The sequence below is a fragment of the Chenopodium album genome, chromosome 12, assembly GCF_948465745.1.
Source record: "Chenopodium album chromosome 12, dcCheAlbu1.1, whole genome shotgun sequence".
In the NCBI taxonomy this organism is placed as follows: Eukaryota; Viridiplantae; Streptophyta; class Magnoliopsida; order Caryophyllales; family Amaranthaceae; genus Chenopodium; species Chenopodium album.
In genome coordinates this window covers 6,094,217-6,238,395 of record NC_137845.1, presented here as the reverse complement: position 1 = coordinate 6,238,395, position 144,179 = coordinate 6,094,217, and the positions used below count along the sequence as shown (strand labels likewise).

The 144,179-nt window shown below is 34.8% G+C and overlaps 11 protein-coding genes, 1 long non-coding RNA gene and 2 pseudogenes across 18 annotated transcripts; 5 read left to right on the top strand and 9 right to left on the bottom strand.

Annotated features, from left to right (window-relative positions):
• Window positions 1–607: 607 nt before the first annotated feature.
• LOC145571792 (exocyst complex component EXO70A1-like) lies at window positions 608–3,179 on the top strand. Its single transcript, XM_081630829.1, has one exon. It carries the CDS (start codon window positions 810–812, stop codon window positions 2,814–2,816), a length of 2,007 nt encoding a protein of 668 aa, XP_081486955.1. The 5' UTR covers window positions 608–809; the 3' UTR covers window positions 2,817–3,179.
• Window positions 3,180–7,550: 4,371 nt separating this feature from the next.
• Window positions 7,551–12,740, bottom strand: LOC145571791 (uncharacterized). 2 transcript variants are annotated; one of them, XM_081630827.1, is made up of 5 exons: window positions 12,325–12,695; window positions 10,442–11,357; window positions 9,260–9,355; window positions 9,002–9,138; window positions 7,551–8,113 (listed from the first exon to the last, which is right to left on the bottom strand). In XM_081630827.1, exons 1-5 carry the CDS (start codon window positions 12,519–12,521, stop codon window positions 7,954–7,956), a joined length of 1,506 nt encoding a protein of 501 aa, XP_081486953.1. In that variant the 5' UTR covers window positions 12,522–12,695; the 3' UTR covers window positions 7,551–7,953. The 2 variants fall into 2 exon arrangements, with proteins under 2 accessions (XP_081486953.1, XP_081486954.1); XM_081630828.1 differs by lacking the exons at window positions 7,551–8,113; window positions 9,002–9,138; window positions 9,260–9,355 and adding an exon at window positions 9,393–10,067 and having other exon boundaries at window positions 12,325–12,740.
• A 1,114-nt stretch (window positions 12,741–13,854) lies between these two features.
• On the bottom strand, window positions 13,855–17,025 carry LOC145571790 (sm-like protein LSM1B). Its single transcript, XM_081630826.1, has 5 exons — window positions 16,811–17,025; window positions 15,252–15,320; window positions 15,045–15,160; window positions 14,893–14,955; window positions 13,855–14,181 (listed from the first exon to the last, which is right to left on the bottom strand). Exons 1-5 carry the CDS (start codon window positions 16,869–16,871, stop codon window positions 14,104–14,106), a joined length of 387 nt encoding a protein of 128 aa, XP_081486952.1. The 5' UTR covers window positions 16,872–17,025; the 3' UTR covers window positions 13,855–14,103.
• Window positions 17,026–18,035: 1,010 nt separating this feature from the next.
• Window positions 18,036–22,360, bottom strand: LOC145571789 (protein DEEPER ROOTING 1-like). 2 transcript variants are annotated; one of them, XM_081630825.1, is made up of 6 exons: window positions 22,115–22,360; window positions 21,937–22,009; window positions 19,111–19,661; window positions 18,830–19,004; window positions 18,665–18,720; window positions 18,036–18,532 (listed from the first exon to the last, which is right to left on the bottom strand). In XM_081630825.1, exons 1-5 carry the CDS (start codon window positions 22,118–22,120, stop codon window positions 18,701–18,703), a joined length of 825 nt encoding a protein of 274 aa, XP_081486951.1. In that variant the 5' UTR covers window positions 22,121–22,360; the 3' UTR covers window positions 18,036–18,532; window positions 18,665–18,700. The 2 variants fall into 2 exon arrangements, with proteins under 2 accessions (XP_081486951.1, XP_081486950.1); XM_081630824.1 differs by lacking the exon at window positions 18,036–18,532 and having other exon boundaries at window positions 18,699–19,004.
• A 6,741-nt stretch (window positions 22,361–29,101) lies between these two features.
• Window positions 29,102–39,271, bottom strand: LOC145571788 (putative nucleoside diphosphate kinase 5). Of its 2 annotated transcripts, XM_081630823.1 has the most exons (6): window positions 39,157–39,271; window positions 37,069–37,293; window positions 35,844–35,951; window positions 35,556–35,650; window positions 34,421–34,454; window positions 29,102–29,606 (listed from the first exon to the last, which is right to left on the bottom strand). In XM_081630823.1, the coding sequence occupies exons 1-5, from the start codon at window positions 39,219–39,221 to the stop codon at window positions 34,423–34,425; spliced, it is 525 nt and encodes a 174-aa protein (XP_081486949.1). In that variant the 5' UTR covers window positions 39,222–39,271; the 3' UTR covers window positions 29,102–29,606; window positions 34,421–34,422. The 2 variants fall into 2 exon arrangements, with proteins under 2 accessions (XP_081486949.1, XP_081486948.1); XM_081630822.1 differs by lacking the exon at window positions 29,102–29,606 and having other exon boundaries at window positions 34,129–34,454.
• Window positions 39,272–40,548: 1,277 nt separating this feature from the next.
• On the bottom strand, window positions 40,549–53,529 carry LOC145571787 (uncharacterized). 3 transcript variants are annotated; one of them, XM_081630819.1, is made up of 13 exons: window positions 53,071–53,529; window positions 47,899–48,051; window positions 47,043–47,252; window positions 46,759–46,848; window positions 46,493–46,609; window positions 46,037–46,306; window positions 45,326–45,485; window positions 45,100–45,177; window positions 44,093–44,193; window positions 43,418–43,588; window positions 41,833–41,907; window positions 41,604–41,711; window positions 40,549–41,179 (listed from the first exon to the last, which is right to left on the bottom strand). In XM_081630819.1, the coding sequence occupies exons 1-13, from the start codon at window positions 53,467–53,469 to the stop codon at window positions 40,841–40,843; spliced, it is 2,271 nt and encodes a 756-aa protein (XP_081486945.1). In that variant the 5' UTR covers window positions 53,470–53,529; the 3' UTR covers window positions 40,549–40,840. The 3 variants fall into 3 exon arrangements, with proteins under 3 accessions (XP_081486945.1, XP_081486947.1, XP_081486946.1); XM_081630821.1 differs by lacking the exon at window positions 53,071–53,529 and adding an exon at window positions 48,174–48,554 and having other exon boundaries at window positions 40,551–41,179; window positions 47,899–48,038; XM_081630820.1 differs by lacking the exon at window positions 53,071–53,529 and adding an exon at window positions 48,483–48,550 and having other exon boundaries at window positions 40,551–41,179.
• An 8,842-nt stretch (window positions 53,530–62,371) lies between these two features.
• On the top strand, window positions 62,372–63,191 carry LOC145570733 (zinc finger BED domain-containing protein RICESLEEPER 2-like). The gene is made up of 2 exons (XM_081629882.1): window positions 62,372–63,041; window positions 63,145–63,191. Exons 1-2 carry the CDS (start codon window positions 62,372–62,374, stop codon window positions 63,189–63,191), a joined length of 717 nt encoding a protein of 238 aa, XP_081486008.1.
• A 3,975-nt stretch (window positions 63,192–67,166) lies between these two features.
• Window positions 67,167–70,063, top strand: LOC145570157 (uncharacterized). Its single transcript, XR_014096397.1, has 2 exons — window positions 67,167–67,376; window positions 69,616–70,063. It is a non-coding gene; the product is annotated as an uncharacterized LOC145570157 (long non-coding RNA).
• Window positions 70,064–70,912: 849 nt separating this feature from the next.
• Window positions 70,913–78,972, top strand: LOC145571786 (uncharacterized). Its single transcript, XM_081630818.1, has 8 exons — window positions 70,913–70,979; window positions 71,357–71,673; window positions 74,142–74,339; window positions 75,426–75,698; window positions 76,390–76,492; window positions 76,629–76,747; window positions 76,892–77,050; window positions 77,648–78,972. The coding sequence occupies exons 1-8, from the start codon at window positions 70,973–70,975 to the stop codon at window positions 78,455–78,457; spliced, it is 1,986 nt and encodes a 661-aa protein (XP_081486944.1). The 5' UTR covers window positions 70,913–70,972; the 3' UTR covers window positions 78,458–78,972.
• An 11,381-nt stretch (window positions 78,973–90,353) lies between these two features.
• Window positions 90,354–92,144, bottom strand: LOC145570731 (uncharacterized). The gene has a single exon (XM_081629881.1). It carries the CDS (start codon window positions 92,142–92,144, stop codon window positions 90,354–90,356), a length of 1,791 nt encoding a protein of 596 aa, XP_081486007.1.
• An 857-nt stretch (window positions 92,145–93,001) lies between these two features.
• On the bottom strand, window positions 93,002–93,739 carry LOC145570730 (uncharacterized). The gene has a single exon (XM_081629880.1). It carries the CDS (start codon window positions 93,737–93,739, stop codon window positions 93,002–93,004), a length of 738 nt encoding a protein of 245 aa, XP_081486006.1.
• Window positions 93,740–111,570: 17,831 nt separating this feature from the next.
• Window positions 111,571–114,836, top strand: LOC145571785 (uncharacterized; annotated as a pseudogene). Its single transcript, XR_014096625.1, has 4 exons — window positions 111,571–112,189; window positions 112,797–113,474; window positions 113,551–113,726; window positions 114,145–114,836. The product of XR_014096625.1 is annotated as an uncharacterized LOC145571785 (transcript).
• A 19,336-nt stretch (window positions 114,837–134,172) lies between these two features.
• LOC145570156 (subtilisin-like protease SBT1.4) lies at window positions 134,173–137,770 on the bottom strand. Its single transcript, XM_081629169.1, has 3 exons — window positions 137,168–137,770; window positions 135,985–136,580; window positions 134,173–135,530 (listed from the first exon to the last, which is right to left on the bottom strand). The coding sequence occupies exons 1-3, from the start codon at window positions 137,728–137,730 to the stop codon at window positions 134,356–134,358; spliced, it is 2,334 nt and encodes a 777-aa protein (XP_081485295.1). The 5' UTR covers window positions 137,731–137,770; the 3' UTR covers window positions 134,173–134,355.
• Window positions 137,771–139,202: 1,432 nt separating this feature from the next.
• LOC145571784 (subtilisin-like protease SBT1.4) overlaps window positions 139,203–144,179 on the bottom strand; it is a 10,826-nt pseudogene continuing 5,849 nt past the window's right edge.

Here is a 144,179-nt window from a genome sequence, read left to right as displayed (position 1 = left end):
GGATGTATTGTTCAATATACATAGTTATTATTATTGCTTTAAGTAGTCTATATAACGGTTTTAAAAAAAATATATAACTTGCACACGAGCTTAAAACTTCATTAATTTAATATAGTAAATATAATTTTTGTCAATTTAACAATAGCACTTGTTTCTGGGTATTTTAAACTTGATCCTTGGAGGCAGATCTCCAATAAAGTGGAGATTCGTTATTTTACAAGTTTCTAAGCTGTATGAGTATTGCATTTTGAATCAATCTTCCAAGGGAATCCATACCCCTTTCATGTATTTCATAAATCCCCAATACAACACTGATTTAGAAAGAATCAAACATGAACTTTTTTTCCAAAAAAAAAAAAAAAAAAAAAAAAAACTAGAGTTTAGACTTTAGAGTAATACAATTATGGTAGTGCAATAGAAACCATGCAACACAAAAATAATTACTCTACCACCCAATTAGAAATTTGGGCCGCCAACTTCGCCAGAATATCCTCTCACTAAATTTAATTATGACAACATTCACCATTTTTTTATTTGTCAAACTTTTTCTTTTTGTTTCTTTTTATTTTTAAACCTTCTAAAATAATTTCATTTCTAAACCCTCAAATTTTACAACTTGAGACAAAAAACCAACATATCACCACCATTACACTGTCACCCTTCTCATTCATTTTCTCTCTCCTCCCCTCCCTACTAAAAACCTTCGTTCTTCTTCTCCTCTTTCTCACTCCAAAATTTCCAGAAATCAAACTCAAATTCAAATTTCTTCTTCAATCAATCTTTGATTTGAAGAATTTGAAGCTTTGTTAATGGAGTCTCCGCTACGAAGCGAAGCTGAAGATGGCGGCTCCGGCGAAGAGAAGGTGGTTGAGACGGCGGAGAAGATCATTCTCCGATGGGATTCCACTGTTTCCGAAGAAGCACGTGATAAGATGATTTTCTCCGGCGACCGCCATGAAGTTGACCGTTACCTCCGTGCTGTTGATGAGATCCAACGATCACTTCATTCACTCGCAATTTCATCTCCGTCCTCCACCGTGGGCGCCGGCGACCGGAATCCGAACACTATGCAAATCGCCATGGCTAGGTTAGAGGACGAGTTTCGGAACATCTTGCTTTCGCATTCATCTGCTGTTGATTCTGATTCTTTGTTAGTCGATACGCCTCGCTCTCACTCTCAGTCCTCCTCCCGTGACCACTTCGACAGCTTCTCCACCGCCGCTGCTGCCGAGGTCGAGGAGGAGGAAGTGGATAAGGAGGTGGAGAGAGAGATTTTGAGGTTCGACAGTGGTCACGGAGGCGGCAGCAGCGGCGGTGGAGAAAGAGGAGGCGGCTCCACTTCCTCCTCCTCCTCGAGAAGAAGCATGAGATCGACGACTAGTATCCGAGAGGTTGATCTAATACCTTCGGATGCGATCGCCGATCTCCGGAGTATTGCGGAGCGAATGATCGCCGCCGGATACCTCCGTGAGTGTATCCAAGTGTATGGTAGTGTAAGAAAGTCTAGCGTCGATGCGAGCTTCCGAAGCCTCGGAATCGAGAAGCTTAGCATCGGAGATATCCAGCGCTTAGAGTGGGATGCTCTTGAGAACAAGATCCGGCGTTGGATTAAAGCTGCAAAAGTTTGTATTCGAACTCTGTTTGCTTCTGAGAAGAGGTTGAGTGAGCAGATCTTTGAGAGTTTGAATTCTTCAACCGTTACTGCTCCATGTTCTTCACCAGCTTCTTCGTCTTCGTATTCCGAAGCTTGTTTTCTGGAAACAGTGAAAGGTCCTGCAATGCAGTTGTTCAATTTTGCTGAGGCAATCAGTATAAGTCGGCGATCGCCGGAGAAATTGTTCAAGATACTTGATTTGCATGATGCATTGGCGGAGCTGCTGCCGGATATTGATGTTGTGTTCGAGTCGAAGACGGCGGAGTCAATTAGGGTTCAGGCGGCTGAGATATTGTCGAGGTTGGCGGAGGCGGCGAGGGGGATATTGTCGGAGTTTGAGAATGCCGTGCTTCGGGAACCTTCTAGGGTTCCGGTACCTGGTGGGACAATTCATCCATTGACTAGGTATGTGATGAATTACATTAGTTTGATATCTGATTATAAGCAGACTTTAATTGAATTGATTGTGTCAAGACCTTCTTCGAGTGTGTCACGGTATCCCGGGGAGTTATCTGTGCCTGAATTCGATTTTTCGGAGTTGGAGGAAGAGAGAACTCCTTTAGCTTTGCATTTGATATGGATAATTGTTATATTGGAATTTAATTTAGAAGGGAAATCACAACATTATAGAGATACATCCTTGGCTCATTTGTTTATGATGAATAATGTTCATTATATTGTGCAAAAGATTAAAGGGTCACCCGAATTGAGGGCGTTGATTGGGGATGAATACTTGAAAAGGTTAACTGGTAAATTTAGGCTTGCAGCTACTAGTTATCAAAGGGCTACTTGGGTGAAAGTGTTGCATTGTTTGAGAGATGAGGGTTTACATGTAAGTGGGAGCTTCTCTTCTGGGGTGTCCAAGAGTGTGTTGAGAGAGCGGTTTAAGTCATTTAATGCGATATTTGATGAGGTTCATCGGACACAAGCCACATGGTTAGTGCCCGACACACAGCTTCGAGAGGAGCTTAGGATATCGATAGCAGAGAAGTTGCTCCCTGCTTATCGGTCCTTCCTTGGTCGGTTTAGGAGCCACATTGAGAGTGGCAGGCATCCAGAGCAGTACATCAAGTTCTCATGGGAAGACTTAGATTCAGCTGTATTGGATTTGTTCGAGGGTAACCCAGTTACACAACATTTAAGAAAAAGGTCACAGGGATAATGATTGTTCAACTATGACTCTAGAAGACTAGGAATTCATTCTTTAAATTTTTTGAAGAAGCCTTTGGGTGATGGCGTTCTGTTTGATCCAGTGCGATTCCTGTAGAATATTTTTTCCTTGAAGCAGCACGTGTTAATTAATCAAGAATCGTAATGAAGCAAGTGGGTAAAGATCGAAGAATTTGCCCTCCAGGATCGCCAGAGTCTGAATGCTTCTGTCCTGTAAGCATTTATGTTGTTTGTATCACCACAACCTAGATTTTTGGTTCATTTTTGTTCATATGAAAACTGTTCAACGTGTGTTTTTGTTTTCAAATATCTATAAGCAATATTCTTTTATACGTGTCCTTCTGTTCTTTTTAAATGAGTTTATATGTTATCCCTTTACATAAATTGGAAAATATTGCTAACTTTCAGTGCTTTCAGTGAGTATCACTATAATCTTAGGTCGATTGTAATCATTCATAAAACTGTGGAGTTTTTCCTTTTCTTGTTTATGTGTGGTTATGATCTAGAAGATTTGATAGCATAACTTTAAATTGCATACATAAGGGGACCATCAAATGAGACCCAGCAGGAAGTTGCTTTGATTTAGATGTATTTGAATCATATTTTCCTCTGCCTAGTGTTTAAAGAGCATCACTATGATTTGTTGTGGTTAGGAAGCATTCACAAGTTTTTTGGATCTTTCATTCTTCATTTTTTTGTTAGCCTGTGAGATTTGATAGCTTAACTTGAAATTGTATGCGTAACGGGACCATCTCTAGAAATTCTGAGGGAGTTTCCGTGAAATGGATGTCCTTGCATAGTTGCATATCATCTGAACTGTATTTTAATTTATTGCCTTTAGGGTTTAGAGTTCTATAGGTTTCAATATCCTATGCTTCACTAGTGGTTGATGTGCCTCTCTCAAGAGTCAAGACAAAATGTAATGAAGTAGAATAACATGAGTGCATTGAAAACCAATGCTCTCCGTCCCTAAATTACTGGCCACATTTCTTTTTTCTTCCAACCCCATATAATGATGCTACTTTTTAGGTCTGTAACCTAATCTCGAACTTATCCATACGACCATACATGGACTACTCTCTCTCTCTCTGACAGCCACATAGGGTAGTGATGTCGATGAGATTTTATCCTAGGTCTTGGATACCAACCCTCAAGACTTTGACTAACTAAATGTTAGCAGCCTTGGCACCTACGTGATACCTTTCAGTCTTTCACTATGAATTCCAAATACGAAGTATATGACTGCATTGTTAAGATTGTGGACAGAGGTTGTATTACCTTTGACTTCTTTTGTTTTCCTTATATACTACCACAGTTGCCGACTTGCCGCTGTTACTGTGTTTGGATAAACATTAACTTTTTGCCGGTGGTGTGCTGATTGCTGAATCCGGAAAAAGGGGTTTTATCCATTTGTCTGATTGGTGTTTTTTATCCTTTCAGAAGACTTGACTTAGTTGGATTTTCTTCTTTAAAATCTTGTTCAAGTCTCAATAATTGAATAATAAACATGCTTATGAGTTATGGCAGGGCCAGGGGGGTATAGGTGCTATAAACATCTTTTCGTAAAGTCTTGGAAATGGAACTGAAGATAGGGCTACCGTGATATTGTATCTTTTTGAATTGTCTTCGACTGAAATCTGAAGATAAAGCTACCTGTGATATGGTTTTTTGAGTTTGCTTTCATTTTAACTTCTTTATGGTTTAGTCTACTGAATAGTGTATACTCACGAGATTAGGGGAATACTTTGGTCGTTTTTTAATCTGTTATTGGTCTGCTTCCATTCTATCTTGCTTATTCTTGCGGATATGTATTTTCGTATTTCTATCGATGAAAAAAAACTTGATCCGGACGGTACTGTTAAAAATTGCCAGACAATATGTTGAACTGTTCATATTATGAGGCGTTTTATTGGATATTTTTCAATATGACTTCTTTCATTCTTATGATTGGTGATTTACTGATTTGATATATGGTTGCATTATTGTTTGGTTCCCTTGTTTTCTTTAACATAATTTTTTGGTTAGTGGTCTCTTCTGCATCACTTTCATTACTGGAGTACATGATTGCTTTGGCTGCCACCTTCCCATAATTATATTCAGGTTAGGCTTTGTCTTAAAAACAATTTGAATGTAGTTTAAGATATTGAACCATTATTATATTATTAGAGAAATATAAGGATTATGATGGAAGAATAGTTGATGATGGAGACTGTAGGAGAATATCTAGGATCCTTATCACTTGTTAACCCAGCCAAGGCAGTATTCAGCCAAAGACAGATGTCGAGGAGCTATGTCATCGGTGAAAAACACCGAGCTTTTTATCTTTGCATTGTTTTCCTCGATCTCGGGGCATCCCAAAATAGTATTCCATACTTTTCAGTTGCATAGTTATCAGTTATTCCATTCAGACAGTAGGTGTTATAGTGTGGCACTACTGTCTGAGATATGTACTGATAATATTGGGGCTATTTGGTCTTTTTGCCTGAATGAAAATAGACATTTGTTGAAATTGGACAAGAGAAATTTGTCATGTGGGTGGGGTCAGCAACTTGATATGTATGAATGATTGAATGAAGTTCATGGTTTTCAAGTCCAACTAATCTTTCATACTCCTATCTTTTTCAATTTTCGTACCCAACTGATGTTTCATATCAACTTTCTTTATTTTTTTATTTTTTTCCTTTGAGGAAAATGTTTCATATCAACTTCATGATATTTATATCCCTCTTTTATCATCATCAAATTGATTGGAATTTCAGAAACTTTTATACAGAGTACCCTTGATTACATTATTATTGATTATACATAGGAGTTTTTTTTTTTAAAATTTAAAAAAGAATTTGTATTTAAGCAGCATGATTTTTGTTGAATTACTGTATTATTATATTTACCCGTTTTCTAAAAAAACAAATAAGGAAGAAGGAAAAAAAAAACAAAAAAAAACATACTTGTTCGGTTATCTGGGTGCAAACTGAGAGATTGCCACATGACAATGGATTATTCTGGAATCATTAGAAGTTGGATAATATCCAACGAATGTGTCAATTTCAGATTATATAATTCTATTTTAATTTGAGCAAAACTGGGAAAGATATGCAAGAAGCATTAGAGATTTATGTCACTTTAACTACCTGTATTCGTGTTGCTTAATGGCTTATGCAACATAAGTCAGCACTCAGGAGCCTTACATCACTCAATAACAGAACCAAAACAATTGCAAAGAATATGCTTAGAATTTTCCTTTATGCTTTACCAACTACAATCGGTAGTATGGATTGGAGTCTAGTATGTTATATACACTTGAGTGTAGAATTGTAGCCATTTACATTCATTTTACCATTACGATATGGATGTCACTTCATAGCTATTTTGGTTAAAGTCTTGAGGAATGATAGGTATTCATAGAAATATGAGATTGAATCCAATACACCGATACGGCCTACCTCATTTTGCCTTTTGTAGTAGTTTATTTATTTATATTTTTTTTTACAAAAATAAATAAATTATAATGGGGTTGGACATAACCATAAATAATAAATATTACTTCTTACAAAATCATACCTAGAACTCTAGAAGGTAGGATGAAATTCATGAAAATGGTGGTGGTGAAAGGATGAGACACACATCTAATTAACATAAAGTTGTTTGAAATGCATTTTATATAATCTTTCAAATCGAGTCCAATTTACATCATTACTTATTATCTAAAATAAAATAAATATATGTAAAACGTCTCATATTAAAATTTAATATTTTATTCATTTGTGCAATACTTTGCTTGTGTAAGCATAGCTCAAGTATTCAACACTAATATAAGTTTGTCCTCTTTAATTATATTATTGCCTAATCTGTGGTTAGAGTCTTAATCCAAATCATTAGGAAGAAATTAAAAAATTAAGCCAGCTAATTAGGCTGACATTATCACTGACGTGGAGCAACCTTTACCTATGGTCCTATACCAGAGAGATCCAGCTCTGTCTATGTACATGATATCTTTATTTTTTAATAAAATTATTAATAAAGTTTTTTTTTTTTTTTTTTTTGAAGGATTAATAAAGTTCTTTTGTTACATAATATAATTATTATTTTTAGCCGTAAAAAGGTCAAAAGTGGGACATGAAGATTGCTTATCTTATTTTGGATACCGTCCAAACGGCCAAAATGGGATTACATGTGAGCTCCACGTCAGATGCCTCTTGGATTATTAATTAGTAATTGACATAATCGATTGGCTTATTATTAATCTAATTAAGCATTTAATTTGATGCTTTACAGGATAATTAATATCTGATGATCTTGCTAACTGTTCAGTGGGAAGAAAATAGCGTGAACTAAGGAAAAAATAACAAAAAGAACGAGTAAATATTAAGAAACTGTATAATAATAATCTGATATTCTGAAAGGGATATTTAATCTCAATTTTATGTGATTTGTTGTCTTGTTGAAGATCTCAATAATCAAGTAGTTCTCCAAATTAAATGATCAGTTTAGAAATTACTAGAAAGTTTATATACAATTTCTGTCATGGCTAAGGTTAAGAATTATCATGGCATTTCACATACTAGTATTTAAATTCATACTTTGTATGTGAAATGTTTGTAGGTCTGAAGGCTAATGTTAAGAACTACTATGGCATTTTTCGGTTTTTTTTGTCATTGCAGCACATCATCTAGTTCGAGCTAGAACTAAAACGATATAAATTCAGTCATATTATTTGAGATTCATATATTAATCAATAGTTTACCGGCAATTTTAGCATTAACCTCACAAAGTACAGACAGGTATGAACAAATGAAACATAATCAGGTAAAAGTTATTTTGATGAAGATGGAAGGAAAGACATGAATGGTCACAAAATTTATATGCATCAAAAAGAACAAATCACTATAACTATAACTAGTAAGTACAGACTAAAGAAATGCTAGGTTGATCCTTAATGAATTTCAGTAAAACTAACAACTACTATAATAATAGAATAACCCAACATGAGGCTGCTTTGCTTGCTCCCATGCTCCTCTGCAGCTTCGCTCGTGTAAATAATTTCTTTTGAGGGGCAGGATTTGGTATCTTCAAATAGCAAGATGCGGAAACTGAATTTTTGTAGCGAAAATTTTATGTGAGTACACAAATCAGGCAGTCTTCTCTTCTTCTGAGTCGTCGTTAGACAGCTTATTGCTGTCTTGCAAAGGATGGGGGTCGGTTCGCATATCACTTGAAGGGATTGGGGCTGGCTTAATGAGGGTCAGAGTGTCATCTTTATCAAAATCTTCATCTCCTGAATAAGCATACCTGTGGAAGAAAAAACTATTCTATGAGTCCTACTTAGGAGCATAGTCTTAATGAAGAGACCCACAAATAAGCAAAGATCAGAGGATGAACACAGTTGTTTACACAAGAGAAACGCACAACCACCACAGCTAGTTGCTAACAAGAATAAAAAGGCTGTACAGAACATAATATCAAAAATGGAAGCAAGCTACTTCATCATGTTCTCTACGAGATGAGTAGAGCCCATGCTGTCCTAATTGATGATGGTCCAAAAGTATCTCTAATTTTTTTTGACACACAAAAGTATCTCATTAAACAAGCTAATTGATGATGGTTTTTTCGCATGTTTTACAGGCAGGAAGTACTGTAGCCCAATTAATGTGGCAAGGTGGGGTAAACCCGATAGTACAGACCTTTTTCTTCTGGTGGCAAGGTATTATTGCTTTAGCGGAGATTAATTTGCAATAATAAATTTCCAAGAATGATCTTTCCCTTAAAAAAAAAAAAAAAGAAAAAGAAAAAAAAGGGAGATAATAAACTAAGTAATTGAATGCTTTAACAGAATTTTAACAATTTCCTTCAAGGCCTTGCCACACAGATCAAGAGATATATTATACGAAGTAAAAGATAACCTTCCATAATTTGCTGTCTTGTCTCATTGTGAATTTACCCCCAACCTAGACAATTTTCACATTCATGAAGAAATCACACCACTATAAATTAGGCACACAGCCAATCAAAAAGCCTCAAATGGTATAAGACTCCAAGTAGTATTCAGATTTCAATTGTGGGGCATCAAAAGTTCCAGAAATTAATTAACATGCTTCAACATCAAAGGGTGGTAAGTGAAGTCATGAAGAAATTACAGAGCTAGATGAAAATGAAATGAAATGACAATCAGGTTTTTACCTTGTTGAGTTTTGGGAAGGCGCCCAGAGGATGCAGATCACAGTTAGTACAGAGAAGGAAAGAACCTGCCAGAATGCTGTAATAATCCATGCATTCTGCCAATGCTCATTGTGTGTATCATTTGCCTTAAAATATAACTGCATACAAGAATAAGGGATTGTAAAGGAACAATTAAATACAATGGAAGAAAATTAATGAGAAATGGGCATAATAATCATATCCAATGTAGCATATATAAAAGTAACAATAGCTCTATACCTCATAGCATATCAAACCAACTGACAAAATAACAGCTACTACCAAAGCATTAGTGAACTTCCGATAGATATCCAATTTAGCCATCATCCGACGAGCCTGAATGAAACAGCAAAATATTAGCTATCATCCGGAGTATCAACCATAAACGATTGCCGGGAAAACAAGTTCAAGCCCAGAATTATAAAAAAAAACTTCATATGGTTTAATCAGGGTCACAGTCTATATTCATCAAGTCATCATTTGGCTATGCAATCTCTCCTAAGCAAGAAGAAAAAAATGGCTCAAGATATTTTGATTTTACATTGAGCAGTGCTCTAAATTGGTTTGTGTTAAAATGTCATCATAAAAGTAGATCTGATACCAATCACCTCAAAGAAGTGTTCACCATTGGCAGCTCTTGTTGGGCTCCTTAGAATAAAGCAGGAGCAACAAAGCACAAGATAGATTAGTGGGTTTGTTCAATGTTAGTCTGTTTCTCTGTCTGATCTCAGAGCCTTATGAAAAATGGATGAATATTTCACAATGCACACCCTGCATTTCAACCCATCTGATCTCACCCGCAAAATCCATGCTATCAGCACTGAAACACCCACAGAAAGGAGAAAGTGCCCAAGTTGAATGTGATATATCAGAGGAAGATGGAGACTGGCCTACGTTTCTTTACCTAGAATCTTCCGTTTAGAAAGTTCCTACTAATTGAGGAAGCAGATTCAGGGGAAGCACTTCTTTTGAACACAGTATGCTGAATCATGAATAAATAGGTTTGTGATCTGTGAAACTTGATGACATTGGGATTCTGCACTTGCAACTTCCACATTTTTATAATGGTATAAGAATCATAAACAAAAATCAAGATCTTAGTGTTACTAGCAACTAACTCATGCATCTACTATGCTTCAAGTATAACCAATGTTTTATACAAAAATAAAGGTGTGAAATATATTTTGTGTAGATCAGACAAAGGGATAAAATGGTAATTATTGTCCTTAGAGAGTTGAAATATCATATTAGGTCAAAAGGGCGTGGTTATTTTCAGAGTACTCATGTCCAAGACACTGCATTACTCAATCTGGAAAAATGCAGGCAATATGCCATTTATGTCTTGATCTTGAACAACCATGCCTAGATCATTTTACTCAATTGAGTCGACAAAACAAAGAGCATATTATAAGGAGCAAGTACCTGAAGCTTATTCAAAGTAGCAGATAGGGAGTTGAATATCCACAAAATGAAGAAAGCATCCAACAAAGCTACTGGCAAAACCAAAAACAGTCTAGCTTTTCCTGAAAGATCGCTGATGGCACCAACATTTTCCACCAATTCCAGGACCTCAGATGCAAGAAAGAAAGTTGCTCCAAGCATAGTAACTTTGGATGAGATACCACCAAGAGTAGGTCTAACAACTCCATAGCCCATCGAAACCATCAGGATGAGTAATCGTGAAACGGTACGCTTGACTGTGCCGAAGGTAACAGCCCACACAGTCATCCCAACAGGCCTTATTCCACTTTTGTTGAATTCAGCATAGTCATAGTACCAGAAGGCCATCTCAAACATGCCCAATGTTATGACTAATGTTATACAATTCTGTAAGGGAATAATTTCTTTCCAAGATCTTGCATATTGACTGAACCAAAAGATCCCAAGAATTACAAATGCAAGAGACATATACCCATAGAATTTCATGAGTGGAGCCATTCGACCTGGTAGATAACCACTAGGGTTTTTCCAAATTGTTTTCCCCTCTATAACCGCATCCTGAAGTCTCGGATCACAATGGATAAAATATAAGTTGTACATCCCAGTTTTAGTAACCTGAATTGATCTAGATGTGAATGTTGCTTCAAGTTCATCAACCTCAAATGAGACACCAGAAACTTGTGGCCAGCCAGGATTTTTTGTGGATTGCCGATGAATTAGATCTCCCTGTTTACAAACACCAAGTTTTGCAAGGTCCTGGGTGCAGCAAACAGCTCTCTGGCCTCCGTATGCAGAACCACCAATTGTTTCTCTGTCTTCCACCTCAAAAAGTATGGCATGGACCCTTGAGCTAAAATTAGATGATGATTTGGGCCTTTGAAGTGTAATCTTCTCAAATCTGGATCCAGAAACCACAAACAAAAAGTGAATATCTATCAACCTTTAAGAAAGCAACTAATGGCCAACACATAAAACTCTAAAACTTAGCCGTCTTCATTCAAACAAAGATACAATTGATACAATAACATGTAACAAAACAGGGATATATCATGAACTGACACTGGTTATCATTGAACTAACTGTTCATCCAAGATATTGAAGCATTCAAATTCTAAAAAATGCATATACTACTGTTTCCTTGTAATCAATTAATTGAGTCCAAGTCATGAAAAGTAACCAATTACTTCATTTCATCCTAAGAAGAGCATAACACAAGCTATGATACCTTTTGGTGGTTGGATCTAATTTATACATGATCGTAATTCCTACAAAAGCAGTGAGCTTATTTCTAGTTCACCCACAAGATTACCAATAAATCAATACACTACATAAGCCTTCCCATACATTGCTTACTGCAGGCCTCACTCCTCAGTATACCAAACCGACAACTCGATTATTTCAACCTTTCGTCTATCTCAGGGTTATTATTAGTCAAATTTCACCACCGAGGAATCATAACCTGCATAAATTTAACTAATCTCCTCCAATTCCGCTTCCTCAAAAACGGTGGATACTAGTAATTCCACCAATCACAAACTTTTCTCCCAAAAGCTCTTCATATACAGCATAAGTTACCAATTAAAGTAAACGAGCTTCAAATTTCAGCAATTCCGAAACCTAGTTTGCAGATTTATAATTTAAACTAGCACATTTCCAGCAATTCCGAAACCTAGTTTGCAGATTTAGAATTCAAACTAGCAAATATCATACAATCAGATCCCAAACTTTTCACACAAGCAATACAGCATCAAATTGAGAAAAAAATAACAACTTAAACCGACAAATTCCACAAAATCAGCAGCTAAATTAAACATAAATCACTAAAAAAAATCGAAGAAGACGTAGAAATGAAACGAATTACTCACCGAATAAAGGAATCACCAGGATATCTACTGGAAGGAGCGTAGATTCCTTCACTTCCGCCATAAACAATGAATGAGTTACCTTTGGAAACGAATTTCTGAGTTCTGTATTCGTGCACCGACGCTTCAATGTCGGCAAGAAAGCATAAGATGAGCAAAATCGCCATTGATGAAGCTGCGAAGAACTTCATCGTCTCCATTGTTGAGGAGAGGAGAGAGAAAATGGAGAAGAAGATAGTAGAAGATGGTTTGGATCTACTGGAGAAGAAAAATGGAGGACAGTACACTAGAGCAGTAGTAGTGAGACTGGTGTTACTCAGATTTTTAATTAATGGATTAATTAATTAGTTAATTTATGTTGATGTGAAATTATATAAAAAAGGAAAATAAATAATTTCTGGTTTTAAGGAAGAAAATAAAGGACGGAGTAATAATTGAGGACAATGAAGAATCCAGAAGTTAGGGTACTAAATAACTAAACACCATGTAATTATATAGTAGGAGGATCGGACACTAGAGATATGAACTAGTTAAGCTAAATCATATTGTAGTTGTTTACGTTGAACAAGCTTGAGCTTTTTAATAGAATTCGATAATTTGTTCAAACTTGATCTATTAAGTAAGTTATAATTTTTGTGATCGTCTCATGAATGACTTGTTTATAACTATTCCTTGTTTATAATCAAATTTTATGTTTTGTAGTACAACATAAATATCAAATCATTTTTATGTACGCATATTAAGAATTGTTACATACATTCAGGTGTGCCTAGAATTAAGTGCATTTAAAGATATCAAATGAATAAACACTTCTCTTGAATGAACCTTTTCTTGTACGCATTTAGGTATACAATGTAGGGATTTAAAGAAAGAGTTTCAAATCTCCATACTACAAAAAATAAATCACACAAGTTAGTTACGTAGTTTATTTTATTTTAGCCCAATTCAAGTTATTAACCAAAAGTGTTGGGTAAAGTTCTAACCTATACCCAGTTATTTACCTACCAATAACATGAAAATAAAGACGGTCGTTGGCTAATCTTGGGATCGAAGATCACAATTAACAATGATTAATGATACAAATCTAGTTTGACTTATCAATTTCAGTGATGAAAATGAAGCCAAGAGGAAAGTCAAATATGTGAAAGGGTAAATTTGCACTAATTCATTCGTATTATCCTCGTACTGTCGGTGCTGTCAGATCCTTCAAACATATTGGACCTGGATCAACCACTTGATGGGCTTTATAATTTGTATGATCTTGTTAGCCCAGGCCCAAGTCCACACTTAATTAGACAATTGCCTCTAAAATAAAATTAAAATGACTTAAATTTTCGTTTTCTGCTGCTCATCAAATATTCAAATGGCTGAACCTACTAGTACTGATATCTGTAAAAGCTTATTCTTCGCAAGTCGGATCGATTCAACATTGTATGAAGTAGTAGATGAGACCCTACTCCAGTATAATAAAAGGTTAAACAAAGGTTCAGGCACTCATTTGTGCTCATTAAATCGAAGAAATGAACCAACAGGGAAATAAAACAGGAGTTTAAACACTACCAGGATGTAATTTAGGACCATATAAAGCAGCCATCAACTAATAATTGTTAATTCTACACAATCTTGTACAGATTAGCATCTAAGCAACAATGCTTGCTAATACTGTGGCACATCATCCATTGCAAAATCTTGGTCTTTTGAATATTCAGACCGACTAGCAGATGATGTGGCATGGTGTTGACAAGGATCAACAACTCTCTGAACACCAACAATACACACGTTTCAGTCCATATCGAGAAACTCCATCCTCTTTCTTATTAGGCCTTTAAGATCAGAGGCATCCCTCTCTGCCTTTTGTGCCTGCAAATGAAAAAGTCGAACACAGATCTATTAATACGATCTCCACAAGAACAAAAAAAAAAGGTTTACTCAATTAAGGGAAAGTGTAAAACAGCTGGTGCCATTGCATGAGTAGAAATAGAATTACCACTCAAAATCTCAAATATGCACATATTATGGCATGAAGACAAAGTGAGCATTTTCGAATTTTTTTAGCAGAAACTTCACAAGTCTACTTAATCAAAATTATCTAATGAAACAGCATATACCTAAGAATTATATTGTATGGACAGTAAGCATATTCTTCTGCAAAAATGTATTCATTGTTCTTGGACATAAAGTTGCTCCCAAGCTAGTATTAGTTCTATCATTGTTTCAATACAGAATTAAATTTCGCGGCCTATGGAAAAGTTGCTGGCTCATAAAAAATCCAATGCACCAAAGCTACTACGTTATAGTTCAGGAAGTTGGAAAATAAGGATTAAAAAAAGGAAAATGAAGGGGAAAGCAGGATTGATTATTCAGTAACTTCAGGAGACACTAATAGTCTGAAAGATGATTAAAAAGATATGCAGATACAGATGCAGTTCAAGTATAAAAAAAACACCACGCTGCAAAAGTGCACAGCATGGACTGGCAGTACTGTGTTTGCTAAAAAATGCTTGATATATGCACAAAACAAGCGATTTTAGTGAAAGAACAAGCAGTAAGCATTTCCTCATAAGCACCCACCTTTCTGATCTCAGCAACTGATACACGTGACATATGAGGGGGGAGATCCTCTTTTTCTGCATCCTACAAATTCATTGTTGATATTATATCAAGGAAATCAGGCACAATATGGACATAAGAGAAGGCATAAGAACGACCATTGTACAACATACCAGCTCACCAATCAAGACCACATTCTCCCCACGGATTACATATAAACCTAATGGGATGTCGCAATAAAGGTCACCAACAATGACTCTTTCACATGCGCCTTCAAGAACAGCATTTGCTGCGATCAAGTCATAACAATGTACTCAGCTAGATATCAGGGAATGAGACTGAACTTATCAATATTATACAAAACAAGGCCAGAAAGGTACCAAATTGATCAAATGAACAAAGTGTCCCTAAGAGTTTTCTTCCATCTCGTAGTAAAACAAGAATCTTTCCTGTATGACATGAAGAAAGTACATTTTACTACAAAAACAACTATAATTAAGGAGGTCTACAACCCATACAGGTTGATAGTAAGAAGGCAACTAGCAACATGTATTATATGTACATATTCCACTGAAATGATATTTTTTTGTATACATAAAGGTTACTCTTGAAAAATGACCAACATGATATAGCAGCATCAAAATGATACATGAAGTCTCTAGGCCAAAATCTCTTTAGCACATACATTTTGTATGATAGGATACCATATGATAGCCTTTTAGTAAAGAGCAGTACAATAACACAGCCACCACCACATAGGGATACAACCATCTAGGTCCCATCCCTCTCTCACCTAGTGCATGAAAAGAAAACGGATATGTACAACAGAAGGATTGAGCAAACTTGGCTTGTTTAGACACTGAACAATCTCATATGATGCACCTTCCAAGACATGGCTTGTAGCTTCTGGGAAAGACTCCGGTTTTAGAACTGAAATACTTTGAAGGAAAAGAGAAGATAACCCATAAAGGGAGAAAAAAGGCTTTGGTTCTCCAAATGTCCAACAATTACCAAAAAAATATCAAAACAGAAGACCCATGTACTTCTGCAACTAAACACTCACACATTCATAAATGAACAAACTTCCATGAATTGGAACAGCATGAAAATCAGATCTCCTTGGCAAGTCAACTCTCACTTAAACCTTCATCATTGATTTGAATTCAACCAAATCCTAACATAAATTTGCATTCCCTACTAAATAGCATTAAATTCATCAGGCAAGGAAAATAAATCAAGTGAAAACCCTAGCTATCTTGACAAGGTCAATCAATGCAAGTCTTGAATCAAAGGTCCAAATATGACCAAATCCTCAGCAACTGAGACTCAGGGATGAATTAAAGAGTTCCATCAGCTTTACAATCCACGACCACGGGTCATGGGCAACATGTGGAAAACAAATGGTCAAAGAATGAAATACAATTCCTTTGGCAACTCTATTGATCATTTGATTGTAATATTGAGTCATAAACCATATTGTCCCCCATTCAAAATTTTCACTTCCACCTTCACTCTATCTAATATCCCATCAAACCAACTCAAGAATCATATACCTAAAAATCAAATTCCAACCTCAAAAAATCAGAATACACCAAGAAGCTATATCTAGGGGACATACATTAAAAAAGCACATAAAAATAATTGATGCCCAATAATTCAACTCAAATCAAGCATAATCAACCCCACATCAAATAATTAAAATAAAAAAGAAATAGTATATGCCCAATAATTCAACTCAAACTAAACATCCAATTATCAACAAACAAACAAGAGTACAAACCCAGAATCCCAATGTAACAGAAAGTAAAGTAAAGGGATTTAAAGTGAAACATACATGAATTAGAAAACAAAAAGATTAAAAATTTGGACAGAAATACAAATAAAATGAGATCTTTTGCAACAGAAGATTAAACGATGAGGAGAGAGAAAGAAAACAAACTGTCGAGATAGCTGGCGAGAGAAGTAGAAAGATACAGATCTTCAGGACCGGCCCACGACATTTGAATCTTGAATTAGTTTGAACCCAGAAATCAAATTCAACCCAGAAATTCAATTTTCTTCCTTTGAAGACAATACAATTAGAACTGGCAGCTCAAAGATTTCTTCTTTTTCTACACTCCTCTTTTTTTTTTTTTTTTTTTTTTAGGGAAGGAGGAGTGGTGGTTGAGGGTTTGGGTAAATTTATTCAAAGGTTGTAAAATAATTGAACCATAGCGAACCTTATGTCATTTTTATTTTTTAAACAAAAAAGAAGTAAAAAACATTAATTTAAGTAGCAACTCTAATTTAATTGATTGTATAAAAAAAAATAAAAAAAATAAAAAACTCTTATATAATTTAAGATATATATAAAAAAAAAGTTTTGACTTTTTGAAACTGTGAAACCTCTCTTAAGCATTGATAAATATAATTATATAATATTAAGCATATTTTAGAGTTTTCAAAGTATTTTCGAATTCATTACTAAAATTATGTTAAAGGGTGTATCAATTTATATGAATTTGACTTATTTGAAGTTGATTTGATGCAAAGTATGAAAATATCAAACTTATTGCAATATAAAACTGAGCTTATTAGAATTATTTAAAATAAGTCTAAATTTCTGTAAATTAATTTTCTTTTTGTGGAAAGTGTTATACACTTAGGCATGTTCTATTCAGCTTAATTTCTGTCAAGTTCCTAATTTTTCTTCTCTCATAAACAATTTATTTCAGTTCACCCCCAATCAGTTCAGTTATTTTCAATAAATCAGAACAGACCCTTAGAACGTACATTCGCCAATCCTCAAACAACACACACCATTTGAGTGTTTTATACATGTACTTTGAGCTAGAACATGTATTAAGTGAACTATTAAGTACTTGATTATTGACATTGCTTTCTCATGTCTGCATGACATGCCATTAATATTAAAAAAAAAAAAAACATAAACATAAGTGGCAATTACCTTGACTACGACAAATGACCATGTTATTTCTATTCGAGTGATATTTAGCTTTTTATTTTGTTGATTGCATAATTTAATCAGCAAAGAAATTTTACCTTGTCCACAAACATATAATTGTTAAAAATAACACATTCGGAATGATCAATAGTAAAATTTACCACAACTAAAAATGGCATTTCAACCTCTCTCCTTATTGGCTACATATATGCATACAGTAACTGTATCTAACATGCTAAAATAAGCAATGTTAAATGTAACTCCACATGACAAAAAAGAAAATAACTGCCTTACAGAACTATTAAACTACTTCATCTATTCTTAATTAGTATGAATCATACATTGTTTTATGTGTCAAACTCTCGTCCTATGCAAATTTTAACAAGCAGAATAACACAAAAAAGAAGAGGAAAAGAGGCTTCCATTTCAAAAATGGAAGAAGAATATCAAAGGGAAAGAAAAAAGGGGAGGAAAAAATTTTAAGTGTCTGGCTTCGACAGCTTAAAATACAGAATGTTACATAACATGAGTTGATCTGAACATCAACAGATACAACCATGAAAAAAAGGGGCAAGTTTTCCCGTTTCACAAAAGATATCAGGATTCTTTGAAGCGCCAACGATTTCTTCTGTTATTTCCTCCATCAGTTTTATGAACTCATTCCTCTGACAAATCCAAGTTATTGAACAAGAAGACGATGCATACATATACTTAAATCTGCCAAGAAATATAGAGCAGTAAGTTAGATAAAGCAGTAAGTTAGATAAACCAGTTGAAGCAATAATTCAAGGAAATTCTTATTAATTTAAACCTTTTCTGTTAGGATGAACATGTAACAGGTTTTCATACCTTGGTATAATATATCTGTATAGGGGTGATAAAATATCAAATCTCTAGAACAATATCTGCAGCAAGCAAGAACTTTAAATGATCAGTGGCATGCTCATAAGATACTAGTGAGCTTAACATAGAAATTATTTTCATAACTGAGCATAACGGTGCAAATAAACTCACAATCTGAATCTGTCTTGTCCCATTTACATCCCTCGCTTGGCCTTGGTTTGTCAACTTCCTCTTCGTTAATTTTCTTTTCTGTAGTATTGTGTTTATCTTCAATATATCTCTTCATCGATGATGTCCGAGAAGCATTTTTAGGGTACATCTTCTTATGAATAATGGTTCGCAGTAGCTGGTGCATAGGCAAATAAAAAAGCATAAGCCTATCACTACACACAGAAATCCAGTAGAAGATATCAAGGATTTACTAAAATTTTTAGAACTGATAAACAATGTACCTTCTCCATTCTGGTCTCTTGTAGAGTGTCCCTCAAACTAGGAGCTGGCGAGAACCCATTTGCACAAACGAACATCTTCTTAAGAAGAAAAGAAATAGATTTCTTCCCAATCGCATTCTGAGTCTTCTCTGCCCGGACCTCTTTGCATTTACCAATTATTACACTAATTGTGCGTTCAATATCATCTTCCTTGTAATCAGGATCAGTGCAAACAGCATTTGAAATCCTCCTGCTGACCTCCAAACTTGAAGGGCAGTTAAGGAATCTGTCCAGAGGAAGATCAGAGCTTTCCTCTTGTTTAGCTGATTTTCGTTTTAAGAGCTTTGTCAATTCCTTTTGCAATTGACCAAACTCTTCTGGAGAAAATTCTGACAAGTCCGGGGATGGAGCAGAGGTGGGATTCTGTTCTAGTTCTTGATCATGGGTGGCAGTCTGAATCTCAGAACTAGTGGCTTCTTCTTTGAGATCCTTGATACCAAATGTCCCAATTGTTAGCAGTCCATGAGGCCAGTCATTGAACTCTTCTCTCTGGGAAGATTGTTTTGGAAGATCTGTCAAATTGACAAGAGGAATTAGGATCCAGTTAACATTAGAGTATTAGACAGTGAGAAACTTAGAAAATGCAGCAAATTTTTAAGATTATGGGCAACATAAAAATCCATTAAGTTTATTAATATAAAGCTAGCCCCGGATTCATAGGTCCTAGCAAACCTAGTTTTGAAGGAGCTGCATACAAAATTCTATTTCTCTATCGGAGAAATAAGTTTCATGGCTAAAATACCTACACCAGACTCATAATTTTAAGTGTTAATCAATTTATGAATTTTTAGACAGGCATTGGAGATAGCATAGAAATTTCCGTGCGAGGTCATGGTTTTGCTATGGTCATAATATCCTTGAATTTAAGAATCTGTGTTATCCCTGAAATCCAGAAAAGAAATTGGTCAAGACATAGCCAATGAATTTTCTTGACAACACTTGAAGAATAACAAACTGTTGTCTAAAATTAGCTAGGGGTTTGCTTCTCTTGAACTCTATGAAAAGCACTTGAACAAAAAGTCTCACATTTGACCTCAGTAGTACAGACATACGAGTTCCATAAAGTGAAATTCATCATTTGCCCATTGTAGCTTTCTTACAACAAAAAAATATTGTTTGTGGCTAACAGTCCTAGGTAGTAAACACGCGAACCTAAACTGGTTTCATCTTAGAAAAAGGTAATAATGAGGCAAAATGCCAATGAGGCATAAGCAATTGTGTAGAATCTAGATGTAGGATCTTAACACCCAACTCATTAGCTTAGCTAGTAGTAGGCTAGACAATTATTCGTACTTGTGGTCCTAATGGGTTGATTTCCCCAGGAAATTGCTATTGTACCTTGCACCATCTAAACAATGTTTAGTACCAGAAAAATCTAAGCATAAAATACACATTTCCAGATAACCATGTAGGGTGAAGCTCCCTACACAACCAACCAAGTCTTCCACCTTGTCTGTAACCAGAAGAAGAAAGATACCAGTTTTCTAGTCAGGGAATTGCCTAGAAACTGAGTAAGGACATATCCACTCATCACTATGCTTGGCAATTCTACGACTAAGTTAGACAATCTACGTTGGTCATTCTACAAAAAATATATACGTAGCACACAACTCAAGTGACTTAAATAAAATAATCAAGTACTTCCCTAAAAATGCAAAACCTTTTTTTTTCATAAAAAATATTGATAAGCCTCTAAAGTCAAAACTCCATACTTCTAGTACCGGCATAATTTATAATATCAGTATTATCTGAGTCGTTAAAGATATGGAAGGGTTAGAACGGTGATTAAAAAAAAGCTAATTAAAAATCCCAGGCCCAAACTACCTTAAAATTTTTGGTTGTGCTTCTAGCTAGACATGTGGTTATGGGATAGTATGGGATGAAGCTTAAAGAGAAGATTATCCTAAATTTGAATTTAAAGCTGTTGAAAAAAAAACATTCCTCAGCATCCACCAATTAACTATTGATCTGTCACCAATATAGGGATAAAAGAGTTGGAAGCCTTCAAGAAAGCCTTAGAAGCACGGATCTGAATAGCTAACCCGCTGAAACATCTTTTGTAATTCAAGACGTATTTCTTATTGCTTAAGCATAATTAGGAAGTATGATAGAGAAAAACAACCGAGGATACCAAGGATATCAGAAAAGAGATACTACTCAAAAAATCAAAATATAGCAAGCATAGCATCAGGAAACATGTAAGGAGACGCATACATCTGTAGCAGTATGTATTCTTGCTTATAGACCTCGAAGAACCATACATGTAAGGCAATGCAAAGCGGATATAAATTAGGTAGAAATAAAGATTACATCTGGCCTCAAAAAAAAATAAAAAATAAAGACCACATCTATGCATGTGCATGCCAAATGGTTTTCAGCTCTTTTAACTTTCCTTTATTCCCTTTTTTCTTTTCTAGTGTTTTGACAAATTATAGAGATCGGAACTCCTTATACTATACTACAAGCCTACATGGTTGAAGTCAAGCCTCTCCTTTACATAAATATTACACAAAAAAATGGTATCCCCATACATTGACCTTAGAAGGGCACGCAACGTAAATCTCCAAAACGTAATAATATATGAAGAGCTAACGAGGATCTGAATTCTACGGAGTAAGAAGGAAGAAAGTTATAACCATGAAATCCTTTCTCTATAAACATGAACACATTTCTCATGCAGGTTGCATGAAATATGTGATTTGTGCAAGTATATATTGGTGGAGGTAATGTAGTTGTACCACCAAAAAGTCGTTTGTAAAGAAAGATAACAAGAAAAAAGAAGCTTACTACTTGGTGGGACTGTATTCGGGGTTTGGTTCCCTGGTCTTCCATTAAGCTTGTTCTGCATCCAGTTGAAGAACTGCAATATTCACAAACCAGATAGTCTTTGGTTAGCAAACAATGATATAACTACAATGAAAAAGTTTACTAAAGCTACATCATGCACATATATCTCTCTCCTCACCTTCATTGTCACCAAAGTATTTATTCTCTAGAATAAGAACTTTGTAAGAATGTCGACTTGGGGAGATAGAAAAACCTTCGTAGAGTGAGTTGTTTTTAATAAGCCAATAAGCTTTGAGCAGTAACAAGACAATGCAAATGAGCAATTATAAGGTCAGTGCTACAGCTTAGGAGCTCTCTATTGGTGCAAGTTCCTAAACAGAGGGCCTCTTTTTCTCAATTAGCTTTTCCTAACAAACGTTCTCTCTCTTCCTCCCCTTTTCACATGGATCTCAACCTTTTCTACTATGTTCTCTTAACCTTGTTTTCAGCTATTATACTCCCATACCTCTCCAACTAGCAAGGATATCTATGCTAAGAAACATTCTCTTATAATATTGTTTAATAGTAAAGGGTAATATTTTAATATTGATCTGTGTGAGTGTGAGGATTTGTCGCAGGCATGCTTCCCTAGCAATTCTTACTAAGCCTTCGTGTCTAAACATTGGTCCTTAGATCACTATAATAACCTATCCCCAAAAAACCTTGCTTTCAGCAAAAATGTACAAGCGCAATCCCCACAAGATTTACCATTTAAAGGTAGAAATCATGCATGACATCAGTAATGAAGCTTATTAACAGGGGTGAATTCTCAGTCGGTATATGGAATTTTGATTCAGTACTTGATTCGAGGACTGCAAAAACTGCAAGATTATACAACTAATACTGCTATAATTATCTTCCACATTGAAAAATATAATGACCAAAAAGATATAATGACCAAGTATATTTCAAGGAAGCCTTGTTTACTGCAAGTCTGCAAAGCTTTTAGCACTAACAAATAACAATGTTCCTCTTGTCTCATAGGATCGATCAAACTATCATGCAACTATGCAAGATATTTTTCACATAAATGAAAAATGCATACAAGTCCAATCTCTAAGTAATGGAAACCGGCATAAACAATGTGAGATCATTGCCAAAAGTTCAAAATGTGAATATCCTGGAATGTGATACATAACTAAAAACTAGTCAATTAATAAAAATATACTGAAACGAGACTATGAAATTATTTGCCAAAAGTTCACAATGCCAAATATCCTATATAAAACAAAGTACATAACTAAAAACTAGCCAATCAACAAAACATTAGTCTCGATTATAAAATGGCCACCAGTGAATGCATGCTAGAAAGAATAACAATATATCAAATTCTACATTTCCGAATGACTTTCCTTTTTTAGATATATTGTTATTTTTTCTTTCCACTTGTATTTTCCCTAAAAAAAATCACCATGTGACTCCAATAGCCTCGTCGTTGACCCTTTTTCCTTGGTATTGCGTAGAAAAAATCGTACAAAATATTTAAATAAAGGGGGAGTATTTAACTAAGAATTGAATAATAGACATTATTCATATGGTGGAGACTTTAAGATTCAACAGTGAAGGATAATTATGATACTCTAGTTCTAATTAGCTAGATACAAGATACTTTAGACTTTAAACACAATTCATGTCCAAAGCCCTAGTCAACAGTAACTTCCTACACTTCTAGCAATGACTCATTTTCTAGCTCAATAATATGAGGCTACCCCATCTCTCCTGTCTTCTCTTGTAATTTCTTTTGCCTTATCATCACCCCAAATCTAAGGGCCAACCTTGCTAAAACACATGCAATTCCTAACCCTTCTTTAAACTTCGTAAACAAGAAGGAAAAAAACACACACACAAATTCCTACAATAATATGATCCAAGTTAATGACTGCATCATAATAAAGTTTATTTATACAATCACATGTAAACAGAACAAAAAAGACTGCATATTTGCCAAATAAGCATGGAATTAGTATATAAGAAGATTTGTTACAAAAAGACAATAGAAAAAAGGACAAAGTCAGTAGGTCACATATAAAATTATAGACCGTAATTGCTGAATATGGCAGTTCACTAGCCATTGTTTGACCAATATAATTGATTGATTAATTATAAATATTTAATAACCACAAGCCACATGGATATGTAATCAAATAAATAGGATAGAACATTTTGCCGTCGAGAGGGTGACCATTGCACCTGATCTTCCAATGCCTTACCAGTTAGTAGTTTCCATAATATCCCAAGTTCCAACAAAATAATGCCAATGAATGCTAGAATATATTCGGGACTTTTTGATTCATGCAATCACTCAGTTTATATATTTAAAATATTATTTTCAGATAATTCACTTGGTTTCAGCAAGTCTTAAAAAATGTCATGAAGGATTACACATAAGATAATGTAGCTACAAACTCAAAATACGATTCTATTTTTTTTTTTTTCTTTTTAATTTTATTGAAAATTACGTAACATTGAAAGAATGGCTCACAATATTAATACAAATGGCTGACTAGATTACTTCATTCCATAGTTCATTAGTTATAGCATGCAAACTGAAGCACCCACTTATAAGCCAAACAGAATCACTTCTATTTCCACATAATCAGATGGAAAAACTCATAGAGAGAAATTGATCAATCAAACATAATTGGGGGAAGATCAAGGGATGAAGAAATGGAGATATTGGTAAAATAATTCTTGACAAAATGGAGAAACTCTTGCATATTTTAGTTCATAAATATTTTAAAAAACAATTGTATTACTCCCTTTTCTCCCTTGTGCATATTTTTTCCCATCCTATTCAACCACTATGAAAGTATATTGGTTGACTTTATCTTATATTGGTTGATTAAAATTCTTTTTGTCACAAGTCAAATTAAGTTGAAAAGAATGAAAACAACAAGGTCCATGTCCACTATTCAAAACAAAATCTTTCCTCTTTCGAGTTTCAGCTTTTTAAAAATACTTGCAACACTTTCTATTTTGACATGACAATTAATATTTTATCGTTTTTCTTTACCATTAACCTCATTTGTACTAACCTTTTATTGTTTCTCTCTCCTACAAACTGCTAAAAATATTTCCCATCAATCACTTTATATATACTACCCACTTAATCTCCTAAAACTACATGCAAATGTAAGTGTTAAATATAATTAGGAGCAGAGGAGTATCTACTTATGTAAGTTAACACATGCCTGATACTGGTCACATTGCCTTGATTCTATTGGGCAGGCAAGGCGTTGACCTCTTATAAACAAAGGACAAAGAGCTAATATCTTCCCAATAATAGTATATACTTCGTATATTCTATACTCCATATATTCTATACTCAATATTCTGTTTAGGATTTTCTTGAGAAACCTATTACGGAGTACAATCCAATAACAAGCATATACTGTTTAGAGTTATAAGTTACAAATTACTTCCTTTGTGCTTATGGCATATGTTATAGGCTAGAAACTGCCTAATAAATGGCATCTACTTGAAATAAAATCAATCTAGTTCCAAATATGCAACTTATTTTAGCAAATTTGTAACACATAATATTATCTATAATAAAGCTTAACTTATGCTAGAACAACCATTATCAGATCAGTAAATAAAGTTACTCAGATCTAGTTAGTTTGGGCTCGGGCATTTTTAAGTAGTTTGTTCAAGGAAATTTCAAGTTCAGGTCGTATTTTTTGGTTGATTCCTTTGCAATGTACCTATTTTAATAAAACAATTATAATTATAAATATTAATTATCGGGTTGAATTGGATCAAGCGAATGAGAGTTAAAAATTTGGCATATCCCTACTTATAGAATTTTTTTATAAAGTGGAATTTTTTTTACGATTTTGACCATAAGATGTAAATTACACTTAATTCAAATTGTTGCTAGCCCATCTTCCTAACATGTGCTACATATCCATACTTGCAATTAACAAAGTCAACTTTGCATGGATGGAAACAGCTAAAATAGTGAAATGAAACAATTACCAAGTCTCGGTAGCTAAAATGGTAATAATACCCAACATACCACTACTATGAATCTGTTGTTGGTAAGAAAAAAGAGAATGTAGGTTTTGGAGACCACTTGCCTCATTTATTTATTCTTAAAAAGAAAATACACGGAATATACTCTAATGAAAAGTATTGAAGATAAATTGTGTTGGCCAATGTCCACAAACAATTTTCTATATTTCTCGGTAGAAAGTCCACAATTAATATACCAGCAACTTACGAAGTAAAAGAAAATATTCTTTTGATCAACACATGTGAAGTGACCCTCTCTAATAACTATCCTTCTCACTCTCACCCTACCCTATAAATTTCCTTATATGTTTGTATATACATTAAACCAAGGAAAAAAAAAAACTCCAAATGGATAAAAACTTCACAATTCAACTTAAAACCTAACATTGGTACATCTTCAAGGTTGAAGGTAGTGATATTATTAATTTATTACTAGTAATGAAAAGTGAAATCATAATCTAAAATAGTAGCTGTTAGAGCATCCTTGACATTAATACTAGTAATGCATGCTTGCCCAAATACACTCTCTCCTCATTAAGGAAGTTGTGCATTGTGAAAGTAGCCCACTCTATAAGTTATTTGGGTAGGCAGAGTTTATAAGGCACCACCTCGTTCTTGCTTTAATCAGGTCAGATGCCCATTTTCCAAGCAAAGCTAAGCACTTGGTTCTCAACCATGGGAAAATAGATGCACTGTTTGAGAAGAAAGGGCGTAATAGGTGGTGATTAACAGGAATAGTATAGTAAATTTCAGTGCATTAACTCAACCACATTTCAGAGGTAACAGATGGAAAACGCTTAGATCAACACAGCTGAGGTAGTATTCATCCACAAGTAGATTTTATAAGTAGAAGAGTAAAGATCTGAACATCATATGGCAATTTAAACGAACCAATAATGTGGTGGAATGATAAAACAATGGCAATTCTGCATTTAAGATCATGCTTTTGCCCTCAACTTCAATATTAAAAGGAAGACAGGAAGAGAACAACCTCAATCGAGATTAATATACAAGGAAAGAGAGTTATATAGAGTATTTTAGAATAAGAAGAGAGGTTAGTTGACAAGGGGTTTTGGTAGCATGAATCAACGAATGCAACATATGTATATCAATCTCAATGTCACAAAGAAGTCATAAGAAAAGCAAATCAAAGAGGATTTAATTAGAGGTGGGCATCGTGTCGTGTCAGGCCACCGCGGGCCGTGCCTAGTGGTGGCTCGTGCCATGCCTACATTTTGGCGGGCCAGGCCACCATTTCGCACACCAGCCCATGGCACAGCCTACGTGCCGGGCGTGACGTGCCGCGCCGGTCACCGTACCGCCCATGTTTTTTTTTATTTAAAATTAATCGATATATTTTTTTTAACAACTTTTAAAATGGATACACTATTTAAATAATTTTATTAATTTATGTGTATGTTCTTTTATTATTATATTATTATTGTTCATTTTATTATTATAGTTCTTTATTATTTATGTTATTTTTATTATTAATTTATTTGAAACCGCGAATAAGTAGTCGTTTTGCACGGGCTGCGATGTGCTTGGCCGTGCCATGTGTCGTGCTGGAGGGCCATGCGCGAAGGCCAAAGTACCGTGCCGCCTGCGGGTTCATGTCGTGCTCGTGCCGAATTTTCAAAATCGTATTCACGGCACGGCATACGGCCCACTCCTCGGTCGTACCGCTAGCGTGTTCGTGCTGGGCCCGGTGCCGCCCGCGGGCCAGCCCGGCCCATGCCCATCTCTAGATTTAATGTTTACTCCCTATATTTTTTTTAAATTGTAGCATTACTTTATTTGACGAATGATTCTCTTTTCCCATCACATGCATCCATTTCTTAAACTATCTCTCCCAAAAAAGTGTACCTTCCCCCGCCATTGTTGTGAGTAAAAGAGAGCACATGATTTTCTATTTTTTATCTAGTAAATAGGAGACGACACAACATATAAAGGTGTTTAAAGTAGGAGACAACACAGCATATAAAGGTACTTAGAATAGGAAAAGAGAGCATAGGATTTGACCAATGATGCAAGCAGACTCAATGTCAAGCAAAAAAGCACTCCTCTCTAGACTTTAGTGGATAAAGGTGTAACCTTTTTACCTAAAATTTCTTTGTAACATCTAAAATTTTACCATCAACCACATTTACTTTACTTAAAAAAAACAAAAAAAACCTTATCCAAACTAAAAGACCCTTGATAGCCTTACCTTTAATATTATTATACCATGTACAGTTAATTTTTTTTTTCCTAATATCAAATACAGTCTATCAAACACCCTCAAAGTTTTCCTATGTAACATGCACACAAGCAAAGTTACCAATATAGCATTTTTTTTTTCTTTAAAAAGGATTTGTAGCCATAAATTGTCAATAACCTTTCCACTTCTTGAAAGGCCACTACCAATCAAAAACAGCCACAACAGTTAAGCTAATCAAAGCTTTAATAAATATCTTATTTAAGCAATTCAGGGGCTGAAGTAAAAAAGTTCCACCAAGAACAAGGCCACTACTGAAACGATCTAATTTGACTAGCCTACAAATGTAAAACATTTTGTTCTAAGTTCTGAATCTCTGATCCTCAACCGACTCCTAACTGCATTAACCAATCAGAATGGAAAAAAATGCATCGATGATAGCCAACCCTGGGTTTTACAGAGCTGCGTCCAACTAGATAATCTAATTGGCAGACACAAATCTCAGCTGCACGAGCAACCTAAGTATCCACGTGTCACGACTGCGAAAATTGTCAACTTTTAAATAATTCAGAAAAAAGAAAAGGCGCTCATGTTTAAGAATGCAATGTATTTTAATATTCTTAAAACCCACCATTAAGCTATGTGTAAGACATTCTGTGGTTTACAGAAAGGTTTTAAAAACAGAGCCTAATCACAGATTAATTAGAACATAACCAATCAGATTACGCAAGAAGAGAACCAAGTAATAAAATAAAAATCTCAGAATTATTTAAAACCCATGGATTGTTCCGAAACTCGAGACCCGATTTCCCTGGGACTTCCCTTCAAAACTCCGAAAACTCGATCTCGAGATGGAAAGGGCAAGAAAAAGGAAGAAAATTTTAAAACAAAAATTACACCCACCAAGAAAGAAATATGTAGACTTTTCTTAGGCAAATGGGAAATCAAATGCATGTGAAAATTACTAGATGTACGTATGTATTATTGTATAAGGAATTTGGGAAACCCAACTTATAACTAAAAACAGCAAATAATGAGCTAAACTTTCCTGAAACGGAATCTCCACTAGCACAATGAAAGACCATGATGTGGAACTTTATCCTCCATGGAAGTGGCTGTAATTATAAGCCTAATAACTTTGACCATACTTCCATTGGATCTTTCGTAGTTAAAAAAATAAAAGTAAAAATTACTGCAACTAGTTTGCTAATCAAATATAATTAAAGTAAAATTAAGTTACGTGGCAACCAGTACATCATGTAGACAAAAGCTTAGAATATGTTGTTAACTTCCACTTTGCCAAGAGAGGTCCTAAAAAGGAGTAAAATGTAGAGATAAGGTGTGCACCTTGTGGGGGCCTTTGATGATCATAGCCCGGATTTGATGGAAAACGTAGTTCCATATTTAGTACTGGTAAGAGCTGTAAAATTTGGTAACTCGGCATCAGAACATTTCTTACATGATTTAGGGGGAGTGGGTTTGACACTATATATATTTATATTAAACTCTATATATACTAGTATATATTTTTCATAGAACCAATAGAATCAGATGAGTTTATACACAGAAACGCCAAAACTTCTCTATTTTAACTTACCCATGCCCTTTTGAAATTAATGTTTTATGTCATTTATAGTCTTCTTCTCATATGAAAACTGCATTTATCTTAGTATGCACAACGTATTAGTGAAAATATCATTAAAATTAAGCTCATTGAAGTATTATCTCCAAAAAAAAATAAAAATAAATAAATAAATAAATAAATAAATAAATAAAAAATAAATTACTAGGAAGCTTGAACTACATTAGGGTTGAACTTGCTTGAGGCAACTGATCTCAAACACAAAATGAAGTAATGAATCTTATAATTAAAGAGACTCAAAAAACTATTAAAAAAAAGAAAAAAATTACTATCTTAGACTCATAAATAACAAACCTTTGATCTAGAAATTTCACTCAAAAATAAAAAAATTAAAACGGAAAAGAATTATTAACTCTTTAGATTGACAATTCCCATGAGAGAAATACGAGATCACAAGCATAATTTATTTCATGACATTTTCTTCCTCATCATTGTTGTTTGTATTAAAGTTTTCTCTAAATCTCTTTCATAGAGTTATCAACCTGAAAATTACCAAACATTGGTCGAATATAAATTACAGTATAAGCCCCTACATATAAATTCTACAAGACATTTGTTGAGGGCATACAATTACGATAAACTAATTTATACAATATGTCAACAAGGCTTAATAACTTTCTAAACTTGTATCGATGACAATTAGGATACTAACAACCCTTCCTACATTGACCACTAAATTCCCAAACTAGGACATCTTGACAATATAACGTTACAAAGACTAGCGTAACAACAACTTGCTAACATAGGTAACAAATTTTATTGATTCCTTAACTTCATACATATCCAAACAATAGCTTAACCAAGTTGTAATAGTAATACAAGCAATAAGTGCGGGTCTAAACAAATTGCTAAGCTTAGCACATCAAAGCTGAAATTAGTCAATCCGATTTTGTAGCAAGTCAAGTCATGGTCAATCCTAGCTTCATGTTTTATGAAACTTGAAATATTTGACTTTAACATCAATTCATTTACATTAATATTAATTAAGATGCTGGTCAAATCAGGTACATTGACTCAAAAGTATCAGTCAGTACACAGTCTTAAGGTCTAGGGAGAAAAGAGCAATATCCATATTTATAAATGTAAAAAAAAGGCAAACAATGAAGTTTAAAGCTTAAGAAAAGCATATGTGCCATGTAAATTGGACCAAAAACTAATCTATACCTAGTCGACCAAGTTTTTTGATCCTTTTATTTTAATGTATTACCTAGTCTCCTCGTTTATTTCCCTTCGTCTTCTCCTCCAAAATGTCAATGTACATTACTTCCTAATCCTTAAATTTCTTAAACTTTCAAATTCATCCTCTCGGTTATTTGATATCAATTCTCGATTCTCTTTCCTCCCTCTCCAATTTTGATTCAATAGTTTAAAAGAACAATAAAAACCAAAAATCAATCAAATGATAGCTCAATAAATGGAATAAATGAATTTAACAGAGTTAGGATTTGTATATGTAATGATTTATTATTAGATGAATTAATCCCAACTATGCAGTTCCTCCTGTTGCCACTGTCTTAATCATTTTTTGGTTATTTTACTTTTGAATTTAAACCTTAAACCAATTTTGTTATACAAACCTTGCATCGCACTAGCCAAAGTCCTAGTTTAGATTTAACTTTGTCTGGAATGCTTTTTTTTTTAATACTATCATGCAGACTTGGTCTTTTTACTTAGTCCCCTTCTACTCAGATCTTCAAATACTACACCATTATTGACAAAACTCTCCAGTTACAAAAGATCTTACCATTTAATTTAGACAATCTCTTATTTTAAAAAGGTTTAGTTACAATGTAACCCCAAAGTTGTAGGAAAGATCCTATCTCAATAGCTCATCTCACACACTGTCCATCATCTACCTAAGTTAGATTAATATGGCAGAACCAAATCAAAGCTAAAAAAACTCAACACATAAATTATGAATCAGTTTTCTTCAAATTTAAAGTTCAAACATAAATACATAATTATTTGTTTTGAAGCTAACAGCATTTGCTACAAAAAGCCCTAGTAAAAAAATTTGCAAGAATACATCTCTAATTCTATACGATGCCTTCATTCAACAAAGTAACAGATACAAATATCTTTGAACAGAAGAAGTTAAGCTTAGACTGTTTAGTTGATCTTCTGAATGAAAGTCAAAGAATTTTTTCTTTTTTTCCTCTATATAATATATACAAGTATTTTGTTTTTTCCTCCATAGAGAACTTAAAGAGCAAAATAAGAGAGCAAGAAGTCCTTAATAGAGAAAAAGGGGAAAGGGAAATATTAATACATTATTACAACAAACTCCTATTGTGAAAATATTTTGAGGCTATGGCTTTCATAATCCTGATTTCAAAATCTGAAATCCTCTAATCCATCCTGGAAGGCGGAATCAACCTCTCAAAAATTATAATTTTTAATATGCTACCTAAAAGCTGTCCTGCAAAAGGAGTTCCCTTCTCTTTTGCGCCACTAGTATCATACATCTCAAAGTAGTCAGCCTAATTAATAACAGAGAGCTTTTTTATCTTCAGGTTCTTGAAAACTCACCTAGGGAGGCAGACATCCTCATTACCATCTCCCACAACAGAAACAACGTAAGCAATAGTAACTTCTAACATCTTACATTTACAGGTCTATAGATGGAGATTCAGATTCAATTCATCAGCTCCAAGCTTCTCAAGAATAATGATTCGTCATTAGTACTCAACTGTAATGCTAATGACATAAGGCTCCCATGTCCAAAAGCTACATCAGTTCAAAGTCAAAGCAAAAGTTTTCTTAAGAATATAAGAACTTCCTATGAAGTCTGTATCTTTAATCTTGAAACACTGTAAGGCCCAACCCTACAAGGCTACAACTCTTTTGGCTATGTAGCAAAAGAACCCTTCTTTAAGGCTACTCCTACAACTCTTACAGGTGACAACAGGCAAATGACTCTTAATGAACAGTGTCAACATACAAGCTTTCTTAGGCAATTTCAAAAGACTAGGCTTTCACTGTGTGATCCTCCTACGCTTCTGTGATTGGCAGCTTCTGCTTGATATGGACATCACCTTTCTGCCCCAATATCAATATTTTTGTATTTGGAGCCTAAGAAAGGATATTTGGCACTCTAAACTCCTTATAGCTATCAATGTTTTTGGGTTGGGATATTTTAAAAGAAAGCACTCCTATTTTTAACTACTACCAATCATGTGAGCTATGAAGGGGTGAAGTTGTGGATGGTTGTCATACCTAGACATGCCATTGAATGTGTCTGTGTGTTTTACAGGATATTTCTTAGTGGATTGAACTAACTGCAATCTTGTTGATGGTGAGTCTGTGACTTGAGCTCATTTCTGTTAGATACAAACATACATGGAGCTTCATTTTTTTATTTTTTTTTCCTTTAATTTTCTGATAGATAAAATTCTATTGACGAAAATCAAATGGAGAATAGGAACAGGAGTCCTCAAAAATCAAATTAATAAATTTATAAAGTATGGCAGTATGCTAGTCTCATTTAGTATCAATAATTCAATACATGTTTTTTTGTTCAGTAGATCTTTGTTGGAACTTGGAAAACAATCCTACATAAAAAAATACCATAAAGAGGCAAGATACATTATTCTTAGCAAGCCACCTAACTAGAAGTTCTGCTCCAAAAAACCGATCATTCCTTTCCAACAGTAAACACCCAAAGGACAATAAAGCATACTTACCGGTCATAAAAGTTTCCTTTCCTTATTACTACCCAAAAATGAGAATGTGTACATGCAAACTCTACAAGTGCTCCACGAGGATTGCAAACACAACCAACTGTTTCAACAGCAAACAGCCTATTCCACAAAAAAGGAAGTCATTCCAGAATGGAGGAAGTAATAGCTCTCAAACTACTCACTTCCGAGATGCATAGGAGATTATCTCAAGGAAAGATGCTAATAAAGAGGCAAAGATCTTGTATTAATTTCTATTTATGCTACCAAAAATTATGGTTAGGGTCAATCATGGACTTGGGTAATTCAATGATAGTAAGCAGATGACACGTAATTATATTCACACTAGCCTATAGAGAATGCCCAAGTTTGACTACCAAGACTCAGATAGGTCCTACAACCATTTCACATCTGGTCTAGAGATAGCATTTCTGCCTAGAATAGGTTGAGAAGCCACAGTCCTCTGCAATAAATATCTTATCAACTTTAACCTAGTATCAAAACTATAATAGAACATTTACCTGATGAAAATAGCACATTATGCAAGCCAAAACCACCTATCAATCAATTGTCCTACCTCTTCTTATTTGCCTAAATTAATCAACATAGTAGCTGATAAACTATTCACAAAAAGATCATCAAAACTTCAACCAATAGCTGGCATACAAAATGAGCAGAGTAGCCCTAAATTAAGTTATGCAACCCATGAGAAGCATAATCAAAGTAAGCCTAGCTACCTCATTTTCCAAAACAATTTGGCCATTAGTAAAGCCCCCTAAGGGAATGAAAGGCCGAAAGGGAGCTAGACCTCAAACGTAAATCATTTAATATTACATCATATATTCATGAATACAAAGAAGGGATGTAATGTTTAAAAAAAAAAAAAAAAAAGATAATTATTTGGCTATGGTGTACCTTCACAACTCATCATGCCGTATGTCTTGTGCATCTGCAATAAAGTAACCAAAAAAAAAAAACAAACACAACTAGTAAATGATTTACCATCAAAGTAATAATAATAAAAATTACTGGTCACAACAGGCTTTTCTTAGTTCTAAAAGATCAAGCATGCCAATCTCTAAATGCTGGCCCATAATCTATGAGCCAAACCTGGAACAGAGACTGATCAGACTTTTAACTTTCTTTCACCGTTGCAACATAACTCTTAAAGAATATCACAGTTTAATTAAGTTCAGTCACATAAGTACTCTCTTAAACTTAAGAATTATATAATAGCTCAAAACTAAAGCATCCTAAAGAGGAACTTCAGGTATTCTGACTTTTTACATGTATTTTACAAATCTTATTTCTAAATGTGAATGTTTAAAGTCTTAACTCGCCATCCACTAATAAGAGTTTAACTTATCCAATTGAAAATACTCGAATTGGCGCTCATCAGTGGTAATGTAAAACATCTATTATACCCTTGTTCCATATGAGCTACTAAATTATGTACTTCCTCCATTTTCTTGAGTTCTACACACTTTTACTTTCATCCCTTTATGTCAACCTTTTATACATTTTTTGTCATTTCTTACCCCACCTTGTAGGCTTGTAATATTCCTTACTCTCTATCTCTCCTCCTAAAAGTAAAGTACCCTCATGCTATGTTACTCAGCCTCTTCACTCCACCTCAAGTACCCTCATGCTATGTATGATTTTCGACACTCCAACATGAGTAGCACACTTGGACACTTCATTCTGGACCAAAATCAAGGAAAAACTTCACAAAATGTCCGAGAACACTTGGACTATTACCCATGTCTGAGAAGTGTACCCTGACTTTGAGATGGTCCCCCTCTTGAATTTTCTTTGATTTATGTTTGCTACTAAAAGTGAGTATAACTCAGAGGTTGTACATTATATTATTTCTATTTTTTGTTCAGTCATTCCTGCTGTATTCAAACACGATAATATCTAATAGAGAAGCATCTTGTTGGCATTTTTCTCAAACACCTCAAGCAACAGTTTGGTTTGCCTTAATTAATGAAAGACCTTGTCAAAAAAATTATAAAAAAAAAAAAAAAAAACATGCGTTCAACAAACATACCAAAGAAAAATGACATCTCCCTTGAAGCAGATTGAATAGAATCAGAGCCATGGACACAATTCATCTCTATGTTTAAGCCACACATTGCTCTGATGCTGAAAGCAAAATGGAAAAATTCAAAATTAGAAGCAAAATTTGGCAAGATAAAAAGTTCTCCCATTGAAACAAGTGCCTGAGTAAACCATCAAATAGTAAGCCAACTTTAAGCCCAAAAGAAAAGCATGGAGGCAGAAGGAAATAAAGATTAAAAAAAGCTTAAAGAGTGAGGATTCTGCAGATGTGAACAACCTTTGAGGATGAGTGACTTTAGCCTTCTCCGCATCAGTGGGTCCAATCAGCTTACGCCAATCAGCAACAGCATTGTCCTTCTCCAGGATCATTACCAAGATTGGACCACTGAACAACAAATGTCAGATTGGTAAGAGATATAGAAGACAAGTTGAGAATGCAATTCATGCTTACAGATGGATGATTAACTGGACCATTCAGTAACTTCCCCCACCCCACCCCCTTTGAAGAAAAAATCTTCTTATATATATTTTCCATACATAGATAGTATTTGGGCTTTATGGAATTGCCATGAAACAAAAACATAATTGACAATTTGACATGCACTAATCACATTAGAGAAAAATTCATAGTAAAATCTTTATGACATATTGCAGTGGGCTGTGGCCTGTGGGTATAAGAATACATACATAAGAATACTGATGCAGAAAATGAAACTTTAGTAGGCTCCACAGGCACTACTCAACCACCCTTACCCCATTTACAAAGCAAAGATATAATTTGTGAGAAATAGATAACATATCTTACTGGCCTTGGCCATTAATACATGGAAAATGCCAAAGTTAGTGTAACTTTAGGCTTCTTGAAACATTCGGAGGTTTCTAACATAACAGAGAGTCAATTCCCACCACTAAGACAGCATAAGCAAGTTTCCCAAAATTCAAACAAGATGAGGCATCAGACATGACAAAATCTAACATTAAGACATGCTAGTGACTGGGTGCATCTATCCAAATACTACCCCTGTGACAGCACATGGTGCGCCCAATTGACTGTAAGATCACAATAAAATAACCAAAAGGCAGACAGTTTTATAAGCTACATACATCCTAAAATTCATAAGTTGGTAAATCTTTGATTCCCTTAGGAAATTATACCACACAACTTAAACAAAAAGTGATCAGAGAGCACAATACTGATACAATAGCCCCAACTGAAACTAAAAAAACCAACAATCTACATACTTTTACACTTCTCTATTTCTCAGAAAGCATCTTTTAAGATAAGGCATGCATATAAAGAAATTGATTATTGCATTGTAATCAAAACAATTTGAGTAAAATCACATTGGTATTTTAAAAAATGAAAATGTCAAGTGGACAGATAACAAGGAAGAAAGATAGAAAAATATATAGATAAAACTATTATAATATAATTCCAATTCATTGAGCTGTATATTAATGACTAAGTTAAAGTAGAAATGCTTGATTGGCTGATCACATACCTTGTCATGTATTTGACAAGACTGGGGAAAAAGCTTTTAGAAGAATGTTCAGCATAGAAGCTTCTTACAGTATCCTCATCAAGCTGAACCCTCATCTCCCTCTTGATACTAAACCCAGAATTAATGATTATAGCTTTTATTTTATCACTGTAATAACCATGAACTCCATCTGGCTTTATCATAGCAAATGTTTTCTCCTTCTCCATTCCTCCGCAGCAAGAAAATCTGCATAATTTCATGTGTTTAAAATAGTCTAACCAAATAAAAGGACACATTATTGTTCTAGGGAGAAAATCTCAGAAGTTGAAACTGCATCTACTGCACAAGTGAGTAGTAAAATGGTTCTGACTCAGTGATTAATAGCAGAAATAAAAATAGAAAAATGAAAACTTAAAGCAGTTATCTCAACAGATGAGGTATCTCCATAGATGAGGTTAATTATCAACTGACAAAGAATAGTCTACCGCATCTATGCAATGATAACATGATAATTATTTACAGAGTAATAACTTCCCACAATCCAGATTTATCATTAATGTCCACTCCAAAACAATTCAAGCAAAATCTGCTGCTAAGGACTTAGCATAATCTTACTTGGTCCGTCAAGCATACTATGATATTAGCAAAAACCCTCAAACAATGATATAGATCAACAAGGTAGGAGAGCGAGTTATAAAAAGTTCCATACTCATTAGGCTCTCAGCTACATGAATGCTATAAGCATCTACTTCATGTATGTTGGAACACTTGCTTGTGTCTCATTTTCCATCAGGAGATATTGACATTAGAAAATACTTCTGTTTTTTAGAACTCGCAACTGAATAATTCAACCACTATCCTAAGATGAATATTATCTAGATGAATGATGCTGAAAAAAGCTTCTGGACAAGACTTGGAAAAGAAAGGGGAAATAGAGATCTAAGATTTCACGAATGGATTATACGTGAGAGTGTGGGACTGAAGTAGAACATAATTGACATAGCATGTGATTCATACATTCCACAAAATCAAGGATTAAGCACACAAAATGATCAGAAATCCATTTATCTAAACCACGGTAGTTCTTATCAAGAACTCCATCCATCCTAACAATTATATATGATCTTCAGTTGAAGCATCCTGAAATATGTCATTCCATATTATAAGCTTTTTTCTTGATTTCCACTATGTACAATTCATTGAACTCTTTTGTTTGCCCTAAAGATTTTCACCTCTCAACATCAACCTACCAACCTTTTGAGTAGTTACGAATAAAAAAGGCTTTCCAGAAACCAAAAATAAATAGTTCAGGATTTGTTTGACATCATTTTTGGTTTTAAATTTCTTGTTTTTTTGAAAACCAAAAACAGGAAAAAAAAAAAAAAAGTGTATTCACTTTTTTGTTGTCAGTTTTCAAAATTATCATGATCTAATAAGTTTAAATAATTTTTGATTCAATATGAGACATATATCATATACTTTTAAAAAATAAAAAACCAAAAAACAGAAAACCACAGCAATGTCAAACAAAGCCTCAAGTACTCAAATCAACCCTGAAATAAAAAAAATTTAGGACATTGGTGTACATTGTACTACTATGGGGAATATTGGTGTACATTGTGCCAAAGGACATCAAATCATAGTATCAACATGGAAAGTGGAAGCGACACGACAACAACCGCAATTGCAAACACAACGGAAGCCTCGACAACTGAATGTAATCGCACAGATGCGAAACCCTATGTTTGATACTAATGTCTATCATCAAAAAATTACTAATAACTAACAAAAATGCACACAAATCACTGAACATCAAACCAACACCAATGATCAACGCAACCATTCAATTGAACAAAATCATCGAACGTATATTTCTGATACTCCAGCATTTGCAATTAATCTCAGAAATCAGAAATGAACATGAAAATTCACAATATTTGGAAAATAAATAAAATTGCGGCGAAAAACATTGTTGATTTCAGCGATTCAACTACCTAAAAATTAAACGACTAAGCATCAAACGCACTACATAATTTGATGAAATAAACTGCAGCAACAATTTAGCATTAACAAGAGAAAACAGAAAAGAGAAATGAAAAAATTAATTACCTGCTCAGACAAAAGGCGACTAAAATGATGAAGATGGAGAGAAATCTGTGAGATTGCGAAGCCATTGATGAAATAATTGGAGATTTGCAGAAAAAATTGGGAGCAAAAAGGTTAATACTGCAGAATTTTAAAGATTAAGGGTTATATTTGCAGAAAAAGGGGATACGTAGATGAGAGAATTTAAGAGCGGGAAAAAGAGAAAGGGGGCTAAACTTTTTTGGTACCAAATGGTCCAAAGGAAGATTATGCAGTTGGGCACATCTAGTGAGTAGACGTGCCTAATTTTTCCTTTATTTTATCGGTAACAAAGTTAAAATTTATAGAGTATGTAATTATTTGAATTGAGCATTTAAGTCGACCTATCATATTCTATATTCTTTTAGCCAAATAGGTTTAGATAGTATTGATAATTTAAATGAATTCAAATGGAAATATGTAGTTCAAATGAATTCTTTCACCGTAAATTTATTAATTAAGTTGAATACATAAATGATTAGTTTAGACATAGTTAGGATAAAACAAATCCTATATGAAATTGGTTTATCTCTAAAATGCACAAATGAACTATGAGTAATTATAATGATTAGCCAAAATGGTATCAAAACAATGCAATGCTATTAGCCTATTATGACCAAAAAAAATTAAGTCACTTGATTCAAAAAAAATATTTTTTAAATAAAATAAAATAAAATTTAAAGGAGGAGGAAAAAAAAAAATCATGTTAATCTCTTGAAATTTTTTATGTAATTTGTCCAATGACAGGTATAGCATTTATTTTGAAACGATTTTTTAATGGAAGAGCAAATTACAAAGAGCAGAAAATGGAATAAAAAAATTAAAGGGTAGGACTAAAGGGACAAAGGAGAGTGAGGTTAGGTGTGCCTCTAAATGGGTTGTGCTTAAGAGCACAAGCAATATTGACTTGTTGTTAGCATTGTCCATTGAAATTAACTTTTTCATGATCTTGAATATTAAGTAAAGATTACATACACCACATATGTACGACCTGTTTCCTATGACATACACCACATATGTACGACCTGTGTCTTGCCTTGGGGCAATATAGATTGTGAGGACATGAGGTAAGAAAATTTTAGTGTATATGATTTGCTTTGTACATTATAACTCATCTATTTTGTAGATTCATAAAGAACAAATCCGTTAGGTAGAATTCAAACCCTAATTTGAAAATAACCATCCAAGGCATTAACTTAGCTAAATTCAAGGCCTCAAGTAATATGAAAAGCACCAATAGATTCAGATCCACTATAGTTGTAAGTCCTGTAACATGGTTTCAATTAGTGCAGATGATCATCATGGTTAATGCTCGAGTTTATGTTGTGCCTTTTGACCAAAAAAGAAAATACAAGCAAGTGATGTCCTTGCGTGTTATTTCAATTCCCTCGTAAGAAATGGATAACATTAACATTGCATCTCCCATTCATCCACTTCTTAGATGTACTCAGCTAGGACCAAATAATAGGATTTCATAACTTCTTTTCTTTCCATTGCCTCCCTCAACAGCTAAGCTAATAATCCCAAGACCAGCACTTAATATAGCTAGATCCAGAATTCATGTAGAGTAACAACAAACTGTCTCGAAGAGGATCTCACAACTCACAATTTATACATATACATATATTCATACATATTTCTTAACAATACATTTTGCTTTGTTCTAGAGCTAGCAACAATTGTCGCAAAGATCAAAACAACAATCGATGCACTGAAAACATGCGAGGGCAGCACATACTTGGGAGAAAGTGATTATGCATCGATCATTCACCTTAGAGAGTGTCTGTATAAAACACATGCAACAGAATCGATCAAGCAACTTGCCACAGTAACCAGTCGCAGCATTGACTAAAAACTCTGTTGTATCAGGAGCTTTCACGACCACCCCCGGAGGCAAATTTTGGGCAGTCTTTTCCAAATCCCCAAAGCCAACACCCATACTTTGCAATAGAATTATCTTCTGACTTCTAATCATCTTTTGCAGACTACTTTTGTCATATGCTTCTTTCTGTATAGATGATAAAAGGAACCAAGAGTTGTATGAAAAAATTGATCATGGTCAAATTGTGGTAAGGCCAAATGGAAAAATTCATAAGCAACCTTAAACTCGATAAAAGATGTGAGACATGATAATTTAAGGTTATAGGTTAATGCGGAGTCATATGCTTCATTTTATATAAGGGTTAGTGTGAGTAAGAGTGTCTAATTGTGTCACAAACAAGAAAGGGTTATATCGGTATCAGCTTAGCAAATAGTATTTTACTCAGACGAGGACAAAAATCGTTCAATGAAAATATAGGCTAAAATTATATAGCCTATAAGAAGGTAATACTCAATTTTCAAGTATGTTATGTGATAAAAGAGACTTGTCAAGAATAATTGCATTGCAAAGGTGGATCCAAACATTAAAAAAACGATCTCCAAATACATACCCCTTGTATTGTGATGGCATCCGGTCCTTGATTCCACGCATCTGTCTGGAAAAGAATCATGCGAGTGTATTCTGATAGGACTCCTGTTTGCATACTTATCTCTGCTACCTACAGAAAAACTCAGAAATAAACATGAACTAGATGAGTATACAATCAGCTATTATGCATAATTGTATCAAATATCAATACAAAATAGATATACAGATTCAGATAGATAAAACATTCCAACCTGCATCTCTACTTCCTTGCTTTCCATAAACCAAGCTTTTGCTGTTAGTGCATCAACATGTGCCTTTGCAAATACCTATCCAAGAGAAAAAAAATGTTTAGATCAAACATCATACCAAAAAAAACTCCCATGTATCACAAACTAAAAGATCACATTAGCATAAATATTGACATTAGGACCAAATATAGTTCCCTAATTTTGATTCACCAAATAGATAGCTTAGTACATTAGGCCCAAATAGATAAATTTAGTACATTTAGGTAACGAACAATAGCTTAGTGGTGATAACCAATGCAAGTACAACGAAGTTCACATCCAACAAGCAAAGAATCATAGCATCCTTTTGGGAGTGTCACAAGCATAGAATGGATAGGAAAAAAAATGGAACTATTATGGAAACAAAATATCGGCATAAAAAGATATGCATGATTTTTTTTTTTTAGGAGATTTTGACAAGATAATCTATTGCCTGAGTCTTAAGTTTAGAAGAAAGATCAGAATAAAAGGATATTAAAGCAGAGATCTAAAAAAAGTCGGAGGGCAAAGTCATGACAATTAAGGACAAGAAAATTCCTGTCCATCAGACAGGGAAGCAGGGAAACACAACATGGATGTAAAACCCTTTACCTTTACCCTCATTCTCCAATCCCTCTCTAACGTGCTAAATAAAATCAAATGCTTCTAATATGAACAAAGGATTCCTGGTTATTGGAAAACATGTCTAATCCAATGCAATCAATAACATAATACTAAAACAGACACTAAGAATGACACGTGTCATTTTCTGGTGCTGTTTTTTCCCTCCAAAATCCCTTTCCCTTTTTTTCTTATTTTTTTTCTCCTTTTTTTAGCCAATGTCATTAATTACCTATTATAAGTTATACACAAAATATTCACCAAATCATATCATTTAATTGTGATTATTTTGATTTATATACTTTCCATTTCTGTAATTAATATTTTCCAATCTAGCTATGTACTTTAAGACTACTATCTAATGTAATTTTAAATAAATATAGAGTTTTCAAATGTTTAACATTCAAACCTCAAGTAAAATTAAATTAACTACTTAGACTAAAAAATATATACATCTAAAAGTTAAAAAAATATTTTTCAAGCAAAATTTATGTTAAATATATAAGAATAATAATAATTAAAGATTTTGGTGAATACGTGGGTAAAATATACACTTCGTATAAGATTGTAGCTACTGAAGCAGAAGGTATGATAAGAATTTTAATTTTTTTTTCTACGGGAGATAAAAATGAAGGAATCTACTTCTCTTATGTAATTATGTGGAGCAATATTCATTTATTTTTCAATTAATAAATTAAAATTATAAAAAATACTACTCAAATTACATTCCTTTACTTTTGTATCTACCATTAGTAAATAAGCCTTTTATTACTAATTGAATTATCTTTGATTTTTTTTTTTCCTACAGGATTAATAATTAATAATTTGATTTATAAACCGTGCATTACACGGGCACTATGCTAGTTAACCTATACTAGGAGGCACTCAACAGCTGAAGCGGAAAGGTAAAAATAAGAAACTACTTTGAAATTAAAAAAAGTAAAATTACCTTGTCTAAAGGTATATCTTTTTCCTTCCATATCTTAAGGTCTGTCACAAAATTACTCATATCTGCCAAGGTACCACGAACCATAAGAGATTCTGGTAGCTTGCCTTCGTATCTTCCTGATATTATAATTGGGCATCCATATGAAAGGTCTTGAATCATGGATGGATACAGCTGCACAAAATAAGCACAAGAAAATTTAACAATAAAAAAAAAAAAACCATTCCATTCAATAAACTACTATCATGTATCAAACAATATGATAAATCTTCAATGGGCCAAGCACAAGCATATGCCAAAGAATTGTCTGACTGACAACTTCATTAGTCAACCTCATTCTACTTTTTCCACTTTTCAAAACACACAGGACATCTTTTTTTGTGGAGCAGGATCATAGCCAACTAGGGAGATAAACAAGAGTGTACACTTCTTCAACTTCTAAAAAATCATTTCTTGCAGCTTCTGAAACAGCTTCTAAGATTATCAATAAAAGACAGGTCTGATTCAAAGTCGTTGGGAGCACAAAACTAGCACACAATAGTTGGGAGGATAAAAAAATCTCGGATTGCAGCAAGCAAACAATTCTAATTTCTTATCTTATGAAGAAAAAAAAAATGCAGCAAGGCATTCCCAAATCAGTTGCCAAATATTAATTTAAAGTTCAAACATGTATCTCACCGTGAGTGATTGAACATGGCTCAAGCCATCAACTTCAATATTTGAAAGAATTACTTGCGAAGACACTGTGCAAAGTCTCTGCAGTCGAGGAGAAATAGATCCTGGGGAAACAGGAAGGGCTTTATTTATACAGTATGGCAGTATGCCATCATCATTAACTTGAAAATGCTATACTGCTGATCCATGTTCACTGCCTCAATCTTTCTAACAATTACATACATACTGGAAAATGTATTAATATAAAACCATTACATTTTAGAACCTAGAGCAAAGGAAGAAAAGGGCAGTCTCGCACTAAATAGTCCTATGGGAATTGGGAAACATATCAGCAATGGTTAAGAAATGATGATTAATTAGCCAAAACTTGATAGTTACTCCATACAGGAGGCCAAATTTTACCTTGGTGCTTCTTAGGAACCTAGTGTGAAAAAGTACCAAATTCCCTATTACATATAACTATAAGAACCTGCTCACTCTAGTAAATGTGTGAAATGATGCAAATGCTCCCTTTTTTTTCCCATTGCATCACGAAATTTCTGCCATGATGCCACTTTCGCATTCACCCATCAAAGTCATAGATTGCACGCATAGTAAAGAGCAAATAGAGTATTACATTATATTTTTTTGAAATTGAGTATTACATTATATTTTTTTGAAATTGAGTATTACATTATTTAAATATGCAGCAGTAATTCAAATTGTATGTAGTAGTAGATATTAGTCAAGTCACTCAGTCTGCAATTTTAGTCTATTTACTCATCAGTGTCATAGAATACAAGCTGGTTGAAGTGCAAATAGAGATTTATTAATGGAAGTTATTTCCAAACTTTGATAGTAGAACAATTAACAATTTTCTCCAGCACATATATGAAGTATTTATTCTTGATTAGTTTATCAGTTGCAAACATGGACACGCATGATTGCATATTCAAGGCTAGAGCAGTAACATATGGAAGACAATAACTAAAACACAACAAAGAAGCAAAGCTCGAATAAATAGAATTTACCAGCATCATAAGCAGCATCATAATGGCCTTTAGCTTTCTGTGCCAACGTTTGCAGGAAGTAGTGATTACAATATGAACCTGTAAAGAAATCCGCAAAACAATGAACCTGAAACATATTTTGGAATGCTAAGCCCCATCCCCAAAGGCCCAAACCCCCTAAAAAAAATGACAAAATACATTGCTCAGTACCATTTTCCAACAAACATTATAAACATTACATGCTTACCTATGCCAAAGGTAGAAATACGGAGAAAAGGTAATTTTTCCTTTGTTGTGCAGTAATCTTGCACAACATTGCAAATGTCTCTTTCATTTTCAACAGCACCATCAGTAATAAGAAATATATGAGCCATTGAGCTGCTGTCATGTGCCACCATTTCTAGAGCCTGTACAAGCAGCAAATGAGACAAGACAAACACAAGAATGCAGAATTTTATAAATCAAATTACATACGCTGATACGCATACACAACTTTCCCAGTGAAAAAGTACAGAAATATTACATGAACAGGTTTATAATAGATCCAACAAGGCATAGCAGTATTTTTTATAGTAAAAGCAACACTTTCATTCAGAAACACCACCTAACCTGCTACTTTTCAACAGGACATATTGAGAGATAGAACAGCATTTATTGCAAAAAGAACACTTCTTAAGCTAGCTATGGGGAAAAAATGAACAGTCACATACATGTATAAACATGATCACTGCAGTGCATTGTCGATAGAGCTACATAGTAGAGTGAAAATAACGCAGAGATAAGCTTTTTAAGACAATCAAAATTCACACGAAAACTAAGAATATGTTTCACAAGGAGATTATATGTATGGACATCACCATTCACCACCATACACAATATAAATAAAATTACAAAGCAGGCTGAAAGTATCACAGACTGTTTGTAGTCAATTATAAAAATCAAGAGAAAAACTAAAAACCTGCTTCATTGGGAGCAAAAGGTTTGTGTCTCCCTCTGGAATTAACTTTATGCTGATCCACTCACTGACTCGTTGTAGTGCTTCATGGGTTGCCAGTTCCATTGATGAAGAAAATGAGTGACTATCCCCATTAAATGCTATGATGTTGAAGAGATCATCTTGATTTAAGTTGGATAGAAATGCCAAGACTTCCTTCTTGACGTTTTCAATAGGAGCACCTTTCATGCTACCACTTATGTCTACAAGGAATATGACTCTCTTCTTAAACACCTAATATAAATGTATGTAAAAGGGAATTAATATATAGCCAGAACCATTTGTTCTTCAATCACTAAAGGAAATTAAACACTGCAAAAGGTGCAAGACAGCACAATGGTGAAAATTTTTTAAAAAATCGATAATGAAACTGACAACAAGTTAGAGGAGGTAATCATGTGTGATGAAGAGTGAAGTCACCTTTCTATTCTGAGTTTCCCCAGGGAAAAGATAAAAGGAAAACATTTCTCTTTTATCAATATCATTTGAAGAAGGAGAATGCAATAGAAATCCACCATGTATGTCACTAAAAAAGACCTGCAAGGAAAGAAATAAACAACTTGAGCAAGCATGAAACCCAGGAGTCCTGTAATTCAAGATGTGTACAGCACTGTAATATGCATAATTGCATATGATTATACACTAGTAATAGGATTTTATACAAGAACCAGAGTATAATGTCTTACAGAATATAAAAATTCAAAGTCAGTCTGCGACCAGGTATCAATTTCTTCTTCATACAAAAAACCAAATTTGCCAACCTGACGCTTCAGTTCCTAGAAGAACGAAATAATTATATGACATACAGACAATGTTATTAACAATAAAAAAAAAAAAATAAATAAAATAAAAAAACAGTAGTAAAGAGTAAACTTATCAAGAAATGAAAACGAACCTATAAATAAAAATAGTAAATACTTGTAATAAGCTTATTAAGAAATACAATGACAGCATTGGGCAAGACAAGTACCTTCAACGGGTGGGTGGCAGCTTTGCATTGAACTTCTGCATTAGTACCAGAATTGACATTCAAAAGTATCTTCTGTTTTTTAGAAATTTTCCCACCTGGAGTGACATACACTGGAAAACTAAATGGTAATTTCAGCAAGAACCAACCATTCTCGTACATTAACCTCTGGGACCACTTAACTTTAACCAGAATCTTAGATCCTCCTTCAACCTTGAATAACAAATTAAATCTGTCATTGCTAAGAAATACTAAGAATTAAATGTAATGCACACAGGTACACATCTATCGACCTTTTACTTTATTTTTGGTACGTGAAAAGTGGAACATATATTTCTTCCAATCATCTTTGATACTATTTAAAATCCCTCCACAATTGCCTCCAGCCTTCAGAATTACTTACTCTTGATACTTTGCATTGCCAAGACAAATGAGAATTTGCAAGTAAAAGAATTTTTTGCACAAGACTCTTTAAGACACAAAACTCTATAAATATCCGTTAACTCCATTTGGAACTTCAGCATTTACCTCAGTTAATGTTATTGCCTGCAAAAGCTTGACCAAAGTTATTGCCTGCAAAAGCTTTTTGCTTTGCCAAAACTTAAAGACTCGTATGTCTCAAGGAAAATGTGATTGTTCCAAATTCAAAACTCCTTTTAATGTTTCTAAATTCAACAAATCGATCAGAGCTCTATCTAAGAACAGCCAGCATATAGTCCAACTCTTTATCATTTCTACTTTTCTAGCACTCTCTCCCCTTAGAAAAAGATCAACTCCCAGAGTTCCCACAATCCAGGATACGATATGTTATCACTCGTATCAGCCACATGAAAACCACTAAAAGTAAAGAATGTATAACCTTAGGGATCTTCAGAGTGAAAATATTGGGCTTCAGGAAGCCTCCATACTCAATTTTGTCTGATCCATCCAGATCTGCTGCATCTTCTACCTTGACTAGCTGAGAAAGATATGAACCTCCAGAAGCATCGATTTCAAAACCTAGAACTGAACCCTGTTAGCCAAATTATGGTTTTCTTGAGAGCCCACAACAAAAAAATAAACCTTGTAAAAACAAAATAGCAACGATCGCAAGGGATATGTGTGTGTGTTTACGTGTGTGTTTATGTAAGATACCTAAAAGCTTCATGAAATGTAGTGACTCTCACCACAAGATAAGTTTTCATCATAAGCAAGACTCTCCCATGAACATATATATTTATGTATTGACTGCTTCAAAATATAATGGACAAATGATTTAAATTATAAAATCTAGTTCGTTTAGCCTATTGTATGGCCAAGTTTGAAAATGAATTTTAATCAAAACATAGACAAATGAAGATTGCATAAATGCATGCACAATACACGTGCAATTTTGTAGTGATTTTTAAAACTATAAATTATAAGTCCAAGCATATTTGGTAACACATTTTCATGTTATCATACTTCAATCACATTAATCATCAAAGCCTATGCATAACCGTTGCAATTACATGGATTCTGTATTCTATGTTTTCAAGAGAGAGGGAGAGAAGAGTGGCGGGGGGGGGGGGGGGGGTCTTGTATTGTTGACTTTTTGTCATTATTATCACATCCAACTAGGACCAGAATCATCAAATAACTCCAATTTCATAACTCCAATACAATTCATAGCATACACATGTACTAAAGAGCCACATGAAAGGGTTATTAACAGAACAGAGAAGAGCCACAGAAAGCATTAGGCACCAAAATTTGATCAGGAGGAAGTATGTCGCAAATATGTTTCACGAGCCACAAAGTTTGACAGCTGTACATAAAAATTCTAAGCCGGGACCACTGACAAAACACATTCTGGTTTTCTGACAGCTTTGCATTGAAAGGCCCATTTGCCCTGCATAATTGCTTGGCAGTAAGATGAGCAATTTCCCAAATAATAGCCTCCATTCGGGTTCCAAAATGGATTCATTGAAAACAAAATGACAGCCCAAAATATAGACATTCTGCACATTCTGCTACAGTGCTACCTTCTTCCAAAAATCATTATTCTGTACTCACATTCTGTACTTTTGGGATTAAGGCTTTGATTGATTGATTGATTGATTGATTGACTGTACTAAACTTCTATATTGGCCTATTGGGTATGCCTGCTAACTTCTCTTTGTAAAACATCCACTCAAATCACAGTGGTACCTTATAGGGAAAAATCTGGCTATGATCACTTTGTGCCATGTCATGATCTCGGCAAAAAATTAATAAGGCTTGATCCTAGTTAAGGATGACATAACTTTTATTCTTGTCCAAACCGACAATATTATAACTAATTCACTTTTGAATTTTTGATATACAGAAGTATAAAGCAAAGATTACTCGCAATGCTACCAATTTGGCCCAGAATTTGCTCACTAGAAAAATTGTGCCACAAATATATCGTTATTAGCCAAAAAGTTTGAAAACTTTGCAGCACCTAATGATCCTTATCAAGGACCGTTAGTAAATAATTGTACAAGGTCTGTAAATGCCATAATTGCTAGGTCCTAAGAGGCCCACGTACTATTCTGTAAAGTCTAGACAATAAATAATTAAAAATCGGTCCCAAATTGGATTATCCAATGATTCATATAGAAAGCAAAAGGAAGATCCAAAATATTGCATAAAGATTTGGCATTTTGCTACCTTCGTTTTTCCTTTTTTTACTTATAGGAGTTGTAGACACTATTTTGCTGCTTTTTTCCGTTTATTATCACTAGCGCAATCAGCTAGATTCTCTGATAAATACTCCACAAAGTAGCACCTTATGCCAAAATTGCAGCTGCACATTATAACTGTCCACACTCCGTACCAACAAAATAACGTACTCCATAGAATAAACATACCAGCAAAATATTGCACCACTTTTGATATGAGAGATATTATGTACTAGTAATAGTTCCCTTATTACGATCAAGGGCCTCACCTAAACGTTGGACTTTTTTTTAAATGACAATAACACAATAATTACTCTTCTTTACTTACTTTCAAAAATTTCATATTTCTATACAATTCCAAAAGGGGTATTACATCTTTTGTCTATTCAAAAATTCAAATCCTAAAAAGTTTTGTAATCAAAAGCCATCATGATTGTTCAGCAAAGTTGTATCGCCATTAAAACATCGACATAAATTTAATGTTTTCCAATGTAGGACCCTATAGTCATTTCAAGGCCAATAATTTTGCAGATGAATGGCTATTGCCTTCCCAATTTCCCATCGCTAAATAATACTAGGTACCAATTAGTTTGAGTTGACAATTGGTAATTAGACTAATTACGTACCATTCACAACCTAATTTTTGAATGTCAAGTACTCTGTCAGTATTTACACAATAAATCTCCAGGACATCCCCAAGCTATGGCCACTGCTCACTACATTATCCACCCCCCATGTGCCGATCCGCCATCACCGGTACAGGGAACTGCCATACACCACTGCCCATAAGTTGGCTCATTAAATAATGACAAGTTAACCCAGTATCCCACAACAAATGTGTCATCGTTTTAACCTTTCAACAATTGATGCTAGTTCAATTAGTATCATATGAGATGTTTAACAATGTATCCTTAAACAAGGAATTATCTTTCTTAAAGATAAGATTTTCTCTTCATGAGACGTCCAACAATTTATCCTCTCTTCCTATTTCGAATAAGGGAATTGTTAAAATTATACTCAATATACTTCCTCCACTGTTTTAGATTAAAAACTTTTTATACGTTCAATAATTAACATGGTCAATCATTAATAAACTAACAATTACTTCGTAATATTTAGAAAGTATAAAATAAAATAAATCTTCCCATGGTGAGTGAGGTCATGTTTGATCCATAATTATGGATGTCAAACTTTGATAATTTTAACTACTCCATAACATAATATGATAGTAACAATTGCAAATGTGTCAAAAGAAAATTAACTTTTAGGGGCAGATTGAAAATTTGGGATAATTAGGCCCTATTCTATGAGATTTAAAATAAATAAAAAATAAAAAATAAAAAAAATCAATTTAATAAAAAAAAATTCCATTTTAATAAAAACAATTTTTAGTCACTAAAAATTACAGTAGCAATTTTCAAAAACAGATATTTTATGGAATCACTAAAAAAAATTAAATAAAAGAATTATACTTCCTCCGTTTTTTTATAGTTGCAACAGTTTGACTTTTACATTATTCATGTGTTTCACTTTAACTAATTTTGACGATTTATATATAAATAAAAATATACTCATATGGAATCTTGTTAGATTCGTCTCGATTAGTACAATTTTAATATCTTAAATTTATAATTTTTACATATTAGTAATCAAATATATTAACCATTCAAAACATACATCGACAAGCGTGAAAAAAAAAGTGTTGCAACTATAAAAAAAAATAGAGAGGAAGTATTGTTTACTCCCTTTGTGTTTTAATAAAGGTTACAATTTGACCGACACGTAGTTTTAGGTAATTTAATTAAGTTAAATAAAATAAGAAGTGAGTGGGTTAGTAGGAGTATTAAAAAATTGTAAAAAAAAAATAGTGAGTTTATTAGTTTATTGAAAAATAATGAATGTAAGATGAAAGAAATAATAAAAATAAATAAAAATAAAAAAGTATTAGTGGCTTTGGATGGAGACCATGAAAGAAAATAGATATAATACTCCGTGTTAAAATGTATTCCGTAGATTTTTATAAAAAAGGAAACCGCATTTGGTAAGTATAACACTTATTAAAATACGGAGGGAGTAGTAAAAATTACGGAGTATTTAATTTCTACAAAATAAGTTCAATCACAAATTCTTATATATGGCTTCTTTCAAAAAAAAAAATCTTATATGTGGCTAGCCACATGATGTGGCCACTTCACATAGTCACATATAAGGCAATTAATTAAATAATAGGGAGTTACGGTGATGAATAAATGGGGTTACCTTAACGTATATTGGTTACTTAAATGAGAAAAATGGATTACTCTCTTAAATAAGTAGAATTATTTGTTCATTTTTTAAAACAAAATAATAAGGGCCACTCGAATGAACAAATAGGTTTATTTATTTTTAAATTACTTGATTTTATTCGTGTAATGAATTTAAGTTATATTTATGGACAACATAGAATTACTTTTATGAAAAAATAAGGTTACTCATACATATAAATGAAGATTAGTCTTGTAAATCAATGTGGCCACATACAAGACTTATTCTTTCAATTCAACTAAAATAAGGCGTAGAGGATGGAACCTTAGTTTAGGATTTTTTTGACAAATTTAGGTATCGGTACATGTTTTATTAAGGTAATGCTTAACTAAAAGAGATATCAGCTTTTCAAAAAGAAAACTAAGAGATATCAAAAATTGACCCGGCATCGACAGTAATTGATTCAGATTTCAGCTTATATAAGAGGCTGGGAGCAATAATTAGATGACTTATACTTAAATCAAACCAAATGAGACCCAATCTAATGTAATCCGATTCATATTTCGCCATCTATTGGAACAAAGGATTAAGATGACACAAACTTAAATTAGACCCGACCCAACTTAATCAAACCCGATTCAATCACCCGTTTGACGCACTCTAAGCTTAACTAATTTTGTATGCACGCAATGTGCGCTAGTAAAGCATTATTTATGATGCCAAACACTAAAACAGATTTCCAGATATAAAGATAACGACTAAGCTAAACTCTGTATTTCAAGTCAAGTTTATAAAATTGGACACCAAAATTCTCACACAAATTCTTAGTATTATTAGGGTTACTTCATCAGTGTTTTAGGAGTTACTTTTTTCTTTTACAACCAGCCACACCATGTGGCCGGACACTGAGACACTTGAAATTCTCAAGAGTTACCAATAATGCTTTCACTTAAAAGTTAAAAATCCTTAAAAATTAAAAATTTTCACGATTGCATATATCATTTTCCTTTAACCTAACAACCATTAAAAAAAAAAAAAAAAAAAAAAAAAAAAAAAACAAACAAACAATTAATAGTACGAAAAATAAAAATGCAACAAAACAAAAGGCATGAGTAGCAAAATACCTGCTCTCCCATAGGAATAGCGAGAAGACAATCACACTTCTGAGCAGCATCAACACAGTGCAAACGCCAAGTTCCACTCAAATTAACAAACGCCATATCCAAATAACAATCAACCTCAACTTCAACGCCGTACATATGAAGCGGAATCAATGCCGGAGGTTTACACCGGCCATGAACATACGGTTGATAACTCTTAATGTCAGGATTATCGATCATCGAAGGGTTAGAAACCACCGCATAAACCATCGGAGAAGTCGGAAGAAGAAGCTGATCTTCCGACGAAGACTTCTCCATAACCGACGGAGGTTGCGGCGGCTTCATCGACGGGTCTTTTCCGTAGTAAATGCGTTTAGAGAGCTTTAAGCCGAGTTTAACTGATTTGTGGAAGTCATCCGCCATTGTTGGAGCTTGAGGAGAGAGAAAGTTTTTGGTAGTGGAGTTTGAAGAGAAGGGATTGGATTCTTTTTGAAAGTGAGGGAGGGAAGAGGAGGTGGTCTATGTTTGGTGAATTTATGTGAGGGTAAATTGGGACCGTTTTTTATTATTCTTGACTTTTCGTTTTTTAGAGAGTTTTTTTTATAAGGGGAGAATAAATAGGATTAAAAAATTTGAGTGTTGTTTTCAGGAGTGTTGCAAAATTGGTTATTGTTGCTTTGTTAGGGAATTGGACCATTTGGTATTCGACACGTTGAAATATGGAAGGATGGAATGGGAAGTTCACCGGCCAAATTGGATTAATTTAAGTACGGAGTAATGTTCTTAAGCTAGTTTGAAAATATATTCTCCAATTCTTTAATACTTTAAAATTTTATGTGAAATGGTAATGCATCGAGTTTTACTTTTAATATCAAAATATATTATTTAAGTTATAACATATTAATTTATGATTTAAAAGGGAAACATAATAACTAAAAATAAGCACTCTCGATCAAAATTTAACACAAATTATTTAGCATATAAAATTGAATGTGCAACATAATTTTTTTTTAAAAAATACGGAGTAGCAAAGATAGTAAGAATAATAGCTTATTCTTTATTGGTCTTGCGTGATGAGATTTTAGTTGGTAGAAATAGTGTAAAACATAAAAATAATGCACCCGGTTAAAAAACATAAAATATACCATACAACATGAATCTAGTAACATCTTGTATGAGCTTACATACATGAGTATATAAAAATAAAAATAAAAAAATAAAAAAAAAAACAAATGTATACATCATTACATTAATTAAGGATATGAATAAGCAAGAGCTTAAAAGTTGTAACTAGAACAATGGAATTATATTTGGCTTATTTTAAATAAAGATGAATAATCGGAGTAATTAAGTTAAGAAGGTGTTTTCATTCATCTAATTTTTACTTGTCTAAATGTACTTTATACGATATAAACTTATCAAATTTATTAGACTTTATTATTAATTACTTTTAGCTAAAAATGAATTTGGACTACCCTTAGCTTATCATAACTTAATTATTTTGTCCTTATTTGAGCATTCTTTTAGGATAAGTGACAATAAGTGGACAACTATAGATAAGAGATTAAAAATAATGTAAATAACCCCAACCTTTACATATAAGGAGCTAAAAATGAGAAGAGGAAAAAAAAAAAACAAATGAAAATATAACACGCATTTGACAAAATCCTAACCTAAAGTGGTATTAATTTGGGAAAGTAAAAAAAAATTACGTGTTGATCGGTGTAATTGATGGTAATTTTTAATCTAATGTTTCTACTTTTAACTAGCTTATGCAAGATCTCGAGAACATTCGGTAGCTTTTGTAAAAAGTAAAAAGTAAAAAAAAAAAAAAAAAAAAAAAAAAAAACTAATAATACTCCGCATAATTCTTGCATTATTTTATTTGTTGAACCTCCCAGAAAGGACAATATTTATTTTATTTTAAACAAAATCAGGTGGGACAATCGATAATGTCTGATACTATCATTGATTTCATTCATTCAAGATTCAAGTCATTTAGTAGGAGCATGGACCACAGCCCACGACAGTAACAATTTAAAAGCAAAATCAATAAAGTTAACCTTAAAATAATACTCGCTCCATCCTCGAAAAAATATCCTTTAGGGTTGATTTTGCGGGTATTAAGGAAATTAAATAAAAAAATATAAAAATATATTAAAAAGATAAATTTATATGGGGTTTGTAAAAAAGTAGAGAGAGAAATTACTCCCTCCGTTTTTTTTTATTTGCATCACTTGGTGATGCGCGGAGTTTTAGGAGTGTAATATTATATTGTGAGTGGGTGAATAATTTATTATTGTAAAAGTAAGATGAGGACCATGTAAAAGAAAATAGTGAGAAAGAGTAAATATTTTTATTATATAAGTGGGGACCATAAAAGAGAAAGAAATAATAAAATAATTTAAGTGAGGTTTGACGTAGGAGAGAAAAATGATAAAATATACGTAGTATAAAGTTACTAAATAAGGAAGTGATGCAATTAAAAAAACACTCATAAAAGAAAAGTGATGCATTTAAAAAAAACGGAGGGAGTATTAAAAGTACATGAAAAAACAAAATATTATATGGAAAAACTAATTTTGCACAAATATTGTTGTAAATTGGTGGGTATTTTAATGTAAATGAGTCGATCATTTAGAGACTAAAATTAGGCTAAAATGGTCGAACTTTTAGAGACGGAGAGAGTAAGTAATTATACAGTTAATGGGGCCAAAACTGCGTTAATTAATAATTATGCTTTTAATCTAGTAAAGGAATGAGAATAATGCATATCTTGCCGTATTGGTGTTGGCTAATGATGAGCATGTGCGTAGCTTTGCACTGAGATTTGAAACCAAATGAATGAGAACAGCAGAATAAAGACAAGAAAACCACTGCACACTACTCTTTTCACTTTTTCACGAGGCTAGGGAAAAAAAGATACGATTACTTGCCATCATTTTGGGGTTAAATTGTACTTAAGTAATTTATTAATTTGTTGATACAAAGGCACATGAGACATGACATAGTATAATAATGTTAATGTATTATGCTACATAATTTATTAGTTTGAGTGGCTCCTAATAGAAGCATTTTGTGGCAAAGTATCTATAGGATCAATTTCCTTTGTTTTTTTTAAATGAAACACTCTACATATTTACGCAGATCTATCTAAAAATCTATATACGTTGAATATAAAGACAGTGGATTATGATTATAATGGTTGAAAGAGCATTTTAACCATATTCATAAAGTCACATTATCAAACAACGTGACATTTAGAAGCATTAGCTATAGGTTAAACATTCTATTAGGGAGTCTAGTCTTGACTCTTCTGTGTGCTATTCATTCTTGTTTGGCTCTTAAAATCTGATTCGGCTGTGGTTGAAACAACTCGCAAAATTTAACCATTTCAGTATTTCACCTACTTCATTGCCCTCAACAGTTTCTCGCACCTCTATTGAAGTAGAATGGTTTCATGTTCTTTCATCGAATGATTATTTTACTATGTTCGTATCTCTTTATCAAATTTCAGTCTGTACCCAAATTCCTTTTATAATACTCCCCACGTTTTAGTAAAGTACTTCATATTGACGGGACACATATGCCGATACAAAACTTTAACCAATAATATCTTTAATTATCAATAACTATAAATTATAACAATTGAATATTAATAATCTACGAGTACTTTTTAAGACGATTCCAACAAAGTACCACGAGATTATATTTTTTTCTTATGTACAATTCATAAACATTAGTCAAAGTAGGTCTAATAAATAGTGCCAAAACTCTGAATAAAACACTTTTTTAAAAAAATCCCAAAGAGAGTATGAGACAAAATTCTATTTTTTGCATGTCAATCTAGTAAGGTTATATTTACTTCACCTTAAAATAAAATATTCAATAAAAATAATTTTAGTCCTGTAAAAATAAGTTTAGTTCAATAAAAATAATTCCAGTTTAGTATAATTAATTTCAGTTCAGTAAAAATCAGTAATTGTAAAGAATAAATATAATAAAGAATCAGTAAAAATAATTTCAATTTAGCAAAAATAATTTCAGTTCAATAAAAATAATTTCAATTCAGCAAAATAAGGTAAAGTGAACAACAGCCAATTTAAGAGTCAAATGTTGAATAATTGACATCAACAATGCAAGGATAAGGCTCATAAGCTGATATCAAACTAGTTCAAACACTTCAAAGTACAATAACACAAACCATTTTCCTTACATTAGTTTTATTTATTTATTTTAAAAACATACTAGTAATAATACAATAAAATTTTTGTATGACTTTTTGCACACTAATTAAAAAATTAAGAAGAATTACTAAAGCGGGGTATTATGTGGAAAAAAAAAATAATCTAAAAGTGAGTCATTTACTCATTTGTACATTGAAAGTAGTAAGAGAATAAGGTGTTGTTTGGTTAACCTTCAAACATGTGTGAAATGAAAATTCATGGAAATTTGCAAATAGTGTAGCCATTTCGTTAACAACAAAAAGTGAAAATGAAGGAATTGAAAATTCATAGGAATTTTGACTTTCCATAAAACAAAACATGAAAAGTTAATTACTTACTTATACTCATTTCCTAAGAATTGTACGAGGGAAATAAATTCTCATGAAATACAAATTACCATTGGAATTTAATTCCTTTGTTAACCAAATAAGCCCTAAAAGGTAAAAACGTAACAAACTATAATCAAAAGTGGGATAAAATAACAATGTAAAGACTAAATGTGAAAAGTATAGGGAAGTTAAAGAACAGATGAAGTAAGTATTAAGTTAGGTGTTGTTTGGTTACACTAAATTTTCATGGGCACTCAAAATTCTTAAAAAATGTAAAAGTGGTGAGTTGTTTGGTTAACAAAAAAAGTGTAAAAGGGTGGAAGTTGAAATTTCATGGAATTTGAAGTTTCCACGTAATGTAGGAATTGAATCCCCCTAGATCATTCAAAATTCCCATGAATTATAACTTCCCTAATACCTACCAAACAAGTTAGATTAATTCCTACAAATTAATGAGCGAAATAACTTCCCATAAATTGTAAATTACCGTGGGACCTGTTAAAAGATGGTTCAAGGGAGTGGGATGAGGAGAAGATTGGTAGCCTGGCCTGTTTCGGTCTAATGTTCGAGATTTTATCAAGTCAATTCCTCTTTCAAATAGGTACAGGAAGGATGCTTGGTATTGGCGTTTATTAAAGAAGGGTGTATATACTGTGAGATATGGGTACTGTTTGGCGAAGTTGGGGAGCTCTCATCAGCAAAACTAGGTGAACGATGATGCTATTTGGCGCTCTATTTGGAGAATTAATGGTCCCCCGAAGTTACAATACTTCATTTGGAGCGTTGTCAAGGGAAATTTATCAGTGAAGGAGAGATTGGTACAACGCAAGGCCGGTCCGGAGGGGTAGGCCTCGAGTGCGAGCGCCTAGGGCCCATGCCAGAAAGGGGCCCAAAAAAAATCCGTTTGTATAGTTGTAGAATTTTACTCTGTAGTTTTTACTCATTAGAAAAAAGCTACTTTGTAGAAAGATAATTACTGCATTTAATTAGCAATTAACATTAAATTACTTAGATGTCAATTAGGTGGAGATAACAATGCAATATAATCTCTTCACTTCTTCTTCTAATCTTCCGGATTCTATGAGTATCTACTCCAAAATATTAATCTTTTCAATTACACCGTTTCATATTTATTTAATTGCTGAAACATTATGCAAAGTTATTACTCTAGTATTGTGTATGGAGACATACTATTCAAATAATGTAAGTTATTTTCATTGTTTTATATTTAATGCTATTGCGTATAAAAAAAATTTGTTTATGTAATTTAGGGGTCCTTTTCTCATATTATGCCTAGGGCCCATAAATTTCTAAGAACGGGGCTGGTCTACAACGTCACATTATTCTTGATGCTTCTTGTCAATTGTGTGGGTGTAGTAGTGAATCTTTTCTTCATTCACTACTATATCATGATGTTGCTCGACAGATTTGGTCCATCAGTTCACAAGTGAACAATTTAGTAAGGGCTCCAGCTGGTTCTTTTGCTGAGTTTTGGGAGTGGTTGTGTAGCAAGTACAATGCTGAGACTGTTGGTAATATGGCCACATTAATGTGGGCTGCTTGGAGATGTCGTAACCTTGTGCTCTTTGGTAATGAAAACCCAAATCCTGTAATGCTTGACGCAGGCTTTCTCAAGTATGTGTAAGAGTACAATCTATATAATGGGAAGGTAATCAGACCTGCTGGCCTTGTTGCTGCTCCAGTGAGTGCTGATGTGTGGAAATGTCCTCCTGAAGGGTGTGTGAAGGTGAATACGAATGCCTACTACCCAAGTGATGGAAGATATGGACTTGGGGTGGTATTCAGGGACGAAAATGGTCTTCTCCTTGCTCTAGCAACTCGCAAAACTCACGCTGCGTCTCCAGAATGTGCTGAAGCTCTAGTTGTTCGCTATGCTCTCCAATTGACTCGAAGACTAGGTTTTACAAAAGTGTGGGTGGAGTCCGACGCTATAAACGTCGTGCAAGCCATTCGATCAGATGATGGTGGTCAAGCTCCTTTTAGTGTGATTTTTGATGATATGCGGAAAGATAGTTTATGTTTTGATACTCTTCTTTTTCTCATGTTAAGCAAAGTTGTAGTACTTTTGCCCATCTTGCTGCAAGAAGGGACACCTGTTGTAATGCGGAACATGTTATTTTGAGTTCCTTTCCCCAAAGCTTCACCACTTTGGCGGAATCGGACATTACTTAATAATACAGACAACTATTTTTTTTCAAATAAATAAATAAATAAATAAACGTCTAAACGATTATCTTTTTTTCAAGGAAAAATTACCCGCAATAATCCGACCTTTGGCTCATCCGCCCAAAATAATCACACCTTTTGATTATTTTTTAATAATCCAACCTTTAATGTCAATCCGCTTAAAATGGTCCCAACCGGTCATTTAACTTGTTATTGCGGGCCATTTAAAGCGGATTAGTATTAAAGGTCGGATTATTAAAAAATAATCAATCAAAAGGTGGGATTACTTTGGGCGGATGAGTCAAAAATCGGATTATTTCGAGCAATTTTTCCTTTTTTCAATTAAACGTCTAAACGATACAAGAAGATTAGATATTGTGATTTGTGAATTCAATGATTGGGGGGAACTGACAATAGGGCTGTACAGAGTTTGGTCCGGACCGTAACCAAACCAGACCAAACCGCATTTTAGCGGTTTGGTTTGGTTTACGGTTTGAAAAAATACGGTTTGGTTTCGATTTTTTGAGAAATACGATTTGCGGTTTGGTTTGGTTTTTCAAAATTTATAAACCAAACCAAACCGCAAACCAGTAAACCGCAATTTATATTTATATAATATTTATAAAAATTAAAATAGTTAATAAAAAATTTAAAAGAAAAAAAAAACATTCAGTATACTACATTGCTACTACTCTACTAGTCTACTATAGTCAATGTTAATCGCCACTTTAAAAAAACTCACAGTCATTACTCATTAACTCATTAAGTCATTAGGTCATATAACTGATGCTCTTAAGTGAAAAACTCAAAAACCCCTTCGCCACTTTCTTCTTCGTTATTATCGCCGCTGCTCAAAACCTCCTTCTATCGCCGCTGCTCTTAGACTCCTCGACACTCCCACAGTCCCACCCATACTTCTTGTATTCTGCTCGCTACTCACGGTTCTCACAATTTCAGGTTTGATTTTTTTTTTCTTCTATAAATTACATTACTAATGAATTGTAGTATAATCGATTGAATATGTATATTAAAACCCTTATTTTTTTAATTTTAGAATCTCTACAACGGCGTCGAGTTCTGGATCTTGCGAGGTAACTTTGATTAAATATGTATATTAATACCCTTTTTTTTTAATGAATTGGTTATGTAACTAATTATATATAATTTTTGTAATTGAGCTCAGATGTCAAACACAGAGGATAATCCCTTTACAATCCCCGATACTGAGGAAACGGTGGAAACTGATAATTTATCCGATGACCATGGTAAGCTGAAACCAAGAAGGAAGGCAATGAAACCCAGGTCAGATATTTGGGATCACTTCTCTAAGTATACGGCTAATGGGGTAGGAAGGTGTAAGTGTAATTATTGTGGGTTTTCTTATAAGTGCAATCCAAATCTAAATGGTACTAGTACTTATAGATCACATTTAAAAAAGTGTTCAAGTTATATATACAATAGTTGCAAAAACCTAGGGCCAAAACAAACACAATTGAGTTTTGGATCTAGTGTAAATGAAGATGGGGCTAAAGAGGTGTCCATTAAAAATTGGGCTTTTGATTATGAAAAATGTAGAAATGCTTTAGCTTACATGATAATAGTTGATGAACTTCCATTTAGACATGTTGAAGGTCAGGGCTTTAAGTTCTTTTGTTCTCAACTACAAAATAGGTTTGTAGTTCCCTCTCGAGTCACATTAGCTAGAGATTGTTATCAAATGTTTGTGGATGAAAGGTTGAAATTGAAAAGTTTTTTAAAAACAAATTGTAGAAGAGTATGTCTTACAACGGACACATGGACTTCATTGCAAAGAATTAATTACATGTGTTTGACAGCTCACTTTGTTGACAATGATTGGAAATTAAATAAAAGAATCCCAAACTTTTGTCCAGTAACAAGTCATAAGGGTGAACAAATTGGTAAAGCTATTGAAAAATGCTTACTAGCTTGGGGTCTTGAAAAAGTGATGACCATTACCGTTGATAATGCAAGCTCAAATGACACTGCCATTGCTTATTTGAAGAAAAGAGTCAATAGTTGGGGAACAAGTGTCTTGAAAGGGGAGTATATGCATGTAAGATGCATTGCTCATATCATGAACTTAGTGGTAAATGATGGCTTAAAGTTGGTTGGTGACTCAGTGAGTCGTGTTCGAAGTGCAGTTAGGTATGTTAGATCCTCCCCGGCTAGACATGAGAGGTTTAAAAAGTGTGCCATTGAGGAAAAAGTTCCATGCCAAGGCTTGTTATGTCTAGATGTCCCAACCCGATGGAACTCCACTTTTTTGATGTTGGACACTGCTCTAAAGTTTGAAACAGCATTTGATAGATACGAAGAAGAAGATCGTTACTATGAGGATGAACTTTTGGATGTTCATGGGTATGGGAAAGGGTTGGGAAAACCAATTGACACTGATTGGAATCATGTGAAGCATTTGATTAAATTATTAGAAGCTTTCTATCATTTGACTTTGAGAGTCTCTGGCTCATTATATGTTACTTGTAATAGCTATTTTCATGAAGTAACCGATGTGGTTGCTTGCTAAAAGAATGGGGTAACAACCATAATGCTAAATTTAAATTTATGGCACGTAAGATGAAAGAAAAATGTGACAAATATTGGGGGGATCCAAAAAAATTGAATGTAATGTTGTTTGTTGCTGCTGCACTTGACCCTCGATACAAATTAGAATGTGTGGAGTATGGAATTTGTCAAATGTATGAACCAGAGGAGGTTGCTACAGTTGTATGCAATCGGGTAAAGAAAGCTCTCAAAGATCTGTTTGAAGAGTACAAGTGTTCAAACTCTTCTTCATCTTCTTTCCCTCAAAGTGGTAATTCTGGAAATGATGGGGCTAATGTGGATCCCGTAGCTCAGAATAAAGGAATCATTAGATCTAGGTACAGGAAACTCAAGGCAACAAAAGAAGACGGTGATGGTAAGTCAGAGTTGGATAAGTACTTAGATGAAGAATGTGAACCAGATGTGGATGACTTTGATATCTTGCAATGGTGGAAGAGTGCTACAACAAGATTTCCTATTCTTTCTCTCATAGCTCGTGATGTGATGGCTATTCCCGTGTCCACTGTTGCTTCCGAGAGTGCTTTTAGCACCGGAGGAAGAGTTCTTGACCCTTTTCGAAGTTCGTTAAGTCCTAAAGTAGTGGAGGCACTTATATGTGCACAAGATTGGCTTCGTGCATCACCTATTGATGTTGAAGAGAATGTGGATGATGTTGAAGAATTAGAGAAAGGTATGCATTTTTTTCTTTCTAACAATTTTCAATTTTCAGTGTTTTGCTAATTATTGGTTTCATTTACAAATTTTTTATTATAATTTTTTTTTATTATTTTCAGACTTGTCCAAGATCAGTTTAGCTCCGGGAATCATTGATATTGCATAATGTAGCCCCTGATGTTGTCAAGTTGCTGCCAATTATTAAAAACTACGAAGTATAATGTAGTATGAATTTTTTTTTTCTGGACAAATGTAAAAGGTTTTTATCCACTATAATTTGTTATGTATTATTTTTTTCCACTATTATTCAAACTTATAATCCGTTTGGGCTAATTATTTGAACTTTATTATAAATTTATTAATATTTGACAATTTTTAGGAAAACAAGTCGTCTCATCATAAACCGCAAACCAAACCACACCAAACCGCATTATTACGGTTTGGTTTGGTTTCAATATTAATATGGTTTGGTTTGGTTTGGAAAATTGACCAAACCGCATTTTGCGGTTTGGTTTGGTTTATACTCAAACCGCACCAAACCAGACCATGTTCACCCCTAACTGACAATACGTACAATAATGAACTGAAAATTATCAAATGATGCTTTACGGTAAGGCCACGAAGATTGGGCCATATACGAAAACACAAGCCCATAACACAACTGGGTTACAGAAGTGGCCCACTAATCCTTTTAGCTAAAATCCAAGCTTATAAAAGTACATTCCCATAGTTCCATACTCTCATATACTCCCCCCGTTTTTCTTTAAGTGCATCACTTTCCTTTTATGAGTGTTTTTTTTTAAATGCATCACTTCCTTATTTGGTAACTTTATACTATATTTTATCATTTCTTTCTCTTCCATGGTCCCCACTTATATAATAAAAATATATACTCCCCCTCACATTGTTTCTCTTTCATGGTCTCCATCTAACTTTTACTATAATAAATTATTCATCCACTCACAATATTATATTACTCTCCTAAAACTCTGCGCATCATCAAGTGATGCAAATAAAAAAAAAAACAGAGAGAGTATAATACAAGCAAAAACTACACTCCGTATGATTCTATTCGCGCAGGACAATGAGTTACAAATCGAGATTGACTTAATGATAATCATTTTACCTTTCAATTTTGAGTATGAGCCTTTAATTTCTATCAATTTTGAGTTTCAGCCTTTAATTTCTATGTATTTGAGGTTATTTATTTATTTTTATTTTTTAGGGTAAGAAGAAGGACCCTATTGAGCCGGCACCTCTTACAGGTTTAGCCAGCTCAGCTTCACAGGTCATCACTTGAGAGTAGGGGGGAGGTAAGGGAATCCCCTTACTCCTAAGCATTTTATAATTGGTGGGGCTCGAACTCGTGACCTCAAAGTCACAAGGTGAGTTCCCCACCAACTCCACCAAACTTTGCTTGGTATGTATATGAGGTTAGAGACCCCTTGTTCTACCCTCACTCTCAAGATGTCTAGTTCACTAATCCACTAAATGAGAGCGAGGATATCTCACGTGGTTAGAGCTTTACTAATCCGTTTAATGAGAGTGAGGATATCTCACGTGGTTAGAGCTTCCCTCCTGATTTTAGTGAATTTTGAGATCGATTCTCATCACCTGCTCTTGTGGCTCTCTGAAGAAAAAAAAAATGACTTATGCAGAATTTTTGTGCGGTAGAACAATCCTCCTTAGGACCTACCTAGAATGGGTGTAAATGTGTAATGGGAGGGGAAAAAATATACGAGCAATAATTCTGGAATTTTTAAGGTTTGGATTTAGGGCCCGCCTAGATTCCAAGAAGTAATTAAGGGAGTAAAAACAATGGAGCAAAAATTACAGAGGGATTTGTTAGGGAGTGATATTTACTTTTTCAAGAGTTTGACATCTTTCTTGGGGTAAAAGCAAAACTTTCATTTGCTTCATCTTCATCCTCCATGGCAAGCCAAGCTTGAAATAGAGTTGCACCATTGAACGGCCCACCACATCAACCACCTTATAAACCCAATCCCTTTTGCAAACTACCATCAATACCCAGCTTATCAAAAATAATACAGCAGATTTAAAAAAGGAGAGGCGAAAGAAAGAAATAATTCATAAAAAATACTCAATGAAGATATAATTCAACTCTTTTATGATAAAATTTGAGCGTAAAGGTTGTCGATCTGAAATTATTGGTCAATTTCGAGCTCAAATGAATTAAATTTAGCTTCCCTTGCTCATACAAAAATGGAGCGAAGATGATGGCGGAAAGAAGTGACGGCGGTAGAAGGGAGATGGTAACAGTAGTCGATGATAAGCCTTGGCAGTGGGTGGCGGCGGAAGGTTGAGGATGGGCCGGTGGAGTGGTGGTAGGAGATGGAAGAGAAAGAGGAGAGAGATGGAAGAGAGAGTAGTAGTTGTTCATGGGAAATAAATTACTCTAGGGGGAGCCTGGGTAATTTTTACCCCCATTTTTAGGGGAATATACTACCCTTTTAAAATATTACTCCCCATTCAAGCAAATAAAAAAATCTGAAATTTTCCACACATAACTTTTACTGGCAATCCAGGCGGGCCCTTAGAGTAATTAATGAGTGGGTTAACCTATTCCTTTAAAAAAGAGGTTAATAATTAGGGCTGATCAAAACTATCCGAGAATCCGAAAATCCGAAAATCCGATCCGTATTTGATCCGATTTTTTGGATATCCGATCCGAAAAAACGGATATCGGATACGGATTCAAATACTGATTTTCAAATTTTCGGATATCCGATATCCGAAAAATATCCGAATATTATCGGATATTTCTTACAGATATCCGAACTGATATCTGAAATTGTAAGCCTGATATGTATATGACAATACATTAGTACATATAAAATTTTCAAAAATATTTTTATAATAATATTATAAAATAATTTTTAATGCCCAACAAACCTAGTGAGTTCTTAGTTCTCACCTACTTCCGCCTCTTTCTCATCTCTCTAAAAGGAACCCTATATTCCAAACTTCGCCGTTCAGTCGCCAATTTGTTGGTTTGTTCTCCGTTGCTCAACAAATCACCATTCAACTCTCCTCTGGTAATTAAAAGATTATAAGGATTCATCTGTTGGGAATTTTGATTTTTAATATGTGTATGTGTCTCCTCTATTGTTGGGTTTGCTCACCAACTTGTTGGTCTTATCGCCAAACTAACAAAGAAGGCTGCTACTGTTATAGTTTTTTGTATTTGTGGTAATTAAATAGACTTTATTAGTTTATTATGTATGCCAATTAAATAGTCTTCTAAAAGACTACTATGCTTAACGATACAAAAAGCAAAACATTTAATGAGATTTATACAATTTTCATTAATATCGGATAATGGATATCCGAAACATCCGATCCGAATGATTTCGGATATCGGATATCGGATATCCGAAATTTTCGGATCGGATTCGGATATCAAAATCTAATATCCGAAGGTTCGGATATCCGATCCGAAATGTGATTTCGGATCGGATATCCGATCCGTGAACAAGCCTATTAATAATTACCCACCTCCCTTCTAGTATAACTATTTTCCCTGTAAAAAAAGAAAAAACGCTCTTCTGCTATATTGTACCTTCCTTCTCTCTTGCTATATACTCATCTCCTTCACCTCCATATCCCTCCCACCCAATTGAAGTTGTTGGCTGCCATTATAGCCGCCACCATAGCTAATCATTTCCGGCAAAATAACGAACAAGTACCTTAAATTGCAGCCATTGGTTGAAGAGATAGTTGAACAAAAGGTTAGGGCTTTTGATTTTTCAAGTGAGGCGATGCTCGTGGTGGTCTCAAATTTGTCAATGACATGGTGGTTGACACCGATTGCCATGAAGTGGTGGTCTTTACCCCAAGATTGTTGCCAAACCTTAGAAAATTAATTATTACTCTCCAAATTAATACTCTAGCTAGTATAATGTAGCAATTTACCTCCTCTTCATAATCTAGAATTCCAAACATGTCCTTTGAAGTGAAATAATGTCTTTTTTATTTTATTTATTTTTCTCTTCTGTTGTAATTTTTACCCTTGAGATATTTAATAAGAGCATGTTTGGTATGGGCTTTTTATAGGGCTAGAAATGGAATCGGGTTACCATTTCCGTTAGAAGATGTTTGGTTAAAGAGTTAAGTAATAGAAACCGTTTCCCTCCTCTAACCCATTCCATTACTTTGTTTCCACTGTAAAACTTGGGGAAACAAATCCCCTTTCTTTCCTCTATCTATTCTCTCTCCTGTCATACAACAGATCACCCCACAAAATCCTCAACTTTGATCGATCGAAGCCACAATTTCGCTGAAGAACCCTAAATTTTCGTACTTCAAATTTCCAGAAATCCACAATCTCAAGGTTTGATCTCTCACTTTTTTGATTAAGAACCCTAGATGTTGAGTTTGTGTTGAATTTATATAAAATTTGCTTGATTGATTGTGCTTTGATTTTTCTACTGTATATCGAAAGATTGCTATTTAGGGGGTATTTTCGATCCATGCTCTTAATTTGATTTTTTATCCATATTTTTTGTTTGTGTTGATTGCTATTTACGATTTATGGTGTTAATTTCTAGGGTTTTCTGTCCTAATTTTTCAGTTTTATTTGAGTTTTATTTTTCTCAATTGAATCACCTGCTTTTTGTTTCATGACATTATTGCTAACATGATATCAATTTCGATTTTATGCTTAAATTAGATGGTATATATAGCTATTATTGCATGTAATTGTTGTATATTTTGTGTTTTCCCCCAAATTTTGATTTATGCTTAAATTAGATGGTATAATCTGCTGTAATTATTTGGCTTCTTTTATCAGTATTGATGAAATAATACTTACTGATTTTTTTGTTCTGCAAATTTTGATTTTTTGCTATTATAATTTGCTATTATTATTTGGCTTCTTTTCCCCCAAATTTTGATTTTATGCTTACTAGTAAAACAAACTGATGTCTTGTTCTGCAAATCAGAGCTTTGTTCAGCAAAAGTCAATGGTAAATACTTCAAATAAAAAAGTATCTATAAAATAATTACAATGAATTTCAAATGTTATTGTGTGTTGCTACTATTTTGAGGCAGATTGTTAATGTTGCTTGATTCTACAAGTAGATAAGTCGGTGTTCGACGGATGGGTAAAGGTATGAACTGCAATTTTTGTTCTGTTCTCATGCTGCTTTTTTTTTTTGTGGTATCTGCTTCTGTATTATCTGCTTCTGTGGTATCTGCTTCTGTAGTATCTGCTTCTGTTCTGATGCTTTATTCTGTTATACTTTTATTTATGCTAGAGTTATACTGAACTACAATAGTACTTGTAATCATACATATACAACATATCCTGTTATATAACATTTTAATCTGGCTGGCTATATGACATGGCTATATGTTTTAAAAAGATAGTTTAGATCAGAATTTCTAGCAGAATTGAAGGTCTAGTAATTTGGCTACATTGAAGTAGAGTTTTTGAAGGATAAGAGATATCTTTGGCTGCCAAGGTAGAATGCTTTGATGCTGATAATTGTTATGTACTTTCATATGCTTTTCTTAATAAAAAATAAAAAAATAATTTACATAGTACTTTTGCAAGTCAGCAAGTCAGATATTCGATCTGATACTCAGTCATGTTATTGTGTTTTGGTTGAGTATCATATTTCGTTTTTGCATTCATATATATTTTGATGATGATGGCAATTAAAAAAACATGGTTTGGTGATGAAGGGGAATATATAAGTGCATCTTTGACCATTGGAAGAATCCTTAAACTGATGCAGTTGTCCAACATCTTGTATGATTTATTATAAGAATTGACAAGTGATCTTGCCTTATATGAATATCTAAGTCTAATATCAACCAATATATGAAGGAGATGATTGTCAATGTGAAATCACATAAGCGACAGTAATAAACTTATTTCTATTCCATGAAGTGCAGAAGTGCTGCAAACTGTATGTGTTGTGTACGAAGAATATGATCAGCATTCTTCAGTAATGAAACTAGCCTACTTTCATATGTTATTTGTGTCCTGTTAATTCTATGTCTATGTCAAATTGCTTTGAGTGGTCTTCAAATAATTGTGTTTTGAGGCTTTTAAGCATTTGCTAGTGTTTCCTTCTTTTGTTTATTTATTTATTTTGAGGTTATTGGGTGCACACTACTTGATTAATTTGGCTGAGTATGCGGTTTCTAAAATGCTGTCAGAACGCCAGAATGATGCTATTGATAGTATAATATGAGACAATAGCTCTCAAATTGGTAAATTTGAAACAAGCTGGATTTTGGAAAAGTAGGACTTAAGATACAATCTCTGTTTTCTCTGCGGGAATTTCCTTCTCCAGGGATTGATGATCATGATTCTAAACATCATCATAAATTCCAAATATAGGGATGCCCTCGATTTGAGAAATTCCAAATTTATCTTGATCAATGTGAAGTAAGAGTCACGTTTTCTTATGGCATTCTATGATGTTTTGCTGTTTCACATTTTGATTGAATTATCATCACCACCATCATTATAATGTACTCATATGTAAAATCAATTACTTCCTTTTTCTAAGTTATTTATTCATATACCAGTATATAATGTACTCATATGCACAATGCAGCTTTTAAACCTTGATGGATGCCGAATGGTGAGCAGAAAACCGAATCTGTCCTCTATTCCCCTGCTGTCCTCTATTGTGTAGGAATGATGATGATGATTTGGTGGCCTCCCTCCATGATGTATCTAACAATTTTGGGAAGATATTTGAAAATATCAATGTTAATCTTGGGACTATGGCTAGTGCATGGTTTAAAGCAGAAGAAAGAGAGCAAATAATGGATGAAAAAGTGAACAAGGTTTTGGATAAGGTGATGAAGTTAGATGGAATTTCTCCATCCGAAGGTTTGGAGGTTGCTACAATTCTCATGGCGGAAGAACATAAGCTTCGCATCTTCTATCAAGCCCCAACTAGTATGAAGAAACAATATGCAATTGATCTCTTAAGAAGAAGTAGAAAGTTTTGTCCTAAGTTGTTATTGGAGTTAATGTTTCAATGGTTTTTGAATGCTTTTTTTTTTTTTTATAATTTTTTTTTTTTTTTTTGAGAATACTAGAATTTCGATGCTTTTGTAATCAACAATTTATGTGACTTTGTCTATATTTAGCATATGATATATTATGGTAATTAGTGTTGCTCTACATTGTATAATGTTTAGCAAAAGTTAGCCAAGATAACAAAAAATAGAAGGAAAGGTATTTGTTTCCAAGTTATCTATGCCAAACAAGAAGAAAGGGATTGGTTATCATTGTTTACGTTTCCTTAGTAATACCAAACAAGTAGTAAGGGTAACACTATATATTACCCTTTCCCCTCCTAATTTGTATCCATTCTCTTACATTTACTAATTTGATACCAAACACCCCCTAAATTCTATCATTAATTTATATGATTTTGTAAAAGTTACTCCATATTTATTTAAGCTTTACATTATTTCCATCATTAATTAAGATTTATCTCGCAAGCACAAAAAAACATCATCATAAAAATTCAATTCAACAAACTTGGGAAAGAAGAAGAGAATAAAATACGAACCCGCGTTTTTTTGTGATGAACCAAATTAGGCAACCTTTTATACGTTGTTTAGCCGGTCGAAGTCGGTTACTACTATTCACAACATTCTGTACCTGCCTTACTAATTAAGGAAACACCCAATAAACCAAAACTTCGTACTCGTATTGACGTATTGTATTACAATTTCATACACAAATAAAAACCAAACATAAAATAAAATTCACACACAAAAAAAAAAAAAAAAAAAACAAGTAACGTTAAACCTCTTAATTTCCTCCAATACTTAAACTTCTTTGCTTCGATCCAAAAACCTTAACCCCTTTTTTTTTTTTTCAGTTTTTAGGAGAGAGAAAAGCAAGAGATCGCATATTCTTTTTTTCAATTTTCCAAAATTTCCGGAATTTTTATGCCAGGTTTCCTTCTCATTCCTTCTTTTTCGTTGCTTTAATTTGCTCTTTCTTATCAATTTCTCTCTCCTTATTCAGTTTTTAATTTTAGTTTCATCGTGATTATTTGATTTATAATAGAAAGATTCAATTTTGGATTTTTTTAGGGTTTTTTGCGATTTAATTATCTCGTATTTGTTGAATTATTTCGTATTATGTTCAGGTGAAGCTCTTATGCTTAACACTGTTATTGTCTTAAGTTGAATTCGGTTTGTGTTGAATTAATTTGATAGAAATTGCTGTTATTATTAGGAATTTGAATTTGGGTGCAATTTGTGATATTTATATTAAGTGATTGAATTTAAGTAAGTTTATTGATTTTTTGTGGAATTTAATTTGTAGAGATTATTCAAAGCTAATGGCAACAGTAACAATGGCATCAGCTGCTGGTGCAGCTGCACTATTGTATTATACCTTAAACAAGAAGTTGCAATCGGGTACGGTTGAGATTGATGAAGAGGAAAATGTTGCGGTTATCACCGGAAATAATGGTCCTTTAGGGATTGAGAGGGTTTCTACTAGATTAATTCGAGCGCCTGCGACGTGGTTGGAGACGATTTCAACCTTATCGGAGACGCTCCGGTTTACATATTCTGAGACTTTGGGGAAGTGGCCTATTGGGGATTTGGCCTTTGGCATTAGCTTTCTTTTGAAGAGGCAGGTATGCCTTCATTTGTTTATCTTTGTTCACTTTGATTGTGTTGTATTAGTATGCTACTGTCCAGTGTTTGAACTTTGTTTGTGTCTCATAACCATTGAAGTCAATAAGTTTTGTTCTAGCTAATATATAGTACCAATGTTATTTCATGGGGTGTTTTTTAAGGATTCGAACCTGTTGCCTCTTTTGAAAGTTGGAAACTTTTTGGTGCCAATGGTTGAGCTCATTAAGGGAGCGTAGGGGTTGCTTATGATTGACATATCTTGTTTATACATTTAGTTTGTCGAGTTGATTAGGTTTTAAATTGGGGGGGGGGGTGTTGTGGAAGTTTGTCATCGCCCCTTAGCAACCCTTATCATTGTATATTGCAGCCTTTTGCTGGTCATGATTAGCTGTTGTTTATGTCATATAAATTATTGTCCTGCTAATTGTAGCTTACATTTAGACTATGTTACTTGGACTCGGATGAAGTGTCAAATTAGGCACGGGTGTCCAAGCATCGGACTTGTCCATTTTCTTGAAAAAGTTGTGTTTTTAGTTAAAAATGAAGTGTCCAAGTGTCGGTGTCCGACATGACACACACATGAGGTAAATGAAAGAGTCCGAGTAACATAGCATTTAGATTGCTCATTGATTTGATGGGGAAGTATGTTAAGGAATATGCAAATTAAGAACAAAACTGCCTATGTATGGCCGAGTTAGTTACCAGAACATGGATGATTACTTGATTAGTTAGCTTACTTGTCCTGTACACTTGAGGTTTACATGTCAACATTGATGTCATTTTATTGTGACGTACCTGATGCACTATTGTGAGCTTAAAACAGCTCCGAAGGCGATGATCTTAGGAAAGTATGTTCTTAGGGGATAGGGAGCCAAAGATTGACTATATAACATTTGGAGCTTTTATTTTGCATTTCTGAAAGGAAAATTCCAGAATAATAATCCAACTATGGATGATCTTTCTAGATTATTCTTAACTGTTGGTTATGGAATAATCCTAACTTTAGATGGTACCTTCTCAAAACGGATCTATGTTACCTGATTCCTGTTATTTAGTTATTATTTTATTTATTTATTTCACTCTTTTACCTCCTTTCTCCTCTGATTGTCTTCCTTCCCTGCCTTAGCTAATCCAATCCCCAGATATGCCTTGTCTTGACTCTCACCTCTTTCCCAGCCAACCACCACTCCCTTTCTTGATCAACCCAGCCAGCCCAACCACCATCACACACCCCATCCACTACCAACTCTTTCATCACTTGTGAGCCAACACCATTGCCTATCAATTATTTCCCTCACTAAGTTTTCTAAGCCTGTTAGGCAAAGACCGTACATCCATGTAAAATGGGTTGGTATTGCCAACTCCATCATTCACTGCTACAGCTGCCTTTTTCTAGGCAGTCTTCTTCTAAGCACCACTACTTAAAAAAAAAAAAAAAGCTCCAAAATAGTCACTATTAACACATTCTTATAAAATGAGAGAGAGAAAACCGAGAGAAGGTGAGTACACCATACCGATAAGTAAGGAGTGAGAGAGAGATGAGATTGGAAACGACAATTAGGGTTTTTGTCAGAGGGAGAAAGCCTTAATTTCAGATGACAAAGGGAGAAGAGTAGGCTCCTAGGTGTGTGTTGGAGTTTTGGTGGGGGAGGACAGAGGAGTTTGTTGTGGTGCATGGGAAGGGGGAGACAGGAGACAGGGGCTGATTGTTTAGTGGAAAAAATTTAATAATTGTCAGTCACATATGAAAGATCGATTGAAACCAGTTTATTTTGGGAAGATACATCCAATAGCTTGGATTTACTAGAAGAAACCGTAATTGTGATTTTTGGAAATAAATACACCCATTGTTGGGAATCTTGGGATTAGTGATACGAAATTTTTCTATCTAAAATGATAAGTATCCAATTGCTATTTATTTGCTGATAACAAACAATTATACTCATGTTCTATTACACTTATTCAATATTTTTCTCCTAGGACTGTCTTAAGGGTTTTGTAAGTTGTGATCAAGCCAATAATCTGGTGTACAGTGGCATAAGGATTCATGACTTTAGTGTTTCATATAATTTTGGAAGTCTATGTTGCTCTGGGCTACTTTTTATTCATTATTTGAATTAGATATTTTTATGTGTTTCTTCATCTCTTTTTATGCTTCTTTGTGAGTGGGGAGTCATAACTGTTCCATTTCAAGTCCTTAATCTTCTTACTCTTCTTAGGTTGTTTGGTCATGTTGTCTCTTTGATCTCTTTTATCCAGGACCTTTTTGTTTGTTTTTTTTTTAATTTTTTTTTTTTAAAAATCTAAATTTGTTGCTTAGAAATTGACTAAATTTGGAGTGCTAATTTATTCATAGTTCCAGCTGCCTATCAGCTGTACTAGTGCTACTGTTTATTACTTAGGTGCCTAAATGTACATGGCTTTGGGTCTTGCTTGGCTAATTATCTAACGTAAAACTTCTTTCCAGGGAAACTTATGTGTCCAAGATGTATTTGGAGGAAACGACAGTGTACAGTTAAAGGGGCCAGAAATAGCTGTGGAACTTAAATATCTCCTGAAGTTGTTGACTCTTTGCTGGCATTTTTCAAAGAAGCCTTTCCCACTGTTTTTGGAGGAGACAGGCTATACTTTAGAAGATGTTCTTCTTCAGGAACCTAAAGCTGGGGTAAATGATGGTGCATTTCCTTAATCTTGTAAATCAAGGATTATTCTGGTGCATCTTTTTGCATTTTGTGGGGTTTTTTCCCCTTGTTTTTTTCTGTTTCATGTGCTTTGCAGGGGTGAAGTTAGGATTCCAATCTTAGGGGCTGTGGTTAGGATACATTAGTTATATGATGAACATAGTATTTAAAAATATCTCTTCCGTCAATAAAAAAAAAAAAAAAATCACTTCCTACATCTTTTATCATAGGAACTTCAGCTTTTACAAATTGTGGCTTTGAAAAGCTAGTATTTTAATTAATATGCGGGCCAGAGGGAGCTATCAAAAAGAATGTTATAGTTTTCCATGGAGAAATTTTTAACCTTCTACTACAGTCACTTGCTCATAACAACCAAAACTTTCTTTTTATTGAGTTATGACAAAAGATCTCACTTATTGAGCATTGCATTTTTTTCAAGGTGTTAGTGTTTAACTGTCAAATATATAGGATTTGTATGAACTTGGATTTGTGAAATGACTAAAGAGAATTGATGTGCCGGTAGAGATTTAATGTTTGAAATTTAAGTTGAAAAATTAAAATTTTGGATATGTTAAAATAGGCAAATAACTATAACAAAGGAAAATGAGAAAATTGAATTGTAGTAAATTAGTTAAGTGTCAAGACTGTCAAACCTTGGAAAGCTGCTTAAAATCATCCAACTATATGCTCACTAACCATTGCAAAGAAATTTACATGCTTCTGTATAGAAAAGTTCTATTTTTAAGCAACATTGGCATTTAATAAATTGTATAATTGGGGTGGGGGGAAGGGGCTAGGGAGGAGTATGGGATTATGCCAGCCCTCCAGTAGCTTGTGATATTAGACAAAGCTTCTTCATAAGGATTATGAATATTGTTTGGCTTTTCGAATCCTTATTATCTCTGGGTGAGGTACAGAGGAAAGGGAGTAAAGTGAGGAAGGGAGCTATTAATAGTTCATGGCTGATGTTTGTAAGATCGGAATTCCAATTTGATGATAATGTTTGCGGTTCTGGTCTGGACTCTGGAGGGAGCACTGAATGAAACTAACCTGTTTGTTGTGCTTTGCAGATTTTGAAGCCCGCATTTACAGTTCTTATAGATCACAAAGATAAGTGTTTACTGTTACTGATTCGTGGAACTCACAGTATCAAGGATACTCTGACTGCTGTCACTGGAGCGGTTGTACCATTTCATCACACTGTTGTCCAGGAAGGAGGTGTAAGTGATTTGGTTTTAGGATATGCGCACTGTGGAATGGTTGCAGCTGCTCGATGGATCGCTAAGATAGCAACACCATGTATTATTAAAGCTCTTGACGAGCATCCTGATTATAAATTGAAGGTGAAGACTTGTTTAAATTAATTATCCATCTCTGGGAATGTTTTGTGCCATCGTGAGATTATGTTTGGTGCATTGCGTCTTAAAATGAAAATTTATTTGTCTTGTTCACTTTACTGGTTTTGTTAAATACACCTTCATGCATTCGACTGATAGGCAATTGTGGTTCTCACCATTTTATTTACAATAGAGGACTCAGATCCCTTGGCATGAGATCAATTATATTTTTCAGCGTGAAGTTTATGTATGGAGTGGAGGATCTTGTAATTTCCTTTACCTTGCTTAAAAAGAACACTACGCCACTGCGGTTTTTGGCTTCATTATTGTGAATTCCTAATTATCAGGTGGACAAAATATTGGTTCCCCTATTTGTTTTGCACACGGTGAAACGGGTTGACAAATAATTGTTTTACTCATGCTTCTTTACTGCTTGACATGCCCTGTATGACATGCTGTGTTCTGCATTTGCTGCCTGTCAGCTAATCTGCAGAATGCTTATAGATTGCTGAATCATCAATACTCAACTAAAGATTATTTCTATGTTTCTGAATTTATTGATCTTGGAATTTTGCTAGTTACATGGTAGTATCCTAATTTTATTATCTGTGTTCATGCCCAGCAAATCGTTGGGTTTACTTGTTTCATGTTCTAGGGTTATTATGCTTATCTGAATGTGCTGACACTTGGCTTGCAGATTGTTGGGCACTCTCTTGGTGGGGGCACTGCAGCTCTTTTAACTTTCATATTACGTGAGCAGAAGGAACTATCTTCCACGTCATGTGTCACATTTGCTCCAGGTTTGTCGTCATAAAATTTATTTTCTAGAGCTCTGTAGTTTATTGGATAATTATTTTGTGAATTAAGGCATGCTAATTATGTATGTCGTTATTTTGTTGCAAACCTTTCTTGTACTAACTTGTTATGTGAAAGCAGCGGCTTGCATGACATGGGAATTGGCAGAATCAGGCGTTGATGTAATTACTTCCATCATAAATGGGGCTGATTTAGTCCCAACCTTCTCAGCAGCATCAGTAGATGATTTGCGAGCGGAGGTCTTTTTTCTAAATCTTTTAAATTTTTTTTTGGGTTTTATATTAAGTACTTGGTTCAACCAAGAACTATCTTCAGGACTTAGGCCTTTAGGGACAAGTGACATTATGTTAATCTGTAACGTCTGTACATAAATTTTTATTCAGGTGACAGCCTCAGCATGGCTGAACGATTTGAGGAATCAAATTGAGCAGACCAGGATTCTCAGCACTGTGTACCGTTCTGCTTCAGCATTGGGTGCTAGCGCTAGAGCAAAAGTTGCTGGTGCTGGCGCTGTTCTTCGACCTGTTTCTAGTGGTACTCAGGTAGTCTCCCTTACATGTGGATTTTATTTTTCTTTTATGCCCCGTTCATTTCTTTTTATTCTCTCTGACAGAATTGCAGAGTGCCTGATGAAGTGTTCTGATGCTCTTTTATGTGTGTGTGTGTGTGTGTTTTTTTTTTTTTTTTTTTTTGGGGGGGGGGGGGGGGGTGTTATATATATATATATCTAAAGCTCTTGAAAGACCTAACATCCTGACCTATATCAGTGCTCCCTTTCTCTCTATGCACCTCCATTAAGTATTGTAGTGATATTATTTTATTTTTAATTTCAGATCAAGGGTTTAAAAATTACAAAATGAATATATCCTAGATCTAAATCAAATGGAAAAATTGGGCCTTTTGATTTGGCATAGAGTGCTGCCTGTGTTTATATGTATTGTGTTGAGAAACCTTGCTTTATTTTTTATTTATTTTTTTTATGTTTTTTATTTTTGTACTCGTATTTAGCTTATTGTTCTCATATTCTTTAATTCTATGGAACTAATTTTTGGATTCACTTTTTAATGTGGATCCTCCATTTGCTCCGAGGGACCCATATTTTGTACTGATGCTTGAATGCTTTTTGTAATATTATACAGGCTGTCATGAAAAGAGCCCAGAGCATGGCTCATGCAGCATTGAGACGCCCTGCAGTGCTTTCTTCATGGTCATGCATTGGACCTCGGAGACGTGCCAACACAGTGCCGTCAGACGGGCAAGAGCAATCCGAGGATTTTGCTCCTATAATCACTGAAACTTCCGAACCTCTCATTGGATGTTCACGTGAATCCACCTCTGAGACTGCGGATCTTCCTTTATCTTCATCTGAGGGATTACAGTGGAATTCAGAAACTGGATGCTCTTATTCTGAGGCAAGACATGTGCAGAGTGAATTTAATGTTGATGTTGCAGATGGTGAGGACCTTGTGGAGAGCCCAAGAAATGAAGATCTCATGACCGAAGTTGAGTTGTGGCAGCAACTTGAGCATGAGCTTTATGATCGAGCTGAAGGGGATGTTGATGTGGAGAAGGAAATTAGAGAAGAAGAACAAGCTGCAATGGAAGAGGTTGGAGCTACTGAACCTGAATGCTCAGCCCCTGAAGCTAAAGAAATACATAGATTTTTCCCACCAGGAAAAATTATGCACTTAATCAGTCTTCAAGAAGTGGCTGAGGATGAAGGCAGTGTTACATCAAGTGATAGTGGAAGTAGGCAGTCCATGGAGGGTAAAGTTGGGATATTCCTCACTCCAAGGGCGTTGTATAGTAAATTGAGGCTTTCACATAGCATGATTAGTGATCACTTAATGCCTTTATACCGAAGGCAGATAGAAAAACTCATCAAGGAATTTGAGAATGACTCTTCTGAAGGTAGCCATTGTAACGAAGGAACTGGAGTAGTTTTATGAGAGGCAATAAATGTCTTCTGCATTTTTCCTGGGCAACTACGTATGCAGAATCAGGCAACCACATTGTAAATAATGGTACTAACAACTAAATATCCAAGGTAGTTGAAACACTGATTAATGGTGCTATGGGATGCATCAAGTGCTGCATGTTTGGACAAGAGAATGATGCACCGCAGCAGAAAAGAGAGACTACGCAACCTTCAGCTTTTTGTTAGAGTCATGAGACTCATGACTTCTAACCACATACAATAACAAGAGTGAGTTGAATCTGACGATAGTCATTTAGCAAAGCGTGCTTCAGTGCAATGTGATATCAGTATTTCGTTCATGCTTGGCTCAGTTGGCTGTTTAATTTTTCTCTTCAATCTGAAGTTTTGGTTATTGTGACTGAATGTACAAGTTTAGTTTAATGAAAGAAAATACGTTTCCTATGAATCGGAATTGATGCTGAAAAAGGGATATACTAAATATTATGATGTTTGTTATAACACTGTATAAGTTAAATGAAAACGGCTCCTGTTATCAAAATTTAGTTTGAGTTTTTTAAAGCCGAAAATAGCAACGAAATTCTTAATCTCGACCGTTGTCCATCACCCAACTGAAAGTGTGAAACAGCAGGGAATAATTCCTCAAACAATGCAACCTTTGAGCATTCAGCACATTTTTTGTGCGGTGCGGCAAGGTGCCACGTCAGTAACCCCTTAAGTAACCTCACTTAAGTAACCCCTCCACTAACTCCACTTAAGTAACTTCGTTTAAGTAACCCTTCAAGTAACCCATCTAATAACCCCTTAAGTAAAACCCGACCTACTCATCTAGTAACCCCTTAAGTAACCCCCGACTTAGTAACCCTTGACCCATCACCACCCCCAATACGCCACTAGCCCCACCCCCAATACGCCATGCCACCACCACCATACACCGAACCCACAAACAAACATAGATCCAACCGAGCCCACAACCAAATCGTAAAAAAAAAAATTAAATCGAACAAATACCTTTGAAATTAACAATGGCTTCGAATTTCACTTCAAATATGGCTAAAAAGGCCAAATTTGACCATGAAAACTCTAGATCTAGAGTTTTTATGGCCGAATTTGGCCTTAAAAACCTTTAAATTGTTTTCCGGCGACAATAACGAGGAGCTCCGACCTTGAAAACTCGAACTCAACTTCTCATCAACGATTTAACGATTATCTTTTCATCAAAAAATTCAAATTTTGGAGAAAAAGAAAAGAGGAGAAAGAAAGAGGAGAGAGAGAGAAGAAAGAGAAAAAAGTAACCCTAACTTAGAAGAAGAAAAGAGGAGAGAGAAAGAGGAGGGAGAGAAGAGAAGAAAATGATTTTTTTTTTTTTTTTTTAATATTGTGGCTGGCCGCACGATGTGGCCAGCCACATATGAAACTTTGTGTTGTGCATTGTATGTCAATTTTACTTATGATAGGGTTTGGATAAGATTAGCTTAAACAAATTAAGTTTAGATAAAATAAGCTCAAACAACATAAAGATGGCTTTGGGCTATGTTGGGACGTGCCTTGTGCCAAGCCTACCGTGCCATGCCAATAGTTATTATGTGCACCATGGTGCATCTAAACTAGGTGCACCACGACTATACTTTTGAACATTTAGTAAAAAAAATTTGAACACTTTATGAAAAATGAACATTTAATATAAAAATATGAACACGTCACAAACACTGAACATAAATTTGCAATTTTATATGTTCATATTTTATAAAGAAATGTTCATTTTATGTGTAGTAAATGTTCAGTTGATATTACAAAACAATTGAATTATTATGAATCAGACAAACTTCTTTCAAAAAATTTATGTTTATTTTATAGTGTTATACGAAGTACTTAATAAGTTAATATATACATGTTCAAAATTTGCGATTCTTCAGTTTTTTATACTAAAATGTTCAAAATTTGTGATTGTTTAGATTTTTTTTTTATTAAATGTTCAAAAGTATAGGTGGGTGCATTGCGATTGTTCATATATTTTTACTAAATGTTCAAAATTTCGATGCTCAAATTTTTTCTTACTAAATGTTCAAAATTTTCGATTGTGCAGAATTTTTTACTAAATGTTCAAAAAGTATAGGCGTGATTCATTGTGATTGTTCAGATTTTTTACTAAATGTTCAAAATTTGTGATGTTCGGATTTTTTTACTAAATGTTCAAATTTTGCAATTGTTCAAATTTTTTTACTGAATGTTCAAAACTATAGGCTTGGTGCATTTATTTCTAGGTGCATCATGGTGCACATAAAAATCTGCGGTGTCATGCTTCTTTCGTGCTTGGACATGCTGGGCCCTGAGCCATCCCTGCCCAATGCCATCTTTAAAACAACATAAGCCAAGTAGGTACTTCAATTCTTCAATTCGTATTACTTGTATAGTTGTATAATGTATTTAGATTAGTCAAGTACTGTAGCATTTAGATTTGGAAGCTCAAATTTTGTCCAAATATAAAAGATATGGATATATATATTTTTCAATAAGTCAATAAAGGCGTTGAAAAGATGATATGGCATGTACTTCCTAGAAAGAGCAATAGTGGTGTCGTTATTCATGTTTTCTTATCCTACAAAACAAAAGCCCTTTTTGTGAGTACATGCAAGATGTATGGTAACATGCAATAATCAGAAATAATGAGTAGAAACATCCATCCATTATTATTAACTAATAAAGAACTCGATCTTTCACCAAATGAGTTATCAAATCAAATCTTAATCTTTATCCGATCCTATTCTAATCTATATTAAATGCATATGATACTCCTTATGTGTATAAAAAAAAAAATATATAATTTACTGAATAATTTTTAGAAGAAAATCAATGAAATGCTTATTCTAGACGACTGACAGACTTGACTAGGAATGCTAATTATTGGAGGGAGTCATAGGACAGGACAAATACATCCTAAAGATAAACATAATTTCATTTCGATCATTAACTTTAATTTGTATTACTTGTATTGTACTCCGTAACGGTATGATTTATAACACTCCGTAATATCCTAAAATATTAGCAATTAAAGTTCATGCAACATGCAAGTGAGGATTAGATGAATGGATGATATTAAATTTAGTTTAGTGTGTTCAAATCTATTATTTGGTCATTGAGAAGGGATGCTGGAATATTCAGAGCATATAATTTATGAATTTGCATTATTGCAATCAAGTGAAGGCCCCGTTCACTTTACCTTATTTTTGTTGAAATGAAATTATTTTTACTGAAACAAAATTATATTTGCTGAACCTTAAATTATTTTTACTGAACTTAAATTAATTTTACTGAACTGAAATTATTTTTGCTGAACTTAAATTATTTTTACTGATTTTCTATTATAATTCTTCTATAAGATAACTGAATTTTACTGAACTGAATTTATTATTACTGAACTGATATTATTTTTACTGAACTGAAATTAATTTTACTGAACTGAACTTATTTTTACTGAAGTGAAATTATTTTTACTTAATATTATTTTTTAAGGTGAAGTGAACAGGGCCTAAATGTGCATTATTATTATATTTCTATTCTTCGATCCGGCAAGTAGCTGAAGTAGGATTGTTTTTTCTCTATCAAACCAAAATGAAAATTTTATGTGATAAAAATTTAAAGAGGCAATGTTAATTTATTTTGAAATTATAAAAATATATTGAATTATTCAAAAATAAAAAATTAAATGAAATCAAATTTTTATTTTGTATTATTGTATATAATGTACCTAGTGGTTCATAACAGAATACTGGTCCTTTTCTAGTTTTCCTAATTTCTTCTGATGGACTTCTCTTGGCCTGCTCCTAATTCATGATTGATGACAAATGATAATTAATGGAAGAAGAGAAGGGCTAGTCTTATCATTGCATTGAAGAATTTTTCAGCTAAAAATGAAAATAATTTAAAATACATATATATATTTATGCACTAGAATGAAATAAATTGGACAACAATTTACTATATATGTATGCAAATAGATTGGACAAAATTTTACTATAATAAGTTCTTACAATTTTTAAGTTTAATTTGATTACACTATGTTGTTGTTTGGTACATACTTTGTAGTAATTAGGAAGTTATATGGATATATATCCCTTGGTTAGCAATTATGAGAGCGTTTCACTTCCTATGGTATGAGTAATATTTTGGTTGAAAATGAAGTTAAAGTCCCGTGCAAATTTATATAGGACATGGGCTAGATCAACAACTTATATTGTTAGGGGTTGTTCTGATTTATTGAATTGAGCTGAACTAAATTTGTTTATGAGAGAACGAAAATTAAAAACTTGAACTGAACTCAATTGAACTAAAATTAAGCTGAAGAGAACAGGTCCTTAGAAGAAAAAGTTCCCTATGAATTATCGCTCCATATTTTTGTGCTGATAACATAGGCAGTGGCCGGGATTTCCTAGTCCACCCGTTTCAAAAGATTGATTATTATCAAATTAAAGTGCGCCCCTAAAAAGAGAAATTGATAATAAATCAATATAAAGATGGAACGTATTCCGTAGTAATTATCATTTAATTCATTAGAGTAATTAGTTTAGATGTCTTCGCAAGTAAATACCAATGCAACAAGCTAAGAATTTGAATGAGTACAAGCCAGCGCCGTTGGATATTGATTAGATTTAGGTAATCCCTACTCCACAACGTTGCAAACATAACAACAATACAGCAACGATCACAAGAAAACACAAATGAAAGAGATGGTACAAATTAATGAATACTCAATAATCAGATGGAAAAAAAAAAAAAACTATTTACATCAAAGCACAAGGAGTACTAGAGATATATACTTGATGGTGAATATAATACTTTTCTAGTTCGAGCTCTCTCTAATTTCATATGTAGCTGGTACTATCGGATAAACAAGTCATGTTTATGTCATTTTGGATTGTGCATACCAAAACATGTCTATATTCATACAAAATCACGTTAGGTTATATGAGATTTTCTAATACTTCATAATAATAATGAATTTAATTTGTGTCAGTCTCAGATCGTGTTGGCGTGTTGGGTTAGTATTCCGCTCTAATTATGACAACAAATTTCTAACACCAAGAGGGAACATGAGTACATGCACTAGAGGTTAGAGAGCTTTACAAGTGATTCTTTTGAAAAGGGAAGCAGTTAATTGATCATTAAGAAAGAACAGAAGAGTCAAGAAAGAAGTCTTTGAAAGCTTAACTTTATTTTCATCAACTGGCAAATAAATACATGCATGCATGTTCAAGTGTTCAACAATCTACATGACTACATAAATGGAAGTAACCATTTTTCTATTAATGGTTAGCTTTAATTGAAACATCATCCTCTTCAACGTGCATGCATGAGCTGTGATAAGTACATTGGCTATTGGTGTCATATAACACATGACACTTACGTACTAAGTTAATTTGTCTCTAGCTAGCTAGCTAGTTGTGAATTAATTACATGTAGCTAGATTTCTACTACACCCTCCTACTCTCCTAGCTAGTACATATTTTTTGACCTTTGATTTGGTCGCAAGTCGTAAGGTGTCTGTTGTTAAACATATTAGCCGTTTTATGTTTTTAACACTTATGGAATAGAAATATCCTACTTTGTAGTTTGTATATACCCCTTCGTACTCCTACCTTGTTTTAATAACTGTTACAATTTAATCAAACATGCATGCTGAGATACAACTTTGATCATTAATTTATCTAATTAAATGTTAGTAAAATCATAAGAAAAGTGATATTATGAAAGTATACGTAGTATATTATAATGAATCCAGGCCAACAATGTATTATAAATAGCATTTGTTTTTTTTTTAATATATTAGTAAATTAATCAAGACAAAACCATTTTGTGAATGGTGAAAAAAGTCAAATTATAACACTTATTAAAACACGGAAGGAGTATTTATTTGCTCCAATTTTCTTTTAGAGTCATATTTTACTATTTGCTCTATTTCCTTTTGTTCCGGGTGAGTTCCGATACCGAGATGTCTTGGGGTTGGTAAAGGTTTACCGTCCAATTTGGTGCCTGCACAGTCAGCACAGATAATCTAGCCCGGGGGTTATCCAGGAATAACCGCTCCGATGCTAAAGTTAGTAATCTGAGGAGGAAGGTTTGAAGAGAGAGAAAAAGTGTAGAGAGAGAGAGATTGTACCTTAAATATGAAAATGTGGCTGGGTATATATAGGGGGATAACCAAGCAGGTGCCACACATCCTTATAGGTGGCGCACCGACCTAATAGGTGGCAGGTGCCTGCGTGGTTTTAAGCTGCTCTCCACGTGGCCGAGAAACCGGCTATTGTGGATGCTAAGCTGGTTTGCTAATTGTTGGGTAATTAGTAACATTAAGGCGTTTATCGGCCAAATAGCTAGGTTGTCGGTATTAACCCATACAACTAGCCCCCCAAGTGGGGACGTTGTCAAAAAGTCAACGTTCGCACTTTACGGCATTGATCGCGTGTATAAGTTGGCAAAAAATAAAATGTATAGAATAAAAAATCTCCGATTTGCCCCCAAAGTGAGCAAAGTACCGATAGTGCTTTGCTCAATATGAAAATAAGTGCTGGAGATAAAAAATCTCCGATTTGCCCCCAAAATAAGTGCTGGAGATAAAAAAATCTCCGATTTGCCCCCAAAGTGAGCAAAGTACCGATAGTTTACTTTGTCTTTAGCATGTTTTTATTTGGACATTGTTATGGGCGGGAAAAATTGAAAAGAAGCAAAAAGTATAGGGGCACGTGTCAGACGTCTAGCGTTTTTTGATGAAGAGGTGCTTTTATCCCCACCGTTGGATTTCATGCACCAAATGTCAAATCAAACTACTGTTCATTGGGGGTATAAATAAAGAATACGAACAGTTTCTTCATTTCATCTCACTTTTGCGAAAAAATTTCTCAAAAAATTCCCTAAACATTCCCAAAAATAGAGTTCTGTTGCTACTCCGAGTGATTGCCAGTGCGAAGGTACTTTGGGTTCATACTTTGGTCGACATATTTCAGCTACTTTCAAGACTTAGTTGCTCCGTCCTATTTTTGCGATTCGTCGAAGTTGTTCGCTTCGTGTAGAGGTAAAAAACTTTGAATTTCTCTTTTTAATTTAATTGCTCGATGTTTGTGACTTGTATGTAGTGGGTTTTGATGTTTCTGTATTTGTTGAGTTGGTTATGCGTGAATCTATAAAAAATTCTATTGCGGGTGAGGCCTGTGAGGCTGACCCGTTTGTGCACTTGTCCTCATCGTCAGAAAAGGAAGCTGAAAAGCCTTCTCAGCTTGTTAACATTGGTATATTAGAAGACATTGATCTTGTTGAACTTGAATCTATCAGTGTTATTGAGGACGTTGAATCGTATATCTTCCTCGACGAGTACGGGTCTAATCTTGGTAAAATCGGCGTCCAGAAAATGCCGAGAACTAAACGCCCTAGCGTTGATCCTAATCAAGCCGAGAGCGCTGATAGGCGTCCTGGCAAAGAGCCCCTTGTTGGCCCTGAAGCCGAAGTGTCTGGTTTTAACGAAGACGACATGGAATCTACTGAACGCAGCGCAGCGTCAGGTAGGGATGAGATCTCAGATGAGGAAGGTGGAGAGAGTGAAGATCAGGGGGAGGAAGAAGAAGCTGGCGGCAGTGGACGGCAGTCTGGATCCGATAACGAGGAGACTGACTCAGATATAAATGATGACATTAACATCGGCGAATAAATCATTGCCGAGGAAGCATTAGATGAGGGTTATAATTCAGAAGATGATGATGAGCAACACCGACGTCCTCTAGTGGTGGCCGACACCTTAAAGGTAAAGACCGTCGTGATTGATGACAAATGGTTGGTAACTGTTACCGAGAAGGATTATTGTGGTGTTGGGAAGAGATTTTTCGGGCTTCCTGATGACTATGTTCTTACTTTACCGCCTTCTGGTAGTACTGTGTTTGACTACCCAGCTGGGCATATTGCCGTGTATGCTAAACACCTGGAGTTCGGACTCCGCTTTCCGCTTCATCCCTTTATCGAAAAAATGTTTAGGGCCTGGAATATTTGCATTTCCCAGTTAACACCTCCGGCCGTTCGTAATATTGTGTCTTTAGTATGTCGATGATATATATGAATTTTCCGTTAACTTTGAATCTTGTGCGTAAGATTCACCGTCTTAAGAAAGACAGTCAATCACCTGGTTGGTGGTCTCTTCTCACTGCTGCCGGTAAAATTACATTGTGGCCAAAGTTGACCAGTTGTAAGAAATGGCAGAATCAATTTTACTTTGTGAAGGTTCCTGATAACTTTGCTTTGCGAAGGACCTTCTATCCTCCTCATACCTGGTTTGACACACTTAGGGATAGGAGTTTAGGCAAGCTTGAACGAAAAGCCTTTCGGTTTTTTGAGTGTATTTATGTTAATGAAGGTAGACAAGTTAAGGCCATTCCAAGGGAGTGGCTGCCCAACTATAATTATATCCTGGGCAACGCTCCCCTGTCTCATGTCGGTCTCTGCCATACTGATGCAATGGGTATGATGTAAAGTCATCATTGTTGTTTTTACTGTTATTATTTATATGTACACATATTTCGTGTCTTGTAATTATGCTGTAATTCTTTCCCTTTATTTATTCCTCGGGTCGTGATTAACCTTGGGTATTTTTCCAAAAATTTTCCTTGACGTGTCATTTTTATCAGGACTTTTTGTTTTACCTGATATTTCTGTTATGCTTGTCGCTGGTTTAATCGTTCATCCGTCATGACTTTAAACAGGTGTCGATAAGCTAGACAACGCCCGACTCGGACTTTATCCTGACGGCAGCGTCAAGCATCAGTGTCCTCTCAACCCCCAGAAAAAGCTCGACAACCTTCCCAAGTTTGCTACCAGAGCTCAAAGGGGTAGGCGAAGAGATAGGAGGGACATGACTGTTGTTTCCCAATCGAAGCCGGCGGGATCAACTATTCTTCCCCTTAGGAGGGGTGGCAGTGCCGGTAAGTCCAGAAGGACCACTTCAACCAGCAACCGTGATCAGTCTAAGAAACGAAAGACAACTCCCGCTTTTGACCAACAAACAAATCAGCCAAAAGATTCCGCTGCCGAGCTCAATGTTGTGAATTTGGACGAGGATGATGTTGGTGGTGTTGACCTGTCGTCCTTGCAGCCGCCTCGTTCTGAAGCCGAGAAGGTCATTACTGTTACCTAGGTGACCACTCAGGCTAACATCGGCTTTTCTGGATTTAGCGGCCAGAACGCATTTGTTCCTGCCTCTGTATCGGCGTTCATCGAGGTACCGCATGTGAATATTCCTCAAGAGGTAGCAGATGAGCTCTCGGCCTTTCCTGCTGGAAACACCAGTGAGCCTTGGCGTCCAACACTGACGGTGAACAGAGGTGAGTCTGTTTATTCCGACGATCCGTCATCTGGGGGCAGCCTTGGCTGGCGAATGCTGAAAGATCTACCCACTCCTGCCGACAGGCCTACTGGCCGTGTTGTGGCTCCTTGCGGTGAGATGATGAACAATCTGCTGAAGGTATGTCACTTAGATTCTTTTATTCTATTTCTTTTCTCTTTTCTGTTTTTGCTCGTTCTTCTATTCATATGCTTATCTAGATTTGTTTCTCATATATTTTCTCCTCTTTTTCTTTTCTTTTTCTTTCTTTTTTTTTTTATTTTTTAAAAAAGACCGTCAACTCTGCTGTTGAGGTCGTTCATATGTACAGGCATTATCAGAGGCAGGCAGATAAGGCGGAGCTTATTCTGAAAAAGGCTGATGATGAACGCAAGGCCCATAATGCTAAGATTGAAGGTTACAAGGGCAAGCTGAAGGTGATGGAGGGCAAAGCTGCTGACCGTGATGAGCTGTTCAAGAAGCTTGAGGATCAGGCTCAGCTAAAGGCTCGAATTGCTGACCTTGAGCAAAAATTGGAAGCCGAGAAGAGCGGCAGGAAGAGGGCCGAGGATAGCCTTGAACTTCTGCGTTCAGAGAAGCCTGCCATAAAGCGTAGAGCTGTCAATCGGTTCTTACAGTCGGATTTGTACCGCAACAAGTTGGTTGATCGCTATACCGGCGGTTGGGTCGCTGCACATCGGTGCGTTTGCAAGGCCGAGGAGTGGGATGAAGAGAAATGGCAGGTAGTGGAGGATGCTTACGGCTCTGACCGACATCTATCTCCTACTAGCTATGAACAGGATTATTTTGATGATCCTCCTAGCCTTGCTACAATGAAGAATCTTGACCCTCGCGGCCTTCCTGAAGAGGAGTTTGATGACGCCCTTCTTGCTACTCCTACCCATGATGATGGTTTAGGGAAGGAGTCCGAGTCCAAGGAGAATTGAAGTATTTGGGCCGTCATCATCCAGCTGTTTGTGTGTGTTTTTTCTTTTTTTACTGAAGAACTCGTGTCTGTATAATTTATGTCCGATAAGGGACTTGACTTACTTTGATTTTGTATTTTGCTTATCTGACTGTGTTTTTAGCACCAAACTTTTTATTTGCTATCGGCTGTGTATGACAATCCGTCCTTTTTGGTGATTATGTTTAATTTGTTTATTGTCTGTGGTATTGGGCTTGTGTTTTTGTTAGCTGCCAATTTTGCTTATTCATATTATACTTACTCATATTATGCTTATTCATATTATGCTTGCCCCGCAGTTTTGACGAGTAAATGTCTTAACATCTATTCGTGAAACTTAATACTGTCCTTGAACAATTTACAGCCGTGATGGGTCTGGAAAAAATCCGTTACTTCCCTTCACAAATCTGTACTTTTTCGTTGCGACCTTTAGCAGGCTGAGCAACGACAGTGGATCAAACCGTCTATTCAACTCACCTTTAGGTGCATAGTTATCCAACCATCTCGGCACTTGAATGGCTGCTACGGCTAGCTAGGCCGTTTGCATGTCCATATCAAAAGTGGGCAGATGGTTCTCGTTTTCATTGCTGAGTGTTTCGCATTTCTTATTAACGGCTTTCCGCCAAAATAAAATTTGCGTACAAAGTAGTCCTTTTAAAGGATAAGTACAAAATACATATTGAATAGTTATGCCGATATCTAAGAACTTCAAATTTAGTTACTACTAGTACAAATTACATAGGACTAAGCATAGTACTTTTTCAGGACAGCTGCATTCCAAACATTTTTTAACTGGGCTCCCTCTAGTGTCATAAGACGATAGGAGCCTTGGCGTATTGTTTCGTATATTTGATACGGACCTTCCCAGTTTGCCGTGAATTTACCATCGGTATTTCCTTTTCCCGTTGCAGCTGTTCTACGCAATACTAGGTCTCCATCTTCTAACGGCCTATGGCTGACGCGCTTGTTGTAGGCTTGGCTCATTCTGTTCTTATAGGCTGCAGACTTAATGGAAGTCGTTAGCCTTACTTCTGGTAAGAAATCTAACTGTTGTCGTAATAGCAAGTCATTTTGGTCCTCGCAGAAGTGTTGAATTCGAAATGTCGGTAACCCTACTTCTGCAGAGATGACGGCCTCCGATCCGAACGCCAGATTGAAAGGTGATTCTCCTGTCGTCTCTTTTGTTGTCGTCCTGTTAGCCCATAATATTTCCGGCACCAAGTCTGCCCAAAGTCCTTTGGCGTCGTCAATCTTCTTTTTTAGTGCGGTTAGTATTTGTTTGTTAGCGGCTTCAGCTTGGCCATTGGATTGAGGGTGGCAAACCGCGGCATACGCGAACTTCACCTTATATATACTGAGGAAATCTTTGACCGGATTACAGTCAAATTGCGAACCGTGATCAAACACCATTGCTATCGGCAACCCAAATCTGGTGAAAATGTTTCTCCAGATAAACTTCTTTACTTCATTAGCAGTTATTTTCGCAACCGGCTCCGCCTCTATCCATTTCGTGAAGTAGTCTATTCCTACTATCAGAAATTTACGGCCTCCTGTTGCCGAAGTAAAAGGTCCGACAATATCCATTCCCTATTGGGCGAATGGGATAGGGTTGAGGATAGGTATAAGGTCATTAGGTGGTTGATTTATTGCTGGACCAAATTTCTGACACTTATCACACTTCTTGGCGTAGGATAGAGTATCTGAGCTCATTGTCGGCCAATAATAGCCTCTTTTCATTTCTTCTAAGGACATTGACCTGCCGCCTGAGTGATTACCGCAATTGCCCTCGTGTATTTCTTCTATTAATCTCGCTGACTCATATGCCGTTAAACACCTACGCAATGGCAGCGAGAAACCTCTCTTGTACAGCATGCCCCGAAACATAATGAAACAGACGCTATCCTTCTTGATCTTTTGTGCCTCGCTTTTATTTGTCGGAAGTACACCCTGCAACTTATATGCCAGAATATCGTCATACCATTCTCGGCTTTGCGTCACACAATTTACTTCTTTCTGTTCTTTTTCATCTATACTTTTTTGTTCCAGAACCTCAACCATCACTGTGCGTTCTAAGTTATTAAAACTAGAACTTGCCAACTTTGCCAACGCATCTGCCTGAGTGTTTTGCCCACGGGGTATTAGATTGATCACGAATTGATCAAGTGTTGTTGTCGCATTTCGGAGTTTTTCTAGATAGGCCATCATTGTCGGCTCACGTGCCTCGTACGTTCCATCAAAGTGGCTTGCTACTAACTGTGAATCTGTGGAAAGCTCTACTTTCTTTGCTTCTGCCGCTATGCATAATTGGACCCCGGCCAGTGCCGCTTCGTACTCAGCCTCATTATTGGATGCCTTAAACTTGAATCTTATTGCATATTCGAATATATCTCCCTGTGGGGAAGTCAGGATTATACCGGCCCCGGATCCTGTTGCGGCTGAAGAGCCGTCAACGGACACTTTCCAGATGCCGATTTCTTCCTCCTCTTCATTGTAAGAGGTCTCGACTATAAAATCTGACAAGGCCTGGGCCTTGATCGACACCCTTGGCTTATAAATCAGCGCATATTCCGACAATTCAATTGCCCACTTCAGCAGACGGCCAGAGGTTTCCATCTTTTGAAGAGATTTCTCTAATGGTTGATTTTTTAAGATCTCAATGGCATGTGCATCAAAGTACGGTCGCAGTTTTCTTGCCGCTATTACGACAGCATATGCGGTTTTTTCTACCAGGGGGTATCGTCGTTCTGCAACATTTAACACATGGCTTACAAAATATATAGGCATCTGTGTTTTCTTGCGTTCCACTAATAGTATTGCCGCTACCGTTTTTGGGGATGCCGAGATGTAAAGTTGTAGTGTTTCCCCCGTTTTCGGCCTTGCTATTGTTGGTAATGATCGTAGATGGTTCTTAACGGCCTCTAATGCTTTGACCTGCTCTGGCCCCCAAACAAAAGTCTTGTTTTGTCGTAGAACTACGAAGAATGGCAGAGCCTTGTCGGCAGATTTGCTGATAAATCTTGTTAACGCCGCCATTCGGCCCGTTAACTTTTGTATATCTTTAATTGATCTCGGTTGCGGAAGGCTGAGGATAGCTTCAACTTTGTCGGGATTAGCATCTATTCCTCTTTCGCTAACCATGAAGCCCAAGAATTTTCCGGACTTGACTCCAAACACACACTTCTCGGGATTCAGCTTCATCCGATATCGTCGGAGAGTATTGAATTTCTCCCTTAAGTCTTCAACATGATCTGCAGCTAGACGGGTCTTTACAATGGAATCGTCAACATAAACTTCGACATTTCTTCCTTTTTGGTCGGCGAAAACTTTATCTACCAGTTTTTGGAATGTTGCTCCCGCATTCCTCAACCCAAAAGGCATGGCTTTATAGCAATAAACTCCGGCATCTGTGATAAATGCCGCTTTGTTTCAATCCGGCTGATAGAGGCTGACTTGGTGATATCCAGAAAAGGCATCCATAAAACTTAAAAGTGCATGGCCTGACGTGGAACCAACTAGTCGATCTATTCTCGGCAATGGATAGCAGTCTTTTGGGCAAGCCTTGTTTAAATCCGTAAAATCAACGCACATTCTCCACTTTCTTGACGGCTTTCTAACCATTACGACATTGGCTAACCATTCTGGATATGTGCATGGCTCTATAAAACCGGCCGCTAACAACTTGTTCACTTCTGCTTGTATCGCTTCGATTTTTTCTGTTGAAAAGTTTCTTTTCTTCTGTCGTACCGGTCTAGCTCGCCTATCAACATTCAACTTGTGCACCATTATATCTGGGTGAATACCTGGCATTTCATCGGCCGAGAACGCGAAAACATCCGCATTCTCCCTCAGGAGTTCAATCAAGTGGCATTGCATATCGCTATCCATATCGGAGCCAATCTTCACTGTACGATTAGCAACTCCGGGCTGCAATTCAACATCAATTGTTTCTCCTCCTGGCAGCGGTCTTGGGACAGTTACGGGCCTTGTGTCAAAATTCGTCATTGCCAAATCTTGGGTAGAAGGGGATCGTTCTCTTTTCTGATTATGCAAGTTTGTTGAACTTTGTCGGCCAGGTTGCTTTAATGCCGATACGTAGCATTCTCTTGCCATTGTCTGGCTGCCTCGGATACGCTCTGTCTTGCCGACATTGGACACATAAACCATCGTGAGGTGATATGTCGATACCACTGCTTGCACATCATGAATCAATGGTCTACCAATAATAACGTTGTATGCTACGGCACGTCTAAAATCAGGAATTCTGTCATCACGTCCCGTGCCATTGATCCTTCCCCAATTCTTACTTGTAGTATTATGCTTCCCTCGGGTCTGACCGTTGACCCGTTAAAACCGATAACCGGGTATGACACCGGCGTTAGGTACTTTCGACCTATCATCATTGCATCAAACACTCTTGCGAACAAAATGTTTGTCGAGCTGCCCCCGTCTACCAACGCGCGCTTGACGTCGCACCCATTAATTGCCAATATCAACACTAACGGGTCTTCATGAGGAAAAACTATACCCTTTGCATCGTCTTCGGAGAATGATACACGTGGCATCGTCACGGGCCGAGGTCGTTCATCCACTCCTAAAGCATTCACCACATGTTTGAACTCCGACAAGCTTTTCTTTGCACCGCTAACGGAACCCCCATGCACGGGCCCTCCGGTAATTACCTCTATGGTTATCTTACGTCCAAGAGGCGTAGTACCTTTCCGGTAAGAATCGGCATGACCTGGACGGTAGGTATCATCTTGTGTTGACGGGTCTCCTTGTTTCCGATATTCCGTTTGTCGGGCCAATGGTGCGGGTTGTCGGCTTGTTCCTCCCTGAGACCGGTATTGGGAGAGGTGTCCCTTTCTAATAAGGTCTTCAATGTTTTCTTTCAACTGGATACACTCTTCAGTATAATGGCCGACATCTTTGTGGAACATGCAATATTTCTTTATATCTCGGCCCTTCGTTATCATTGGTGCTGGCCGAGTCCAATCTTCCTTGTGCTGATTTATTGAATAAATAGCAGCCCTTGGTGTGTTCAGTTGAGTATAATTATTTTACCGTCCCAGACCTCTGGCGGGTCTATTTGCTTTCTGCGGGTTCTGCCTTCTAATCCCTTCCACCGGGGTTTCTGCTGATACATACGCGTTTTGTCGCCGAGATGGTTCTGCCGAGATCGCCTGGTTGCCTGCTTTCAGAAGTTCTTCGCTCTTGATGTATTCATGAGCTTTGCTAAATGCTATCCCCAGGTTGGGGAAGGATTTCCGCGCCATGTATCTCTTAAAGTCACTGTCGGCTAAACCACTCATCAAAGCCATGACGGCTATCTCTTGCTGTAATTTTGGAATGGTATTAGCTTCATTATTGAAACGCCGAACGAAATCTCTCAGTGATTCGTCCCTTCTTCGCCTGATAGACATGAGTTCCCCTGAGGTTCTCTGTCTTGCACTGTTGCTCACATACTGACTTGTGAACATCTCGACAAGGGTCTCAAAACAGTCGATAGACCCGGGCGGGAGATTAGTGAACCAATCTGAAGCAGCCCCCACCAACGTTGTAGGAAAAACTTTGCACCACACATCATCAGTATCGGTATACAACAGCATATGGCTTTCAAAGGCCGCTATATACCTCTTTGGATCACCCTTGCCGTCATAGTTACATGCCGGCATTTTTATTTTTTCCATTTGCTGATCAAGGACCTCTTGCGTAAAGGGAGACGTCCTTGGTCGAATGATAGCCCTGGCTAAGTGCCTTGGCGGCCCGCTACTGGCCTCCTGTCGGTATGATTCTGATTCCCCCCTTTGCACAGTTCTTGTGACCTGTCGCTCAGAGGGCATCACCGTTTCACGCGGTGGTGGTCGTGGCTGAGGCTGCTGCTCGGCCTGATTGAACTGATCTTCATGGTTGATGATTACGGGCGGTGTCGGCCTTCTCTGTGGTTCCTTCGTGGCCGCAATCCCGACCTCTTTCCTTTTCCGGGACATTGCCTGCATGACTTTGGCCGTTATCTCTAACTCCTCCGGAGTGAACTCTCCCAAAGGATCCGGGAATGGTGCCTGAGTTCTTTCTGGTGTTAGCGGTACGTTTATAGTGTCCTTATGAAGAAGGTGGGTTTCGTCCTCCACCGTTATTTCTGGCATGGTGTTTACGGCCTTGTTGGCGTCAGTGGCCAGGATGCCGCTATCAAAATTCCGGTTTTCTGATTCTGGGATGGGTGTAGTTTCGGTATTTCCTTCCATGACTGTGGGAGGTCTTTTTTGGACGATAGAAGTTATTACTTCCCCTCCTTCTAGCGCCAATTGTTCCGGGTGAGTTCCGATACCGAGATGTCTTGGGGTTGGTAAAGGTTTACCGTCCAATTTGGTGCCTGCACAGTCAGCACAGATAATCTAGCCCGGGGGTTATCCAGGAATAACCGCTCCGATGCTAAAGTTAGTAATCTGAGGAGGAAGGTTTGAAGAGAGAGAAAAAGTGTAGAGAGAGAGAGAGAGAGATTGTACCTTAAATATGAAAATGTGGCTGAGTATATATAGGGGGATAACCAAGCAAGTGCCACACGTCCTTATAGGTGGCGCACCGACCTTATAGGTGGCAGGTGCCTGCGTGGTTTTAAGCTGCTCTCCACGTGGCCGAGAAACCGGCTATTGTGGATGCTAAGCTGGTTTGCTAATTGTTGGGTAATTAGTAACATTAAGGCGTTTATCGGCCAAATAGCTAGGTTGTCGGTATTATCCCATACACCTTTTAGTCAAAATAATTCAATACTTTAGTTATATAGTATACTGGTTTGCCTGTTGTAGTTAGTATATATGATTAAATACTTTTTTTAGCAATTTATATACTTCGTACTTTAGATCTTAGTTTAGGAGCATGTCAATTCTAGGATTTTAGGATATGTATGTGCCGCCTAATTCAACTTATAATTATTGTTTCTTACTAAAATATGTATATCTTAGAAATTTGAAGGCATATGGATTTAAGTATATACTTGCACGTCTTGCTTAAGACTAACTAATTAATTATTATTACGTCTAATTTTTCTCCGGATTATACTCTTAGGATTCATGTATCATAATTTATATAGGTAAATTCTATACAACTAACTATACAAGTAAGGGTTAAGTGCTCATTGTTCAAGCACATTCCAATTGAAGAGATTTTGATAACGATAAGTCTAGAGCAAAGATATCGCGATGCCAAATTACCAAGTTGCCACGAACTATAAAATACATTATACTATGATTTTAATATTCAAATATAATCTACAATGTCATATTTAAGATGGTTATATTTTCAGCTTCAAGTTGATCAATTCACTGAAAAATATAGAGTTTTTTTTGTCAAAAACTACCTAATAAAACCCATATTTTGCGAGAAACTACCTAATAAAAAAATTGTTGCAATAAACTGCCTAATAAAGGTAAAATGTTGTAAAAAACTACCTAAGAAAAGGCAAAATGTTGTAAAATACTACCTATACCGAATTTTCACCGTTGATCGACCTCAAAACACTCCCAAAATCACCGCTTTCATTCCCAAAACTAACACACACTTGCTTGAAATCGTCTCCACCACATCTAAACCACCTTTCAACCCTAAAACCACCACCTCTAACCCTAAAAACCACCATCCCGAAGCACTAATCTACCCTCACCAACTCGGAATATCCTCCAACCACCCCGAAAATAACCTTACCACTTTGAAAACCAACCCTCATGGTGCTTTTGGGGTGTTCTAAGGTGGATCAACATTCTAAAATTAAGTCAACGGTGGAATTTTGGTCTAAGGTAGTATATTACAACATTTTATCTTTTATAAGTTTCTTACAACATTTTTTTTATTAGGTAGTTTCTCACAAATTTTAGGTTATATAAGGTAGTTTTTGACAAAAAAAACCAAAAATATATGTAGAATTTATCAATAACTTGTTACCTCTCCAAACAATTAAGTCATTAGGTTTAATGAAAATTCTAATGCGTATTATGACTTTTGATTACCACAATTTTTGAAAATGAATGATTGCCATTATTTGTTTTTTATTTATTTTTAATTATTAATTTTAATTAAAAATTGTTATTATATATATATATATATATATATATATATATATATATATATATATATATATATATATTTCTAGAATTTTGAAAATATTAAAAATAATTTCAGTAAGATTAAAATATATATTAAAAAAAAATCATTAAATTTAAGTGTTTAAGCTACATTAACCTCAGGTATATGCCAATTAGGTTTAAGGGTTTTGGTAGACATACTAATGTAACTTTGTCGGTTAAGTAAACTAAGCATTAGATACATTTTCTAAAAAATATAATATTAATTTCAAAATGCATGCTTGCATGACAAAAACACACTCGATCATTGATCAACTTTATATGTCATCCGATCCATTGCTATTAATAACACTTTTCGTGTTGTTTTAAGCAAATCCCGTCACTTGCATTGGAAATATCCAAGTAATCTAACAAATTAATAATAATAATACACGTATCTCACTCACTTATAACTTGCATGTTTACCTATGAAATTGCCTTTTTAATTGTTAATTTATTATAAAAGCTTAATTGCATACGAGCTCAAATTAGTAATGCAAATATGAATGTTTAATTGAGCAGGAAAACGTGTGTTCATTCGCTATCACAAACCTACCTTTAGTATGCTAATTACTTAATTAGTATAATGATGATCACTAAAATAATGTAGGTCCCTAAGATTGTGGCCAAATTTAACTTTGCTACGAATTCTAGTATTGGTTCATCTAATTAATTGAATGGATGCTGACATAATAAGTGGGCCCCTAAATAAACTAATTAATAAATTATCCAAATATACACAATCATATTTTAGACATATGGGCCATTTATATATTATGTAGTTTTGATACATCATTATACTACAAATTAAATGGTCAATTCTCCAATTTCAATTCATTTGTATATCAATTTATAGATTTAATTACGATTATATATCAAAATTCAGCGGTTGTTAAGTCGAAGTTAGAATAGAGGGGGGACAGTTCAAGTTCTTGATGTTTTGTAATACACTATTTTTGTTGCATTACTTTCATGTATTTCTTGGCCTAGTCGCATTCTTAGCTGCCACTATCAATTTTTTCTTCACTAATCATAAACATCATGAAGTTGAGTGTCTGGGCTTGTTATAGACTTATTATTAGCTTTATTAATAATCATATGTATTAATAGAAAACACCAATATAGGTTGCTATCGCCTCATCATGTCTTGAACAAGCTAGCTAGCGAATGGAATCGGCCAAATTTAATTTCAGTCATGAATTTTAAATTGTATATGATGGCAAAGACGAAAGATAAATGGAAATCGACATATGGATTGAGTTTTTTTATTTTATTTTTTTTGAAAAGTATAACTCGTACATAGAAGAAGTAATATGACGCTTTACAAATCAAATCACATCTTAGAGTGAAAATAAGAATCAGTTCTCTTCACCTTATTTTTAATTACTAAACTGAACTTATCTTTACTGAACTAAAATCATTTTTGCTAGCTAAACTGAATTTAATTTTATATTATTGGTTTTCTATTATATTTTTTCTTTAAAGTTACTAATTTCTACGGATTAAAAATTATTTTGCTGAACTGAAATTATTTTTTTTGAACTGAATTTATTTTTACTAGACTGAAATTATTTTTACTGAACATTTTTTTTAAAAGAAAATCGGGCCTAAATCCTCTAATTATATGCGAAATGCTAAATAATCTAATGATCATTATTAAAATATAAAATGTATAATTGTACATTTATCTCATGTTTTAGGCAGGCAGAGATAATCATCATCCTCCTAAATTCTACTTTGAATCATTCATATAATGGTTAGCTATCATGATGAATCATAAAATAAATATAATACTAGGGGGAATGAATAATTTAGAGATTAACAAATTTAATGATTATCCTATGTAGTTTTAATAGTATTTGATCGGGCAATTCACCACTATCAATTATGAACTATAGTAATTGTGACAAAGACAATAGATTGTGAAGTACACAAGTATAATTGTCTCTTCATGCTTAAAGCAAGCTCATGAAAACTTCAATAATCAAATCCCAATTCATACAAGTATAAGATCTTAATTAATTTGACTCGTATACGGTAAGTTGGGGTATACATAGTTTTCAAGATCAATCAACATTAATTAAAATGGGGATAACGCAAATTACTTGTAGAGTTGTATGTAGGTTCAGCAAATGATGATAAAATGTGTTTTTACTACTAAGAAGTGGTAAACTTGTAAAGTGACTTGTATCGAATGACCAGGCCACCTTTCTTTTTCTACCTTGTTATCAGTAAATTTTTGTTACCAAGGGGCAACAAGGGTTTTGATTCTTTTGGACACATAGCTCAAGCCAAGTGATGATCAATTCGATCACTCTTTAATAGAAAGTGCACGTTTTTTCTTACGTACTGTAATAATTAAGGACCTGTTCACTTCAGCTATCAGTTCAATTTAAATATTTAATAAATGATAACAGGCCCAATTTGCTTGGGGTGAAAATCGAACTCCTCTCACGGGGGTGAAAGGAGGGCCTCCAACAATTAGGCCAACCTTGATTCTCGCTCAATATTTAATTTGATAGTTAAAATTTATAGTAGTATATAATCATACTAGCGTAGATTGTGCCCATGAGCATGCATGGATAACAAAAAAAAAAAAAAACAATCGTTAAATTTAATACTCAGAATTATAAATTAAAACTAAGTAACAATAAAGATTATTGCATGTTACAATTTGTACTTTGTATATAGCAAGAAGTTTCTAGACCCATATTTGTCCACGTGTCTCCAAATGTGCACCATGAAGGAAAATGCTGAAGTTTCTTTCAAGAAAAATAGAAAAAGAGACATTCTGAAATTGAAAGCAAATTTATAATGCTTAGTTTTTTTTTATTATTTATATTTTGGGAGCGTATAAGTATGGAGGAAAGATAATCATAGATTCATAGGAGTATATATTATAAAGTAATTTATACCAAGTCTTTCAATTCTTTTAGTTTAATGAACAATCATTGACATGTAAACAATATAATAGTCAAATAAGATTAAGTAAAAAAAATAATGAATGCATGTTTCAGGAAAGAATCAACCAATAACTAAGAAAATGGGTGAAAGACACGTATGCTAATTAATGACTAATTAAAATGAGTACTAGTATAATTTTTATAAGGCAAAAGCTAACGAACGTTCCGGGGACGTTGAATAAGCTAGCTAAAAGTATAAAGATTAAATTAAAATTAACATTAATTATACCAATTGATGCTTGATTTTGGCATGTTTTCCCAAATTAATACCACTTTATGTAATATTTTAAATGCTTATCCAACATTTCAACGCCTCAGAAGCGTTCGTTAGCAAGATCCTTTTTATAAATTACTCTAATTAGCTAGCTAGCAGGCTTAACCTTAATAATTAATAATTTCTCTCTCCTATGTATTCACTAAATTGAGGATTCGGCCTAGACTAACTTGGCATTTGGTAGTTGACCTAATTAAGCTTAATTAAAGAGTTAATTTAATTCTATACATAAATTCTACGCATTTTCTCCTGAGATATGTTGCCCCTTTTTATAAATAAAATTATAGTAAGAAGTTTGAAATAATCTTGAATTGGGTTTCAAAATAAGAGTGTCCGAGTTAAGAGTTAAAAAAACATGTGCATGTGTGGTTTCACATGCCAACTTGAATGGGTCGTCTAGCCGTCTTCGTCTGTCCAGCCGATCGGATATGTTTTTATCCAATTGCTTGCTTGAGTCTTCAACTAGCTAACCTTATTTCGGAAGATTGTGACTTGTGTGAGTTTGATCATTTTACGTTGTCATTCTCGATCTCGATCCCCGGCCTAATGGTGTTGTGGCCCTTGTGAGTTGTGTCGGGTTGTACCTTATAACCTCATTTCGTATTTCATGTTTTACGGTGATTTTTCTAAATGCAAACCCGAGCATATATGATCAAGGCTTAAAAGATTGTATCTCTTGTCTTGTTGAATTGTGTCTCTGATAATGTTTATTTTGACTCATAGTCTGAGCGTGACAGGTTGTGAACTTGTGATGAAATGAATGCTCGTTTCACTTGCCCAGTTCACCCTTCAAATCTATATAATATAACATACGAGTAACAATTTAATTTAATTGTTACAGGTTAACTTTTTCATATGATATGTTTTACATAACCTTGAATTCACTTGTAAGAAACAAAGGGAGTATCAACTTGTTGTCTATGGAAGAGTTATCCATAAAAAAGGAGTGAGAAAAAAAGATGATAATTCCCTTTAGAGCTAATGGACATATAAGAAAAATTCAATATCAAGATATTTCATTGACATGTATTATTTGCCTTGGTGAATTTAAATACGGAGTAGCTTGAAGTGTTTTGAAAAGGGAAAAAAAATATATGGAATTATATACGACATTACATCTTCAAAAATGAGGTTATCATCTTTAGTCAGAAGAATGATGATTGGCTGGCAACATTCGTACCAGATTTTACTTATTTAAACTAAACAATATTCCTATCAAGTAGCCCATTTGAATGATAATTTGCAATAATCTCATAACAATGCATTTTCATGTATAGGACGATGACCAATCATATTTGACTAACACTACACTTAAGGGTCTGTTCACATTTATTGAATTGAGGTGAATTAAACTGAGTTGAAATGAGTAAAATATGAGAGAAGGAAATTAGGAGCTGAATTGAACTGAAATGATTGGAGCTGAACTGAAATTAAGCTGAAGTGAACATGCCCACAACAAAAACTTATAACAATAATAAAAGTTATGCATACAACATTTAAGTCAAGAAAAAAATATATCAAGTGTCGTCCAAGTCATCATATCTACATAATATCATAAACGTTAATTAAATATTTAGATTGCCCAAATAATCAATTAAATTAAAAAAGCATGAATTCTAAAATTAATTAGATAAGTTATTTATTTATTTATTTATTTTGACAATAGCAAATAAACGCAAACACAACTAGAGATCTAAATTACAGAGAGTACAACGACAAGTTCTAGCTATATCATTAGCTCGTTGCACTTGTTCCCTCTTTACCTTGATAATAGTACATTTCCTAAAACGAATTCCCACCGTCTTGATTTCATCAAGCATCCAAGTGATCGAAATGTCCTTCTCTCGAGAGTCTTTTAAATTTTCCAGCAGTAAGACAGAATCGGAGAGGATGAGAACTTCCTCCTTTCCTTGTGAATCAGCCCATTTTAACGATAAGTTAATTATTGAAGATCTAATGAAATGGAGGAAATTATTTGCATTCGCTTAATAACAGCTTATTTGCATTTATGTTCAAGCAAGCTTCGGAATTTAAAAGCCAGAATTTTAGTAATAATTGTTTAAGGAAAATTTGTCAGAAAAAACCTTTTAAATGGCTCATTTTGCAAGAAAAAACCTTTTAAAGCATTCTTTGTTAAAAAAAAACCCCACGATGACTTTTTGTATAATGAAACCTGGGACCTCTTTTTCGGCATTGACTATCAATTTCTGGCGTTGACCCTTTTGTTTTCCTACTTGCTGCCAATTATTTGTATATTTGCACTCTCACTTACTTTCTCCTCTTAATTTTCCCTCCAAACTTTTTTCCCCTTTATTCTCTCTGTCATACCTCCATGAATGCTCTGCTAAGCTGTCAAATCAATTTGGGTTTTCTCTCTCTCTCTCTCCTCTGCTGCACTTAATTTGGCTCATTAAGTAAGGTAAGTTTATAATCAACATTTTTTTATTGGAATTAGTATAAAATTTGGGGCTTTTTTTTACAGGAAAGCAAAACTCACTCCTTCACTGTTGTCAATGGCTAAAGGAGGAAGAAAGGGGTCGTTGGGACAAAATTTGAGGTTTTCTAACTATAGAGTGAACTATAAACCCAGGTAAGGTGTTCAATTTGGTGTTGAATTGCATGAAATGCGTAAATTTTTTTAGGGTTCAACAAATTTAATCGACAAAAAAATAACCTAAATTACCTAATTATTGCATGTTGTTGTTGAATTTGAACTTTGATGCTTAAAGAACACCCAGAAATTTTGATGAATTCCTGAATTTGTTGAGTAGAATTGTTGAATTGTTGGACTTTGTTGTTGAATATGTTCGATTTTTTTTTTTTTGTTTTTTGTTACTAGTTGGCAAATATACAAATAATTGGCAGCAAGTAGGAAAATAAAAAGGTCAACGCCAAAAATTGATAGTCAATGCCGGAAAAGAGGTCCCAGGTTTTATTTTACAAAAAAAGTCACCGTGGGGTTTTTTTTAACAAAGAATGCTTTAAAAGGTTTTTTCTTGCAAAATGAGTCATTTAAAAGGTTTTTTCTAACAAATTTTCCAATTGTTTAATGTGGATTGGAGACCAGTTCAAACTACACTGTAATAGCTAATAAGCTATACAAAATGTAAATCATATAGAAAAATAATTTTTATGCATGATGATCTTTACTTAATTAAATCATTTCAATCAATCACATTGTGTACATTATATATTTGTGTGATGTATCGTGGTGTACCTATATCCATGGATAGCAACCCATTGCAATTTTTTTTTTTATTTTATTTTTTTTATAACCCTTAAATTATAAGGATTTTAACCCAAATTTAATAAAACCCTTAAAAGAAGTGTATACATTTTACACATATAATACATGCATGCATGCAATGTTATCACAAGAGTACAATTTTAACTTTATAAGACATGCTTTACTTTATGGAACGAAGAGATTTTGTTTTTGTAGTTTACAAATTCTTAAATGAACCTGGTTCACACTAATTTATTGTGGACCACTAACATTAGAGAAACTATGGTTGTTTTATTAATAAAAAAAAAAAGTCACTATAATAAAATGAAGGTTACTATGTTGAAAATAAGTCATTTTGGTAATATATAGGCTATAAGAGGTTAATTTTTTTAATGAAATATTTTATAAGGTCAATATTAATAATAAAGGTCACTATGTTAAAATTAAGGTCATAACGTCGTACTTCAAGTTTACAATACTATTAAATGGTATACTACTTTTAATAAAGGTTACTATGTTAAAAATAAGGTTACTATGTTAAAAATAAAGGTCACTATGTTCAATATAATGTCACTTGCGTGTGTATAAACTTCGGGTCCACAATAATATTATTGTGAACCAGGTCCACGCAAGTATTTCTGTTTGTAGTTATCCTAGTTACACTTATTTATTTATTACATCTTACCTTAACAATTTTAGTTCAAGCACGTCTTATAAAACTTAATTAATTTCAATTTATATATTCTAAAAGGTGACGGTTCAACATAGATATTGACTCCATAAAGGGATTAGATATTGTGCATAATAACTTAAATACTATAATCTCAGTTCTAAATATATATTTATTTTTGTAAAATTATTCACATATCTCAAGTCAATTTATTTTTTAGTACTTACGGAGTACATAATAAGGGTATATAAGAAACTCTAAAGATCGAAAAATGTTTGACACCTATAAATTAAACAAACAAAACTTAGAGATCTTAATCTCCTTTGTTATTAGATTACACCATCAGAGCTCAAAATATTTCTCATTTACAAAAACCAAATTAAACCTCAACCCTTATCGAAGTATACAACAAAAGAGTTACATAGACCAAACATCTAAAACATAGATCCAAACAAAACACCTACCTAATACTATTGAATGCATTGCACCAAATAGGAAAAACAAAAATAAAGTAATTTTCTCACTTTTTTGTTTTTTTATTTGATGTTACATTTGTTAATCATCCAATTCACATCAAACACTTAAGTACTTAACCACCATAATAGAATATATAGGCATAAGTCATACATCGTATGTCTAATTATTTAATTAAGTTAGTGTGGTAATTCAATCATGATGAAACATTTGTATTAGAAAACTATAATTAGCTCAATAATATAATATAAATAGTACATGTGCAAATATAAAATAAATATATATTTATGTGATAATGAAATCACTAAGATCTATTCCCATGTGAGATAATAATCATGGTTTTTCATAATCCTATTTCAAGCATTTTCTCCAAAAGTACACACAACACACCATAGTTTGATAGTTATACATTCATGTATGATTCAATATTTATTGAATATTTATTGATTGGAACATGTTATAGATAAAGACATTTCTTATATTTATTTGGGAAATTTTCTTTCTTTTAAATTTTTTCCTTGATATTGAGTGTTGTGTAAGGGTTTCTAATCAAGTGCATCGATCTAAAATAAAAGCATGTCCTTTTCTCCTATATAAATTGATAGCCTACAAATTTTATATATTATCCTTTCATAAATCTTTGGTATTGGGGTTGGTCCATCCACCAATTAGTGCTAAGGATTGACATATAATATAAGATATCATATAATAATATGACATTCTTTTACTTAAAAAGAAGATTATTAATCCTTTGGATCAAAAAAAAAAAAAAAAAAAAAAAAAGAAGATTATTAATCCTATTGACTTTTACTTTCAATATATAAGGCTACTGGCTTATAAGTTCTTCATTCCTGTAATTGAAATTATTTACATATTAAGTGATAAGTTTTATGCGCTTACAACCTATCTACGTACAAGATAGAGGTACTTGTAAAATAATTTTATTATATGGCTTTTACAATATACTTGTATTTCATTGGTTATTATATCAAAATACATTAATGACTGGTCAGATCTTTACATCCAGCTTTGGTTTAAGCCACGCAAAAATTAGTACAATTGTCAACTCTATACTAATGTACTCCCCCATTTTCCTAATTTTTGTTCGATTTTCATTTAGAACTATTTTTCTAAATTATACTCACTTTTCCATTAATTATTTCTTATATGTCAACCTATTATTCATATTTTATCATTTTCCATCACATTTTGTATGACCCAAATATATTTAATAATTCTCTTAATTACTCTTTATCTCTCTCTCCATAAAACAAAACTATTTGGGTCCCGATCCCTTTTTAAGTTCAATATTCTTGGTTTTGTTGCTATAGACCTACAATAACTGAGTAGAACTCAGAAAAACGGAGACATGGAGTACGTACTATGTTTCTATTTGCATGAATAAACTTTTTCACAATAAGTGATGATCTGATATAATTAGAATCCGATTCCATATTTTGAGTGTCAACCTAAAACTCTTTGTCTCTACCAAACCAAATAATTGAAGTAAGCATAAAAGAAAAAATAAATAAATAAATATTCCGTTGGTAATTAGGAAGAATTATGATATTGGTCCATTATGTCCATACTATATATCATAGGATAGGTCCATAGCAATGGGTAACACGGATCAAGCAACGGATCCCCACAGTTGGTATATCCTCGTGCCCTTTTTTCATAATTGCTTTCATCGTTTACTTCATGCGAGACAATGTCCACCATTTGCTTTTTTTTTTTTTTTAACTCAATAAAATCCGAAGCATACCTTGAATTACATTATTTAATTGTCATTATTTATCAATCATTTTCCTGTTAAATTTTATATTGTAATAATTAGTTAATTACACCAAAAATTATGATTGTATCAACGAATGAAGTAGTCTAGCAAGAAATTAGCACGAAAATAATAATAAATTAACATTTTTAAGAATATAATATTGTACAATTGTCAACATATAATTGTTTATAATAATTTGTGATCAGCCGATCAGCAGTCCCAATAGATACGAGAAGCAAATACAACCTTGATCAAAAACTTAATTATGATATATTCGGAGTACCATTCATGACTAAATCTAATTAAATTTCATATGATATAGATTAAGGCATTCTAATTATTTGGTGTCTTTTAAACGACAATAAAATTATCATGTATAGCTTGATTTTAAAGAGGTTCATACAACTTATACAAGCTCAACAACATATTAAATGTTAGGGCCTGTTCACATTTATTGAGCTGAGCTGAACTAAACTGATTGGAACTGAATTAAGCTGAACTGAACTGAAATGAATATTTTATGAGTGAAGGAAATTAGGAACTGAACTAAACTAAGCTAAACTGAACTAAAGAGAAATTAAGTTGAAGTGAACAGACCCTTAGTTGAACTTGAAATATAAGTGACTTTTAATTTTCTCTAATATTAATATTTTTTAAAATTATATTATCAACCTTAAATTCTCAACTAATTTGGTTGAACCAATTAGTTGATTGCTGATCGATAAAAACTTCCATCAATGAAAGGAATGATTTCTTTTTGGTTAAAAGATCAATTGATGATAGAATGATAAATAGAAGAATACAGATCACAATTAGGGATAAATTCTATCTGAAAATAGGGAGGGATAATATCAATTGTAGTTATCTTTGTTGAGTAAAAAAAAAAAATACGCACACACAAACACAGCTTAGTGCTTGTTTAACATAGTCCAAAACGTTTGCCATGTACATCAACTATAAAATCAATGAAAGATTTACACATACTTGTTTTCCTAATATTAGTAATATACATCAACTCTATTATACTCGTACGTAAATTAGCACGAAAATGGTAGTTCGTTCAAGGTTCAATTATAAGTGTTAAAATATTCTATGAACCTCAAAGCACAATTTCATTTATCTAATCCCGAAAAAGAATTACCTATCTACTCCGTAATATGGAGTACCATACATTCATACTTGGTGTATCATCACTTGTACTTATTGTATACTATAAACATATTTTGACCTTGATATGTGGAATATAATTCGCTCAAAAATTTAAATCTGCATCTTATTTGTACATTATATGTACATTTCAATGATTTCATGAATGTTCAACATAGCATGTTTTAAGCTATTCAAAATTTCCCGCACCACCGTCCCTTGTCATGACTAGTTTAAGCCTTTAAGGTAATTATAACAAAGGCTTAAAATTAAATCCTAGAACGAAGGATCTATATACCAAAAAATGACATAGTAAGGCTGAAAGGGCATTGCACACCCAAAATACCATGCACCTTTCTTACATTCATCAAGCACTACTTCACTTTTTAAAAGTTTAACTAGCTGAAATGAGAGATTACATTACATGCAAACTAGGTATGGGGAGCCCTCGGTATTAGGGACCGAGGGACAAATAATTATTTTTATTGTTATTATTACTCGTACTATTATCTTATAAATTGGTTTTTAATCTAACTTTTTCTCGTGGACTAATTATTTTGAAAATAGTTTACGCCATATCATTTTACACAAATATGTAAGCACCGATAACATTCTATCCTAATTTTCATATTGTTTTTGTCTCTAGTAAGTTGACATCCATTCACTAAGATACTTCTTGTTAAGATTTTCACAAGCTCTCCTACTATTCCCACTTCCAATCTTTTTTTATTTTATAAAATTCCCACCATACAATTTACATTCCAGCTCAGCACACAACTAGAGACAAAATATTGGCAAAAGAAAATCACAGTAAAATCATTATTTACAAATTATAGAAAATAATTTTTTTAGAAGGAATGAAATTCCTATATACCATAATGCACAGCTGGCAGTCCACTTAATCAACGGCCAAAATTTCATGCCAGCATAGATGCTGATGCTGATGCTGATGTAGATTTATTTTATTCTTTTTCATATATTCCGTATAATTTTTTTTTTTTTTTTGGTAACCTTATTTTTTAAATTTATTTTAATTTCCTCAACTTCAATGATTGGACCCCCCTTTTTCTTCCTCAATAAAAACCCAAACATCCCCCATAATTATCTCCCCCCTCCTCTTCTACCTCCCTCTTTCTCTCTCTAAAAACTCTCCAAGAACCCTACTTTGTAAGTGGAGAAATTTGTGGTGGAGGAAATTAATCTCCAATTTCAAGCAAAAAAATAATAAAAATCACATCTTTATATATTTAAAAAAAAAAAAATTGGTAAAATTTATGTGACTCTGTTTTATGGTTTCTCTCTCCAATCATCCCCAAGAAAGTAATCTACTGAATTGATTGAAATTGAAGAGAGATCTCAATTCTCTGACAGATTTCCAGAAAAAAAAATTAAATAAAGATCAAAACTTTATTCCAAAAAAATTATTGTTTTTATAATGTTTTCAAAGTTTGAGTTTTTTTTATGTGATGAAGAGAAAGTTGAAGGAGAGTGGGAGAAAGAAAGATAGCTCATTTTAATCCATTTTCCCCCTTTTTTTACACACTTTTCACACCAAACCCAAAAAATTCCGCCACTTATTTTTCAGAAATTCTAACAACTTTGACAAATTTGATCAACTTTTTCTCGTGCAGGTAAATTGTTCTGTCTTTTTCGCAATTTCTGTTTTGCTTGTAGAATTTATTTTTTTTTCAACCCATTTGCTATTAAATTTAATAATCGAAAACACAAAAGCATAAACCCATTTGCAAATGTAGTAAAAAAATTCTTTAATTTTTTTCAACTTGGAATTAAACCAAAATTTGCTGTTATCTGAAGAAAATCCTCTGTTTTACCTTCAAATCTTGTTAATATATATTCACGTTTCTCATCTGGGCTTTCTTAAAATTTAATTTTTGTTTAATAAGAACATTAAATACGCATCTGTTTTTAATTTCTGATTAAAATCATAGATCTTGATTTTAATTTAATTATTAATAAATTTTTTTGTAAAGTTCTGACTTTTGATCTGATAAAAATTAAAATGTTACAGGGTTTGTTAGAAAGATGTCAGCAGTGATGAGCGAACCAATGGCAGTAACAACAACCCAACAAGAATCGTCAGCCCAAAATGAAGTACAATTCATCAAATGTGAATGTTGCGGTTTAACCGAGGAATGTACCCTTGCTTACATTGAGAGGATCCGAGAAGGGTATATGGGTAAATGGGTTTGTGGTCTTTGCTCCGAAGCTGTCGAAACCGAGGTTGATCGCTCCGAGAAGCATATTAGCACCGAGGAGGCTCTCAATCGTCTCTTGAATGTTTGTAGGAGCTTCCGATCATCGTCCCCACCGGCTGGCGGAGATCCGACTATCCACCTTATTAGTGCCATGCGCCATATCTTGCGCCGTAGCCTAGATTGCCCGCGGGGGGGTCTTAGGTCCACCCCCGCGAGTCCTACTAGGGAAGCTCTTGACCAAAGAAGGGCTATTCTCTCTAGGTCCGAGAGTTGCTTCGCGGACCTTTGAGAGATATGATAAGAATAATTATTAGGGGGTTCAAGATCAACGCAAATTGATGGTGGATGTCATAATATGGAATGATGGTGATGTTTGGGAAGTGAAATTAATGTGTGTGTGACATTGGAAATGTTGGGTGATTTTCGTGTCAAATTGTACAAAATTGAGAATGCTAATGGAAGAAAATTTCGACTAAGAAAGAGTAAAACAATTAAAGAGCAAATATAAAAATGGTAAAGATGATGAAAAGAGGGACTTAGAAGTTATCGTTTGCTTAGGGAGAAATGGTACATTTGCCTTAACTAGCATTAGCGTTACACCCTCCCCCAAGTAGTCTAGTTTGGTTTATGCAATTTTGTGTACATATCTATAAATATTTTAAGTATGTAATAAAATAAATTCTGGTTCTAGAACTTGCTCTGCATTTGGAGAAATTTGGCTCTTTCAATTGGAAATTGGATTTTAAATGTTATTTATTTTTCTCCATGGAACTTTGTCTTGTTTATTAGGGTTTAGTTGGTGCTGAGCAATCGAAATTTGTTGTTAAAGGAATAGTACGTTTGTCGATAATTAATTTTCCATAATTAAGTGACACGTGTTCGGAGTTTAATTCAACGAAATTAAATGGTTGATATGGTAGCGGTTAGTTATTAATTGTTTGATAGTTCTAATAGTTGTTAGCTATTGTACTAACTGTCGATAAAAACCGTTGTGGTATAATATAGCTACATACGTCATCTAGCAATTAGCCAATCAGGGTATCTAAAAATATGTCTTTGAGAAAAACACAAAGAGCTAATGTTAGTAAATATAGTCCTAAAATACAAAAGGAAAAAAAAAAAGAAAGAAAAAGTACTCATCACTACTTGGTGTCAATGGTTAACAAAAATTTGAATAAATAGTGATCCTGAAATTACTCCTATATTATATCATCCTCACTAGTCCGATAGAAAGTTAATAATTCATAAAAGAAAAGCAAAACTATTATTGAAAGCCAGAGGAGAGGAGGGATAGTTATTTGGATTGGTATCCCCTTAAAAAGGAAAGATTATCAACGTGTAAATCTTCCCTGCTTTCAAGGGGTTTAACCTTCAGTATTAAAATGCGTCAAATCAATTCATGACAATTCTAATCCAATAGGACACATTTTACATTACCGCTTTAGAAAAACATCACTATCGCTATCTTAAACGGGTACAAATATAAGGTTAATCACCTAATCTAATTACTAACGTGATCCAACGTTCTCCATCACTTCTCCAACCATGCTCAACCAAGCTACAACGATTTATACAAGCCACAAGATGTAATAGCTAACCATATAGAATGTTGTGAGTATGTGACAAGCCAAACTATAACGTCTCGTGAGAGTGAGGATAGTTCAAGTGGTTAGAACTTCCCTTTCAATTCTAATTACTTATTGAGATCGATTCTCATCCTGTTTTTGTGGCTTTCTAATCACCAAATAAAAAAAAAAAAAAATATAACTCTGATTACTTATCATTAGAGTGTTTTAAGAGAAAAAAATATATCTAAATCATTGCAAATAATATGAAAAGAAGGTAGTAAATAAATATATATAAAAAAAATATCAGGTAAACCTGAGAAATCACCTTCTCTGATTTTGGCCTCCAATATCTTTCTCTCTCCTCTCCGTTCTCTCTCTCCGTCCGTTTCGACGGTGGCTAAAAGTGTCGAAAATCAGTCATTTGCAAAATCAAAAGAAAGATAAAAATAAAATGGATGCTCAAAAATGAAATTTGACTTTAGTTTTAATCTTAGATTTTGGCTCTCAATACATCCACCTAATTACTCGTTGAATCCGATCACTTTTGTTTTCTCTCTGTGCATTTCCGGCACTTCCTCTCTCAAATCTATCTGACTTAAACCCACGTTTAATCAATCTTTCTGGTGGCCCCCACTGGTCCACGCGCCAGACGGGCCGGTATTATGTGCCGGGTTCATTGAATAAGTCAAAACAAAAGGCGTTCGTGTTCTGGGTATCTGTTATGGATTACAACTGATAGTGCAGAGGCTTAGGGATTTGGTTAAAGTTCGGGATAAACAAGAGTATGGAAAGATGGAATATTGAGTGATTTCTGAGAATATTGAGTGTTTTGGGAATAGAATTAAGTGGAATAAGCAGGATGTTTGAATGAGTCACTGTGACGAGGTTTCGAAACTTCCAGATGGGTTTAAAGTTGTTGCTGTTAGTCAGCAGGTGCTGTTACTGCTCTTGAGAATCCCACTAGAGGGTTTTATGTCCTGCAGTATCATCCTGAGGTAAATGGAAAATCGAAAAATATTCTCTTTATCCGGATTTAGTTATCACGTTACTAATCACTCATAGCTCTGAATATACTATACGAGTGGCGACATGGGGTTACTTAAAACTTTATTACTTGTAGTAGTGCTTTAAATAAAAATGATGCAGTTTGTTGTTTTATTACCCTCCTTTATACATGTAAAGGTGATTTTTTTCTCACTAAGTTTGTTGCTCTGCAGTGAGATGCTCTGTCCAAAAGTATGATTGAAAAATCTTACTAGTACTACGTTGTTGTTTCTGTTAGTTGTATAGTAGGTCAGTAACATCTAAGGGTAGTTACATCAGTTAGGTTGATCTTACTGTAATATGTAAACAGTAAAAGTATATGATTGACATTCTTCCAAATTAAGAATGTAATTTTTAGAAGCAAAATAATGATGTTTAAAGAATAATCAATTGTATGGTGGAATTGTGATGCTGATACCAATTACAAGTAATAATTAATTTAAGTAGCTGTGAATGAAATAATCTCAAGTGGTTGATCAATGGGACATTATTTATATGTTTTTGGTGTATTCGAGTTTTACTTGTGGTAAGTGACAAAGGTTGCTAAACCTTATTTAGGTAACACATTTGCCTAAAGGGATGGAGACATTGCGGTTTTTCCTCTTTGATGTTTGTGGAATCAATATAATGCAGATTGGAAGATGGAGGATTTAATCACTGAAGAAATTAGAATTATTCTGGAAACCTTAGGCCATGATGATCATGTCATTTGTGCTTTGTCTGGGGGTGTGGACTATACTGTATGTTGCCCCTACCCTTGTCTGTAAGGCGATTGGGGATAGACTTCATTGTATTCTTGTTGACAACAGCTTGTTAAATTAAGGTCAGGCTTTCGTCACAAAGATTACTTAGATGGGTTATGTTGTGTCTAATGAGAGGGACTTGTATTTTATAGTTTATACCTCCTGGGAGTGGAAGAAATCATTCTCACACTATTAAGAGCCATCATATTGTTGGTGGACTTCTGAAAGACATGAAGCTGAAGCTTATCGAGCCTCTCAAGCTATTATTGAAGGACGATGTTTGAATTTAATTTAAATCCCTTGAGGCCTTGATATGAAGATTTTGTGCTCTCTTCCAATTGATCTCATAGCTTTTCCGTGGTACGTGCATGGGGGAAGATCTTAGATATCCCTGAGGGTTTTTTTAAAGCGTCATCCATTGCCAGGATCAGGACTTGCTGTTTGTGTTCTCGGTGATGTTACAGAAGGAAATTATTAGGAAATCCTTTGACAGGTAACCAGATATTTCCTTCTATTGGATTAAATAAATGTCTATGTTCCTGGTTGATATAATAAGGTGTTTTCTTCAGGTTGACGAGATATTTATTCAATCAATCGAAGATGCCAGACTCTGTGATGAAATATGGCAAGCTTTCGCTGTTTTCATGGGAATTTTGTCAGTAGGAGTACAAGGTGACCATAGAACTCATTCTCACGTCGCAGGCCTTAGAGCTGTTACAAGTCAAGATGGGATGACAGTAGATTGGTAAGTATCATACATCTTTTACTTATTGTGTAGATTCTGTTCTTTGTGTTTGTGAATGTATAAGAAAACTGATTTTTGGAAAAATAAATTCCTTGATCATGAAAGTTTCCAACTTTTGATGTTGTAAATTTGGGGTTAGATTCTGCCAGTTTATGATAGATTTATTTCCATTGATCATATTTTGGTAAAAGACATTCTGGTTGTTTTCAATGCTAAAAGCTAAAACTCGAATTCTGGCATATGTTGAGCCTAACTTTACTATCGTATGCCAAGATTTCATCAGCTTACAGTTGAAGTTTGATCAACATCTCGATCACACTATATATCATCAATTTGTACTGTTTGTCTTTACTCTGTAGATTCAAGTGATTAATTGATTTCTTCGGACTGTTATGAATGTTTCCTGTACTATTTCCAGGTATCGCTTTCAAAATCACTAACAACGTTCGTGGTGCGAACAGAGTTGCTCTGGACATAACATCGAAGACTCCTTCAACAATAAAGTGGTAATAATCTGTTAATTTTTGGATGATACTAGCCTAATATTTACCCTTCTTAACTAACGAACCATCTCATTGACTCCTTTTCTAATCACTGGCTCAAGAACATTTAAGAAGTATAACCAAAGATTTATTCAAGGCACGTGATTTCTTTTCGTAACCATTCATTCTTGCATACTACTCGTATTATCATACTTCGATATTTTATCTTATGTAACCAGAGAGGTCTAACTACCATTGTCGCGACAATGATATTTATTTGTTCTTTATTGAGAGTTGAGACAATAGAAGGGACATCAACACAAAAATTTGATAGCATTATGGAGAATGTGGACATAGGGACATAGGAACAAACATTGTGGTAGCCACTGTGCTCTGCTAATATTAGAAAGATGTTCCTGTAAATTACTAGCTAGTGACTTTGGCTGGAAGCATGTCTTTTAAGTCTTGCATGTACTATTATATTATAAGTTGTAAGATGTGACATAACTTGTATGGTTTGGTAACACTTTAATTGGCATTTTCTATGTGGTGGTTAAAGCTTTTTATGAGCATATAATTATTGTAAACAATATCTAATCGATCTTTGGTTTATTTTAATATATGAAAAATATCTGCGGTCTCTCTGTTTTAAATATGTATAGTGAATCAATTAATGATGATGAGGTCACAAAAGATAGTGTATGTGTGGAGAGATTAGAAACATTGCATTTGAGCCTTAATTTCACTAATAAAACTTCTTACATTTGCAAAGGTGCTTTTGGAGGTCAGATATTTTATGTTCCTCGTCAAAATGCAACATTGTATACTTCTTTGTTCTTTCTCACTATCAAGTGTTTGTTCCTGTCAATAGTGGACAAAATTGAGGATCGAAGTTTGATCAAAGTCTTTCTCCTTACCTTATAAAGTATGCTATTACAAATAAAGTCATATTTGATTGATAGGACAGGAAACAGGTTAAAATATGAAAAATTTGACATCTATACTACCAATACATCATACTAGTACTAACATATGTAAATCAGTAAATGTAACGTGGAATATTATCTCAGGAAGGATCAAAAAAGATTGTAATTTATTGTTAAGGAATGATAATTAATACGGAGTAAGAAAATTAGTTGAATCACTACATCAAATCAATAATATCTTAGATGTAGGCTCCTTGACGTTTCATCCTATATTGAAGCCAGTGGATAAATTTATGCAACACTAATCAACTGTAAAATATGGCCTTTGAATGTACTGAAATTTTGAAGAGCAAATGAAAAGATTTCCTTTTTATGATGGCTCAGTATTTAGAATATTAAGGTGCCGGCTAAATTTGTTGATTTCCTTTTGAAAATCTATCTATATCTATATATATATACATACAATACTAAAGTAATCCCCCCAAAAAAATCATAAATTACACATGTCAACACCACATAAAAAATTTTCCCGCCTTAAATTTTTTTTTTGGTCATTTTTTTCATTAAAAAAATAATAATTTCAAGTTAATTTAAAAGTTTGAAATTTAAAAGTAAATAACTAAAAATTAATTTTACCAGGTTATTGATCGACTAAGTAAATCAACATACAAAATTATTTTCCATATTATGCATAAAAATAATCCAACTATGTATTAATTAAAAAACCCGATGTTGGGAAAGATCACAAATAATCTTGCAGTGAAAATAATATTCACTTTCCCTTTGTGAATAAACAAAATAGGTAATAATTATATCTCTATAATATAATAGATTAATTCACAAAGTGTTTATACTCTCAAATTTAAATTGTGTTTCTATTTATCAAAAATAATGTGATACAAATTCTATCTCAATTCACTATTATAAACAATTAATCTGATTACATATTTATAATCAGCCTATAACTAAATAACTAATGATGCAAATTACTAGTAGGAAAAAACAAAAAGGCACCCCCTAATTGCCACCGGTTCAGTCCAAACCGGTGGCAAAAATAGGCTAAAAAATGGGCGGGTAAATGATCTAGTTATAATGGCACCGGTTCACTTCAAACCGGTGGCAAAAACACATAGCCCACCGGCTCAAAGTGAATCGGTGCCATTTATTATTAAAAAAAAACCCGCCCCTTAAATCCCCCCAACCCTATTTCTCTTTCTCTCTCAATCGCTCCTCTTTCTCTCTCCTCTCCTCCTCTTTCCTTCTTGCTCACCCCGTCTTTCTCATCTCCTCCTTCTCTTTCTCATGTCCTCCTTCTCTTTCTCATCTAGATTTACTCCTTCTACCACGTCTCCTTCTCCCTCGTGTTCACCACGAAGACCACCACGTCTCCTTCTCTTTCATTCGAAGACCACCACGAACACATGCAACACCGTTCCCCCACCACCAAGACTGTTCTCCTTCGATTTCAATTTCTGGTTTTTTTTTTTGAGTTCTGGTTTTGAAATTGGATTTTTTTTTCGATTTCGATTTTTTATCCTTATAGAGTTGGCTATTATCTCTCTTAATCGATTTTTTTTTTCGATTTTGATTTTTTTTTTCGATTTCTGGGTTTTTTTTTTCCGATTTCAATTTTGATTTTTTTTTCGATTTTGATTTTTTCTTTTCGATTTCTGGTTTTTTTTATTCGATTTTAATATATTTTATTTTTTCGATTTCGATTTTTTTTTTCGATTTCTGGGTTTTTTTTTCGATTTCAATTTTTATTTTTTTTTCGATTTTGATTTTTTTTTTCGATTTCTGGGTTTTTTTTTTTCGATTTCAATTTTGAATTTTTTTTTTTCGATTTTGATTTTTTTTTCTATTTCTGGTTTTTTTTATTTGATTTTAATAAATTTTTTTTTTTCGATTTTGATTTTTTTTTTTCGATTTCTGGTTTTTTTTTATTTCGATTTAAAAAAATTTCTGGTTTGTGTTTTTTTTTTTTTTTTTTTCTGGGTTTGAGTTTTTGGGATTGAATTTCTGGGTTTGAATTTTTGGGATTGAATTTCTGGGTTTGAATTTCTGGGTTTTTTTTCGAAGCTTAATTATATTAATCGATTTTTTTTTTGTTTTAATTGGTGCAGGTATATTGATTTAGATCTTAAATCGAGAATCAAGATGCAAGAATATTGATTTAGATGTGTATGGGGTTTTTTTTTTATTTATATTGTAAATTTTTTTTATTTATATTGTAAATTTTTTTTATTTATATTGTATTTTTTTTATTTATATGTAATTGAACTATTTTATTGATCTATATTGTAAATTTTTTTAAATTATATATTGTAAATTTTCGATTATATTGATTGATATTCGATTTATATTTTGATGTTCTTATTTATTTTAGTCGATTTTATTTTTAAGTGAAAAAAGACAAAAAAGAAAAATTAATTTTTTGGGCTCTTTAAAAACAATGAAATAATTTTTTTTTGTCCATTTTTGGCACCGGTTAACCGGTGCTAATAACCATTTTTGCCACCGGTTTGAACCGGTGGCTTTTCATGCAAGCAATTGGCACCCCCCACATTGGCACCGGTTCAAAACCGCTGGCATTGAGGGGTTTTGAACCGGTGCCAATTTCGTTTTTTCACCTAGTGAAATTATCGTTATATAATTTGCCATAGTTTATTTCTTATTTTCCTACCACTCTCTTTCTCTTTCTCCCCTTTTATTCTTGTAATTTCTTCTTTATTTGTTTTTAGCAAACTCCAAAATAAGGAGGAATATTATCCAACAAATCTCCCCCTTCCGACTTATTAGGAGATTATTGATAGACCCGCTTTATCTCGACAAACATCAAGCTTTTGCATGGTCAATGTTTTTGTCATCGTATCTGAACCATTGTGGTCGGTATGGATCTTTTCCAAATGCAACAGCTTGGCTTCAAAGACTTCTCGTATCCAATGATACCTTACGTCTATATGTTTGGAACGAGCATGGAAAGTAGGAATTTTCGCCAGATGAATAGCACTTTGGCTATCACAGTAAAGTGAATACTTATCTTGTTTAATCCCTAACTCTTGTAGGAAATTCTTCATCCACAATATCTCTTTACAAGCTTCTGTCACAGCAATATACTCGGCTTTCGTTGTTGATAATGCAACACATTTTTGTAACATAGCTCCCCCTGCAAAAGTCATCATATAGCCTGATACTGACTTTCGCGAATCAACATCATTTGCCATATCTGCATCTGTGTAACCTTTTAACACAGGATCTCCTTGACCAAAACATAAGCACATTTTTTATGTGCCCCGTAAATACCTTAGAATCCATTTGACACCTTCCCAGTGTTCTTTTTCTAGATTCGAGAGAAACCTACTGACAACACCTACCGAATAGGCAATGACTGGTCTCGTACAGACCATAGCATACATCAAACTACCAACTGCAGATGAATAAGGAACTTTATCCATCTTTTCTCTTTCTTTCTCACTTGTAGGACATTGTTGAGAACTCAACTTAAAATGACTTGCAAGTGGAGAACTTACTGGTTTAGCCTTATGCATATTAAACCTCTCGAGTAACTTCTCAATATATCTTTCTTGTGACAACCATAACTTCTTATTTTTCCTGTCACGTGAGATTTTTATGCCTTGTATCTGTTTTGATGGTCCTAAGTCTTTCATGGCAAAGAACTTATTCATCGCCTTTTTCAAGTTAGCGATTTTATTGGTGTCGCGACCAATAATTAACATATCATCAACATAAAGGAGTAAAATAATAAAATCTCCCTCTGCAAATCTTTTTATGAACACACAATGATCCGATGTCGTCTTGTGATACTTATGATCTTTCATAAAGGATTCAAATTTTCGATACCATTGAAGCGGAGCTTGTTTTAAACCATACAAGCTCTTATTCAAATGACATACCATGTGCTCTTTTCCTTCAACCTGGAAGCCCTCAGGTTGTTCCATATGTATTTCTTCTTCCAAATCACCATGTAGGAAGGCTGTTTTCACATCTAGTTGTTCAATTTCTAAATCCATGCATGCTGCCATGCCGAGAACAACTCGTATTGACGACATTTCACCACCGATGAGAATATTTCTTCAAAGTCAATACCTTTCTTTTGACTAAACCTCTTCACAATCAGCCTTGCTTTGTATCTTGGTTGTGGATTATTTTCTTCAGTCTTCAATCTGAACACCCACTTATTCTTGAGTGCTCGTCGACCATTTGGTAGCTGTACCAAATCAAATGTATGATTCTCATGCAAGGATCTTATTTCATCTTACATTGCTTCAATCCACTCTTTTTGGTGAATATCTCTTAGAGCCTCATCATAAGACTCTAGCTCACCACCTTCAGTCAACAACTGATAGTCACCACTAGCAAACTTTGCCGGAGGTCGTCTATCTCTATTAGACCTTCTTAACTCTAGTGGTGATGGTGGTTGATTTTCTTGTTGTGTTATCTGTTCTACATTCTCATGATTATCATCATAATTGTCCATGTTGTGAGGATAATCTTCTTGGTTTACTTCTCCCCCGTGATCATCAACTACACCCGGGGAAGGAACTGGATTCATAAATCATAATTATAGGCAATTCTTCATGGGATGTTGTAAATTTTTCCAATTTTTTGTATGTCTTCAATGGTTTGATCTTCAAAGAAGACGACATCTCTACTTCTGACAATCTTTCTTTCAGAAGGACTCCATAACCTATAACCTAACTCATCTTCAGGGTAGCCAAGAAAAAATACATTGTTTTGTCTTGCTATTAAGTTTTGATCTCTCATCTCTCGGGATATGAACAAAGGCTCTACATCCAAACACCTTCAAACTTTCATAATTTACTTTTCTCCCTGACCATATCATTTGGGGAACTTCACCATCAAGTGGAACTGAAGGAGAAAGATTGATCAAATGAACTGCATTTTTAACTGCCTCCCCCCAAAATGATTTGGGTAACCTTGCGTGAGATAACCTTGAACGAACTTTTTCAGTGATCGTACGATTCATCCGTTCTGCAATACCATTTTGTTGTGGCGTTTTTGGGACAGTTTTCTCAAGCTTTATCCCATACTTCCTATAATGTTCTTCAAATGGACCTCTATACTCACCACCATTATCAGATCGTACACATTTTAATTTCATGCTCATTTCTCTCTCTACTTTTGCATGAAACTCCTTGAATGCATCAAGGACTTCGTCTTTACTTTTCAAGAGATAGACCCATACTTTCCTGGAATGGTTATCAATAAATGTGACAAAATAAGATGCCCCACCTAGATATTTTTCTGTCATAGAACATACATCTGTGTGAATCAAATCTAGAACTAGTGGTCTTCTAGATGGTGGATTTCTTCGAAATGAAACTCTATGTTGTTTTCCAGCTAAACAATCAACACAAGATTTCAAATGAACATCCTTCAAAGGAAGGAGTTTCTTTTGAGTGAGGATTTGCAATCCCTTCTCACTCATATGCCCGAGCCGCTTATGCCATAACTCGGTAGAACATTCTTCGGCTACATTCAACTGTGTGTTGAGCTTCCAATTTGTGACATAAAGGGTTTGTTGCTTCTTTCCATGAGCAATGATTATCGAGCCTTTCGACAACTTCCACTTTCCATTAGAAAAGTGATTCGCATACCCTTCATCGTCAAGTTTGCCAGCTAAGATCAAATTCAGCCTTATATCTGGAACATGTCTGACATCGTGCAATGTTATCTTGCACCCTGCATTGGTTTCCAAGCGAACATCTCCAATACCAATAATTTTAGAGGATCCATTATTTCCCATCCTTACAAAGCCAAGACCGTCGTTAGTGTAAGATGTGAAGTAATCTTTGTGTGCAGTTAGATGATATGAAGCACCTGTATCAATCACCCAGCTACAATCTTCATTTGTAAGGTGATAACATGAGTCATCACCTGAAAAATAAACTTCGTCACCAACTGCTGTAACCGTGACATTTTTCTTGTCTTCATTATCATTACTCTTGTCATTCTTTGATCGCATGTCCCTCTTCCATATGCGACGTTCACTTTGCTTATGTCCTGCCATACGACATTAAAAGCAAGTGAACCTCTTCTTAGTTTTTGATCTGCCTCTCAATTTATCTTGACTTTGGGAGCCTCTAAACATTGGTCTCCCTCGACTTTCAACAATGTGTGCTTTAGTTTGATTATTTGTAGAGGCAAATTATTTTCTTCTAGCTTCTTCATTGAACAAGCTTTCACCATATCAAGGGTGAGTTTACCATTCGGAGCCGAATTGCTTAACGAGATAACAAGAGTTTCCCAACTATCGGGTAATGAGCTAAGGAGTAATAAGGCTTGGACTTCATCTTCAATTGTCATGCTAACATTTGTTAGCTGATTAACAATGCCTTGAAATTCATTCATGTGTTCTCCCATATTTTTATTTTCTTTGTATAGAAGATGAACCAGCCTTCTCACCAATGTAGCTTTATTTAAAGCTATCTTCCTCTTATACATTGACTCAAGCTTTTTCCAAAGCTTGTAGGCATTGGTATCATTAGCAACATGTTGAAAAATACTTTGATCAATATGTTGTCGTATCAACCCGACTGCCTTTCGATTCTCCAATTTCCATACATCTTCGGTTTTACTTTCCGGTTTATTTTCTTCCTCGATGGGTTTATACAAATCCTTACAATAAAGGATATCCTCCATTCGAAACTTCCACATGGAATAATTAGACGACGTCAATTTGATCATTTCCGATAAGCTTACCATCGAATCTTCCATTTTGTTTTATATAACGTGTATGTCTGTAACTTGGCTTTGATACCAGACTGTTGGGAAAGATCACAAATAATCTTGCAGCGGAAATAATATTCACTTTCTCTTTGTGTATAAACAAAATAGGTAATATTTATATCTCTATAATATAATAGATTAATTCACTAAGTGTTTATAAACTATAAACTAATATTCGATAGTATACTCTCAAATATAAATTGTGTTTCTATTTATCAAAAATAATGTTATACAAATTCTATCTCAATTCACTACTATAAACAATTAATCTGATTACATATTTATAATCAGCGTATAACTAAATAACTAATGATGCAAATTATCGTTATATGATTTGCCATAGTTTATTTCTAATTTTCCTACCACTCTCCTTCTTTTTCTCCCCTTTTACTTCTTGTAATTTCTTCTTTATTTGTTTTTAGCAAACTCCAAAATAAAAAGGAATAATATCCAACACCCGAGCATAGCTCGGGCATTAACTAGTATCAAAATAAAATTAAAACTTAAGATAATTAAACTGAAAATTTCACAAGTAATGCATTTTCATTTGCCCATAAATAAAAGTGAAAAAAACCTCAAAATGCTAGTAAAAAAAATAAATGAAATAGAAGCTTCATATATGTTTATTAATTATATACGGAGTACTTCGAATTTTTTTTTTTTTTTTTTTTTTTTTTTTTTTTTTTTTTTTTGGTGCAAAACGAGGGGAAGGCCCCAAGGAAAAAACAACTAAAATAAACTAGGGAGGGACAAAGCGTGGCACAACCACTCTTACGACATCATTATGTAAAATACGACCCAAAGCTAGGGAGGGACTTGAATCAACTAAAATTTGTTGTTCTGATTTACGCCTTGATTAGCAAGCCAATCTACCACTTGATTTGCTTCTCTATAAATATGCTTGACTTCTACTACCCATCTTGATTCTGCTAGTAGCTTTTGACAGTGAGCAATATTGTGACAACACTCCCCTGTTGTAGCTTCTGTGTTCTTTAAACTTATTACAGCAGCTTGGTTGTCTATATGAATCTGCAATTTTGTAATCCCATGTCTTTTTGCGAGTTCAAGACCATATTCTACAGCAAGGATTTCAGCCTTGAAGGCACTACAGTGACCCAAATGAAGCGAATATTATAACTTGAACTTATCTGAAATGAACTTGTTAGATCTAATTGAACTTGATCAACTATTACTGATACTACTTATTTTCTAAGTAGTATCATTTATATAACGATGAATTTGAACAATTTTTTCATTTAAAATATGGATCAACACATTATTATTTGATAGATATTGAGGAGTTTTCCCGAAATCTAACATGGTATCACAGCTTTAGGTTTTGATCCTACCTTTTTTCTTTTTTTTTAGCTTCCGCAACTCCACACTACCCGTTCTTCCTTCTTCTTCACTCACTGATTAGTTCTTTAATCTAGCCACCAACTATGACTAAAGACGGCGAACCTAGTCCTTCTCCACCGCCACCACCAGTGAATGAATTTCACCCGGCCCTCACGGTCAATAATATCAAGAATGCGATCCCTATAACCCTTGACTATGTTAACGTTCAATATGCTAGTTGGGTTGAGTTATTCGAGAACCATGCGTGTGCATTCAATGTTCTTGATCACATCGACCCAAAAACACCGAAGCCAACTGACATCTCCGTTGCTTTGTGGACCCGATTGGATGCGATAGTCAAACAATGGATTTACGGCACCATATCGCTTGATCTTCTCAACACAGTCTTGGCTCCGAAATCCACTGCTCAACAAATATGGGACCGTATTAAGGATATTTTTCAAGATAACAAGAGTACTCGGGCAGTGTATCTTGAAAATCAATTTAATACTCTACATCTTGATAATTTCTCCAATGTCACTGCTTTTTGTCAACAGTTGAAGAGTATTGCTGATCAGTTGGCTAATGTCGACCAACCCGTCTCTGAACAGAAGATGGTCCTTCGCTTGGTTGCAGGTTTGAACAAGACGGATTTTGACACCGTGGCCACTATGATTGCTCAAACAGATCCTCTGCCTTCGTTCAATACAGCACGCTCCCGGCTTCTCCTGGAAGAAACTCGCCGGAATTATGATTCCACACCGCCACAACAATCCTTCGTTGCCCAACAACAATCCTCACCGCAACAAACGGATTCAACTCCGCAGCAACAGCCATCGTCTTCAGGTGGCAGGGTAGGCAACACCACCGGAAAAGGTCGTGGCGGTGGTGGGAAGGGACGCGGCAAGGGTCGCGGCCGTGGCACTCAACCAAACCAGCAGCAGCAACCGAATCAACAACAGCAGTGGCAGCAACAGTCCAGCCCTATTGGACAACAATGGGCCCAACAGCCATCTTGGCCCAATGCGCAGCAGGCTGGCAGTTTCAGCAGGGCTGGGCCGTGCCTCCTGCACCCTTCCCCACTGCAGGACAGTACCAACCGCGGCCCATCCTCACTTGTCCTCCGCAGCAGGCCTACTCCATGGGCCCAGCCAACTACGGCCCAACGATGACACCAACGGACTTAGGCAGTGCATATTCGTCAATGGGGCTCACAACTCCGGAAAACGGATTATACATGGACTCAGGCGCAACCTCTCATATGACAAACAATGCCGGTACACTCCTTCCCCTTTTAAATTTAAGCACTAATAATCATATTTTAGTAGGCAATGGTCATCGCATTCCGATTATTGGTTATGGTCACACATCTCTTCCTAATAATTCCCTTAGGCTCAATAATGTTCTTCTTGCACCACAAATTATCAAAAATCTTATTTCTGTGCGTAAATTTACTTCTGATAATTCGGTGTCCATTGAATTTGACCCTAATGGTTTTTCTGTGAAGGATCTTCATACGGGGAGGGTAATAACGAGATGCAATAGTGCCGGGGACCTTTATCCAGTTACCACCAGTACTCCAAGCACATGCCTAGCCACATCTCTCACTGCAGTCACCCCGTGGCATGATCGTCTAGGACATCCCGGGGCTTCCTCTTTAAAGTTTCTTAGGAGCAATAATTTACTTTCTTGTAATAAGGAGCACGACCCCTCATTTTGCAATTCTTGTCAATTAGGAAAACATGTTAGACTTCCATTTTATGATTCTAATAACAATACTTGTTCTGCTTTTGACATTATTCATGCTGATTTGTGGACATCTCCTATTCGGAGCATTAATGGTCATAAATACTATTTGGTTCTTCTTGATGATTTTACTCATTATGTGTGGGCTATCCCTCTTGCTTACAAATCTCAAGCCTTCCAAAGCTTCTTACACTTTAGACAATATGTGCAAACTCAATTTGAACGACCCATTAAATCCTTTCAAAGCGACCATGGTCGTGAATTTGACAATGATCCTTTCAAAAAGTTTTGCATAGAACAAGGGATGGTTTTTAGATTCTCGTGTCCTCACACGTCTTCCCAAAATGGGAAAGCCGAACGCAGGATTAGAACCATAAATAATGTCAAACGCACTTTATTATTTCATGCCTCATTGCCTCCCAACTATTGGTCTCATGCTCTTGAGACGGCCACATATTTTCTCAACATATTGCCCACAAAATCTCTAAAGCATATGACCCCGGCTCAGGCTTTGTTTTGTAGAAACCCCTCTTATGATCACCTTCGGGTTTTTGGTTGTCTTTGTTTTCCAAATCTATCGGCCACTGCTCCTACTAAACTTGCTCCTAAGTCTACTCCTTGTGTTTTTTTGGGGTATCCCTCCAATCATCGTGGTTACAAATGCCTTGATCTTGTCACTCGCAAGATTATTATCTCTCGTCACGTAACCTTCAATGAGTCGGTTTTCCCCTTCAAAAACTTGGAGCATTTTTCTTTAAAGGATTATGATTTTTTGGGGTTTGATGAAAGATCACCACTGCTTACCCATTTTCTGATGCAGCAGCCCAATTCTCTCACTCTTCCCCAACATGGCCCAACTTAGCCACCTCACCCATTGGGCGCTGGAATTCCAGCGGCCCAATCAGTACCTGCGAGCCCAACCCCAGCGCACGCTGGTCCACCGAGCCCTGCAGGACCCTCCAGCCCAGCCCAACCCGCGTCACCCATTTCCCCCCTCAATGCTGGGCCGCGTCCCCTCACTGCTGGGCCGCGCCTTTCTCCTTCCATACATCAGCCCACTCGTGCTAGCCCATCTCACTCCACACCCACGGCCCGTCAGTCCACTCTGCTTTCACGCCCAAACACAATTTCCTCACCCCAGATGCAGACCCGGTCACGTCATGGCATTATAAAGCCAAATCCTAAATATGCAAACTTGACCATTGAGCATAAATCCCCATTACCCAAAAATCACAAACAAGCTTTGCAAGACCATAATTGGAATGCCGCCATGTTTGATGAATATAGTGCTTTAATTAAAACAGGGACTTGGGATTTGGTACCTAGGCCTATGGGGGTGAATGTTGTTAATTGTATGTGGCTTTTTAAGCATAAATACAAGGCTAATGGTGACCTTGAAAGACACAAAGCTCGTCTTGTTTGTGATGGCAGGTCGCAGGAAATTGGAGTTGATTGTGATGAGACATTTAGTCCGGTCGTGAAACCGGCTACTATTCGCACAGTACTCAGTTTAGCTATGGCTAAAAGGTGGTCCATACATCAGTTAGATGTTAAAAATGCTTTTCTACATGGTGACTTACAGGAAACAGTTTATATGCATCAACCTCCGGGCTTCTATGATCGGAGTAAACCTGACTATGTTTGTCGTCTTCGCAAGGCTCTTTATGGTTTGAAACAAGCTCCAAGGGCTTGGTATCAACGCTTTGCGAATTATTTGATCAAGTTGGGGTTTGTCATTGCTAAGAGTGACACTTCTCTATTCACTTTTAGGCAAGGGAACGATTTGGCATATTTACTGCTTTATGTTGATGATATTATTCTAGTCACTTCCCCTGACAGGTTGCGCGTGGAAATTATTTCTAGCTTACGGACAGAATTTCCTATGTCAGACTTAGGGCCACTGAGTTATTTTTTGGGGATTGCTGTTACACGCACACCCTCTTATATGCTATTGTCTCAACAGAAATATGCATAGGAGATTTTAGAGCGTGCAGGTATGAGTTCCTGTAAACCTGCCGCCACTCCAGTCGACACTAAGTCTAAACTTAGTGCCAATTCGGGTTCTCCATTCCGGGATCCTACTCTGTATCGTAGTCTTGCAGGTGCACTTCAGTATCTTACTTTTACTCGTCCAGATATTGGTTATGCGGTACAACAGGTGTGCTTATTCATGCATGATCCCAGGGAGCCGCATTTTGATGCGTTAAAACGCATTTTGCGTTATATTCAGGGTACTATTGATCATGGTTTACATTTATATCCTTCTGCTCCTACTCGCTTGTTTACTTATACTGACGCTGACTGGGGAGGTTGTCCCGACACTCGTCGTTCCACTTCGGGTTATTGTTGTTTTCTTGGGGACAACCTCGTTTCTTGGTCAGCAAAGCGTCAGCCTACTTTGTCTAAATCAAGTGCAGAGGCGGAGTATCGAGGCGTTGCAAATGTGGTTTCTGAAGCTTGTTGGCTTCGTAATTTATTATTGGAGCTTCATTGTCCCCTTCGACAGGCTACTATCGTTTATTGTGATAATGTCAGTGCAATCTATCTCTCTAGTAGCCCGGTTCATCACCAACGCACCAAGCATGTGGAATTGGATATCCACTTTGTTCGGGAAAAGGTAGCGTTGGGGGAAGTTCGGGTTCTACATGTGCCTTCACGATTTTAGTTTGCGGACATCTTCACTAAGGGCTTATCAAGGGAGCTATTTTTAGACTTCAGATCCAGTCTCTGCGTTCGTCCTCCTACCGCTTCGACTGTGGGGGTGTGATAGATATTGAGGAGTTTTCCCGAAATCTAACATTATTTAATTGTTTTACATTACACGTACATAATTTTAATGACGGATAATAATATAGGAAAACTAGGAAAGGAGAGAGTATTAAACAACGCAAAAGACGAGAAGTGTAATCATTTTGTATCAATCACCATGGTCCATACATATTTGATATTTCAACTTTGGCCAAAAATTGGTTGTTTGTTCTACCCTAAGGAAACGTAGTCAAGTAAAACTCAGGTGGTGGGGATGAAAATTAAGGTGAATAAAGGAACCTGGAGCATGTGTTTCCTACATAGTTTGTAGATAGTGAAGCAACTATCAGATGTTTCAAGTCATTTAATAGAGAAAATGTGAGTCCCAGATGTTGTCTTGGCTAGAGACATAAAAAAGCCAGAGGTATTGTGATCAATACTTGTGATTCAAGACAACTCAACTCTTAGCTCTAGATATTGGTCCATTTACCACATATGTGTGTTAGCTTGTCGATCTCTAAGACAATCTCAACATGTTTATGTTCTATTACCTTTAGAAGAATCACTATTTCTGTCCCATCTTACTATTCGTTTGGATTTTATCTCAAATGATGCATAGTGAAAAAACAGGTTAATTTACAGGCTAACATGTGGTTAAATATGAGGAAAAATTTGAAAACAGACAATGACTGAATATTAATAGTATATGCTTGTACGAACAAAAGTTTATAAATTGTAACACAAATATGGTAGAAAAAATAACTTAAACCAGATACTCAAGAGGTTCGTTATTTATATATGTGTGCGGTGTGCCGTCCCATATGTCAATGTACATGTTCTCACGTGAAGGCTAAAGAATATACCCTATAGTAGAGCTGCATGCTATGGCATGCTCCATTGCTCCCAATTCCATAGAGCTTAGCTTTGAGTTGTTAATGTTGAGCACTAATCACAATCAACTGATATCTTGAGCCTAGCTCCCAAAGATAGCTGCTACTAGCCATGTGGAATATTTGACCTATGCCTAATGCTCCAACAAAACACACACATAAGCACAATATGAACGAATTGAAAAAGAGTATAAAGTATTTTATAAAACAAAATACAAATAATATTAGAATAAAATGATCACGCAACTGATTAAATAGCTAATAATGCCTAACGCTGGTCATATTACTAAGGGTCTATTCTCTTCAGCTTAATTTCAGTTTAGCTCTAATCAGTTCAGTTTCTAATTTCCTTCTCTCATAAACAATTCTGTTCAGTTCAACTCAGCTCCAATTAGTTTATTTCAGTTCAGTTGAATTCTGTTCACTTCAGTAAACCACAACAAGCCCTAACTCTTATTTACACTTATACATGTTCAATTTTACGTCTCTAATTTCTACTTAAATAGTAAGGAGAACATGCAAGTTGAATTGGTCAATCCAGGATCCGAGGATGACAAGAAACTGGCAAAGATAACATGAACAAAATATAATGTGATTTACATTGAGCAGATAATTCCAAGATCCAAAAGCAACCACTTTTGCGACTAAGACTTGAGCTTTGTTCATTGCTTCTAAGTCAAACGTATCAGACTGAAGATACCATTGATTATAATATAAAAGTAGATACTTTTATAGGCTATATATATAGTCAATAATCACTTAAGAAAGAAAAGGGAGAATTAATGATATAATGGTCACGAGGTTTCTCTTTCAACATATACACAACACTTTGTACAAAACAATACAGCAACCCCTAATAATTGTTAAGTTCCCATAGTGGGTGCGTCGTAGTCTTGTTATCTTTTTCTGTTTTTTTACGAGAATTTATTTAATTTAACTACTCCTCCATCCCTTAATAATAGTCTATTTTGATAAAATTTCACGGAAATTAAGAAGCTTAAATAAGAAATAATAAAATTACATTGAAAAGATAAATTTACATGGGGTATGCAAAAAGTCGAGAGAGAAAAAGTATATGAAAATACAAAATTTACACAGGGAAGGTAAATTTACACAAATATTGTTGCAAATTGGAGGAAATTTTTTTAAAAATTAATATTAATAGTTGTTGAAAAAAACAAATGGGATGATCATTTTGGGACTAAAATTTGGCCAAAAAAATTATCACTAATCGACGGAGGGAGTATACTGATTTTAACTATTTTTAAATTATTTCATTTAATGCATATATTTGATCAATTTTATCTGTAATTCTTAATAGGATCTTGCCAACGCCCCGGGGCGTTGGATAAGCATTTAAAATATTGCTTAAAATAGTATTAATTTGGGATAGCATGACAAAATCACGCGTCGATCGGTGTAATTAATGTTCATTTTAATTTAATCTTTATACTTTTAGCTAGCTTATCCAACGCCCCCGGGGCGTTCGTTAGCTTTTGCCTTCTTAATAAGTAAATAGATTTTATGATAATATTTTATGAGACAATTTTCAAGATCATACTTGAATATTTATGTCTTGCTTGTACTTCACAAAAAACGGTCACTAGCAACTTAGAGAAAATACAAATTTTAAAAGTATAGTTAGGCCTCGTTCTCTTCACCGTATTTTTGCCGAACTGAAATTATTTTTACTGAAACAAAATTATATTTGCTGAACTTAAATTATTTTTACTGAACTTAAATTAGTTTACTGAAATGAAATTATTTTTGTTGAACTAAAATTATTTTTACTGATTTTCTATTATAATTCTTCTTTAAGAAAACATAATTTTACTAAGCTGAACTTATTTTTACTGAATTGAAATTATTTTGACTGAAATGAAATTAATTTTACTGAACTGAACTTATTTTTACTGAATAGAAATTATTTTTACTTAACATTATTTATTTAAGGTGAAGAGAACATGACTTAGAGTCAATTCGAGTAGAAAAAGAGCGGATTGGAGGAAGTACATATACTTAAACAATTTCCACGTCTCAGTACATAAATTGGTATTGAGAACATGATTGCATTGCCCACGATATTTCCAAAAGTTTAGTGTACAATTCAACTTTATATACAGTGATTCTCCCATTATCCCTTCACGAGTTTTGATTTCCCGTGTCTCTACCACTTTTGAGACAATCCTTAGCTCATTTTTCTTCTAATGATGTTTGTTTTCGACACTTTTCATCAAGTACCTTGAAATTAAAGGATTTTTATTTCACCCCCCGCCTGGATACTTAATGTATAATCCGTTGACGATTAGTCAAATTTAATGTTTTTACGTAATATATTATGGTGCACCGTAATAATTTAAGAAAACGCACACACAGACACACTAATCTACTAATAACTTTTTACATACTACTTCCGCTTTTTTTAGTTGACATGTTGACTTTATCACTATTCACACACTTTCCTTTGATCGTATTTTGTGGTTTATACATAATTAAAAAAATATATAGTTATGTGGGATCTCATTAGATTCGTTACAATATACTCCCTCCTTTTGTTTTTTTATTTGCATCACTTGGTGATGCGCGGAGTTTTAGGAGAGTAATATAATATTGTGAGTGGATGAATAATTTATTATACTAAAAGTTAGATGGGGACCATGAAAGAGAAAGAATGTAAGGGAGAGTAAATATTTTTATTATATAATTGGGGACTATGGAAGAGAGAGAAATGATAAAATAATTTAAGTGGGGTTTAAAGTAAGAGAGAGAAATGGTAAAATATATTATAAAGTTACCAAATAAGAAAGTGATGCATTTAAAAAAAAACACCTATAAAAGGAAAGTGATGCATTTTAAAAAAAAAACGGAGGGAGTATATTTTTTAAAAATCAAATTTTCATAATTTTTGCTCATCGGTAATTAAAGATATGAATGGTTGAAATTGTGCGTTGGCAAACGTGACTAAAGAAACGTGTCAACTAAAAAGAAACGGAGAAAGTATTATTTTATACTAATATATAATTCATTATATATATTCCTAATACTCCCAAAAAGCCAAAATTTCTTATGTTATACAACTTCACTTTAGGGATAATAACAATGTGAAATTAAAAGTAGTTCACTTATAATGGACTTATTCTGATTTTGTCCATTTCCATGAAAATGACTGTTTTTTTGCGAAGAATACAACAAAATATATAAATCACTTCAAGCCGTAAGTTAAAACAACAACGGTACAAGTTGTTTTCATCTTTGCCTTCACCGGCAAGTAGTTTACCTAATCAATATGATTGATTTAACCACTATTATAATTCAATCATAAGTCTTCAATTCAGCCACAAATCTATGTTTTAATTCATTGATTATTATTAGGTCACTGTTTTTTTTGCTTAGTCAAATCAAACTAATTAAGACTAGTCTTGTCTAGCTAGGGTCACTTAATGTTATCAACGTGATCAAATAAATTAGCACTCATTGTATGGATCGGAGACTATATTCATAAAATTATATGTGAGAAAGACTAAAAAATTATTTATGGTTTGTATAATTGTATATACTCTTTTCATCCAAAATTTTTAACGAGGTTCTCATTGTATATACTCACTTCATTCAAAACTATAATTGTATTTAAAATAATTACAATTTACGAGGTTCTCATTGTCTCTAACACCGAGTCTTAATAAAAAGTATAATATATAGAGTATTAGAGTAAGATCATTCACGGACTCACGGTCAATCACCCATATAATGTATACAAATTTTTGTATGCGGCTGGCCACATAGTGTAGCAGGGATTACTTGTAGGGTGTTACTGGTTTTGGTCGCAGTGTTATTTGTAGGTGTTACTTGTATTCTGGGGTTACAAGTAGGGTGTTACTGGTTTTGGTCATGGGTTACTTGTAGGGTGTTATTGGTTTGGTATGGGGGTTTTGGTATGGGGTTACTTGTAGGGGTTACTTAGAATACAAGTAACACCTACAAGTACCCCATACAAGTAACACCTACAAGTAACCCATGACAAAATCAGTAACATTCTACAAGTAATCCTTGCGGCACCATGTGGCCTGCCGCACTGAAAAACCTCTGAATAATGCAAGCATAAAAAAAAAAAAAAAAAAAAAACTCACCATATATATCTTACTAAAATCATTCACACTATAATTTTTTGTTTAAAAGCATTATTGCATGTTGTTATCATTCTTTTGATTATTTGTGTACATTATTTTCTCCCATCATTAAGAGTGATTAGATTAACGATCAATGATTGATACGAATGATACCATGCCAACTTGTATTTAATTGTAAAAACATATCGAATATGACCAAATTAAACAAATAAACTAAATTCCCCTTTTTCTTATGAAAATTGTCATTTAAAGAAGCTTTAGAGAAAATAAAAAAAGAAGTGGAGTTTTTATTCTTTTCGCAACTTGAATTGTGGTACCTCACGTGTCCTAGTCTTATCTTATCTGCTAAAATTACAAATCATTTTATAAAATATATCTAAAATTTCTTTATTATTTGCAATTTTAATCGTTAAAAAGTAACAAGTAACAGCTTGCATTATAATATATGCTTTGCCAAATAGATTTATACACTTTTTACATCATTTGTTCTTGGCTTATTCATGTTCAAACGTACTCTAGTACAATTGGAATTAAAAGACATTTCATTGACATAAGCTAGCTTTATGCATCATGTTGTTGATGCTTCAAGTTAAAATAGAAATCTTTAATGATTTGTTTACGTAATTAGTAGTAGCAGTGGAATTAATACACGTCACAGGAATGCATAGTGTAAAATTATATCTACACAGTATAATAAACTAATATCATGTCTATCATGTCCTCATGGGCATTGTTATGAACTTATGATAAAGACTTTCCTCATAAAATACTATGCGTACTATTTATAAATTCGTCGGTCATCACCGTTTCAGCTACCAAATGGGTTGTTACTCATTGCTAGCGATATAAATAAACACGAAATGACGAAATAGTAAAATTCTTAATATTGTGTATTTGGGGCTAAGATTAGCATTTTCACGAAAAAAGAAATGTTATACCGAGTAGATTAATTTTTGCAAATGGCCTGCGGTATCCAATTGGGCTTAGTCTTGCAAATTGTGGACTCTATCCAATCAATTGGTTTGTTCAAAACAGCTTTTCAGAATAGAGTTTCTCATCATGATGATACTCGTCTATACCAAATAATAAGAGCACTTTAGGGGTGCGGATTTCCTTAACTTTACCGCCCACTTTCAAGGGACCTTGGCTACTGACTCAGACCAAATTGACTTGTGTGAAGTATTAGGTTAGTATGGTGCCTTCTCCTAACCCTTATCTGAGGAGTAATATGCATCTACGTGTGTTCCTTTCGTGGCTCCTTCCCTTTACGATGGGACATATTTTACTCCCAACAGTTTGCTAGACATGTAATCTCATAAGATCTCCAAAGAGTGTAAAGTGCATAACCGAAACCCAGTTCTGTATTATCAGAGATGGAATTCACACTTCACAGTAAGCAAGTTCAGTAATCAGATGTGTAACAGGAACTAACAATATACAAAGGGAAAGAATGTTTACAGTACAGGAATGGAGGGGTGCAGGCTCAATAATGTACATCAAGGCGCATACATGTATGAAGAAGCTTTTGAACATAAGAATTAACCACCTCAAATGTTCTGCAAATACCCTGCACCATATACAGCAATTTTACAGAGCTGAACTCAAATTGAAGCAATGAAATGTTGCCGAGTACCCTCTATCCATCTCACTGCAATGGGACTTCTAACATGATGACTTCCATCACTCCACTCAATCGACCCAAAACTTGATGTTCCCAAGATTGGTTCACCAGTTAGATGAGTTCCACTAGTGCTTGTAAAAGTTATCTCATAAGACAGTGTTTGTTTCTCAGAACTGAATTCGAGCTTACTAGGAGAAACATTGACATCCACATTTGGTGGGGCGTTCACAGTAACTTCATAAACTGCATCAGCAGAGCTTCCAACATTTTTCACCACTCTAGTGTATTTCACCATACTCTTACCAGATTCAAACACAACAGCGAATGAAGGATAATTCAGATTACCGTGGGTAGACAACTTCTTTGCTGCACAATCAATAGTAGCTGGCTCTTTGAGGAAAATGGCAATCTTCTTTGAGTCGTACCCAATGGCACATAAAAAGGCAATGTAGTCACTAGTATCGATGTCATAGACTAGCCCAGGGTTCAGTGCCCTGTTTGGGTCAACATGACCTGATCCATGAACAAAAGGTGAGGATTGCGCTCCTGTGGCAAGATCTGTAATGTTCTTCCCAGAGTTGTCAAGGTAGTAAGCTGTGGTCATAAGGGCAGACTTCACAGCTGCAGGACTCCAACTGGGATATGCATTTCGGAGCAGAGCAGCCAACCCACTTACATGAGGGCATGACATAGAAGTTCCTGAGATGATATTGAATTTAACCCTCCTTGGGTCAATCTCCAAGTCTGTGGGTGCAGAAGCCCCGGTCCAACCAGCCAAGATGTTAACACCAGGGGCTATGACATCAGGCTTGAGGATTTCAGGTGTTAGATGGCTGGGTCCTCGGCTAGAGAAAGCTGCCACTCTAGGGGCTGAAGGTGAGGGGCCAATCACAGTCCCTCTGAACTTGATTGTGGCTGTTGGATTAGGGGCCGAAGAAACATAGTCCCTGATTTGGTCCCCAGCAGTTTGACCCACCATAGTAGCAGGGATCAAATGTGAATCAGCTATTAGTTCTTCACCATTTTCAGCTGTGTTTGCCAGAATCATTCCAGCACCTCCAACTTGCTTAACAGCATCACCCTTGGCAACTCGAGCAGTATCTCCTCGGTCACATATCACCAATCTTCCCGCTGCTTTTGAAGAATCAAGTTCACCTGAGGAAATTCACAAAACATAGCCAAGCATTAACACTAACATTCAACCAAAATCTTGGCTTATAAATTAACTACAGACAATGATTCCCCAATAATATCTGTCCGATACAATACTTATGGGCTTGGCATAATCAGCTGAACTCACTCTATTTTCACTCCTTTCAGACAAAATCACATTACGAAGCTCAAGTAAAACATGGATCATCAACAAAATTTGAAGGAAATTGCATTCAGCAAAGAACATTTATAGCCGTGTACACTCAAAATTTATGAATGGAAGTATGTTAAAAGACAGCATATATATCATGTTTAGCTTGGTTATGTTAAAGATCTTGCATTGTTTAATTTAAACAAGGCATACCTAACAATAATGTGAATAATAAGAACCAAACATTCAAACAACATAATCAAAAAACAGCCAGAACTAAATTTGAATGCAAGGAATAACAAGTACCTGCTTTGCAAAGTCTACTGCCACAATCTTCACCTCTAACCAACTCCAAATTGACACTGTCATTCAAACCATCTCCATAATACAAAGACACTCCCTTAAAACTCCTCCCATCACCCAACACTACATCTGCAGGGAAATCCCTATCAATGGTGGATGCTCCAACAGTCAAAATCCACGGTGCAATATTCGTTGCAGTAAAAGGATTAGGCCCAGAATTCCCAGCTGAACAAGACACAACAACCCCACTTTGGGCAGCATGTAGCGCACCAATAGCAATGCTATCATCATCAAAGTTAGGAGCCAACCCTGAAGATCCTACAGAAAGCGAAATCACATGGACTCCATCCTCAATAGCCTGGTCCATGGCAGCCAAGATGTCAGAATCATAGCAACCAGTCTTCCAACAGATCTTGTAGGCAGCAATGCGAGCCTTGATTGCCATCCCTCGAGCCTCCCCTCGAGCATACTCGAATAGCCCTGCATTCGGAACCACTGATCCAGCAGCTGTTGAGGCTGTATGAGTGCCATGCCCCTCAGTGTCTCGAGGTGATTTTGACTCTTTTGTTTCATTCATCGGTCCTTTGGATGCCTCATACCTACCCAGTGGTTATAAATATCCTTATCAATGCTCAAGCTATTACTAAAATTTCAAACTAATGGAGCATATAACTAAGGAAATGGTACAGTATAATTTGTCCGTAAGGGCTAACTATAAGAAGCTAAATTAGAGAAGTTAAGCATTAGCTAAACATTAATAGCACTAATTAATAAATATGATTACGGAAATGATATATGTTGTCGTAAAGGCTAACTATAAGAAGCTAAACATTAAAATATCAGTATTAACTAAACATTAATAACACTAATTAAGCATATGATACTACTATATAAGAAGCAATTAAAAAAAAAAATATGCACTTGCAAAATATGAATAACATTGATCAATGGTGATCAGAAACCAAATTACAACCCGATAACAATGCAAGAATAAATTTTACATATAATTCATAATCATATGACAGTATAGTTTTGAATAAATTATGTTAATCTGCCGAAAATTAAAGAATTAAATTATAAAATCAAATATAAATTCAAGCACAATAAATTGTAGAAAAAAAAAAAGTCAATGCTTTGATGTTTGATCCAATAAAATTTTAAACAGTATAAAAAAAAAAAAACATACCCTTTATAGAAAGCACGAGCACCGATAATTTTCCGATTACAAGAACCGGCGGGAAACTCGGGCCCCACATCGCAGGAACCCTTCCACGTGGAAGGCACGTGATCATACCCATCATCGGAGAAGCTAGGAAGCTCAGGCCAAATACCGGTATCCAACACCCCGATGATGACGTCAGAGGCGTAATCAGAATTGGGCCAGAGCCCAGATTCATCGTGGAGGCCCAAGAAGTGAGGGGTGCGAGTGGTATGGATCTGGTGGGCCCGATCAGGGGTAATGGATAGGACGGCGGGGTGGTGGCGGAGGTGGGCCGCTTGGGCCTCGGAGAGATGGGCCGCAAAGCCCGTTGAGGAGCGAGAATAGGAGTAGAGTAGGTGTGGTGGGGTGGTGGTGGTGGTGGTGGAGGAGGAGAGAGAGTGGAGGATTGAGGAGTACCAGTCTTTTGGGGCAGAGAAGGTGGTGGGCTTATGGGAGTTTGACACGTGGACTATGTAGGTGGATTTTGATTGGGTGAGGGATATGAAGAGAGAGAAAGAGAGGAAAAGGATGAGAGAGAAATTAGCCATTTTGATCTTTTAATTTTAAAATTTTATTTGGTGGATGAAATGAGTGGATTACTTATTATAGTTGTGGAGATTCTGGAAAAGAGGATGGGGGATTTGGATCTTGACAGATTAGATTCACATTATTTTGAACGATTGCTTTGTTTTATTGTGCTGTTGATTTTTTTTTTTTTGCTATATTGAGGGATAGCACATACTCCGTATATCACAAGTACTTTGTATAATTTGTACTCTATGGAAGTATGGAGTAATCCATAAGAATTGATTTAATAGGACATAAATCCGACATGAAATAAGTGGATTAGTGAATTACTTTTTTCGATTTTTAATGTAAAAAGTGGGAAAAATATCAAGGATCAAAGGCTGAAAAAATAGTCAAACATAAATTGATGTAGTACAATAAAAATACAATTCTCTATCTTCTTTGATATTGGAGAAGTTATATTTAACATACACTACCCTTATGATTTACAGAGTATTCCGTAAGAATTAGTATCTTTTTAAAAAAAAATTAATTGAAAGAGAACCATGATTAGACCTCAACCTCACGGTTTATAGGGTCAGTATTTACAGGCCAGGTACTTGGAAATAGAGGGGAGGTTAAGAGAATCCTTAACCCTAAGTACCCTTACTTAGTAGTTAGTAGGATTCGAATAACCAATAACCCCAAACCTCTAAGATTTGAGGTAAGAGTCTTACCAAGTGAGCCAACACTTTGTTGGTGTAAGAATTAGTACTTGCTTATGCGATGTTTAAATGGAGATGGGGTATAACCGTATAAAGGTGTCTTCCCAATAATACAAGTTTTAAGTGCAGAAAACTTTTGCTTGTAAACTTCCCTATTTTGGAATTTGGAGGTGTAGCATCTTTGAAAGGTGAAAGCCTTAACCATAGGAATATGGACATAATAAGAATCAAACTAGATTGTTCACGGAAGCTTCGTGCCCAGTGTCCAATTACTTGAACTCAAATAATTAAAACAAAGAAAGGAAAAGTTTTATACGAAGAAGCGTAAGAGAGACTATAATACTCCATTAGTCCGTACGTAAAAATAATTGAGTTTGTTCATAAAATTGCATAAAACTATTTGCAAATACTTATGGTCACTACTACTTTTTACTAGCTAAGCTAATAATGTTAGATTGTATTATGAAAATATGAGAATGAAATAGTAACTCGTAATCTCGTAGACATTAACACTTCGATCTTATACAGTATAATATACATTATATAGAGATTTGATTAATTGTCACATTATTAGTCAAATTATTATGCTAACATCATAACTAAAATTTAAAGTTTGAATCATAGAAAATGTTAATTAATTTGTAGTTAGCTCGTATTTTTCAAAGTAGCCATTTTTTATGAATGACAACGGTCCATAAAAAACCTATTAATCTATTATGCATACCAGTAGACATTTTCATTTCAATCAAGAAGAAATTAACTGAAGAAAGAAAGTTCCAATAATACTTATTGAATGGAGAGCAAAACTTATTACATAGAAGCAACGAAGTCTTCTTGAACTCTTCTAGGCTTCCAGAAAACTGCAATAGGACTCGTTACACGATGACTTCCGTCCCACCATTCAATTGATCCGAAACTCTCGACTCCATTAGTCGGTATTGTAGATCCGCCAAGAATGCTAGTGAAAGTTACGGAGTAGGACAATGTTTTCTGTTTAGCATTGAACACAAGTCTTGTACGAGAAACACTAACTCGAACATAATTTGGTGCATTCACACTCGCTTGATATACTGCTTTCACTGTCCTCCCTACATTTTTTACCACTCTTTTGTACGTAACCACATCGTTGGTAGATTTGAAAACAACCGAGAAGGATGGGTAATTCAATTCACCAGGACTCGAAAAATTCTTTGCACGACAATCAATCAGTGAGCGATCTTGCACGAATTGAGCAATCTTTCTGGAACTATATCCAATAGAACACAAAAATGCTATGTAATCGGTAGAATCAATATCATAAACTAGGCCAGGATTGAGAGCATCCTTAGGGTTAATTAGTCCAGACCCTTGAACGAACAACGAGAACTCGTTCTTCAACGAGAGATCAGTGATTTTATTACCTGCATTGTCGATGTTATAAGTCGTAGTCATGATTGCAGACTTGATAGCAGACGGGCTCCATCTAGGATAAGCATTTCTTAGCAAAGCAGCCAAGCCGCTTACATGTGGGCAAGCCATGGAAGTACCGGATATAATGTTGTACATCACCCTCCTCTTGTCGTAACTCAGCTTACTTGGCGCCAACGAGCCTGTCCAGCCCGCCAGGATGTTAACCCCGGGAGCTATGACATCGGGTTTTAAGATTTCGAGTGTGATAGTGTTAGGGCCCCGAGATGAAAACGCTGCCACCTTCGGTGCTGATGGTGAGGGACCTATTACGGTCCCTCGGAACATGATTCTAGCTTTAGGATACGCGGTGTTAGTAATGTACGTTTTGATGATATTTCCAGTAGTATAAGTCACCGTAGTTGCTGGGATGATATATGGCAAAGCTTTCAATTCATCACCTTTAATAGCTTTGTTTATCAAAATCATTCCTAAACCACCAGCCTTTTCAACTGCGTAACTCTTAGCCACTGGTGAAGTTTCTCCAGCCATGCAAACCACCATTTTCCCGTATACCTTGGATCTATCAAGCTCACCTTTCACATTTAACAAAAATAATTAGTCATCACTAATGTCACACTGTCACACATTCTGCTTAGATTGTTTCCTACCAAAATAAAGATATAGTTGTCTAGTACAGAGTAATTAAGACTAACAAACCTTGACAACACTTACACTGTCACACATTCGATCCGCTTAGATTGTTATCTTAACAGATGGATTATATACTGCCTTCGTTAATTATTAATTGCAACAAAGTGGTATAGTTGTGATACATAAAAAATTCCTTTGTTGCAATAATATTTAATGGAGGAAGTACATTTTTAAGGCAATACTTTGTGTATCATTTTAACTAAAATCTGCAATTTTTTTCCTTAAAAAAATTATATTTGTACTTGACTCTTTTTTCCCTAAATAAATCTCACACTTTATTTTAAAAAAATAAATAAATATCTCATTTATACTTTATTTACATATTTTTTTAGAAATGAGAATTAAAAAAAAAAAAAGTCATATTATATAGTGAGTTTGGTTAATTAAAAAAAATATATATGAATAGTAAAATGAGACTTTTATTGAGAGACATATGAAATATATCAACAAGCATATTATGTCGATGATAAAACAAAAGAAAGATATTGATAATGCAGAGAGTTTTACACTGATGAAATATACCTTCTTTGCAAACACTACTGCCGCAAGCTTGACCAGTAACCAGCATCAAAGTCGAAGTAGTAGAATTCTTTTTGTAATTAAACAACGAAGATCCAGTTAAAACCTTGCCATTTCCGAGTACTACATCTGCCGGGAATTCTCTATAGATGGTAGAAGCTCCAACGGTGATTATCCACGGTGCAACATTTTTAACAGTAAAAGATTCCGGCCCTGAATTACCAGCCGAGGCCGAGACCACCACCCCTTTCATCATGGCTCCAAATGCACCAGAAGCGACGGTATCCATGCTGTAATCAGTGTAACTTCCGCCGAGGGACATAGATAGGATATCAACTCCGTCTTGTATGGCTTGATCCATTGCCGCAAGTATGTCTGCCGATGACCCTAAGGATGATGTTCCCCAATAGACCTTGTAGACAGCGATTCGAGCCTTGGGTGCTACGCCATTAGCCCGCCCTAATGCATACCCGTAGAATCCAACGTTATCCACTACTGATCCTCCCGCTACTGAGGCGCAGTGAGTACGTGCCATGCCCCGTCGAGTCCCTTGGTGACTTTATCATGGTCAATGGCCCATGTTTTGCTTCGTACCTACGAATGCAGCAATCAGTGATTACACTTATGGTATACACAATAAGCCTAGTTTAATTTGCTAATCACATCCTCTTGTACCTGCTAATACTTCCTCCATTTAGATGCATATGTATACTTGTACATTTTGACTTTTACATTGTTTATAAACTTAATGGAAAATTTAGAAATAATAATCCCAACTTTCATCAATTTTGAAAGAATAATCCCAACTTTAGATTGTACTGAATAATCCGAACTTTAGGGGGTCTTCTTTTTCTTCAATCCCAAATACCGGTTACCGGTTGAATGGGTTAAATTTTTATTTTTTTTTGGTTAAAGTGACACATGTTGCAAATTAATTGGTTAAAAAAAATTAATTAAAAAGAACAAAATAAAAAAAAAAGTCAAAAATCCCTTGAATCCGACCACCAACTACGGACGCCGCCTACTAGCCATAAAATTCGGCCACTACGCACGAAATCTAGCCCCAACAACGATCTCCTCATGAAATCTGGCCACCACGCATTTTCTCTTGATCTCCTCTCAATTCCCCCAGCCACGAACGTCGCCAGCATACCAGTCACGAAACTTTCTTGAAACCCCTCCCCTAATCCCAATAACACTTAACCCACTCCTGAATTTGCGAAACTCCCTCGAATTTGCGATTTGGGATATCGGTGGCTGCGATTTTAGGGTTTCGGTGGCTGTGAACTTGGGGTTTCGGTGGTTGCGTGGGGGTATAGGAAGGGGTTTCGGGGAGGGGGGGAATACGGTGACGCAAAGAGTGTGGGAAAGGCGGCGGTCCGGCGAGGGGAGAGGTGGAGGTCTGGCTGTCGTGGTGGAGGTAAGGGTGCACGGTGGGGGTGGGGGAAGAGGAATTGGGGAGGTTGGCTGGGTGCCTGGGTTTTCTGATTTTTTTTTTTTGGTTTTTGTTTTTTTTATTTTATTTTTATTTTTTTATTTTTTGGACCAATCAAGGCTTGACTTGTGTCAAGTGACCTGATATAGTAGGTCATTGACTTTTGTTGATCGGTTAGGGATTGAAGAAAAAGAAGACTCTTTAAAGTTTGGATTATTCCTGTATAATTCAAAATTGGGATTATTCTACCAAAATTGATGAAAGTTGGGATTATTATTTCTAATTTTTCCAAACTTAATTTCACCTTTTATAACTTTGATTATATATTAGTTAGAAAATTAAAAATAAAAATAAAAAAATAAAAAAAGGATAAACAATTTTTGTTTTTTTTTTTTTGAGGAAATAAACAAAATTTGTTTATCAAATGATAAAAATGTAAACAAATCACAACTTTTAGTCAATTATGGGACCCACAGTTATTGATTAATTTAAATAAATGTCATGCTGGGAGAAAAAATTAAATTGTTGATTTATTTACGATTTTATCATTAGATATACAAAATACGGAGTATGTAAATTAGGGCTCCTTCTATTAGCAATTAAAATAGTTAGTGTATATTACGGACAGTTTTCAAATGGCCACAATAAAATTGTGGCCATTGTATTAGATTAAATCACAACCATTTAATTCTCTTGACTAATGTGAACCGTTGATTTAAAAAAATTAAAATCTCCCATGTTCTATCCCACTACAATTCAGTTTTCAATTTTTCATAGTTTATGTTTGTTTTCCCTGCTCAATGTCGTATGCTTCCTTCTTCTTAATTGTGTTACAGTGTTACTTCAAGCCTTCGATCCAATCCTCATCCACTTTAATTAATTTAAATAAGCATAGATTTCCCAAAAATAAAATGTAAGCAACACACAAATACATTAAGAAGAATGAACTTCATTGAGAAAAAGTAAATCGAAGTGAAAGGACGGCAATGTTCTACATCGATGGAAAATTAATTAACAGATGACGAGCAGAAGGCAAAGCAAAAGAATGTCCAAGCAATCATAACCTCAAAGGCTAATGTTACAGAGAATCTACAGTGAACAATTGCATCAAACATACAAATTTATGAGTTTCAATTCTGTCGTGAACACATGAAAGCAAATGACATTGAAATGAGATAGGAAAAAAAAAAAACTAACATGTGAAAAATTGGAAACCGAATGATAGTGGGATAGAACATGGGAGATTTTTTTTTTTTATTCTTTTTTTGTTAATATTTTCAAAAATAAAATCAATAGTCAATTTTATCAACGGCTCACATTAGTAAAAAAAATAAACGGTTGCGATTTCTTCTAATATAATGACCACAATTTTATCGTAGCCACTCAAAAGTCATCTATCCTGTATATTACCCGCAATAAATAAATAAAAAAAAGTAAAATATGAACCGTACATAAACTTTAATGGATGCATTTATTAAGAAAGGAAGATACTACAGACTAGCTAATACTCCATAATAAAAAGTGATAGATAAGTCAAAAATTTGCATATTGCTAGTACCATTTGACTTATAAGTTGTCCTGCGCTCTACTATACTGTCGCAATATTTACAAAAATGTACATGTTAAACACTTTAAACATTTGGTTAATGTACTAATCATTAATCACTAGCTGCTGCAACCTCCTCCCTAGCCACCAGGTTCTTCGTAGTAT

Excerpts from the sequence above, each read along its gene's own strand:
- LOC145571790 (XM_081630826.1), bottom strand. The coding sequence starts at position 16,871 with ATGTCGTGGGCCGGTCCTGAAGATCTGTATCTTTCTACTTCTCTCGCC. Across the intron at positions 14,956-15,044 it reads TGGTCTTGATTGGTGAGCTG|GATGCAGAAAAAGAGGATCT; the intron begins GTATGTTGTACA and ends ATGAATTTGTAG. Across the intron at positions 14,182-14,892 it reads CAGTTGCTGAGATCAGAAAG|GCACAAAAGGCAGAGAGGGA; the intron begins GTGGGTGCTTAT and ends TTTCATTTGCAG.
- LOC145570156 (XM_081629169.1), bottom strand. The coding sequence starts at position 137,730 with ATGGCTAATTTCTCTCTCATCCTTTTCCTCTCTTTCTCTCTCTTCATA. Across the intron at positions 136,581-137,167 it reads GCTCGTGCTTTCTATAAAGG|GTATGAGGCATCCAAAGGAC; the intron begins GTATGTTTTTTT and ends ACCACTGGGTAG. Across the intron at positions 135,531-135,984 it reads CAGTAGACTTTGCAAAGCAG|GTGAACTTGATTCTTCAAAA; the intron begins GTACTTGTTATT and ends GAATTTCCTCAG.
- LOC145571787 (XM_081630819.1), bottom strand. The coding sequence starts at position 53,469 with ATGGCGGATGACTTCCACAAATCAGTTAAACTCGGCTTAAAGCTCTCT. Across the intron at positions 48,052-53,070 it reads CTATTCCTATGGGAGAGCAG|GGTTCAGTTCTAGGTTTTGA; the intron begins GTATTTTGCTAC and ends TTTGGCTAACAG. Across the intron at positions 47,253-47,898 it reads TCACTCTGAAGATCCCTAAG|GTTGAAGGAGGATCTAAGAT; the intron begins GTTATACATTCT and ends TTGTTATTCAAG.
- LOC145570733 (XM_081629882.1), top strand. The coding sequence starts at position 62,372 with ATGGCACGTAAGATGAAAGAAAAATGTGACAAATATTGGGGGGATCCA. Across the intron at positions 63,042-63,144 it reads TGTTGAAGAATTAGAGAAAG|ACTTGTCCAAGATCAGTTTA; the intron begins GTATGCATTTTT and ends TATTATTTTCAG.
- LOC145571789 (XM_081630824.1), bottom strand. Across the intron at positions 19,662-21,936 it reads GAATACAGTCCCACCAAGTA|ATCTTCCAAAACAATCTTCC; the intron begins GTAAGCTTCTTT and ends TCAATTTGACAG. Across the intron at positions 19,005-19,110 it reads AAGAGACCAGAATGGAGAAG|CTACTGCGAACCATTATTCA; the intron begins GTACATTGTTTA and ends CCTATGCACCAG.
- LOC145571786 (XM_081630818.1), top strand. Across the intron at positions 75,699-76,389 it reads ATCCTGATTATAAATTGAAG|ATTGTTGGGCACTCTCTTGG; the intron begins GTGAAGACTTGT and ends CTTGGCTTGCAG. Across the intron at positions 77,051-77,647 it reads CTGTTTCTAGTGGTACTCAG|GCTGTCATGAAAAGAGCCCA; the intron begins GTAGTCTCCCTT and ends AATATTATACAG.
- LOC145571792 (XM_081630829.1), top strand. The coding sequence starts at position 810 with ATGGAGTCTCCGCTACGAAGCGAAGCTGAAGATGGCGGCTCCGGCGAA.
- LOC145571791 (XM_081630827.1), bottom strand. The coding sequence starts at position 12,521 with ATGGAGACGATGAAGTTCTTCGCAGCTTCATCAATGGCGATTTTGCTC. Across the intron at positions 9,139-9,259 it reads TTGGTTTGATATGCTATGAG|TTATATTTTAAGGCAAATGA; the intron begins GTATAGAGCTAT and ends TCTTGTATGCAG. Across the intron at positions 8,114-9,001 it reads CCTTCCCAAAACTCAACAAG|GTATGCTTATTCAGGAGATG; the intron begins GTAAAAACCTGA and ends TTTCTTCCACAG.
- LOC145571788 (XM_081630823.1), bottom strand. The coding sequence starts at position 39,221 with ATGGCTTCGCAATCTCACAGATTTCTCTCCATCTTCATCATTTTAGTC. Across the intron at positions 35,651-35,843 it reads AAAGTCACTCATCCTCAAAG|CATCAGAGCAATGTGTGGCT; the intron begins GTTGTTCACATC and ends TTTTGCTTTCAG. Across the intron at positions 34,455-35,555 it reads GGAGATGTCATTTTTCTTTG|ATGCACAAGACATACGGCAT; the intron begins GTATGTTTGTTG and ends ACTTTATTGCAG.
- LOC145570730 (XM_081629880.1), bottom strand. The coding sequence starts at position 93,739 with ATGATAACGAAGGGCCGAGATATAAAGAAATATTGCATGTTCCACAAA.
- LOC145570731 (XM_081629881.1), bottom strand. The coding sequence starts at position 92,144 with ATGCCTTTTGGGTTGAGGAATGCGGGAGCAACATTCCAAAAACTGGTA.